The following is a 120,389-nucleotide window of genomic DNA, read 5'->3' on the forward strand; positions in this document are numbered from 1 at the left end:
TCGCCTTGTCAGCAAATTGCCTCAAAACCGCATTATTTTAGCTATCCAGCAGGGTGTGCCTCGAGACTACACCTATACCAAATAAATAAACCATGAGTGTCTCACTTGATGCATTGCTGGGGTTAGTTTGAATTGAAGGGGGCACACCTCAAGACATGAGAGGCTTTGTTGCATCACCAAATGACTCGAACAATAAAATGAGAATCTTGTTAAGGACAGGTAAGTTTTTTTTTATATATATACAAACAGTTATCACTTCCGAAAAATGACTTATTTTTTAAAATGTACTTTATTCGGATTTCAAACCATCTCGAGAAAATCATAGAACTGATGAAGGTCGCTCTGATGCCATCCCTAAAACGCACTGCGCAGTTGTTGCTTTGCACTGCGTCGTATTGTACATAAAGTTTGTCAAATCCCATCGGGACTTAATTTAAAAATATCGTAATTGTATTCTTGGCAGGGTATGGAGATGTGCATCACAAACAAAAGAAAAGACGGATATCAAAACAGTAGCTCGCCTCATGGTGTCACTAGAGGGAAAGTCAATATCAACATTGTAGCGTGCTGCCCTATTCTCGATTTAGGTTCTCTTTAATTCACCAAATCGTTTTTCTGCACATTAATCTTTGGATGAGCTCCGTGTTAAAGAGGTCTGCATACTGCAAACGTTATACATTTTTAAATGCTATCCGCACACATTGAAGAATTCGGATCAGTATGGAGATCTGCGCTACACAAGCACACAACGTTCCGATTACGGGGCATACATTTTGCCGTGGCACCAGCACTCTTTTCTTCTGTTGCGCTTTGCATCTGTCACACGAGTGTCTCACCCCCATTAGGCAAATGTGTGCACGCCAGAGGGGCCAGCACAATATGTGGACATGAACGGTGTATGTGGGAAATGTTTCTTGAATTTCGTGGATACGACGCCTGTGCCGGTATGCTCAATAGACCCAACTTGATGGGACTTAAGATGTGCGCGTCTCTCAACAGGCGCCTGAAGTCCTACCACCAGCTGAAGGAGGACATCAGAGGGGGCGTGGACCCTCAGGCAGGCTTGTGTCACAGAGGCTCCACAACATCAATGCTGTGGAAGTTGCTCAACAGACGAGGGGTGGTCGACCAACGCCCCCTGCTGCAACACAGACTCGTGTGAACAAGGCCCGATCTACATCTCAGCTTCTTCTCACTGCTCCCTTTTTATACTTCTTTTTTTTTTTAAAACATGTGTATCAGTTTCATATAAATCAAAATATGTGGTGGAATTACACCTGATTTTTGTACTTGATAACAGAAATATTGGTAATCAAATCAAAGCATTAAATCACCACTAGGTTTGCGCTTTTCCATGAAAGTTTGCTTGGAGCCTTTACGTCATCCTTCATTTTAACAACTTGAACAATTAGCTACAATAATGGTGTAGCCCGACCCCATTATTGTTCAAAGTGAACAATAATCAATTCATTCTAAATTCCAACATTTGATCATGATATGATTATAAAAAGATACATAACACAGCGTCACTTGTCACAGGATTTTATTTAGAGCCAAGATGAACATTTGTAAGAATCTTAAACAGCCAATCTGGCAACTGACCAACAGACATTTGTCTGGAATTCCTTCAAGTACACAGCAATTCAATTTCCTGTTTTCTTGTGCCTTTTAATATTCTTCTCCTTCCTCCTCTCCTTCACCCTCAACGGAGTCAACGCCAACCTCCTCGTAATCCTTCTCCAGAGCCGCCATGTCTTCTCTGGCCTCTGAGAACTCTCCCTCCTCCATGCCCTCGCCCACGTACCAGTGCACGAAGGCGCGCTTGGCGTACATCAGGTCAAACTTGTGGTCGAGGCGGGCCCAGGCTTCTGCGATGGCAGTGGTGTTGCTCAGCATGCACACGGCCCTCTGGACCTTGGCCAGGTCTCCGCCTGGAACCACGGTGGGAGGCTGGTAGTTGATGCCCACCTTGAAACCAGTGGGGCACCAGTCCACAAACTGGATGGTGCGCTTGGTTTTGATGGTGGCGATGGCGGCGTTCACATCTTTGGGCACCACGTCGCCACGGAAGAGCAAGCAGCAGGCCATGTACTTGCCGTGGCGAGGGTCACATTTGACCATCTGGTTGGCAGGCTCAAAGCAGGCGTTGGTGATTTCTGACACAGAGAGCTGCTCATGGTACGCCTTCTCAGCGGAGATGACGGGGGCGTAGGTGGCCAGGGGGAAGTGGATACGGGGGTAGGGCACCAAGTTGGTCTGGAACTCTGTCAGATCAACATTGAGGGCACCATCGAACCGAAGGGAGGCAGTGATGGAGGATACGATCTGACTGATCAATCTGTTCAGGTTGGTGTAAGTAGGACGCTCGATGTCGAGGTTTCTGCGGCAGATGTCGTAGATGGCCTCGTTGTCCACCATGAAGGCGCAGTCTGAGTGCTCGAGGGTGGTGTGAGTGGTCAGGATGGAGTTGTAGGGCTCCACCACAGCGGTGGACACCTGGGGAGCCGGGTAGATGGAGAACTCCAGCTTGGACTTCTTGCCGTAGTCGACAGACAGGCGCTCCATCAGCAGGGAGGTGAAACCGGAGCCGGTACCACCTCCGAAGCTGTGGAACACCAAGAAGCCCTGGAGGCCAGTGCACTGGTCGGCCTAAGGACACAAAGACGAGGGACGCGTTATAGTAGCACAAAGGCGAGTGTGGTACTCTGGATTCCTCCCTCCATCCAAAACCATGTATGCTAGCTTCATAGAATTGGTCAATCATGTGAGTGTTCAGTCTGTGATTGACAGGTGATGGGTGTACCACCAAGTCAGCTGGGAAGGTGTTGAGGATAATTGGTACACGAAAGGAAGGAAACGTGTTAACCCTTTGTGACGTTACACACCAGTTTGCGGATCCTGTCCAGCACCAGGTCAATGATCTCCTTGCCGATGGTGTAGTGTCCGCGGGCGTAGTTGTTGGCGGCGTCCTCCTTGCCGGTGATCAGCTGCTCGGGGTGGAAGAGCTGGCGGTAGGTTCCAGAGCGCACCTCATCTGAGGAGATTCAGTAGAAATAAGTTTCACATCATATCACGGATAGAAGAAACTGATTTGTACATGAGAGACAGTTTTACCGATGACGGTGGGCTCTAGATCCACAAAGACAGCTCTGGGGACGTGTTTGCCAGCTCCAGTCTCGCTGAAGAAGGTGTTGAAGGAATCATCGCCGCCTCCGAGAGTCTTGTCGCTGGGCATCTGTCCGTCCGGCTGGATGCCGTGCTCCAGGCAGTACAGCTCCCAGCATGCATTGCCGATCTGGACGCCAGCCTGACCAACGTGGATGGAGATACACTCGCGCTGTGCGGGGTGAAAATATTTAAGTTAATTGAGATGTCATTTTACTTACAGTGTCACTGCTCTACCTATTAAAAAAAACGAAAAAACAAACAGCATTAATGTTGAATTATGCCACTGCGCCCCTATCGTTTGCTGCACACATTGCAGCGAGAGACACCACCCTGCTGCATGACAACCCGCAGGGGACACAAACGCTGAAGAACCCCATCCACACCCCCACCCCACCCACGCAGAAATAAAAGGCTCTTTTGTTACGTGCTGTCTTTTTTATACCCCTTCTCTTCGCTTGTCTTTCATGCAGCACTCTCCTCTTTTGGCAAGGAAATGCAAACTAGACGCGCATGCGCATGCACGTTCTCGTTCTGGAATATTCCACTTGCTCTCCTCCACTGAGGATGCACAATCACCGCGTTGTATTGGTAAAAAAGGGAGCGAAATCCAATGCCCAAAACCTCAGAAGACAGTGGAATCCAAATCCATTCATTAAAAAAAAAAAAACCAAAAAAAACATTACATTCACCCGTTTATTTGAAAGAATCACTGTATTCAACGCAAAATAAATTCAATAATGAATTCATAATGTCTTTATAAATGAATAATGAGCCGCATTCATCCATCCCCACCCAGCCGAGCCCCTCCCTGACATCCAACGTCGGTAGCAAGATGCCACATTTATATTTAAACATTTTTTGATTCATATTCCCAAATTTGGGACAGAAAACTAACAAAATACTACAGGAAATATCAATGTTATTTTGTTTGTTTTTTTCATTTGTATTTGGACACTTATTTTGGGCTTCTCCCACCTCAGTACCACTAGTCATTGTTCCCATCTACACACACACACACACACACACACACACACACACACACACACAGACTGACACTTTCCAAACTGCTATTGCTGTAAATCAAATCAAATTATTAAGCCCTCATGATACATATAGCAATTGTTTACAGTACAATCTGTCTAATATGCGAATTAGACGTAATTAGAGAACCAATTAGAGACCACAACATCGTGCTGTAAGTATCCCACTCAATTATCCCTGCAAAGAACCTAAAAAAAAGCCAACATTTTGCACAAAAATGACCGTTGTACTCACCATGTTTTCGTCGAGGGCTCAAAGCAGGAGAGAGGAGGAAGAAAAAGATTTGGGTTGCGTGTTGTACCCAACGGGGTCGATGCAACAACTGCTGAATAGGAGGGAGGTGCTTGCAGATTTATACACGTACGGCAATATTGGGACTGAGCGAGAGGAGCACTACTGCCCCTCGTTGGTGACTTGTCTTCCAAAAAATAAAAAATAAACAAATCCTCGGGATCCCCTCCAATACTGCTCAAAACCCGCAATTATTGTCTTACATATTGATTGTTTTCAGCTATTTTGCTGCTTGTATGCAATCATGCTTCATTATTCATACCCAGCGTTTTGGTGACCGGTTGTTATTGTGCAGAGAAATGAATAAGGCTTCCGTGCATGCAATTCTTTAGGCGTGGCATTTAGCAATCAATAGAAAGCAGCATGGTGCAGATGTATTTAATTTACCCTTTGTTAGGGTTAGTGTTGTCTTACTAGCCTTTCATCAATCAATTTAGTTTCGCATGATTTTTTCTTATTGTTTCTTCAATGCCTATCAGTCAATCTACAAACATCTATGTATCTATCTATCTATCTATCTATCTATCTATCTATCTATCTATCTCGGGTCTGTTTATTTTAGATTTTATTATATTCGATCACAATATGTATTATTATTATTATTAATTCACTTTATATTTTGCACATTTCAATAATAAAAATAATAATTTATTGCTTGGAGTTTGTATTCTGTTGAGGATATGCATGGAAAATGGTTACAATAGCATTGCTAAAACAGCTAACGTCGAATGCGAAACTGACACGTTTGCGCATACAGTACTGAATTTGAACAACCTAAATGTATGCGTGTGATGCACTATATGTAATAACCTTATTTGCAGCTACCAAGGCGACCAGTTCAGGGTGTACCCCGCCTCTCGCCCGACGATACCTCCAGCACACCCGCGACCCTTGTGAGGATAAAGCGGTACAGAAAATGGATGGATGGATGGTTGCACAGGCTCACCATGATGGCCGCCCGTCCTCCTCTCCTCCCTCTTTTGTGTCCTTATTCTCTGCAGTGATGTCATCCAGTAGGCCGATCACGTGACCTCCGCGTCACTCAATCGGTCTCTCTGTGGTTTTGGAGCGTTTCCTCACTTTATAACCTCTCTGCGAAACAAAAATTACTACTGTGGATTATTTTGATGTGCAGAGCAATGAAATGTGTCATTGTGTTTTGTTTTACAGCACTTGTCTTGCGTTGCAGGTGGAAGGCCTAGTTAGCACAGTTTGCTTGACAGAACACTCGAGAGTTTTCGCAAGGAAGCGTAGATAGATGAATGGATGGAAGGATAGATGGATTGATGGTTGAATGGTTAGACAGACAGACAGACAGACAGACAGGAAGTGAAGCCTCTCAAGAAATTTCTCTCCTCTTCTTCCTCCTCCTCTTCCATGTCAGCAGCTGTGGCGAAGGGAGGGTCGGAGCAGCTGCACTCCAAGAGTAGAATGCTGAAAAGATGGGAGTGGTCCTCTCCTGGCACCACAATGACTGCGGTGCGCCTGGCAAAGAGAACACGACACCCTTCCCCAATGACAGAGCATATTTCCATCGAGCATAGCACAACCATAGTCGAACAGCAGTACATCACAGTTTTTGTCTTGTAATGTTGCATACGTGTGTTAGGGGAGGGAAAAAACAGTATTGTGACATATTTACAATTGTACCTCTGAGCTGGAATATGGGCAAGTTTACCTTCGATTACTATTAGTATACAAAGTCAATTCTCTGTAATACAGTGGATCTTTGTGATATAACAAATGAGACCAAGACAAATCATTTCAAACTCTTTCCACCATTAATGTGACCTATAGCCTATTAAATTGAAGAAAAAAATAAATCTTCGAGAGGCGAATTCAAAATAAACAACTGATATAATGCGGTGACACAAGTGTGTACACTTACATTTGAGGATGTGACTGTGTTCAGAAATAACACACATTCAAACTCAATGTTCAATGGGAGTCATTTAATCCCTGTCACCATTTAAAGTGCGTATCTTTCATCCCAATGACATTTTAAATGTTCTACGAGGCTTATTCCTAACATTTTTTTGTTTTTCTTCAGAAGCCTGAAGGTTTTGTGCTAACAGTAACTTACAGTATATTTGGAACTGCTCATAATTCCATAAGGCCCCAGTTCTAGCTGAAGAAAAGCAGCCCCAAAGCATGATGCTGCCAGATCTGGAAAAATCTGCAAATACAAGAATTTATTTGTTGAGTCACTTTTGCATTAATAGAAGCATCCACCCCACAGAATCACAATAGCACCTTTTGTGTGTTCATCATCCTCCATGAACCAGGAAGTCTGCTTTATTTTCACCTTTGTTAACAGTTCAGCCTTTGCAGAGGTCAGCCTTATACTGCATAAGGTCATTAGCATTGCTAAATCAACATAAAATTTGGAAGACATCAGAGATAAGAACAATAATTTACCAAAGTGAGTCAGCTGATGTAGAGAAAGCTGAGAGGCTTATCAAACACCTGTTTGGAACACCCCACAGGTGAACAGACTAATTGGGAACAGGTGAGCAAACATGGGGCGAGGTTCACCTCTTTGTGAACAAGTGCGTGATAGTCGAAAATAGTCGAACAGTTTAAGGACAATGTTCCTCAATCTACAATTGCAAGGAATTTAGGGATTTCATCATCTACTGTCCATAATATCATCAAAAGGCTCAGAGAATCTGGAGAAATCACTGCATGTAAGCGGCAAGGGCGAAAACCAACATTGAATGCCCGTGACCTTCGACCCCTCAGGCGACACTGCATCAAAAACCGACATCAATGTGTAAAGGATATGATCACATGGGCTCAGGACCACTTCAGAAAACCAATGTCAGTAAATACAGTTTGGCGCTACATCCGTAAGTGCAAGTTGAAACTCTACTATGCAAAGCAAAAACCACATATCAACAACACCCAGAAACACCGCCGGCTTCTCTGGGCCCGAGCTCATCTAAGATGGACTGATGAAAAGTGGAAAAGCGTTCTGTGGTCAGACGAGTCCACATTCCAAATAGTTTTTGGAAATTGTGGACATCGTGTCCTCCGGGCCAGAGGAAAAGAACCATCCGGACTGTTATGGATGCAAAGTTCAAAAGCCAGCATCTGTGATGGTATGGGGCTGTGTTAGTGCCAATGGCATGGGCAACTTACACATCTGTGAAGGCACCATTAATGCTGAAAGGTACATACAGGTTTTGGAGAAACATATGCTGCCATCCAAGCACGCCCCTGCTAATTTCAGCAAGACAATGCCAAACCACATTCTGCACGTGTTACAACAGAGTGGCTTTGTAGTAAAAGAGTGCGGGTACTAGACTGACCTGCCTGCAATCCAGAACCGTCTCCCATTGAAGATATGTGGCGCATTATGGAGCATAAAATACGACAACGGAGACCCCGCACTGTTGAACAGCTGAAGCTGTACATCAAGCAAGACTGGGAAAGAATTCCACCGAAAAAGCTTCAACAATTAGTGTCCTCAGTTCCCAAACGTTTATTGAATGTTGTTAAAAGAAAAGATGATGTAACACAGTGGTAAACATGACCCTGTCCCATCTTTTTTGGGAAGTGTTGCAGCCATAAAATTCTAAGTTAATGATTATTTGCTAAAAACAATAAAGTTTATCAGTTTGAACATTAAATATCTTGTCTTTGTAGTGTATTCAATTAAATATAGGTTGAACATGATTTGGCGGCATGGTGGCCAACTGGTTAGAGCGTCTGCCTCACAGTTCTGAGGACCCGGGTTTAATCCCCGGCACCGCCTGTGTGGAGTTTGCATGTTCTCCCCGTGCCTGCGTGGGTTTTCTCCGGGCACTCGGTTTCCTCCCACATCCCAAAAACATGCATTAATTAGAGACCCTAAATTGCCCGTAGGTGTGAATGTGAGTGTGACTGGTTGTTTGTTTATATGTGCCCTGCAATTGGCTGGTGACCAGTTCAGGGTGTACCCCGTCTCTCGCCCGAAGATAGCTGGGATAGGCTCCAGCACGCCTGCGACCCTGGTGAGGATAAGCGAAACGGAAGATGAATAAATGAACATGATTTGCAAATCATTGTATTCTGTTTTATTTATGTTTAACACAACATCCCAACTGCATTGGAATTGGGGTTGTACATACCACAATATATTTACCATTGTTTTAAAAAGATGAATAAGTGCAACCATTTTCGCAAGGGAGCAAGAAGCAGCCTCAGACTCTCAGGACAGCTGCTGCAGGGTTGCTGCTATTTAAGCTGGGTCATGTGACGACCAGATAAAGGCGGTCTTATGCGGATACTGGGGCTGTATCCAGGCAACAGTGCTATTCATCCCCTAGCAACCGTTAAATCTTGGGAGAAGGATGGGGGTTGGGCCATCTGTGCCTGTACATGACTGGACAGGATGACCTCATTTGTCAGCTAAACCCATTGGAAACAAAGATTGGGCACAAAATCAGTCTGGGACTACAAAAATATGTTGTTTACTTGACAAACCGATATAGGGATCACTTACATATTGCAAATAGTGCTTTGTAGCCTTGTCTATCTCTTGTCACTGGAAAAGAATAACACTTAAACTGATGGGCTTTTTGCTGAGTGGGGCCAGTTCAAATAGTTGATAATGTAGGAGCCAAGGATAAGATGACTGATAGCCTAATGCCAATTGCATTAGCAGGTCAATCATATGTATTTTGCATGGGACTAAATATGTATCAGTAATGTTGTCTGCGTATGAATTCAATTCTGTGGATACATAATTAGTTATAAATGCAAATAAAAAGAACAGACAGTGATGTTCTAGCGATACTATCATATGAAATGTGTTCCGTTCCATCGCCCAGAGTAAGTTCGGATAGGCTCCAGCCGCCCGCCACTCTCGTGAGGATAAGCGGTACGGACAATGGATGGATGGATGGCTGTGCCAATACATTTCTGGTGTTTTCACTACATACTTCATTTAACTGGTTTGTATGGAAAGACATTTGAGCATCTATTCAAAATCCTTGATATCTTGCTTCAGGTGCATGTAGGCTACTCTTGTTCTTTGTCCTCACTGGTAACACAGTTCTGCACACTAGAAAAATGGCCCATGCACACTAGTAGAAGGACTATCTTACTACTTACTCTCTATCAAGGATAACTTTCCATAAAGTCATTTGATCATTAATTAGAGATACTTGATAAGGAGGCTACTATTACTAGTTATTAGTTGGACCTAATAATGTTGCTAGTGCCACACAGTAGTTTACTAGCAAGGTTTAATTGTGTATTAGTACGGCAAAAGTGGCACCAGTGGTGCAAAATTACTACCTGTAAGACAGTTGTTCCACTAGTGCGCTGAATTGCCTTACTAGTTCAGACAAAGAGTGTACTATCATATGGACCATAAGCTCAATATCCTTGATAAGGAGGCCGCTAGTATGTGACACATGCCTACTAGCTGGGCCTAGTAATGTTACTAGTACAGCACAGTAGTCGAATAGTACGGTTTGTGTACTACTTGGCCAAAAGTGGCACTAGTAGTGGAAGAAGTGTTACTAGTAAGACACAGTTGTTCTACTAGTGCACCCTAGTTGTTCTACTAGTGTGCTGAATTGTCTTACTAGTAAGGACAAAGGGCAAACTAATACATGGACCTTGTGCTGGATATCAAGGACTTTGAATAAATGACAAACGACATTACTGAAAGGCGTTTGCGCATTTACTCGATATCCTTGATATTAGTGCGTGACACATGCCTACTAGTTGGGCCTAGTAGTACTAGTGCAGTTGTTACTGTCCATACAACCGTTTAAGCATTTATGTCATATCCTTAGTAAGTAGCAAAGACACAGTCGTGCTGCTGCTGCCTTTCATGCAGACGTAGCGGGTTCAATTCTCGACCAATGCACCAAAAGCCTATCACTGCCAGTCCCGAGCACGGATGAAAAATGGGCGGGTTGCATCAGGAAGGGCATTTGCCCTAACAACTGTGCCTAATATTTCATGCGAGTGACTCGCTGTGGTGACAAGTCACAAATCACAACAAGTAAGACACTGTTGTTCTATTAGTGTGCACTGGTTGTTCAACTAGTGCACTGAAAAGTGCATAGTACATGGGACACAAGCTGAATGATATGATATGGATGGAATCAACTAACTGTCTGGGCCTGGCTGGAAGCATCACGCTGAAATTACGCAGCATTTTCCTCTCAGTTAAACTGCTTGCTGCACAATGCCGGGTGGGGTCAGGGAGGCGGTTTGTGTGACCGAGTTTTGGTTCAGCCAATAGAAAGCCGCGTATGTCTGACTGACAGGTGACTGCCCAATAACAGGAGAGCAGTCCAATTCACCGCACCTGCGATCAGCCAATGGCGGCACAGCAAGCTGCGGCGCGAGGGAGCGCTCGTATAAATACGGTGAGCTTCCCCGCGCACGCCATAACGTCTTACATCGACCACGTTATAGTCGAATTGCAAGACATCGCGCAACGGACTTTCTTCGAACCTCCTCCTTTGGCCGCTCAAGTGCAGCAAAATGGTAAGAATACCTTTAAAAGAAATTTCCAGGAGTTGCTGACTGGAGTTGGCGTTTTGAGTCCCATTGGTCTCGGATGAGAGCAGCCGGCCGCTAAGAGATGGGGTCGGAATACATTTTTATTTTTATTATTTTTTTTTTAATTACTTTTTTTTTAACAAACGTTTAAATTTTTTGAGACAATTCGTAATGAATGGTGTCCGTGATATGAGACATTTGGTCTTCAAATGACAACTGGGTGGACACGTAGCAAGCGCACTGACGCAGATGATTGCTCACGCGGCACTTTTGACTTCCGCCTGAGACAGACTGGCCATTTTCTGCACGTCCCGATGAATCCAAACAGAATTCGCTTCTACGTCGACCCCGTTTAAAGAGTTCGGATGGGTAACGTTGAGCTACATGACTCCCGCCCAGAGACACAAAATCCCGGGAGGGGAGGAGGAGGAGGAGGAGGGTGGTGGTGGTGTGGGTGGGGTTAGGTGAGGTGGGGGGGGGGGGGGGGGGGGGGGGTTGTGATGGGGCGGGTGCTGTGATGGGGCGGGTGCTGAGGCAAGCCATTGTCACCATGCAGCAGGGCCTTCAAAAATGCATGTCAGTAACATGACACTGATCACCCACCACCATAGTAACCATCTTGGAATTTTTGTAACGTCAGCCATTGTGTAAAAGTGGCAAGGGCATAAATTTACTACATGGTGTAGACTGCCCCTGAAAATTGGAAGTCTTGATTTATTTTAAGAATTAGAATGATCAGTTGTGGTTGAATAACAAGAAGTCTCCATTTTAAATTATCCCCCACTACACACGCACAGCGTGAGTGTATCTCTATCCACGTTGGTCAAGCTGGCGTCCAGATCGGCAATGCATGCTGGGAGCTGTACTGTCTGGAGCACGGCATCCAGCCGGACGGACAGATGCCCAGCGACAAGACAATCGGGGGCGGGGATGACTCCTTCAACACCTTCTTCAGCGAGACTGGAGCTGGCAAACACGTCCCCAGAGCTGTCTTTGTGGATCTGGAGCCCACCGTCATCGGTAAAACTGTCTCTTGTAAAAATCAGTTTCTTCTATCTGTGATGTGATGTGAAACTTATTTCAACTGAATCTCCTCAGATGAGGTGCGCTCTGGAACCTACCGCCAGCTCTTCCACCCCGAGCAGCTGATCACCGGCAAGGAGGACGCCGCCAACAACTACGCCCGCGGACACTACACCATCGGCAAGGAGATCATTGACCTGGTGCTGGACAGGATCCGCAAACTGGTGTGTAACGTCACAAAGGGTTAACACGATTTGTTCCTTTTGTGTACCAATTATCCTAAACACTGTCCCAGCTGACTTGGTGGTACACCATCACCTGTCAATCACAGACTGAACACTCACATGATTGACCAATTCTATGAAGCTAGCATACATGGTTTTGGATGGAGGGAGGAATCCAGAGTACCACACTCGCCTTTGTGCTACTATAACGCGTCCCTCGTCTTTGTGTCCTTAGGCCGACCAGTGCACTGGCCTCCAGGGCTTCTTGGTGTTCCACAGCTTCGGAGGTGGTACCGGCTCCGGTTTCACCTCTCTGCTGATGGAGCGCCTGTCTGTCGACTACGGCAAGAAGTCCAAGCTGGAGTTCTCCATCTACCCGGCTCCCCAGGTGTCCACCGCTGTGGTGGAGCCCTACAACTCCATCCTGACCACTCACACCACCCTCGAGCACTCAGACTGCGCCTTCATGGTGGACAACGAGGCCATCTACGACATCTGCCGCAGGAACCTCGACATCGAGCGTCCTTCTTACACCAACCTGAACAGGCTGATCGGTCAGATCGTATCCTCCATCACTGCTTCACTCCGGTTCGATGGTGCCCTCAATGTTGATCTGACAGAGTTCCAGACCAACTTGGTGCCCTACCCCCGTATCCACTTCCCCCTGGCCACCTACGCCCCCGTCATCTCCGCTGAGAAGGCGTACCATGAGCAGCTCTCTGTGTCAGAAATCACCAACGCCTGCTTTGAGCCTGCCAACCAGATGGTCAAATGTGACCCTCGCCACGGCAAGTACATGGCCTGTTGCCTCCTGTACCGTGGCGACGTGGTGCCCAAAGATGTCAACGCCGCCATTGCCGCCATCAAAACCAAGCGTAGCATCCAGTTTGTGGACTGGTGCCCCACTGGTTTCAAGGTGGGCATCAACTACCAGCCTCCCACCGTGGTTCCAGGCGGAGACCTGGCCAAGGTCCAGAGGGCCGTGTGCATGCTGAGCAACACCACTGCCATCGCAGAAGCCTGGGCCCGCCTCGACCACAAGTTTGACCTGATGTACGCCAAGCGCGCCTTCGTGCACTGGTACGTGGGCGAGGGCATGGAGGAGGGAGAGTTCTCAGAGGCCAGAGAAGACATGGCGGCTCTGGAGAAGGATTACGAGGAGGTTGGCGTTGACTCCGTTGAGGGTGAAGGAGAGGAGGAAGGAGAAGAATATTAAGGCACTTGATTGATAAAGAGGACATTTGTTCTCTAAAGCATTCCAATTTTGTGGGTCAGTTGGAAGTATGAATAAAATGGCATGTGAAGCTGTTTTGTTGAGTTTTATTTATACCCCACCCCTTCAATGCACTGCTACTATTTTACGAAATGGCACGTCAGTTTCATATGACGAAATCAGACTAGAGTCCCTATTCATGTTTTAGTCCACTGCTCCCCCTGCTGGTGGTCATGAGCTACAAGAACTGATGAATCGTGACCTAGTCCAAGTCAATGGGCCTTTTTAGATTCTCCTTTTGACTTCGGAGCTTTCCTTATCTGAGGGAGATGACCATGAAGTACTTGGAGCGTAGGTCATCCAAATTCATTAATCACAATCAGCTTTATTGGCCCAGTATGTTAACACGCAAGAAATGTATCTTCGGTCGATGGAACCACATAGTAAGATGGCAAACACCAACTATAACAAACTATACATGTAGCACATGAAAACGCAAGTATGGTGAGTCACTAAGCAATTAAATGGTACCAGTAATGTTGATACAATGTCAATTGTGCAAATGATGCAGAGTACTCGAGCAATATAAAGTGACTACTGGTGTGATAATTTGGTAGTGGGGCAATTGTGCAAATGGTGCCACCTTTTTTGCAAAGGTTATGTCTGACCTTTATGAAAGGAAATATTTCTTCCCCACAATCCTTAATGGCAGCAATATTTAAAGCAACAGGCCACCAAAATTTAAGATGCTTAAGAGTTTCATGTATAAGACTTTAAAATGTAATTGAATAAACTGAAATAGTACATAGTATATAACAAACCTGCATCAACAAGTCTTTAGTGAACTATAGCAGTGTGAACAAAAATTGGTCTTAAGAATTGTAAAACTAATTGTCCATGCAGAACACCCGCTGTAAACTCAATAAAATGCATAAATGTACGAGGGATACCCTTTCTGTCACCTTTCCTGAACCTTTGTCGGAATACGTCATCGGGTGAAGGACAGCTGTACGTACTGCAGTGCCCCCAACACAAAATGTCAAACTAATGAAAAACCCTTTTATCTTTCGAAAATGAAGTCAAAAATAAAATCTATTAGGATCATTCAAATCTTGGGTCTATATGGTCTTTATAATGATCCGATAGTCTGTATTTTTGCCACTGATTGTATGTCACAACGGCACGATGGACGACCGGTGAGCACATCTGCCTCACAGTCCTCAGGGCCCGCGTTCAAATCCGGCCTCGCCTGTGTGGCGTTTTCATGTTCTCCCCGTGCCTGTACGGGTTTTCTCCAGGTCCTCCGGTTTCTTCCCACATCCCACAAACATGCATGGTAGGTTAATTGAAGACTCCAAATTGCCTGGACGTGTGAAAGTGAGGGCGAATGGTTGTATGTTTATACAGTATGTGCCCTGTGATTTGTTGGCGACCAGGTCAGGGTGTACGCTGGCTCTCACCCAGAGTCAGCTGGGATAGGCTTCAGCACGCTCGCACCTCAGTGAGGATAAGCGGTATGGAAAATGGATGGATGGATTGAATGTCACCCCTTGGTGATCGTGTTAGTATGTTGATTTCTGAATAAATAATGAAAAACATATCTCTTGCTTGGTTTTCTTTTGCCTTTTTTCTCAGTTTTATGAGGTTTGGCTTTCTTAAAGTGCCCACTGATAATTTCCTTTTGTTTTTAATCCTCTTCAGGATCGTGTGTGAGCTGGAGCCTATCCCAGGCGACCTTTTGGGTAAGACAAGTAAAAACAACTGAGATCAAGTGGCTGCACAAGTATTCACACCCTCTTATACTGTAACTGGGAATGTGACTGTCTTCAAAATTAACCAATCACAGTCAAACGTTCGTTAATTGGGAATCAGCGCACACCTGCCACTCGTGCCTCTGATTAACCCACCAGCAGTATAGCGGTCCAAACACGTTAGCTAGTAATGGACACTAGAGGGCAGTATAGCTATTATTATTAGTAGTAGTAGTAGTAGTAGTAGTTGGTTGTAGTGAAGTAACAAACTGCATGCCTTCATTTCACAGTGATGCTATGAGTTGTATTGAAAAACAGCCATGTCATGTCTCATCGATTATGTTAAGTTCTCTTTTTTTTTTTAGTCCACTTTTTCATGCTGTCATGTGTGCTTTCAGGTCATCTTGCCACCCGCCACGTCCTGAACCAAGCCCATTCGGAAGAGTGACAGCTTTCTGTTTCCAAAAGTCCCTGCTATTGTTTCTAGTGCATCCTGAGTTTGTTTTTGCGTCCAGTTGTACTGATAACTTTTGTTTCAACTTGTGTTCATAGTTTTCCAGCCTTTTTGTGATGTTTTCGTTACTGTATGTTCGGCGTTGCAGCAATTATTTGTCTGTACTTTATAGATCCCTGTTAAGTATTCAATAAATCAACTATTTTTGAAAGCTGTGACTCGTGCTTTTGGGTCCTTTTATTTGCATCCTTGTCGTAGCAAGCAAGCCGGAATAGCTGTAAAATAACCACACAAGCACGGGTCCAGCATGCAAACACCACGCAAGAAGTACCTAGCCCAGATTCGAACCCCCAACCTCACAGCTGCGAGGCGGATGTGCTCGCTCACCGTGCCGCTGTGAAGCCGCATTGTGTTCATCAGTGAATTGAGTGCTTGTGAAAGAGGGTGACTGACATTTTCTCTTCATTTGTAAGCTGCTCTTTTGACTGTATTAATACCATTCAGCATTCAAGACTCCAAAGTGACGTGGAAGCACAATAAAAGTGGGCTCAGTGTCGACGTCAGATACCTCGAACAGCGCACATGCTGAATAATGAGCTTTTGTCTCTCGATCGTGCTTCTTGTTGTCACCCGGCAGGACAACGGCTTTTCTGTGTGAGTGACAAGAATGTGCCCCTTTATTGAGAGACTCCCACTCGCACATTCCTCTCTCGCGGGCGCCCCACGCTGGGCCGCACTGAGGCCACCGGCGCTGCGAGGTCGCTTCTCCACTGCGCCGGTTGGAGTCGCCTCACAGTACAGTAAAAGCACGGCGCAGTGGACATCAGTGGGAGCGAGACACTCTTAAGTGCCATAGTGGAGGGCAGCAAGGAAAGGGCTCGCTGCAGCAAATTGGACACTGTGGATTAGGGATGGGACAAAATATCAAAATTTCGATGTATTATTGATATCAATATCGTTGCTGTCTGTAATGTCAACACTGCATGTCATTATGAAATGAAAAACATGAAAATAAATGACAAACCTTCCAATTTTTTTTTTTTTTTTTGTGGCTTTTCATGTTCCTTTTTGTATATTCGCATCAGTCAGGATTGCTACATCTATCGCTGTCTTATGATGTTTATCCATCACCACAATTTCAGACTGGTTGGCCATCACCAGTTTGTCAGTCTGGATCTGCAAGTCAGACCGGATCTTGGCCTGGTCACTCTCAAACACTCGGTGTCTGCCATCTTGATTCCGGAAGCTCCAGACCATATTTGGGTACACTATTGCTTGATACCTGGTTATCAAAACACCAACTCAAATCAAATTCCAAAAACATGCAATGTTGGTTAATTGAAGACTCTAAATTGCCCGTAGGTGAGAAAGTGAGTGCGAATGGTTGGGATAGGCACCAGCAGGATCACAACCCAAGTGAGGATAAGTGGTATGGAAATTATATGCATGAATATATATATATATATATATATATATATATATAGTGATGTATTGTGGTAAATATACTTTATATATATGGTAAATTTGGGAATTGCATTGAATTGCATTGCGTGGTGACGTTATGTCAAACAGGGTGACAATATGGTGCCCATGCATGTGACTGTCCAGACTTTGTTTTCTATGGCTTTGTTCCTGCAACCTCTCACATGGTAAACACCAAGAAAATCAAGTGCAGTGTGAAAAGGCCTCAACACTTCAGAACAACAACGCTCTCAACCTTTTGGTGTCACCAAATCGTAGTGTACCCTCTGACTCTAAGAAAGCCCAAGGAGATACTCATACTGTTTGTTGCAGTGCATCTGGGCAAACAATCCTTTTCAAGGATGGTAGACATAAAAACAAAGAAAAGGAACAGACTTGGTTGCAAAAAAGATAAGAGAGCGGCACTAGCCAAGATGAACAACAAAAGTCATTTTGTTGTTGGTTTTGGTCTTTGAACTTTGATTTTTGTTTGTAACTGATGCATGGATCATTTTGTGCACTAATAAAATATACACGTGTTTTGAATTGGGAAAATATCATAAAGTACTTTGAACGCATGTATGAAACTTGCAGGATTCAGTAACTCGAACAAGGTTAAGAACCACTGCCTGAGATAAAAGAACAACCGTCAGCAACAACCTGCAGAGGGCACCAGTGACGTTCATGACCATGATGCCACGGGGTCACATGTTTGACACAGTAATCAACAGCAAATGATTTGGAACTAAATATCTTCATTCTCTGTACCGCATAGTCTCAGTAGGGTCGCAGGTGTGCTAGAGCTATTCCCAACTGACTTTTGGGCCAGTGACGGGGTTCACCCTGAACTGGTCGCCAGCCAATCACAGGGTGCATATAAACAAACAACCATTCACACTCATCTACAGAGAAATTTTAAGTCTTCAATTAACCTACCATTCCTCTTTTTAGAATGTAGGAGGAAACCGGAGTACCCGGAGAAAACCCACTCAAGCACAGGGAGAACATGCAAACCTCAGAGCCTGCATTTGAATTCACGACCTCTGAACTGTGAGGCAGATGTGCTAACGCAAGGGTGTCAAACTAATTTTTGTCGCGGGCCACATCGTAGTCATGATTTCTCTTGGATGGCCGTTATGGCTGTGTACCCATATGAATGTATGATCGCCTCATATTATTACATACACACAAATTGATGGATAACTACTTTTGAAATCAGAAGCCCATAAAAAACTGTTTGTTCGACTACAGTATTATTTAAATTATTTTAAAAAGAGGATCGGTAACAAACAAAATGCTTACAATATCTCAATAATTTTAAAGGTGAGGACAATTAGCAATTTTGGTATTTATGCAAGAAACATGAAGTGGGTGCACATGATTTGGTTTCGCGGGCCACATAAAAGGATGTGGCGGGCCGAATGCGGCCGCCGGGCCACCAGTTTGACACCCGTGTGCTAACCAGTCGGCCATCGCGGCGCTTTGGAACGAAGGCGGTTTACTAGCCTGGACTGGTTGTCAGCCCATCACAGGGCACAAAGGCAAACTAACATTCACACTCACATTCACACTGTCACTGAGTGGGAACTGAGTCAGTGACTTGGAAATCACTATATTACCAATAAATTATGTTTTGGGAAAAAAATAGATGTAACCAAAGGGACAGAATAGAGGCATATGTATTTCAACCACCATTAATTAAGTAGAGTACTGAGTTTCTCTTCAGCACTGACAGCAAACAATCACATCCACATGTGAGCTGGAACATGTTTGCGTTTATTCCCGCCTTAGATTTCTTGCGAGCAAAGACAAAGCGGGCGGGGAATGTTCTCCGAAATCCACAGGAAAAAGCATCAGGAAGCGTTGCGAACCCTTGAAGGCAGAGCTGAACACGTCCAGGAAACTCCAGTGTGTCCTCGTAGGCCTCCAATGGACTGTTTTTGTTTTGTGTCTCCTCCAGGCCTGGCTGGGAGAGTCGCCATCGTTGACTCAGATATGTTGGCTCTCCTCTGTACACCCCCTTCTTTTTCGTCTTCACATTTTTCCTCATTGCTTTTTTTTGGTCTTGTTTTCCACATACACTCGATATTGCCTCAAAGTTTCCTGGACTGCTATGAGCTGGGAGACTTGTATATGTCCAAAAGGGTGAAGCAATGTGAAGCTTTGCCTCTTCCATGCTGGGAGAAACTTGTGGTATTCTGGAAAAGAAAATGCCCAGTATTACAACCACAGCTACCACTCAGCTGGAAAGGGATAATGGCTACACTCTAGCGTATTTAGTGTATTCATTCTTCTGTCTCGTCATCAGTGAAGCTGTTCCTTTATGAAATTCTTTCAAATTCAAACCAATCGTGCAAACGCCAGGGGCGCCAACAGGGAGTGGCCAGGGGGTGACGCCCCCCCCCCCCCCCCACCCCAATCCCCATCGTCGAATGCCTTCGGCCACCCCACTCAAGCATTTCTGGAGGCGCTCCTGATCTTAGTCCATCTGTAACGTTGTTGGTTTAAGGACTTTTTTTCCCGCAGTATTCGTGTTGACATAGTAAAACAGTAAATGGTAGGACATACCGTAAACTGGATTACACGAAAAAAGTGGTGGTGCATAGGAAGAAACCATTCACTTTTCCTGAGGATCTGACGACTGTGCTGAAGTCCAAGGCCAACTTTGGATTTGAGCATTTTCAGTGAAACCTCTGAGGTCAACTTCGGGTTTTTTTCAGATGTCGAAACTATTTTCCAAAAGGAAATAAAATAAATATTAGAAATGATATGTTCCACGGCCAAACTTGCACCATCATCATACCCATTATGTAATGCTTGTTATGTAATGCAACAGTTTACCATTCTTAACTATTATACAAGTGTAAAAACAAGCAGTGTCCATTTTAAAAGGCAATAACATTATTATTTTTTTTTAGTCTTAATGGGGAAGTATAGTATTATGGAAAACTGACTTTTCAGTGGCTTGTATACAGATCCAGTGGAACCTCGACTTTTGTGTGCCCTCATGATATGAGCTAATTTTGTTTTGCCTTGACTTGTGAGCAATGACTTGAGTTACAAGTTACTTCAGGCCCTCCATAGCTCCATTTAAGTGAAAATATTCTTCCTGCTATCGCTTTTCAGTCTTGAGCGCTTTATGCACACCTCGAAGATGCCAGATCGATCTAGTCTATTTCCTAAGCAGTTTGTATCCTGTCTTGCTCCAGTTTCACTTCGTACTTCTCTCTGTAGGATTGATTTAGTTTTTTTGTCCCTGTGAGTTTTGGCATCTTCCTGGTGAGCCTTCTTGCTCCCTCTTTCCATCACCGTAAGCCTCATGTCTAGTCTTCACTTTTTGTTGTGGTACTTCGTTAGTTTTCGGTTAGTTTTTTCCTAGCCATTTGGTAGTGTTATTTGTTCCCCGGTTTTTGCTCTTTTGGTATTTAACATTTTTATTTGTTACCTTAGGGTTTGTTTAAATAAAGTCAATTAAATTACCTCCACGTTCTGTTCCTGCTTTGTCACAAACTGTATAATTTTTATAATTATATTTTACAATATAGTGTGATTTTTCTTTGTCCAAAAAATTTAACAATACAATTGTGTTTTTTGGGGGGAGGGGGGGGGGGCGGGGGTGAACAGATTAACGGAATTTGCATTCATTTGAATGGCGGAGTTGATTTGAGATACGAGTGATTTGAGTTTATGAGCGTGCTCACGGAACAAATGAAACTCTTACGTCAAGGCACCAAATTAGCCCACCCGTCAACAGTGAAAAGAAGCAATCCACTCGTTTGTTATCTACTATTTCCGAAAACGTCTGCGAGCGAGCCGTTCTGCACTCTATTTACATAAATCCCACTTGCCTTCTTGCATGAGAAATGCCCAACCTGCAAAAGCAAGCTGATTTCAGCAAGAGAAGAAATAGGGTAATTACTGATCCTTTGGGTAGTTTGACAAAATGTCACATCACACATATGATATTAAGACACCTGGGAACTGTTTTAAATTGTGAAGAAAAATGACATGTGTTTCCTTTAAAGAAGTGAAAAGCGGAGGTGATTCCAGATGCGTCACACGCGTCTCGTTTTTTAAGTGTGAAAAGAAGTTAACCACTGTTATGTAACTTCCTGGGTATACTCTGAAATTCATAATACAGATTCCACGAACACAGGAAAGTCCTTTTCAGAAGGCCAATTCCCGCCTAACTTCAACATAAAGAAATCATGAGATCAAGTATTCTAATTCCTTGTGATGGTAACTTTGGGGTTGTTGTTAGCTATGAGCTATCCATCATCCATCCATCCCTTTTCTAGACAGTTTATCCTCATTCGGGTCACGGGTGAGCTGGAGCCTACCTCAGCAGACTCTGGGCGAGAGGCCGGATACAGCCAACTGCAGAGCACATATGAACATACAACTACATTCACAGTTATGGACAAGTTAGAGTTTTTAATTAACCCAAGGGACATGTTTTTGGGATGTGGGAAGAAGCCAGAGTAATAAAAAAAAAAAACAACAACAAAAAACACTAAAGCATAAGGAGAACACGCAAACTCCACACAAAGATGGCCGCAGATGATATTTGAAGCCAGAACCTCAAAACTGTGAGCCAGATGTGCTCGGCACGAGTTCACCATACGACCAGTTGAAAGCTATAATCATAACGATTCTAAAAAACAAAATGATAAAATATTTCATATTGAATTATCTAATATGAATGTTCATTTTTGAATGGAACAACTGAAAAGAATGAAGTATTCCATGATGTACCAATAAGACACGTTTATCCAGATCCTCGCCAAAAAGTGGCTTCTGCCTTGATCCATGCTGCCCCGTCTACAAAGAGAAGTATTTTTGTGCTTGCGAACCATATGCCGACTGTGAAAACAACAACACTCGTGGCGGACTAATCTTTTTGCCCACTACTGTATTTTATGAAACTCCACATCAGTGTAAAGTTTCCTCTACACTCTTTCAGTGTTTCTTGGAAAAAGACTGATATATCCCAGCTGGCTCCATCCTCTCGGCATTTCCGAGAGACCGTGACTCAATATCCTCTCCGTTCCTGGACAAACACCGCAGCTCACAGCATTTCTGAAGGCCTCAGCCCTCCACTGCCGCAACGCTGCAGCTACCATGTTGAAGTCATTTTGCACTGACATGAATTGTGTACAATTGGACAATGCGCTCCAATGTGCTCCACTTTCACACAATGTGGACGTTTGCTTTGTTCTGTCATTTGTCTGGCGTTAAAGACAGGAAGAGGACAATAACGTGAAGAACGAAGGGTGTCACGCTGTCACAAACATGATCGGAAACATCTGTCATACTTTTTTACCAAGTGACATCTCAGCAAATTTTGTCCTTCTGTGCAAAAACATTTCAAAGTGAGCCTGTTGTATTTTGAGATCGACCCCATGAAACTTCCTGCTATTGTCTTTGAAGACTTTTTTTTTTTTTTTTGCATTCACGCATGCGCCCGCAAGCACACACGTTACACACAACACAGCCTTCCAGATGTACCTCTGGAAATCCTCCGGTTGACATTGCTGATAACACAGTATAATGAGTGTCAATACGGGTGCTGTGCCCAAAATATTATTATTAATACAAGTTTTGAGGGCTCAATGTAGCAACATGTTTAGTATTTATGTTGTAAAACTAAATTGAATCAACGTGAGATCTTGGACCTTCTCGTATAGTTAAGAGAGGTAACCAAATCAATAGGAACAGCAGTTGTACAGCCATTCATTCATTCATTTTCTGTCCCGCTTGTCCTCACTAGGGTCGCGGGCATGCTGGGGCCTATCCCGGCTATCTTCGGGCGAGACCCTGATTTTCTGAACTGGTCGCCAGTCAAACACAGGGCACACAGACAAACAACCATTTGCACTCACATTCACACCTACGGGCAATTTAGAGTTGTCAATTAACCTACCATGCATGTTTTTGGGATGTGGGAAAAATGGGATGTGGAAAAAATGGCTTTCAAATAAGAAGAACTAAAGGATGTATTTTAAGGTTTCCAGAAATCATTCAATCAAGCAAAAAGTGTACACAGCGATAAAAACATTACACGCGTTGTGTGTTTGTGTGTGTAGGTGCGTTTGTGTGTGTGTGTTCAAACATTCTAAAACCATTCTGAAAGAGGAACCTGCTTGATAACATGCAATCTGAACCAACTGTACACATTGTGGAGGCGGTCTCACATAACAAGTCAGAATCAGAATCAGAATCAGAATAAGAATTATCTTTATTTGCCAAGTATGTCCAAAACACACAAGCAATTTGTCTCCGGTAGTTGAAGCCGTTCTAGTACATTGCCCGCATTCATCTTTCCTTCGATTGCAAGCAGTTTTCCTGTCCTTGCAGCTGAAAAACACCTCCACAGCATGATGCTTCCACCACCATGCTTCACTGTTGGGACAGTATTGGACAGGTGATCAGAATCAGAATCATCTTTATTTGCCAAGTATGTCCAAAACACACAAGGAATTTGTCTCCGGTAGTTGGAGCCGCTCTAGTACAACAGACAGTCAGTCAATTTACAGAACACTTTGAAGACATAAAGACATTGACAAAAAAACAATTGTGCAAAAAGATGCAGAGTCTTCGAGCACTTAGAGCAGTTCGAATGACTAATATTGCAATAGTCCGGTGCAATGACCATTGTGCAAAGGGCGCTGAGACTTCAAGGAGTGTATGCGGTTTAAAGTGACGAGTAGTGCGATCATCTGGGACAATGTTGGTTGTGCAAATGTTACAGATACTCCTCAATCAGTGTGCAAATGGGGCAGATGCTACTCTGGCATGAGTGGCCAGTATATGCAAATAGTGCAGCATGGCGAGACAACTACAGTGAGGGCACAAGTAATACATAATTGGCCCCACAGAAATGTGACAACGAACTCAAGTCAAAAAATTGCCAGCTTGTTGTAATGGAATTATAGGTTAGGTGTTTAAGAAGTTGATCGCAAGAGGGAAGAAGCTGTTGGAATGTCTACTAGTTCTAGTTTGCGTTGATCGGTAGCGCCTACCTGAGGGAAGGAGCCGGAAGAGCTGGTGACCGGGGTGCAGACGGTCCGAGAGGATTTTGCACGCCCTTGTCTTAGTTCTGGCAGCGTGCAAGTCCTCAATGGTGGGTAGGGGGGTACCGACAATCCTTTCAGCAGTTTTGATTGTCCGTTGCAGTCGGAGTTTGTCCTTTTTTTGTAGCAGCACCAAACCAGACTGTGATGGAAGAACACAGGACTGATTCGATGACCGCTGTGGAGAACTGCCTCAGCAGCTCCTGTGGCAGGCTGTGGGTCCTCAGAAGCCGCAGGAAGTACATCCTCTGGTGGGCCTTTTTGAGGACGGAGTTGATGTTGTTCACCCACTTCAGGTCCTCAGAGATTTTAATTCCCAGGAACTCGACGGTTGACACAAGGCAGCTGGACAACGTGAGGGGCAGCTGTGGCGAAGGATGCCTCCTGAAGTCCACGATCATCTCTACAGTCTCTACAGCTCCAGGTTGTGTCGGCCGCACCACAGCTCCAGCCGCTCCGCTTCCTGTCGATATGCAGACTCATCGACGTCCTTGATGAGGCCGATGACAGTGGTGCCATCTGCAAACTTCAGGAGTTTGACAGTCGGGTTCGCTGAGGGTGCAGTCGTTCGTGTAGAGAGAGAAGAGCAGCGGAGAGAGGACACAACCTTGGGGCGCCCCAGTGCTGATGCTGCGTGTGGATGAGGTGGCCTCCCCCAGCCTGACCTGCTGTGTCCTGCCCGTCAGAAAGCTGTAAATGCACTGGCAGATGGCAGGTGAGACCCTGAGCTGGAGAAGCTTGGATGAAAGAAGTTCAGGGATGATGGTGTTGAACGCTGAGCTGAAGTCCACGAACAGGATCCTCGCGTAGGTCCCTGCACTGTCGAGGTGTTCTAGGATGAAGTGCAGTCCCATGTTGATTGCATCATCCGCAGACCTGTTCGCTTGGTAGGCAAACTGCAGGGGGTCCAGCAGGGGACCTGTGACACCCTTGAGGTGGTCCAGCACGAGACGTTCAAAGGACTTCATGACCACAGATGTCAAAGCGACAGGCCTGTAGTCATTCAGACCCGAGATTGCAGGTTTCTTGGGGACTGGAATGATGGTGGAGCGTTTGAAACAGGATGGAACTTCGCACATTTCCAGAGATCTATTGAAGATCTGAATGAAGACTGGAGCGAGCTGGTCCGCGCAGACTTTGAGACAGGATGGGGACACATGGTCCGGGCCTGCCGCTTTGTTTATCTTTTGTTGTTTGAAGATGCGTCGTTTGTTGTTTGAAGATGCGTCTCACATCCACATGAAAAAAACGGCCCCCAGACATCATCATCACTGCATTATTTTCATAAATGTAGAATGGCTTCCAGGTAGGAAAGGTTGTATCAACCAGCTACTACTAGACAAGTTGGCGCTGCAAATGTGTATAGTAGTATTATTGGATCAAACACAGATGTTTTACGTCACACGAGGACGGCGAACAACATCGATTGTAGAGAGCGCTGAGCGTTTGTCGGAAAAGCTGAGGCACCACTTTGGTTTCCTCTTGTCAGTCCAGAACTTCCATTTGAAATGCTCTTTTGCTGTTAGGTCTTCAACATTTGAATCAAAGAATCCTGTATATATGTCTCATTTCCTGTCAGAGCAAGAGCCCTCTTGATTTTCAGCCATATCAAAGTGGTTACAAAGTCTGCCTCACAGTCAAGCGCTCCTCGGTTCAAATCTGGACTCGGGTCTTCTTGTATGGATTTTACATGTTCTCACTGTGCTTGTGTGGGTTTTCTCCAGGTAGTCCAGCTTCGTCCCACATTCCAAAAACATGCATATAGGTCAATTGAAGACTCTAAATTGTCCATAGGCATAAATGTGAACAGTTTGTCAAATACAATTCTAAAAGTGTGGTAGGAGTACCACCAGTGTTACGTTGGCTCCCTCTGGTTGTACATGAAAGCATCACTGAATGAAATGTTCAAACCGCCTTGAGCTTTGTTTTTTCTTTTAATCCACTACATTACATTACAAGTACAGTTCAATTGTATTTACCTTTAATGTACAACACATTTAGTTTGAATCTTTTTTTTTTTTTCGGTTTCTTTTTAAAACGTTGAACACACGGTATGTGCTCTGCGACTGGCTGGCGACCAGTCAACGGTGTACCCTGCCTCCCACTCAAAATCAGATGAGTTCAGCTCACCATGACTCAAATGAGAACAAGCAGTCTAGAAAATGGATGGATGGTTAATTTTCTAGAACAAGTACCCTGTATGCTCCCACCGAGACAGGGGGCCTTTATTTGCTCTACTGCAAAAAGGACATGGTACTTAATAGAGGCAAGGCCTTTATTAGAGAGGAGGCCATTTTGTGTACAAATGTATATATAAAAAAAAAAAATTCATCCATCCATTTTCTATAGGGCTTATCCTTATTAGGGTTGCAGGTGAGCCAGAGCCAATCTCAGCCACTCACAGGGCATATACAATATAAAAACACCCATTTAGATACACATTCACACCTATGGACAATTTAGAGTCATCAATGAACCTAACACACATTTTCAGGATTGTTGGAGGAAGGATGAGGACCTGGAAAAACCCCAAAGAGAGAACATAATCTCCTCACAAGAAGGCCTGAGCCGAGATTTTAACCCAGAACAAGCAACTGTGAGGCTAATCCCTAGTGTACTGTGCTAAAACCATGTTTTAATAATGTACTTTCCCCCCCTCTTAAATCTATCAAATATATTTACTGCACAGATATTTTATTAAGACAACAGATCAAGTCTAGTCAACTGTGATAGGCTCCAGCTCACCTGTGACCCTAATGAGGATAAGCACAATAGCAAATGGACAGAAAGATAGCAATCATGTTTTTTTCTTTATTTATTTAAGAAGTACTCTATTGTTTTTGAGTCAGCTGAAGTTGTATCTTCGCATTTGGGGAATGTTTGATTTCCAAGCCCTTTAGATTTTCAATGATACTCAACACAAGATGGCTGACTCTATTCAGAATGTCACCCTTTCACCTCTCGACTGGTCACAAATTTCAGCTGATCTTTATGTCCAGGGATTATTGTGCACTGAAAACCCAATTGATTTTACAGTACACCTGACCACCTTTCAAGGATGATTGCTTCATGACAAAGCAAAATTCTCATTGATGTTGTACCATTTTGACAAAAAAACGGCCAATGTCACTAAGGTAGCTAACAGTTGTTCCTTACTTCGAATATCGCACGTGTGTGCCACCTGCTTTTTATTGCTCTAACAGTCAACTGTTTCAAGGCTTGTTCCTTGTTTGTTCGTTTTATTGCACCTCCTGTCGCCATGACAACATGTATGCATATATTTTTTTTTTACTTTTATCTCATCTTTATGGCGGATATCCGGACACACTGTTCGCACACATCCTGCATGTCACGTAGTGCCGAATCTCAGAAACTAACACACAATACTGCAGCACAACTTCGCATTTGAAAATGAAACAGATATGTTAAGAATTGCAACACAGATGTGAAGCAGTTACCAGAACTGATGGTTATTTGCTCTAAATGTGAGTTTATGAAGAGAAATTTAGACACAGCTAATTTGTTAACAGACCATTTTTACTATTTCTTCACTTTCTGTTGAAGAAATGATACTTTTCCATTTTTTAAATTTGGAATAGGAACGGATGATGAATGAATGAATGAATGAATAGCATGTGAAGTGTTCCTAGTGGATTGACATGGGAGGAAATAAAAGCTATTATAAGGATAACATTTTGAGCTTTACTCACTTTTTTAAACACACCTGGCTTATTCTGAAACACAAACGCACCGTGAGGAATTTGTGTATATGAATAAAACAGAGCACAAACTGTCAACCAAGTCCTTGTTTCAGAGTTGTTCTTCACGCTTCAGAACTTCACCGCAACGTAACAACCTAAAACACATTTTTAGGCAGAAGTTTTAGCTCCGGTGTCCTCACAGCTGCTTGTCCAGGTCACAAAATTCCTGAAGTGGGCTATTGAGCCAATGTGGGAACCTTAAAGAAGTCATTTTGCGGTTGCATAAAGAAGACACCCCAGTCGTTTATCTGGCCTTCATTTGTCTTTGGTCAACAGCTGAGCTTTCACTGCAGGGTGCCATTCAAACATTCACAAAAGTATTCTGGACTAGTCCCCCCACCCTGACTCTAGCAGCTCCTAAAAGGCCCATTCAAATGTAATGAAAACAATTACTCGGCCAATCAGTCCCTCGTTAGTCTTCAGCAGTAACACCTCACTGCATTGTCTATTTTAATGTGCAAAGAAAAGTGTTGAGGATGACATTAGTGTGGATGGAAGGAGAGGCGTGCGTGTGTGTGTGGGGGGGGGGGGGGGGTGAACACATGGCTGCATACCGTCCCTTCGCCATGGATTGGTCAGACGAAAGGGCTCAACAGTGCTCAACGAAGCGAGAGAGCAACCGGCGTGACCTTGTGGGTCAGCTGAGAATGAAAAGCCCACCTCCAACACACACGCACGCAGAGGCAGGCCATGGGAATATGGTGGAGGTGGAATGGGGAGCTGGAAGAAAGAAAGTGGTTGTGGTTGGAACTCGGGGTCATGCCTTTCTCTCCACATTCCTCCTCATCCTCCTGACAATAAAGTGTGTCAGCGTTGATACAACAGCCTCCATTCTGCTCACCTCACACGCATTAAACCCCCCTTGAGCCAAAACTCACTCAACTCTTTTGATGGCGTCCACGTGCAGGAATATATTTAACCGCCTCACATGCGACGCTCCATCCACCACTCTGCGGAGGAAAAACCTTTTGTTGCAAATTGTGCACAAATGTAGAAATGCAAATGCGAAGTTGTAGACACACACAATAAATCCCACTGGTCATCCTCCTATCGTTTAGGCGCTCCTCTAATACTGTAGCGACCGTTAGTCAATTGCAGGAGCAGGCATTTGAAGTAAGGTGACTATTGGAGAAGTGGTCTTTATCTGTACAAATGCGACGGTGCAGTGGGTGATTGGTTGAATTGTGACATGCATGTTACACTGGGAATGGAATGTGTAACTGAAGCGGAACTTTTACTTTGTAGTCGGCATGGTCACATATCATGATAGAAGCAGCACAGTCACGAACAGCCCGGCAGAAGCAGAGAAAGATATACTGGCTTGCACATGCTGCACAGCTGCAAGGCCATGCTGATGTGTACATGCGTACAATATTTTATTTGTCGTGTTTTTCATGATGTCAGTCATTCCCTCTCTTGAGTTCTGTCTTTGTTTTTTTTAAGAAGACCGTGTCATGTTGGTGGAGAACAACAATGGGTCCAATGCATTTTACTGGTGCAATAAAACAAATCTCAAATGTTGAATCTGAAATGTTTATAATTTTTTGAAACAATATTTTTGGCAGACAAAAATAGAATGTGACAAATATCAGATTTACAAAAGAAATTATTCACAATGATTCACAAGAAAAGTTGCTACATGCAGGAAAAACAGAAATAAAAAATCTTCATTGTGGTTGGAGCGAGACGCATTCAAAATAAATAAATAACTTAAAGGTTGAAAAAGAAAAAAGTTCTATACAGCTGTGGAACACTGGCAGCTGGCTAACAGTCTTTGGTCGTTTGATGCTTTTTGAGGATTTTTGCTCTAGAAAGTCTTGAGAGGAAGTGATGTCACAGTTTGCTCTCCTCCTCCTCCAGTGGCCTGTTCAAGCCCGGGATGAACTTGAGGAAGTGCCTCCGGAAGCTTCTGTGTTTCCTCTGCAGCGTGCTGAAGCCTTGTGGCTTGTCAACGGCGGCGGGCGCCGACGAGGGCCCACGTGTGTAGCTGCGAGTGCTGGCGCTGCGCGTCAACTGCGTTTTGGCCGACGCAAAAAGCTCGCTGGCGGGCCGCAGGCGCTGCTTCCTCGCCGGCTGTTTGTGCCTTTTGGCCTCGCTGGCATCACCCTTGGCGTCCACGTGATACAGGCAGGTCTGGTAGAGGGGGTCGTCTTCGGTGGCCGTGCTGAGGACGCTGGCGCTGCTACTGGCGCTACCGGTGCAGTGGAGGGAGCGGCGAGCGGCGGGACTGGGGGCTCCGAGGCTGCCGTACACGCCCGCCGACTCCAGGGACTCGTACACGGAGGCGTCGCTCATCACTATACCTGCGATACATGAGCGATGCTGTTAGCTGCACCATCTTGGATCTCCTCTGGATCACAATCAAGTTGTTTCAACAAGGTGACGAGTGTCCAAAAAACAGATGCCAGTGTAAAAGAAGTATTTTCATGGACCGATGTTGTGATTGTCTTCCTTGATAATAAAATAAAAACCCTTGTCAGGCTCACTGAAGATTTCATTGTCTTTGATGATTATGAAAACATGTAAATTGGGTTTATTAAAGACTAAATTGCCTTGGATGTTTCCAAAACATGTTCGGTTGGTTGGATATTCAACTGTCTATTCAGTTTAAGAAAACACACATTTTAGTTTGTTGAAGACTATATTGTTTTAGTGTTTACCACAACAGATATCTTAGGTTCATTTAAAGATTAAATTGTCTAAGATATTTACAAAAACATAGGTTTGTAGAAGACAAAACTGTCTTCAATGTTTACAGATTAGGTCAGTTGAATGGTCTAAATTGTCTTCCTTGTTCACAAAAACACATCAGGTTCATTGAAGACTACATTGTCTTCGATGTTTATGAAAATGCAGGTTAAGTTGAAGACTTATTCGTCTTTGATGTTCATGAAAAGCGTACATTAAAGACTAACTTGTCCTTTGCAGATTAAGTTGTCTTTGTTTACAAAATCATGGTCGTTGAATTGGCGTCGATGTTTCGAACAGTGTTTACATTAGGTTTATCGGAAGGCTAAACTCTCTTTTATGTTTTTAAAACAGGCATGTCAGGTTAGTTCGAACAAAAACGGGTAAGTTTGGTTCACAGGCAATTGAGGCATGAAGAAAAGATGTGACCTACCGTGAAGGAGCCTCTGCTCCTGCACCATCAACGAGCGATACTCATCCCACTTCTCGTTGAGAGTTTGCTGCGGAGGAACAACAAGACAATCACAATCACTCCAAATGAAAACCAGAACAGACAGATACATTTGATAAATGTACCAATATGAAGTGGAAACTCAAGTGACGTCAGCAGTGACCCTTCCAAACTGTTATTACATTTTCTTCAGTTAAGGTTTCTGTCTCTGCGATGTTGGCCACTTATGGGTTCCTGTTTCACTTCCTCTCTGTCTACAGTCCCTCTCCTCTTTCACTAACTTCATCAAACAGTTTGACCTAAATGGCAGCCCAACATCGAGAGTCAGGTCTTTACGAGGTTTCTTCGAGGGAGTTTTTCTTCTCTCCTCTAATGCTTGGTCATGTGGGGTTCCGCTGGTCTCTCAATGTGTGAGGAGTGTGGTTCCAGACCTGCTCCATATATAAAGTGCCTTGAGATGACCTCCATGTGAATTGGCAACAGATAAATAACGTTGAATTGAAATACTGAAGTAGAATGCTCAGTGCCTTCTTTTGTAACATCTACAGTTGGAAATGAACATTGTTTAAGTGGATCTTATGCAGTAGGTTGGTGGTTAATCTGTAAAACAAATGGATTAGTACATTGAGATGGCTGGCGGTTAGTGGGATTAGCGGCACAGCTGCTGGGATCTTCTAGGGGGGAAAGTGGCGCTGCTCGGCCACTTGACAGGAAGCTGCTGCAACAACTCAGATGCAAGAATGTGAGCGAGCGTGCTGGCGAAAACGCTGACGCAACAGGTGTGAGTGACAGGTGCGGACGGGGGGGTCTAAAGCTGGCATGTTTGTGTGCGCATGCTGACCGATGACTAAAGGACGTAACAACTCACCTTCAAATACTGCAGTCGCGCCTCCAGCTCGGCTTTCCGGATGGAGTCGCTGTAAATCGTCTCCAGCCTTGAAGGGAAAGAGGTGACAGGTTTTAACAGGCGAAACAGGAAGTGGTTATTTCAGGAAAAAAAAAAGGGTCTACCAGTGTGGGAAAGAGATATTCAATCATATCAATGGGGCTTTTCCATAAACTAGAAACAGCGCAGGCACCCATGGCCATTACGATGCATACCATTTCAGTTTATCAGGACTGATCTATAACTCGTTGATGTCAGTCTATAAAGTGTTCAGCTGCGCTGGGGCTCTGATGTGGTTCTCGCCTCTTGACTGCAGAAATTGAAAGCTAATTGTCCATCTAATCTTTTACAAGCGACAGCGATGGGCTGGAAAATGTTGCGAGAGATGCTGGAATGTTTGAGGCCTTGAAATGTGACGTTGATGTACAACCCCAATTCCAAAGAAGTTGGGACGTTGTTAAAAATAGAATACAATGATTTCCAAATCATTTTCAACCTATATTTAATTGAATACACTACAAGACAAGAATTGAATACACTACAAGAAAATATATTTAATGTTCAAACTGATCAATTTGATTGTTTTTAGCAAATAATCATGAACTTAGAATTTTAAACAAAGAAAGATGAGAGGTAAATATGACGTAGATATAATACATTATAAACCTGATGTAAATATGGTACATTAGAGGTACACATACCATTAAATATGATGTAAGTGTGGGACATACGAAAGATCATTAAGTAGTCAAAACAATGTGGAGGGTACGTTCTCTTAAATATACGGTTATATCAGATATGAATCACTTCAATGTGAATGGAAATTGAAAAAAAAAGAAAAGAGATTTATGGCCTGTATCCCACTTGGGCATTGCAGTGCAAATGTGGCTTTTGCACCTCCATGTTCACCGACTAAACGATAGAAGAAAAAGGGGGAACAAATACAATACTGTTTTCTCAGTTTTGTACCTCTATATTTGCCTCCGAAACACTGTCGTGAAAAAAGGGGGGAGAAGAATGTATGACCTGAAAATCTTCATGAATACCACACGTCACACTCATTCACATACCAAAGGGGCATTACTGTGCAGATAATGGCTACATTTACAAATGACGCACTGCCCTGAAGGTTGAAATGACCTAGATGAATGAGAATATTCACGGCCATGTTTACAAATGAAAGACACCTAATTGTCAATGATTGGGCTGTTAGTTTTAAACCGAGCAGCCATTTGGGTTAGATCGGAAAATGGGATCTGAATAACCTGGTTGTGTGTGTGGTGTGCAACACAACATTAACAGTAGATTGCGAGGGGCTATAATCAGTATAGCAGGACATTTAAAAATACATATTTTTGTGCTTGTTTGTACCTGAGTGTGTTTCCACACGCCTTGATGAGCTGGACGATCTCTTTGTGTCGAAATCCCTCTACGGGGGCCTCGTTCACACTTGCGATGGTCTCCCCTGCACAGTGCACACATTCACCCGTCAGTTACATTTGGAACCAATATAGACTGTTTTGATTTCACATATGGGCAAGACGTGTGTATCTTTGACTGGAAGTATGAGTTTTTTTTAGTTGTTTTTTTTTAGCATATTTTCCTCCCCGGGCTTCGTTTAGTGCGTTGGCATGACGGGGACACAATCGAGCGGGCTCCGGAGGAATTTAGGAAGTGAAACTGAAGTGATAGAAAGAAGGAAGTAGGCAGCTGAGTGACGAGCTTGGGAACATTCTCGTTTCTTTCTTTTAGCTCATCCGACATAAGTGAAAAACAGCGACAGCTATCACTGATTGGTAGTGAGGCACACTAATGATAATAACAATTCCCTAAGAACTACAGTACCGTGAACAAGTATTGGCCCACTTCTCAAATGTTTTGATTTTTCCATTGTTCCCTCACTTTAATGTTGAAGATCATCAAACAAATGTAAATATCAGACAAATATAACCCAAGTGAACTTAAAATGCTGTTTTGAAATGGTCATTTTGTGTATTAGGGAAAAACAAAAATATTCAAAGTTAGCTGGTGCTGTGTGGAAAAAGTAATGACACCTAAACCTAATAACTGGTTGGGCCATCCTCAGCAGCAACAACGGAAATCAAGTGTTTTCTATAACTGGCAATGACTCTTTCACATCAGTGGAGATATTTTGGCCCACTCACAATTGTTTGAATTCAGCAAAAATTTTGGGTTTTCGAGGATGAACAGCCTTTTTAAGGTCATGCCATTGCATTTCATTCAATCATTCATCTTCCGTTCCGCTTATCCTCACTAGGGTCGCGGGCGTGTTGGAGCCCATCCCAGCTATCTTTGGGCGAGAGGCGGGGTACATCCTGAACTGGTCGCCAGCCAATCGCAGGGCACATATAAACAAACACATTCACACTTAGGGGCAATTTAGAGTCTTCAATTAAACTACCTTGCATTTTTTGGGGATGTGGGAGGAAACCGGAGTGCCCGGAGAAAACCCACGCAGGCACGGGCAGAACATGCAAACTCCACACAGACGGGGCCGGGATTTGAACCGCTGTCCTCAGAACAGTGAGGCAGATGTGCTAACCAGTCGGACAATGTGCAGCCCCATTGCATTTCAATCAGATTCAAATCTGGACTTTGACTAGGCAACTCCAAAACCTTCATTTTTTTTAAAAAGCCATTCAGGAGTTGCCTTGCTGATGTGTTTTGGATCGTTATCCTGCTGCAGAACCTTTGTGCACTTCAACTTGAGGTCACAAATTGTTGGTTGAACATTCTCCTACAGGATTTTCTGTTAAAGAGCAGAAGTCATGGTTCCATCAATCACAGCAAGTTGTCCAGGTCCTGAAGGAGCGAAGCAGCCCAAGACCTTCACACTGCCACTACCATGTTTGACTGTTGGTATGTTCTTTTTCTGAAATGCTGTGCTACATTTACACCATATGTAACGAGACACACACCTACCAAAAAGCTCAACTTTCAGCTCATCAGTCCATATAGTATTCTCCCAAAAGTCTTGGGAATCATTCAGATGTTTTTTTTTTTTATTTTTTTTTTTTAACAAAAGTAAGATGAGCTTTATGTTCTTTTTGGTCAGGAGTGGCTTTTGCCTTGGAACTGTGCCATGGATGCCACTATTGCCCAGTCTCTTCCTTATTGTTGTGTCATGAAAATTGACCTTAACTGGGGCAAGGAAGGCCTTCAGTTCTTTAGAAGTTGTCCCGAGTTCCTTTTTGGCCTCCTGGATGAGTCATTGATGTTCTCTTGGGGTAATCTTTGTAGGCCGGCCACTCCTGGGAAGGTTCACCACTGTTCCATGTTTTTTCTATATGAGGATAATGGTTCTCCCTATGGTTCACTGGAATCCTGAAGCTTTATAAATGGGTTTTGTAACCCTTTCCTGACTGACAAGATGTCAATTATTTTATTTCTTGACTGTTCTGGAATTTCTTTGGATCGTGTCATTTCTTCCATCTTTTTTAGATCTTTTGTCTGACTATTTTGTCGTGACAGATTCTGTTTAAGTGATTTCTTGATTGCACTGGTCTGGAGGTAATCAGGCTTGGGTGTGATCAGTAAAAATTAACCAAAAAGTATGAATAGCCACAATTCATTCATGCTTTAACAAGGGGGGTAGTTATTTTTTCACCAAGGGCCAGGAAACTTTGAAAATATATTTTTTTCCTTAATAAATGAAATCACAATTTAAAAACAACATTTTAAGTTCACTTTGGTTATATTTGTCTGATATTTACATTTGTTTGATGATGATGGTCTTAAACATTCAGGTGGAGAAACTGCAAAAATATATTTGAGAAGGGGGGCAATACTTTTTCACAACACTGTATTTCATGTGAATGCTGACAGATGCTGTCGCTGAGGCAAAATAATCCCCAAAATAATTGAGGACTAAAGCACAGGCATTAAATTGTCCATTGGTGTGAATGTGAGTGGGGATGGTTGTTTGTCTATGTGTGCCCTGCCACTGGCTGGCGACCAGTCCAAGTTATAACCTGTGTCACACCCAAAGCCAGCTGGGATAGGCTGCCACTCACCAGAGTCCCTGAAGTGGATAAGTGGTACAAAATGGAGATTTGGAATTTAAACTTACCAACATGAAGTCCTGCAAGCTGGGCCGGGCTGTCGTCATGCACCTTACACACAAATGTGCACATCTCCACCGTGTTTTGGTCCTGATGATGCAGGCCGTAAGTCTGAAAAACACAGAAGGGTTTTCATCAGGCTGAAAAAAACCCTTCCTCTTTCCTGACGTCGAGCTTACGCCACATGATTGGTGTCACTGCACTAGAAATGTTGGCGCCGTGTGACACTGTGCTGATAAACCGACTACATGATGACGAGCTGAGGAAGCCACTGTCGATCGAAGACCATGTGGCTCAAGATACAGACTAGAGATGTGGCACTAACATGCAACAACAATAACAACATTCGCTTCTCTCATCTGATTGGTCCAAAAACCAGATCTGAAATATTCAACAATCAGTCATCGAAACTTTCATTATGACAGTTACTTAGTGGAGCGCAGACCTCCGCCAAGGCTAAATGATCATAATCATCTCTGACTTCTTTAACTGACATATGGTTGATACTGTTTCCTTCCAGCCTTACAAAGTGGTGCCAGTTGCTGGATTTGGAGGAATACTGTCACACTTGGCACCAATGCAAGCAGACTATCATGGCAAAAAGTAAAAATGCTTAGATCTGCAGCAAAATGTTTGCAAGGATATGTACTTTTTGTGTGATCCTGCTAAACAACTAAGTAAATGCTTGCATGACAACAACCTAGTTGAGTACAATTTTTCTTGCCATTTTTGAAAAGTTCTTTCTTGTACACAGAAAAAATAATGAATCCCTGATCAGTTAAGAGTGGGGACCCACAAAAAATCTTCTACAGATGTGACTGTGGTCCATCTGGTTGTGACGTTTGGCGGGGACGACATCGCATCCGTCCAATTGGTTTACTTTTAACAAGAAAAAAATGTCTGTTGGAGAAATAGCATCTGTGAGTCAGTAGATCTACTTAATTTCACGAAACAGGGCATTCCTGTCAGATGGGTTCATTTCATCAAGATGACAAATAGGGTGTGTTAATTTAACTATATGCCTGCATCTCTTGGGTAGTTTGATGAATGCATGTCACAGGACACCTGGGGACTGTCTTAAATTGTTTAAAAAAATGCATCTCCTTTTATGTTAAACCAAGTACCATGAGGAGTCGTGGAGATTGTTCATTTTAAAGCAGCTCAAATTCCATTTTAACTGAAAATTTGAGGAAAGATGTAATATGTTTAGCTGTTAAATTACACATCTCAAAGACTTGAGGGATCCAAAGTGTATACCGTTTGTTTCAATACTAATGCTATGACACCATTTCCCTCACAGGGTTAACTGACTATATCAATCTATCCATCTAATCCAATCAGTCTGGCATTTGATTGTGATTATTTTAAAATTTCAATGGATAACACAACATTTTGTTGTCATGACAACAGCTTCTGCTACTTCCTCGTGCGATCAAAAGCATCAGTCAGCAGAGTCAAGGCCGACTTCCTCTTGTCGTGAAACAGACAAAAACCACAAGCAGCCAGGCTGGACCACCTGATAAACACACGCGCACGATAACGCACCTCAATGGAAATTATGAGAGGAACATCAAGTCAAGCACCCAATACGGCTCATCAGTTCACTTCCTTCTGGTTACGGAAGGGGGGAGGGGGGGGGGGGGGGTGTAGGAAGGGCGGAGAGCATCCAAACCATAAATAGAACAAAATGATGCATGTTTGTGTCAATAGGGTGCGCCACTTTATGCCACATCTGTCTGAGAGGATGCCATTTTAAACAGGATAGACAAACAATTCGACAATTTTCTTACCTGAATCTCAAAACCAAACGTTTGCTCATCCACCTTTTCCAGCACCACCAGTTTCCTGAAGACCAGAGAGGGAAGGTCGATTGATCAGTATTTTTAACATAAGAAAACTAACTAAAGAAGCAGCAGCAGACCCATAAATAATTCTGATCGAAGGGCACCTTTAAATTTAACATTGATTGCCTTTAGACTTTGGCGGCACGGTGAACGACCGGTTAGAACGTCTGCCCCACAGTTCTGAGGACCCGGGTTAAAATCTGGGCTCGCCTGTGTGGAGTTTGCATGTTCTCCCCGTGCCTCCGTGGGTTTTCTCCGGGCACTCCGGCCCACATCCCAAAAACATGCATGGTAGGTTAATAGAAGACTCTAAATTGTCCATAGGTGCGAATGGTTGTTTGTTTATGTGTGCCCTGCGATTGGCTGGCAACCAGTTCAGGGTGTACCCCGCCTCCTGCCCGAAGATACCTGGGATAGGCTCCAGCACTCCCGGGACCCTTGTGAAGATAAGCGCCTCAGAAAATGGATGGATGGATGCCTTTAGACTTTACTATTAACATTAATTAACGTTTTACACTTGTATGACAGTTAAGAATGTTAAAATGTTACCTAAACATTGCCTGTGCAGTTTTATCATGGTGAGCGGTTTACTATGGAATTCATTATATCCATTATTTGCAATGGGGAAAATGGTTTTCGTCAACCAATGAACCAACCAATGAAAAGACTATGTCCAGTCTTAGAGTTTACTGGATGTGAAGCACCTCTGTGCTTGGCTCCCCACTATATTTTTCCTCCATGTACACGTTGTATAGTTTCTATAGTGTATGTTTTTACCTTTGTGGTTCTGGTGGTGATTGGGTTTGGGGCTTCCATTTCTGCGAGCCGCCAGCCTGCAAAAGAGAAACCAGCACGTCAGACACCTTACGCATGAGGATTTCCTCAGGCCTTTCCTGGGCACACCCACTGTTCACACATACACCGCATGAACCCGTCTGACAGGCCACATGTGGCCCGCGCGGGTGTATTTTTTTAGGCTGCAGTCATCGAAAGTCCCAAGAGAAATGACAAAATGCGTGGCGAGCTGCTGCTTGTTTGCATCAAGCAGTCACGACAAGGAGACATGGGCCCTAATTAGAGATCCAGGGAAGAAAGGTAGAGTCATTCACAGTACGTACATTGAGCCCAAGTCGAGGTGGGGTCAGGACCACGGCCCACCAAAATAAATAAGGACTGTATCCGTCCACAAGGCCTCACTTCTTAGCTGTGTTCCACCTCAATCCCTTTCTGATGAAAGACCGCGTTGTGCCAGCTCGTAAACTGTTGCTTTCTTTAAGTCTCCACACTTACAGAATTGTCACGCAGACGTCTCAATAAGAGCATTTATTATTCCCCCCAAAACCCACACAGGGCAACATGGGAGGGGGCAGCAGGACGGATGGCCCTCGCATGCTCACAATGCGCCCTTGTTGCCCTCCAGTCTAGATGCTCGAGTCTACTTTCTTAGCTACCGACATCCAACTGGCACACAAATTAATTTTGAGCTCCAGTGAGGGAGAAATGCCAGGAAAATGTGTTAAGAGTTAGCCAGCATTATGCAACTCTTAATAAAGGTTATGTCACTCTGGCCACTGGCAGGAACATCTTACAAAACATGGCTGAAAAAAAAACAACACACTGATGATGATAATGCTGTCGAGGACATTATAGGCCAGGCCCATCACTGAATATCATCGCATTTGCTACTAGGTACAGTGGTACCACAAAATTCTCTCCCCCCCCAATGGCGATACAATTTGGAATTTGACCAAGATTTAATTCCAAAATAAGTAGCAGCGTCGACAAGGGATGGTAGAAGAACACAGTATCATACACCGGAAGCCAAGTGAAGTAAGAGTATTATGGACTAACTTATTAAAGTTTTTTTTTTTTTTTTTTACACTTGTATGTTGAATTCTGCTTATAATATCACCTATATGGCTAAGTAAGGTTATGATGAACAGTTTGACCACTGCAACACATTATGCTGTTGACTGTACCATGCATGTAGTAAGTAAGTAGAGATCGGGATGGCATCAAAGCAATATTATTGAATGCTTTGGTGTGCTTCAATCCTTTGGCAAAGTAACTTTGATCACGCGTGACAACCAATTGAGATATTTTTCCCCCCCAATTACATGGTTTTAGATGCACAAAAGCATCATTGTAACATTTTAGTCACAAAGAAAACAAATTGACTTTTAAACTGTACATTCTACAGTTGAATCTGTACTTGTACTTTTACAAGTATCTAATTCGAGTCAAGTACACAGTGCGAATACTTTTGCCACCGCCATCTAAAAGTCACAAAACATGAAGCCGATCCTGACTGGTTTGTTTACTCCATGACGTAATGAATACAAATCCAAATACTGTGTGACGTACGGAGAACGTTTATAGCGCTAAAAGAAGAAATACGATCTAGATAATGGCATAGTATCAATGGGGTGAAACTAGGACCCGGTAGGACTCATCTTAGAGTGCAATACTGTGTCTTTAATTTAGTTGTTAATTTTGGTTCACGCCTACACGTCATTTGGGATTTCTCATGAAACATTTCTCTCCAGTCGACACATGGCAGCCATTGAAATCTTTCAACAGGTGATGATTTTACCTTTCTCACGTTTCTGGGCAGAGTGCCCCCGGAGTAAGCCAGCGTCTTGTAGTTGTAAACCTCCGAGGAGTCGTGCTTGAGCGGGGCCGTCCGCCGTCCGCAGCTGTCCGACTGGGACGACGGGAAATAGACGTCGCTGTCCGGGGGCGCCGCCGACGCCGCGCTGTCTGCCCCGCTAGAGTCGACCGTCTTCAGCCTCCGGAACGTCATGCCGCTGGCAAAAAAAATAAAAAAATAAAAAAAAAAAGTTTGCTGCCAAGTCTGCCGCGACAAACGTGGAGGTACTTGCTTGTCTCGTCGTGTCGTGCTGTGTTTGGTGTTCTTCCCAACGTGTAGTCAGTCTCCTCTCCGCCGGGAGGGAGACGGCGCCAAGGGGCGGGCCTTGATTAGAAAGGACACAAACGGGCCATGTTGACGAGCATCCGACACGTACGAATGAAATGAATGAAAATGGAATTAAAGGCCCCATTTTTACTCCAGGGACGTATTCGCCCTTCAAGTTCCTCCAAAGTCGTTGGTTTGGTAGAATAGACTTGCTCCTTTAATCATGGAACATACACAAAAAAATTGAGAAAAATATTACAACATATGAATAAATCCTAAGTATTTTAAAATAGGGAGTTACTTTTCAATCACTCTGTATATATATATATATATATATATATATATATATATATATACACACACACACATTGTGTGTGTTATATATATGTTATATAAAGTAATTACTGTATATCAGCCAAAGTCGTGCTTCTTGTGAGTTGAATCACCTGAAACCATACAAAGCTTGTATCTTGTTTGCACCTGCAAGTTAGAGCAAAAGATCGGCCTCTTGACTACTCATATCTCGAAAAACTCGCAATCGGTCATTTTTTGACGACGACTTACTTTTACTCCATTCATTTGAAAACAGAACTGTATTTTCAACCCCTGACTTTTTCAAAGTCAAAAACGATTATTTTTTTTCTTTAAGCTTAAAAACCTTCAGCTTTTGGTGCTCAAAAACTGTCAAATCTGAAAAACATGTTTCAAGTGGGTAATTTTCGTTTTTGGTGGGTCAGAACATATTTTCTTAACAAAAGCCTGATGCCATAGCTATCAAAATTGGCAATGCATTACCAATAATTGACAGTAAAAATTAATTTCGACTTTTTTTTATTATTGTTACATTTATGAGGACCAACATGCATATGCAGCAAGCAGTTCACAGTAAGCAGGCAACGGAAGACGCTATAGTAACAATAGCAGTATTTATTTATATTGTATTATTCCTTATTAAGTAAAAGCAAATGAGGGCAGGGACAAACTTTGGGCAGCATTAATAATGTAAAAGATTTATGGTTTTAGTTTCATTTTTAAGTTAAAAAAACAACAACATTTACACAAAAGTATATGGCGCCCTCTTGTGGCAGTAAGGTAAACACCAGACAATTTCCTTTTCTTTTATTAAATGTCATTGCACATTCTGTCGCTTCAGGCATACTGCAGTCACAACACCCTCTTGGTATACTGAAATGATTGGACTCCATAGAGCTTTTACATAGTGACATAAACATTTTCATATAGGAGTACATTAGTGACACACAAACATCCTCATTTAAACCTGAACAATTTCATTTATAGCTGATATTTGAGGGCTAAGTCTAATAAATTAGCTTATGTCCCTCTAGCATGAGACATCACACACACACACACACACACACACACACAGACTTGCAGACATTTCCTCTTAAATGTATGAAAGCCTTAACATTATTTCGGCCACATTCAATCCTTAGCCCATGGTCCTCTGGAAATGTATTATTATCACTATTGTTATTATTGTAAGATAGCTTTACAGCCCCAAATACAACAACCACATGTTTGCACAGTTCCCAGTGTGTTTAACCAATTTAGGCAGAAGCAGTCGAAAAGGCACTCGCTGTCCTTCTCGAAGCACATTGACGTTAAGTTCCTCCACAGCAGAGTTTACCTGAAGCATTGGAGGCGTTGAGTGGATTGAATAAGAGCTTCTTTTTTTAAAATTCTCACAATGCAATGAATCTACACAGCATGACGTTATAGACTAAGACATGTCAGTTGATTATATACAATAATCAAGTACGTGGAGTGGAGCGGTCCAGGCGCCATAGTGTAATTCGTATTGTAAAGAAAGTTGAAATCGGGAAAATTGAAATTCCAGTTTTCCTGTATTTGTTGACATTCTTGGAAATTTTTAATAAAATATAGAAGATGAAAAAAAATACTAAAAAATAAATAGTTAATTTATCATCAGAATATTTCGTCACTGATTAACTGATAGATGTCCAATTTTGACAAAGGTGACCAATTTCCTGTGATAGTCCATTATTTTTTTCTGATAGGGCATTCCAACCTTTTAACAAAAAAGAAAATGTAGCTTTGGAATTTCCATTTTCCAGATGTGTATATATTATATATATATTTAACTTTAGTATACTGCCAGGAGACAGCGCGTCTGGTTTTATTTGTAGTTGAAGAACCCGGATGCTTTGGCCTGAGGAGCCATCAGCATACTAGCTTGGTTCTTGTGTGTGATGTGAATCTGAAACACAACACAAACATTTCATTAAAATAAAATGTAAAAAAAAAAGATTAAGAATAGCAATTATAATCCCCACCGAGCTATCTTAAAAATCCAAGCGTGATTTGTACGTACCGTGCAGGGCGGCTGCATCCACGGCTCTCCATCGATCTGCATCGGCAACGCTTTCTTGGTCCTGAGTGGAAACAAACAAATGTCATTCTCTCTGCCATGCATCAGCGCCAGAAAGAGTGGTTTTGTCTTGGCCATTTGTTAGAGAGTTAGCAGAATTACAAAAAAACTACACAACCAATTTCCATGAAACCTTGTGGCATACAACATGTACAGTGAGAATTCAACATCCAAAGCATTCCGCTCTACTCCGGGCTAATCTTGTTTGAACAGTAGAACGCGGCGAATGTCACATCCTGAGGATTGTCTCAATGCATTTCCCGTATTTTCCTCACCTGATGATGAGCTGCGCTGTCTTCGCCAGCCTCACGGCGCTCTTCAGGCCCGTGTAAATTTGGCCCATCTCCATGGCACCCTCCAAGCCGACCACCTCCAGTCTACGGTCGCTCAAATCTGGAGACAGACACAAGAAAAAAATTGCACGTGTCAAGGTAGGCAAGGTAGCAAGCTCTTTTCTTCACTCAGGTAAGTCTTTGTGGTAGCACGGTGACCTTGTGGTTGGCACATGTGTTTTACACCTCTGAGCTTTGGGTTTCGAATCTCAGCTCCGGCCTTCGTGTGTGGCTTTTGCATGTTCTCTCTGCGCTTGTAGGTATTTGTTTTAAATAATAATAGTTTTCAGAACAGCTACTTCCAGTCGAAATGCTAGCATCATCCATCTATGGAGAAGGCGCCAAAATTTAAATGTGTGGACACTGCTTGGAAGATGAACTATTGTCATGTTTTTTGTTACTATTGTACATATACTGTATGAAATAATTTGCTTTCGAAGCAGTCCACAAGTAACATTGCAGAACAGTGTAGCAGATGACTTTGTGAATGAGGGAGGCATGAAAATAACACTGGTCAACAACAAATCTATCGTATGCAATTTTTTAAAACTGATTTAGGACAGTTTTGATGCGCTGAGTCCAAACATCGCATTGGTTTTGCTCATTTAGGTCAACTTTTTGAACTAAAACCACGTTATTGTTTACATGTACAGGTATTTTCCCTTTAGAGGTTCAAATAAACTGAGGTTCATGCCCTGAATTTTGAACAATGATGAAGTAACATTCAATTTACAGGTACTTACTTTTATCAGTGTCTGCTATTCAATTTACAGTAACCAAAGTTTGTAACATTTAATTAATAAACTGTTAACAACTTGGCATAAAAACCTGACCCGAACAAGTGAGACCGATGTCATTTTCGTATCCAGCGATGTAAAATTGTCCTAAATCAGTTGAAAAAAACAGACAACTATAAAATATTTTTTGTAACCCAGTGTAATGTAGCACACAGGCCACAACATTAGGTACACATATACGATCTAGCTATAACAATAGAAGAGCGGTATCAAAAACTGCCCTTTACAAAGATATCCTGGCACTCAGACACTGTCAAGCATTCTTTCAACATCATTATTATTGTGGTTATACATTATGCATCATACTGAGAGCTGATTCTAATATTTTGGTTACCTTTTGCTGCCACACAAGAGGGTCAAAATACTCGAATGATTGTAACTATGGTTCTACAACTATGATAATAAACATCCTGTTAAATGAATACTGCCTGACCATCATGACTGTTGGTTGATTTGTTAGTTATCTACACATCCCTCCTTTCACCAGAATGTGAGTGCGAAGAGTCCCATCCTTTACTCTTTAGGTTAACTCCATGAACCAGAATGTAGCCTGCTCACCAACATGTGGAGAGACAAATGACAATAATATGGCACTCCATGATCTGGTCACCATCTTCCTTTTAATTCATTTAAACATGTCTTCACGTAACTTTGACATGGCACAATGCATGTCCATATAGTGACTGATTCATAGATTTGTGTGAGAAGTTGCTTACGAGTTGACCACACTAGGCCTTCAAGCCATTTTATGGTCCTTTGCTGCCATCTATTGGCTGTATTTCAGGTAGTGGTTGCAAAAATGCGACATTGCCACCTATTTTTGTAAAGGCGGAAAAAAAATGGATTTCATTACATTATGCACCGGTAGCATGGTGAAATAGCGGTTAGCATATCTGCTTCACAGTTATGAGATTTGGGGTTCAAAGCTTTGCTCCAGCCTCCTTATGTGGAGTTTGCATCTCCCTCTTGTGTTTGCACGGGGTTTCTCCAGGTACTTTGGCTTCCTTGCACGTTCTAAAAACATTCATGTTTCATTGAAGAACCTAAATTGTCCGCAGGTGTGAGTGTGAATGGTTGTTTGTGCCCAGCGACTGGCTGGCGATCAGTCCAGGGTCAAAGTCAGCCGGGATAGGCTCTAGATTGTGCGACTGTAGCTAATGTTGTGTCCTGTCGGTGTACATTACTATTCTGTTCTTCTGCTTTGACCTGCAAGAGTTCAAATACCTTGGCCGGTCACTTTCAGGATTTCTGGGTCCACGATCACGTCAAGCTCGTCCTGACCAGTCAGCCCCTTAACGTCCACCTTCTTGGTCTCACCCCAGAGGTTGGACCCGCCGTGCATGCTGGGAATGTTTAGGACAGCAATACCCTCCAGAGACAGGCTGCTGAGATCCAGAGGAGTGCCGCAGCACTGGGGATGGAACACAACATGAAGAAAAGCGTTGTTGTTGTTGTGTTATTGCGGTCTCACCTCTATCGTTAGACTTTCGTTCAGTTTCTTGCAGGAAGCTGAGATAGTCTCTGAGGTGGCAAATTCAAAATACCACAGCTTGTTCTTCATCCTGCACGCAAGAAAATCACACTTGAGGTTTGTAGATCGGGATATTCTCTAAAATGTCGTCCAATCCATACCTGCTGTTAAATTTTTGAGGATGTTTCTCCCTCATGGTGTGAAAGCGGTGTGCGATGGAAGCGTCCTGTCGGCGTAACGAACACCCGTCAGCGAGCCACAAAGAGACACGGACATCGCTGTGAAGACTCACCACTCCGATGGAGAAGTAATTGTTGATGATTTCATATGGCACAGGGTCGCCCTTCTCTTCACCCTCCTCCGTGATGACCTGCACACTCCAGCGGTCCATCAGAACCTGAGAGCTCCCCTCGATGTCCTTCAGGATCCTATTCAGGTCCTCACCGTCGTATCCTGAGGGGGTAAAAAACGGTGAAGTGTGCTCAGGTGAGACAAAACATTTGCTCAAGTTCCTCTCAATCCTGTTTTGACTTTGGACTGTTTGTGTCAGGGCTGCTGTTTCAGCACCCTGAGTCCAGCTCGTGTGTGTTTGCAGGATTGACGTGTTGGAGTCTAGGACCTGCACCTTGTCATCCTAATTACACCTGACTGCTCTTAAGACGCTGTGGGACTCCAACTCGTCGCCAGACTATCAACGCTCTACGTCAAGTTCATAGCCTAGCCACCTTGCCTATCTTTTTGCTTCCTGAAGACGTAGTGAGTTACCTCTACCTAATTCTTGTTCTTTGTCCCCGGTCTGCCATCTGCCCTTGCTCCCTGCAAACCAGTGCTAATCTCTTGCGACCCACCGACAACACGGACTCCTACCCTGCCAGACCGGTCCTCGTTGGAACCCTGCCAATCCCGGATTTAGTTCTCTGAGTTCCTTTGTTCGCTTCCAAGCTGCCATAAACCCTTATTCACAAACTCACCTCCCTGTCCTCTCTGCATCGGGTTCCAACTTGCAACCTGAATCCCGACAGCAATAGTCTGGCCTGTCATGGACCCAGCGGAGACGGATCCCCTTCGCCAAACAGTTACCGGACAGAGCATGCTTTTGAAGCAACACGACCAAGCCCTCATCCTGCTGATTCAAAAGGTACGTGATTTCTCACAAGCGCTCACATTCCTCCAAAATCAATTTGCCACACTCCAACCTTGCGCACAGCCGCCTGCTGCAGCATCCACCGCTCCCACTGCCCCCCTCACCCACGTAATGCGTGAACCATACGTACCCGCACCAGCCCCTTACGACGACAATCTAGGCTCTTGTCGCGGCTTTTTGGTCCAGTGTTCACTTGTGTTTGAACAGCAACCGCAGTCGTACTCCACCGACAACGCTAAAATTTCATACCTCATCGGCTGTCTCCGGGGTACAGTGTCTGTGCGTCATACTCTTCTTTTTCCATGGAGATGAAGAAGATTTTTGACCACCCGGTGCGCGGGAGGGAGGCCGCTAAACGGCTGATGTCACTCCGACAGGACTCTCGCAGTGTGGCTGAATTTACGATCACTTTTCGGACTTTCGCTGCTGAGAGTAACTTTAATGATGAGGCGCTACAGGAAGTTTTTCGGGGGGCCCTAAATGGGTCTGTTAAAGATGAGTTGGCCTCCAGGGATGAGCTAAACTCCCTCGATCAGCTGATTGATTTTTCTATCAGACTGGATTGTCGTCTCCGTGAGCAGCGGAGGGAACACAACTCAAGGTCATAGACTCCGCTTACCCCGCTTCCTTCTCCACAGCACTCCACTCTCAAATCTTCTTTTGAGCCGCAGACTTCGTCACCAGCTCCGCTTCCCGAGATCGGTGAACCCATGCAACTTGGCCGAGCAAAACTCTCAGATTTGGAGAAAACACGCGGGAGAACCTCTAATCTGTGCTTGTATTGTGGAGAGGCGGGCCACTACATCGCAAACTGTCCCACACATCCATCAAACTGGCAGACTCTCCAATAAAGGAGGAGTTGGTGAGTCAGAATGCAAGTTCATCCTCTTCTGTCCGTTTTCAGATCTCTGCTACCATCTGCTGGAATGATCTGTCTCTGCCCGTTTTAGCCCTAGTAGACTCTGGAACTGACGAGAATATCATTGACCACCGCCTAGTTAAACAGATGGGAATTCATCTACAGGCTCTGATCACCCATATCCAGCAAGAGACTGCTGCAGAGACTGCTATCAGGTAACCATCTTGAGACATAAGTTTCCATGTTTTGCCTGGTCTTCAAGTTCCAATCGTGCTTGGCTTGCCTCGGCTGAGGCTCCATAACCCCATCATTTTCTGTCATGAGAACCGCTTGGGATCTGCTGCGGTGCCCCCAAGTGGCCAAAGTCAGAGTAAATCCCCTGACCTATCAGGTGTCCCCTCAATTTACCATGACCTAGCTCCAGTGTTCAGCAAACACCATGCCACCTCTCTACCCCCACACAGGCCTTACGATTGCCCTATTGAACTACAGGCCGGTGCACCGCTACCTAGCAGCCGTCTTTTTAACATCTCTCGTCCAGAGTGGGAGGCCATGGAGACCTACATGAACAAGTCATTGGTCGCAGGTATTATCCGGCCCTCCTCTTCACCGGTGGGGGCAGGCTTCTTTTTTTGTGGACAAAAAAGACAACACACTCCGTCCATGTGTGGACTATCGTGGCCTTAATAACATCACCATTAAGAATAAGTACCCCTTGCCCCTGATTGACTCTGCCCTTTCCCCCCTTCACGGGGCAACAGTTTTCACCAAGTTGAATCTGTGCCAAGCCCACCACCTTGTCCGCATTCGAGAGGGAGACGATTGGAAGACAGCTTTTAACACCCATAGAGGGCACTCCAAGTACCTCGTAATGCCTTTCGGCCTGACCAATGCCTCTGCTGTCTTCCAGGCACTAATCAATGACGTCCTACGTGACATGATCAGAAATGTGTTTTTGTGTACGTGGATGACATCCAGGTTTTCTCCCGTTCCGTCGCAGATCATGAACGACATGTTCGACAAGTACTTCAGAGACTCCTTGAGAACAAGCTCTTTGTTAAAGTGGGAATGTGTGAGTTCCATGTTCCAAAGACCACCTTTTTGGGTTACGTCATTGCTGAGGGGCACCTTCAAATGAACCCAGCCAAGGTAGCTGCAGTCACTGAGTGGCCGACGCCATCCACAAGAAAGGAGCTGCAGCGATTCCTTGGCTCCGCCAACTTTCACCGGCGGTTCATTCTGAACTACAGTCAGGTGGCAGCACCCCTCACTGCGCTCACATCAACCCTAACGTCCTTCCAATGGTCTGAGAAGGCCGACATGGCCTTCTGTGAGCTAAAGAAACTTTTTTCCTCAGCTCCTATCCTCGTTCATCCGGATCCACAGAGGCAGTTCATAGTTGAGGTCGATGCATCAGAGGCGGGGGTTGGTGCGGTGCTGTCTCTGTGATCCCAGACTGATGCTAAGGTCCACCCTTGCGCCTTCTTTTCTTGCAAGTTGTCTCACGTGGAGAAAAATTATGGGATCGGAGACCAGGAGCTCTTGGGAGTGAAGATGGCATTGGAGGAATGGTGGCATTTCCCGGAAGGTGCCGAACACCCATTCATCGTGTGGACCGACCACAAGAATTTGGAATACATCCGCTCGACCTTAGTCGCACATCGCCCTGGACTTTGTTTCTGGGCGTCCCCCGTCAAATGGGAACACAGTCATTCTCACTGTGGTGGACAGGTTTTCCAAAGCAGCACACTTCCTGGTACTTTCCAAGCTTCCAGCTGCCAAGGAGGCTGCCGACCTGTTGGTCCAGCACGTTTTCCGCCTGCATGGCATGCCATCGGACATAGTCTCTGACAGGGGCCCCCAATTCACCCCTTCAGGTTTGGAGAGCGCTTTGCACAGCGCTTGGTATAGGTGTTAGTCTATAACGGCCAATGTGAGCGCACCAATCAACAGCTGGAGACGGCGCTCCGTTGCATATCCCAGTCTGGTCCCGCTTCATGGAGCACCCACCTTGCCTGGGTTGAGTATGCCCATAATTCGCTGCCCAGCACCTCCTTGGCCATGTCCCCTTTTCAATGCTCCTTAGGCTACCAACCTCCACTGTTCCCATCGCAGGAGCCTGAGCTTGTAGTCCCTTCAGTGCAGGCCCACATACGCCGTTGCTCCAAGGTCTGGAAGCTGGCCCGCGCTGCCCTTCTCCGGTCCTCTGCTTTGTCTCAGGTACAAGCCAACCGTCGCCGCATCCCTGAGCCCGCTTACACGGTTGGTCAAGAAAGTGTGGCTCAGTACGAAGCATCTATCACTTAAGGCTGAATCCAAAAAACATTCCCCCTGTTTCATTGGCCCCTATGAGATTGTGGCTGTGGTAACTCCATGTGCTTCCAGAAGACCTAGTGAGTTACCTCTACACGGCCCACCGACAACACGGACTCCTACCCTGCCAGACCGGTCCTTGTTGGAATCCTGCCAATTCCGGATTTAGTTCTCGGAGTTCCTTTGTTCACTTCCAAGCTGCAATAAACTCACCTCCCTGTCCTCTCTTTATCTGGGTCCAACTTGCAACCTGAATCCTGACAGTTTTCTTTTTGAATTTGGAAATATAGTGATGTTGGACAACATAGTGAGCTAGTGGTTAGGATGTCTGCGTCACAGTTCTGACGTTTGGGGCTAGAATATCAGCTCTGGCCTTCCTGTGTGGAGTTGGCATGTTCTTCCTGTACTTCCTCTCCCACATTCCAAAAACTCTCCCACATTCCAAAAACACACATTTTAGGATTCATTGAAGACTAAATTGTCTATAGGTGTAAATGTGAGTGTCAATGCTTGTTTCTCTAAATGTGCCCTGTGACTGTACCCCGCCTCCTGCCCAAAGTCAGCTGGGTAGGCGCCAGTTCACCCGTGACCCTAATGAGGACAAGTGCTATTGAATATGGATGAATGTTTATTTTTTTCCAACAAGAATGTACTCTGAATTCACACAAGCACGGAGAGAACATGCAAACTCCAGACATGCTAACCACCATTCCACTGTGCTGCCCACTTTAATTCCATCCGTCCATCCATTGTTTGTACCCCTTCTATAACTAGGCTCACGGGTGAGTAGCCAAGAGGCAAGAGGTTCTACTGAGTATTACTCTAGTTTGCTCCTGTTTCTTCAAGTGTGTTGTTGCTGATGGGAATCTGGCTGTTGCTGAAACTTATCATTTTCCATTCTATAGTTGGTTCTCACCTCCTCCCCACCGCAGGCAACGCGCGAGGTCATTTCCTGTGCCTAGAGGAAGTACGGCAACTGGCGGCCGCACCAGCAGACCGGCTTTGTCTGATTGGGTAAGAGAAGTAGGAGGAGACATAAGAGAAGAAGTTTTGCAGAAAACCGAGCACGTGTGACCTTTGACAATGTGGTGCAAATCCAAATGAGAATTTTTGGCCTTGGCAGAGGTTTGTGCTCTACTGGGTATCCATTTGCAAGTGATTTTGGACATCCAGCTTACCAATGGCGTCCAGAATCCAGCCGACTGTGCCGTCTCCGCCACATACCAGGATCCTGTATTCCTGAAGGTTTCTGAAGAAACTCAGGCTGATCAAAAGACAACAACAACTTAATGTGGATGTAAACACAACAGCACACACAGAAGGTTACACCTACTGCATTTTAGGTTCATCTTGAAATTTTACCCAAAAGCCCAATATGTCCAACTTTTAGTGAGTAGTGTAAGTCACAAACAGTGGTTGTTTGTGTGTGTTCACATCATGTTCTCTGGTAGCAGCCACTCACCCTGCGGTTGGGCCACCATTGGAGAGGTTGTACACCTGCCGAGGGTTGAGCAAATACTGAAACTTACGCAGGACCCTGAAATGCACGAAAACAAACTTAAAAGGTGCATGACTATATAAATTAATTGTTAGCTGCTGAGGTTTTTTGGTTTGTTTTTTACTTGCGCTTAGTTAAGGTAAATTATTTGTATCATCCCCATTTAAACTCATTCTTAGTCAAGCTTTTTAGATACTTTAGATTTATAATGCTTACTCCCTTCCAAAGGTATTGGAACAGTGAGGCCAGTCCCTTCATTGGTCCTGTAGACTGAAAACAGTTGGGTTTAACGTCAAAAAATTTATATGAGCGAAGAGGTCAACAGTTCAGCTGGATTTGATACAGAACACTTTTTTTTAAATCCACCAATTATTATGTGAGCTAAATTATTGGAACACAAGACTGTCTGGTCTCTGGTCTCTTTTGTTGCCCTGGTGTGTCCTATTACATTGATCTTTCAAACAATAAATAGCACTGAATGTCCACACTCAGTTTCTGATAAACTAACAGCGAAACTGAGAAACGGTGGAAAATATATCAAAGCCATCATCACACAAACATTGGGCATAACCAATACAACTATTCCAATGGTATGTCCTGACACGGTTTTTCCCCAATTTAGTTTCTATTGATTTGCAATGATTCATACTTTGAGCATTTAAATAACTTATGATTCATTTTACTTGCTGTAAGACAAATGCTTGATTCACTTATTTTTAACTTTTAATTGTAATGTATGATTGATTCACAGTTCTTTCAAGGCAAGTTTTGAGCTAATTTATCTACAATCTCTCAGTTGTTTTAATCATGTGGAACAATTTGTTTTACACGTCTATATGAAAGGTGCTTAAAATGCATCAAAATGTCTCGATCAATGAATGACTGTGTTTGGTATCGAAGCTCACCTTTCCCCCTGCTTGCCCCCACTTTTGGGATTGACAAAAACAAGAAGAGGGTGGGTATTTGGCACGGGGCTGATCTGTCACAAAAATGAATAACAAAGTGGACATTTGTGTCATTCTAATAATTTCGATTGATTTCAAGTACTTACCTCAAGAATTTGTCCATCAGGAGTTGTGTTGAGCTCAGCGTCGTCAGCAGCACAACCGTTTGATCGTTCCTTCATTCAGAAAAGAACACAGCATATCGATCTATCAATCTATCGATCGATCGATCTATGTATCCATTCAATACACCCATCCAATCCATCCGTCCACCCACCTTGATGACAGGATAGACGGCCCATGGAGGAAGGATGTGGTCTCGGAGTGGGCCGCACGTACAGTCGCTCAGCTCTTCGTCTGCGCACGCATCGTGGCGCTGGAAAGCGGAGCACAATCTCAAACGGGAAAACAAAAGCGGGAAACATTCCTGGACTTGGATCATTAAAATCAAACCAAAGTTACATGGGAATCTAATCTTAAAGGGGACACATTATGGAAAATGTACTTTTTAATGTCTTGTAAACAAATACTGTATTTGTTTCTCTGTAGAGCCTGCTCAACCACCAAGCGTGGAACTAACAAAATCAAGTAAATCTTTCGTTTTTTACTTATTTCTGAAAATGTGTCTGTGAGCAAGCACTCCTTCCGTATTTACATAAGCGACTCCCGCACCGAGTTTTTCCACCTACGACATGATCAGCTAGGTTGGGCGAAGAGCAGCCATTTTCAAGCCACGACCAGACTACACTATCACTGAAACACTACGTCAAAGCCAAAAGGTAAGCAGAGCTGCATTGCGTTTTGTTGGATGTACAAAATAGCATTAGTTTACAGCATTAGTACTGTTGATCAGTAGATTTGTTGACGCAAGGGCGGTGGGGCTGTATGCGCCACATACACGATTCTGCACACTTTTATACAAGTGTAATTCAGCGGTTTAGTGATGCAGTGCTGACTCCACGAGGGAAAATAGAAGCCATGCTCTCAGGGCTCGCATGTGCTTCACAGTTCACATTCACTTTTTAAAATTCTGGACTTATTGTGCAGCAACCCCGAGCTCTGCCCCTGGTTGTCATGGTAACACATTTTATGTGCTTCACAGTTCACATTCACTTTTTTAAATTATGGGCTCATTGTGCAGCAACCCCGAGCTCTGCCCCTCGTTGTCAAGGTAACACATTTTACTCACCATTGACCCACCATATGAGCCTTGTCTCACTAGCATGTGACAGGGCTGCCCCTCAAAGAAATAGGCTGTTAGAAGTGTGCTATAATTGTTAAAGCATGCCAAAAGCATGTTTTGTTTAAGACACCTAGCAATTGTTTTTAATTCTATAAAATATCTGCAATTGGCTGCCAACCAGTTCAGGGTGTACCCCGCCTCCTGCCCGATGATAGCTGGGATAGGCTCCAGCTCGCCCGCGACCCTAGTGAGGAGAAGCGGCTCAGAAAATGGATAGATGGATGGATAAAATATAATAGTTCTGCTTTAAATAGTTTTGCCATAATTTCCTTTCTGTTTACCACTATTGTTAGGAGGAGAGGAAAATCAAATAACAGCAATATGTTGAATGGTTAATACTCTTTAGCAAACTACGTTTTGAGTTATAGTCATAATACAATATATACCGTAAACAAAAGTGTTAGTACATGGGCCACCTCCAGGAAGGTTAACGTGATGTAAAGGAGTTGTTCGCCCTTTGCAGCTATAAAAGCTGTCGTCGTGTTTCTGGGTGGATTTCTGGAAGGTCGCCAATCTCTGTTCTAGATCACCCCAAAGGTGCTTGATGGCCTTATTCTTCCACAACAAACTCATCCAAGCATACCTTTATGGTGCTTGCTTCGGGCACTGGGAACAGAAAAGGGCCTCTGACAGTCCATAAACTATTTATCCCAAACTAAATGAGTCATGCACAGGCCTTCCTCACCATGGAGTGGCACCACACGCAGTGTTTGCCCGTAAGGCCTTGGAAGCTCTTGATCTTCTTCTGGCACTTGTCACACTTCCTCGATTCGCAGTTCCCACTCACCCAGTCATGCGCTGAAACCTGAAAAATGAGAGTCTCATTTGTAATCACGAGAGCAATGGAAAAAAAAAAATCCCACACACCCCCATAAGGCTGGCACAAAGAAAGCAGCGCACCCCTGTTTCTTTCTTGGACTTCACATAGGTTCTGGCACAGGGGGCTGGGTTCCTGTTAGCGCAGCGGCCGTGGACTGTGTACTTGCAGCCTGTAGATCAGAGGTGGCAAAAGTACTCACATTATACTTGGGTAGACTACAAACGTGTAAAAAAAAAAGACTGGTAAAAGCAGAAACATTGATTCAACTCCTGTACTTTAGTAAAAGTAAAAACATACAGGCTATGAAATGTAATAAAAGGTCCAAATTACATGACATTTCGCAACGTATGCAAGATAATCTGGGTTGGAAATACCCAGGATGCCCTTTTTCAAGCAATCTGAGTTGGTATTTTATGCCTGGCAACTGAAATGGCCGGATTTCTCATTAATATTCAATAAAAAAAAAAGCTACTCGTGGATTTGATGGCTGTTATTGTTAATTTAAATATGGAAAACTGCTTTGCTCTGATTGGTTCTTGGCGATATCACGGCGTCTCATCGCTTGTGGAAGTCAAGCGTTCATAGTGACGTCACGTTTGGATCCTTCTATGTGGAGTGTGAAGTAGAATTCCCCAAGCGTTGGCTTGTTGACCCACTAACGGGGAACGTGATCTGAAAGGGGATGTGGGTGAAAATTAAAACAATGGGGGATATTTTGAGGTTTAGGCTTGTCCTCCACTCCCATTTACTTGAACATAGCCAGCGCATGATGTTCATTGTCTGACCACAAGCTTCGCTATGTCATCCACATGAGCATGAGCCATCGGTATAGGCTCCAGCTCACCTATACCTGTGACCCGAATGAGGCCAAAATATGCAAACGGGACAAGACAAAAGGAAAAGGAGAAGAAGACTCAAGTGTAGTTCCCACCACTGCTGTCGATAAGTCACCATATTCCGTGTTCACACACGCTCCAGTTGTGTGGATGGAGGCAGTCGCCCCTTACTCACAGGTGCAGCACAAGCCTTGCTTCCTGAGACCCAGCAGCATGCAGTGACACACGTTGCAGTAAACAGGCTTGTTGAAATGTTTCATTCTCCACAGGTGCTGTCCGTCTGTCTGGGTCATCTGGTAAATGGCAAACACAGAAAAAGTTTTGTCGTCAAGGTTTAGTTAGACTGACAATTAACAGTGGTTAACTATCTTTTTTAGTCTTGTATTACAAGAATGTAAAAATATTTGATGGGTGAAGATATCTAACATTTCTTTCTTTAATTTGCATTTTTATAGCTGTAACAACCAGTCATTGATGGTTTCGTGGTACATTCGCTTCCCTTGGGTCCAGACAGCGTGGGTTCCGTTACCACTCAGTAATGTCATGAATGTGAGAGTGAATGACTTTTGCCCAAAGTCAGCTGGTATAGGCTCCAGCTCACCTGTGACCCTAATGAGGTCAAGCACTATAGAAAATGGATAGATGGATGGATGCTTATTACTACTCTGAATATAATTATGTGACCTCAACAGGGTAAGTGGCAGAAATAAATTCCATCCATCCATTTTCTACCGCTTATCTGAGGTCGGGTCGCGGGGGCAGTAGCTTTAGCAGGGACGCCCAGACTTCCCTCTCCCCAGCCACTTCATCCAGCTCTTCCGGGGGGATCCCGAGGCGTTCCCAGGCCAGCCGAAGGATGTAGTCTCTCCAGCGTGTCCTGGGTCGTCCCCGGGGTCTCCTCCCGGTGGGATGTGCCCGTAACACCTAACCAGGGAGGCGTCCGGGAGGCATCCGAATCAGATGCCCCAGCCACCTCATCTGGCTCCTCTCGATCTGGAGGAGCAGCAGCGCCTCTACTCTGAGATCCTCCCGGATGACCGAGCTTCTCACCCTATCTCTAAGGGAGACACCCAGCGGAGGAAACTCATTTCGGCCGCTTGTATCCTGGATCTTGTTCTTTCGGTCACGACCCACAGCTCATGACCATAGGTGAGGGTAGGAACGTAGATCGACCGGTAAATCGAGCGCTTCGCCTTTCGGCTTAGCTCCTTCTTTACCACAACGGACCGATACAAACTCTCACTGCAGACGCTGCACCGATCCGCCTGTCGATTTCCCGTTCCATTCTTCCCTCACTCGTGAACAAGACCCCAAGACACTTGAACTCCTCCACTTGGGGCAGGATCTCATCCCCGACCTGGAGAGGGCACGCCACCCTTTTTCGACTGAGGACCGTGGTCTCGGATTTGGAGGTGATGATTCTCATCCCAGCCGCTTCACACTCCAGTGAGAGTTGGAGATCACGGCTTGATGAAGCCAACGGAACCACATCATCTGCAAAAATAAGAGATGCAATACTGAGGCCACCAAACCGGACCCCTTCTACGCCTCGACTGTGCCTAGAAATTCTGTCCATAAAAGTTATGAACAGAATCGGTGACAAAGGGCAGCCTTGGCGAAATCCAACCCTCACCGGAAACGAGCCCGACTTACTGCCGCCAATGCGGACCAAACTCTGACACATGTTGTACGGGGACCGAACGGCCCATATCAGGAGGTTCTGTACCCCATACTCCCGAAGCAGCCCCTACAGGAATCGCCGAGGGATGTGGTCGAACGCCTTCTCAAAGTCCACAAAACACATGTAGACTGGTTGGCGAACTCCCATGCACCCTTGAGGACCCTGCCAAGGGTGTAGAGCTAGTCCACTGTTCCACGGCCAGGACGAAAACCACACTGCTCCTCCTGAATCTGAGATTCAACTTCCCGACGGACCCTCCTCTCCAACACCCCTGAATAGACCTTACCAGGGAGCCTGAGGACTGTGATCCCCCTGTAGTTGGAACACACCCTCCGGTCCCCCTTCTTAAAAAGGGGGACCACCACACAAGTCGGCCAATCCAGAGGCAATGTCCCCGATGTCCACGCGATGTTGCACAGGGGTGTCAACCAGGACAGCCCCACAACATCCAGACCCTTTAGGAACTCCGGGCGAATCTCATCCACCCCCGGGGGCTTGCCACCGAGGAGCTTTTTAACCGCCTCGGTGACCTCAACCCCAGGGATCGGAGAGCCTGCCTCAGAAAACCCAGACTCTGCTTCCTCATGGGAAGGCGTGTCGGTGGCATTGAGGAGGTCTTCGACGTATTCTCCCCACCGACTCACAACGTCCCGAGTCAAAGTCAGCAGCGCCCCATCCCCACTATATACAGTGTTGATGGTGCACTGCTTCCACCTCCTGAGACGCCGGATGGTGGACCAGAATTTCCTCGAAGCCGCCCGGAAGACTTTTTCCATGGCCTCACCGAACTCATCCCCTGCCCGAGTTTTTGCTTCAGCGACCACCAACGCTGGTTGGCTGGTTCTGGTTGGCCAGTCGGTACCCATCAGCTGCCTCAGGAGTCCCACAGGCCAAAAAAGCTAGATAGGACTCCTTCTTCAGAAATAAATTCATAAATATTTAAAAAATTTTATCACCAAGTGGAGGATGAACTCCACGAATGTTTTGCTTTTTCTTTCACTTTTGTATTCATATAGAATATAAAATTACTTAAACGCAAATCTCAAGGTATGTTTTTATGCTGCCTGACACAAACTTATCAATTCCAGCAATACATATTGAATGCCACAAGGTGAGAAAATAGCCTGTTCACCCGCCATTATGTTTGTCATGTCTTCAAAGGGATTTTACTTTATTTTGGCTATTGTTAGCCTCATAAGTATATTTTCCTAAGTCATTTTTAACTTATTGTCACAATATGAATAAAAAATACCATTGTGCTTGCTAAGAAATTTCTCCGCATAGATCATGGTAATCCACAAAGGTTGAATTGCGTCAACCTCTTCTTTTCCTTTCGGCTTGTCCCGTTAGGGGTCGCCACGCTGTGTCATCCTTTTCCATGTAAGCCTATCTCCTGCATCTAACACCAACACCAACTGCATACATGTCTACCCTCACTACATCTATCAATCTTTTCTTTCGTCTTCCTCTAGCTCTCTTGCCTGGCAGCTCCATCCTCAATATCCATCCATCCATCCATCCATTGTCTTCCGCTTATCCGAGGTCGAGTCACAGAGGCAGTAGCTTTAGTAGGGAAGCCCAGACTTCCCTCTCCCCAGCCACTTCAACCAGCTCTTCCAGGGGCCAGCCGGGAGACATAGTCTCTCCAGCGTGTCCTGGGTCGTCCCTGGGGTCTCCTCCCAGTAGGATGTTCCCGGAACACCTCACCAGGGAGGCGTCCAGAGGCATCCTAATCAGCTGACCCAGCCACCTCATTTGGCTCCTCTCAATGCGGAGGAGTAGCAGCTCTACTCTGAGCCCCTCCCGGATGACTGAGCTTCTCACCCTATTCTTCAACATCCTTCTACTAATATACTCGCTATCTCTCCTCTGGATGTGTCCAAACCATCGCAGTCTGTCTGTCTGTCTGTCTGTCTCTCTCTCTCTCTCTCTCTCTCTCTCCCTCTCTCTCTCTCTCACTTTGTCTGCCAAACAAACTTTGTCCCTATGATGAGCTCATTTCTAATTTTATTCAACCTGGTCACTCCTAGAGCGAATCTCAACATCTTAATTTGCGCCACCTCCAGCTCTGCTTCCTGTTGTCTCTTCAGTGCAACTGTCTCTAATCCGTACATCATGGCTGGCCTCACCACTGTTTTATAAACTTTGCCCTTCATCTTAGCAGAGACTCTTCTGTCACATAACACACCTGACACCTTCCTCCACCCGTTCCAACCTGCTTGGACCCGTTTCTTCACTTCCTGACCACACTCACCATTGCTTTGGACTGTTGACCCCAAAGGTCATTCACCCTTGCTATCTATTCTCCCTCTAGCCTCACGCTTCCTCCTCCACCCCTCCCCTTCATGCACATATATTCTGATTTACTTCGGCTAATCTTCATTCTTCTCCTTTCCAGTGCATGCCTCCATCTTTCTAATTGTTCCTCCACCTGCTCCCTGTTTTCACTGGAGATCAATATGTCATCTGCGAACATCATGGTCCATTGGGATTACGGTCTAAACTCATCTGTCAGCCACTACATCACCACTGCAAACAGGAAGGGGCTCAGGGCTGATCCCTGATGCAGTCCCACCTCCACCTTAAATTCGTCTGTCACACCTACAGCACACCTCACCGATGTTCTGCTGCCCTCGTACATGTCTTGTATTATTCTAACATACTTCTCTGGCACTCCAGAACTCCGCATGCAGTACCACAGTTCCTATCTGGGTACTCTGTCATAGGCTTTCTCGAGCTCTACAAAGACACAATTTAGCTCCTTCTGACCTTCTCTGTACTTTTCCATCAACACCCTCAAGGCAAATAATGCATCTGTGGTACTCTTTCTTGGCATGAAACCATACTGTTGCTCACAAATACATCTATCCTGAGTCTAGCCTCCACTACTCTTTCCCATAACTTCATTGTGTGGCACATCAATTTTATTCCTCTATAGTTCCCACAGCTCTGCACATCACCCTTGTTCTTGAAAATGGGCACCAGCACACTTTTCCTCCATTTCTCAGGCATCTTCTCACCCGCTAGAATTCTGTTGAACAAGCTGGTCAAAAACTCCACAGCCACCTCTCCTAGAAGAGGTGGCTGTTAGAAGAGGTGGCTGCTAGAAGAGGTGGCTGTCCTCTCTCTTCCATACCGCCATTCCTGTGGCGGTATGGAAGAACCAACTCCTTTTGCATTTTTCATCCTCTTTAATGCCTTTCGAACTCCCCCCTTGTTAATCATTGCCACTTTTTGGTCCACCACACTTGCTTCTTCTACTGTTCCTTCTTTCTCATTTTCCTCATTCATCAACTCCTCAAAGTATTCTTTCCATCTATCCAGCACACTACTGGCACCAGTCAACACATTTCCATCTCTATCCTTCATCACCCTAACCTGCTGCAAATCTTTCCCATCTCAATCCCTCTGTCTGGCCAACCTGTATAGATCTTTTTCTCCTTCTTTAGTGTCCAATCTGGCATACATGTCATCATATTTCTCTTGTTTGGCCTTTGCCACCTCTAACTTCATCCTATGTCACTTCTTCATGTATTACCTTCTCTCATCAGTCCTTTCAGTGTCCCACTTCTTCTTAGCTAACTAACCTCTTTGCTTGTATGATTTCCTTTACTTTGAGGTTCCACCACCAAGTCTTCTCCCCTTTCAACCAGAAGATACACCATGTACTCTCCTGCCTGTTTCTCTGATCACCTTGGCTGTAGTGGTCCAGTCTTCTGTCTCACCTCTTCCCGAAAAGCCGCACAACAGTCTTCCTGTCTCAGCTTCCACCACATGATTATCTGCTCTGCCTTTGTCTTCTTAATCTTCCTCCCCACCACCAGTAATTTTACATACCACCATCCTGTGCTGTCTAGCCACACTCTTACCTACCACTACCTTACAGTCAGTAACTTCCTTCAGATGATATCGTCTGCAAAAGATGTAATCCACCTTAAATGCTTACTACAGCCATTTCCATGCTTTTTCCAAAGTCTAATATCACCTGTCCCTCCAAGTTCCTTTCCTTGATGCCAAACTTACCCATCACTTCTTCATTAGTCCTGTTTCCTTCACCAACGTGTCCATTACAATCTGCACCAATCACGACTCTCTCTCTGTCTGGGATGCTCAGAACTACTTCATCTAGCTCCTTCCAGAATTTCTCTTTCACCTATAGGTTGCATCCTACCTGTGGGGCATAGCCACTAATCACATTATACATAACACACTCAATTTCAAGTTTCAGCTTCATCACTCAATCTGATACTCTTTTCACCTCCAAGACATTCTTAGCTAACTCTTCCTTTAAAACAACCCCTACTCCATTTCTCTTCCCATCTATACCATGGTAAAATAATTAAAAGCCTGCCCCTTAACTTCTAGCCTTTCTGCCATTCCACCTGGTCTCCTGGACACGCAATATATCAACCTTTTTCCTAAATGTCAAACAACTCCTGAGATTTTCCTATCATAGTCCCAACATTCAAAGTCCCAACATTCAATTATAGGCTCTGTGCTTTCCTCTTCTCTTTCTGCCTAAGAACCCGCTTTCCACCTTAGACCCACAGTGGCTGAATTTCCACCGGCGCCCTGTGGGTTAACGGACGTTGTTAACCCGGGCCACGACCGATCCGGTATGGATTTTGGATGAAGGCTCATATTTGTTTGGTAAAGTTTTAAGCCGGATGCCCTTCCTGACGCAACCCTTTGCATTTATCCGGGCTTGGGACCAGCCTACAGTTTGCACTGGCTTGTACGCCCCATAGGGCTTCTGGCCTTACTGCCTTTCCACCTGGTCTCCTGGACACACAGTATATCAACCTTTCTCCTAATTATCATGTCAACCAACTCCCGACCTTTGCCTGCCAACATTCCAAATGCCAACATTCAGGTCTAGGCTCTGTGCTTTCCTCTTCTCTTTCTGCCTAAGAACCCGCTTTAAACCTCTCCGTCATCTTCGACCCACAGTAGCTGAATTTCAACCGGCGCCTTGTAGGTTGATGGCGCTGGCGGCGGACGTTGTCAACCCAGGCCGCGACCGATCTGGTGTGGAATTCTTTGGATGAGCACTCATATTTGTTTGGCAAAGTTTAAAGCTGGATGCCCTTCCTGACGCATTTATCCGAAGTTGGGACCGGCCTACAGTTTGCACTGGCTTGTCCCTACCTCCCCCCCATAGGGCTGCATTTTGAGGGAACTGGAACTCTTCTTATTTGTTGAACTTGTGTTTTACTTTTTTTTGTTTTACAGTGGTTTACGACACCACACATAGATTTTCTTCTGATTTGTGCATGTTTTTTTTTTTAAATATTGTATTCTAATCCTGTATTTTATTAAAAGTTTGACCATTTAGTTGGTCAAAGCATTAAAATAGTATGCTTTGTACAGCCACTGAAGTAACACCACTTTTACATTCATCTCAGAAAACTTATTCCATAAAGTTCAGTTCAGTTCAGTTCAGTTCAGTTGAGCTTATGTTCCCAATGCTTTGCAGTTTGGTAACAACACAACTCCTTTCATAACAGAAGTGGTCCACATTTCACACCAACTCATGGCGAGCCTCGCACTAATGACATTGCTGATTATTGCAGAATGTGTCATGGTGTCCTGCACAGCACAGCACATTCACATCAGCACCCTAATCTTCTCAAATTGTCCACACAAGATTATGAGGTTGCTTTCAATTTGTTAAGAGGGACACAAGTGCTTTTATCCAAATTACATGCGAAAATGCTTTTTTTGTTTTTGTTTCCTGCAGCAGGTGAATCAATCTCCTTTCCTGGCTTTAAATGTCTATCAATAGCCTAAGAAAGGCCGGAGAGCTGTTGGTAGCAGCAATAAAAGCGTTCACGTAATTTACCTTCAGGCCGAGTAGGACTAGCAGGGGGACGTTGTTCATGCCTCCTTCCACCCACTCCTCCAGAGACACAGTACCGCTGCTGTCAGCATCTATCGCTGTCATCATGTCCTTGAGAACCTGCGGGAATCTCTCTGTTATCTTCTGACCTCCAAACAGGTTTCTCAACTTTGGGAAAGGTGTCGGGTTTTTGTGGTTGTTGTGTGCGAAGCTAATCAGTTTACAAACCACTTGGCCATCACGATCCGGATGTGGTGCTTTCGAGCGCAGCGGGGGCATTGTGGGACTTACCGGCCTGAGCTCTGACACGTCCCATCCCAAGTACTCAGCAGCGTGCATCATTTGAGCTATAATTCTATCCACTTCCTGCAATTCAATAAAAAAAAAAAAATACAAAAGAAAACTATCAGAAACACTAACCTAGATTTACAAACAAATTTGTCCAACGAAATTGTATTCATTTATTCCTAACAGTTTATTCTCTTTATTTCCTAGCATTTCTCTTGGCTAAATTGCTCCCAGCAGCGGATGAAGATAACAAATTTATGTCCGATCAGATTTCATCATCTTTGTGTTTCCATTGTCAGTCCAATATGCCCAGTGCCTTCAGATGTTTATTTAAATCTATTTCAGCAATGAGACTGTTTGTTTAACCAATCAGATTCAAATCTGTCCTCCGAAGGCCGGTGAGCTGGCCCCCGATTCTGTCTTCTAATTGGTTGGGGTGAGCAAGCCAAGTACACATCTGTCCAAATTAAAATATTTAATAATCAACATCTCCGGTGAGTACTATTTTATTTAAATGTTTTTAGCATGTTACTAGATAAATATTGATTCTGAAATGCTACAGATGATGTATGTGGCACAGTTTCATGCTGTTATATTGCGTTTTTGTATAATATTAATGGAATTGCAAAGTGATAGTCGCAGTATGAAGAAGTGACACTTAGTGTATTCCATAGTTCTGGATTTAAAAATTAATGTCTGCAGAAAAAAAAAAATCCCCCCACAATAGTCTGATTGTAATTTTAGGCTTGTTTTCTGACATAGTGGATTTTCAGACAAATTTTGGTCTGCCTACATTTAGGTTGAAACCTGCCTGATTGACACAACATCAGCCTGCTGACGTCAGCGACAGAAGACGAGCACATTTGCTCATACTAGTATGTGTACTTGGTTGGTTCAAAAATCAATGCTATCTGTCTCTCCCTACTTTGTTATTTTTATGCAATATTAACTAACTTAATGTGATGAGAGTAGCTTAAGAACAAATCTATAAACGCGCTTCGACACTCAAAATGTCTGAGAAGTGTGGTCAAACTCCGCCTATTTCTTAGTTGTGTGGAAGCCGCATGGCATAATTGTTGTCTATATTGAAAGTTGGAATTTTTTTTAGACAATAACAAGTGAAAATAGTAAGGTTAGATACATTTGAGTAGGCTTGTTTTGTGAAAATCGGTCGCTTTAATGCTTGATAAGAGAAGGAAACCACGACGCATATGCAGGTAAGTGCGTCCAGATTCATTTCCGCCTCATACACGGGTTTTGCCAGCTCATTATTGTATTGATTGCGTCGCTCATGGCTCTAAGACCTTTGAAAAAAGACTTTGGGAAGATGACATAACACAGGCATTTGCTTTTGTGAAGTATTAAAAGCTTTTTGCACGTTGGGGATGTCGGCGTGACCGTGGAGGTTGATGTGCACAGCTGTTTGGAGTTTGGAAACTCGAGCAAAATGATGTATTTTTTTTTTTTTTTTTTTTTTTTAAATTGTATTGTCATTTTGGAGTTGGGCGAATTCTGCCTGACAGTGATGCTAAATACATAGAATATGACTAAATACTGCCACTTTATAGTATTGTACATTGTTTTTTCCACACTGGCTATGAGGCAAAAAGGTCTCCAGTTGTGGCAATTAACTGACACCAAGACATGGCGGTGTATCGATTTTGCAATATAAAAAAGGCTGTTCCCAGGGCAATTGGTTATTTACTGATTACTCCAAAACCGAGTGATATTGTTGGAAAAGACTGACAGTTTCTTCTTTTCTTTTCTTTCTTTTTTTAGCAAAAAATACATACAGAGAACTTGTTAGTGAAATATGGGCCATCTGGATGCTGTAGGTCTTTAAGTCTGCTAAGTCCCCGCTGAAGGCCCAGGTTCCAAATTCACCGCCCGCCACTGAATTAAACACATTCTCATCAGGACCATGTTTTCAGACATTCCTGACTGACATCTTACCGAGCTGTCCAGGACACCGTTGCCGTCTCTGTCGTAGAGCTTGAAAGCAACTGAGGTTAAAGGAACAGAATTACACAACAAATGAAAAACAATGGCTATTTTTTCGTGATAAGAAAAGACAAAAAAGGACTTACACTCCAGCTTGTCCCGAGGCTGACCATCCTCCAAGAGTGAGAAATAACACGAAACATCCTTTAGAAAGACCTCCTCTGTAAAGTACAGCAATAGAACAATATGTATTGTCCATCCATCCATTTACTATAGCTCTTGTCCTCTTAAGGTTTGTGAGTGAGCTGGAGCCTAACCCAGCTGACTGAGGGCAAAAGACGAATACACCCTGGACTAGACTCCGGTCAATTGCAGCCATATGTTTGCATTGTTTCTTTGTTGCACATATAACACATCCTGTGTAGCCTGCATGGAAGTCAGGCGAGTGAACCTCTACACCATCAGTGACTATAACCCCTAGAAAACAAATAGTGTTTTTCATTATTATTAGTTTTTCTTTCCTTTTTTACATATATACTTTCAAATATTGTCAGCATGCACAAAATGATGTTATTGTTATTATTGTAAATGTGATATTGTTCTTTGGGTTCATCTGCACTTCTTTTTTCAGTATCCTGAAATAACACAACCAATGTGGAAAAATCTCCAGGCTACTTTTACCATGGTACAAGACAGTGAGTGGCGGCCATTTGCCTCAAGAGTACCCATCCACATGTGTGCGTGCGTGTGTTTGTGTATTCTTACTGCCGCTGTCTTCCCGAGCAGGTTCGGAGTTCTGGAAAGAGCGGAAGAGTCGCTGGCACAGATCTGCTGGGAAGTCGTCCACTTCCAAATAAGTTTTCAGGAAGAGACGGAAGCCTTCTTCATTGATGCACTGGAACATGAACAAATTTGAATGAGGCGTGTGTGGGCGCTTAGTGAGCTTCAGTAACATGGAAAACTACATTGCATGCTGCACGTTGGCTTTTTCAAATACAATGAGATGCAGATCGTTACCCTTTTTAAAGCAGGCACTCCACAGACTCAACTATTTCTAAGTGGGTCTGTGGAGTGCCTGCCCACCCCCACCCCCCCATCTAGGTAAAATCAAACAACCAAGGACTGCAACTCTTTTGTCACACGCCTATTTCTGGAAATGTGTCCGCGAGAGAGCCGTTCTGCGCTTCTGCCGTACTGTTACGTAACAGTAAGGATAATTTACAAACAACCAGGCTACACCAAATTTGACCCATGACATGATCAGCTAGTCTGGATGAAGATCTACTTTCGGGACTACACTGCAACTCTATCTTGCAGAAACAGCCACATCCCCCACAAGCGTGATACGCCTGCTATCACATCAAGCCAAAAGTTTGATGTGATAATTCTGTTCCTTTAACCTCAAGCGTTAGCTAACAGAAGATAACTGCCACATATTGCTTTGTGGACGTGGTGGCAGGGGTGTTTGTGTTTGGTTATGTGTTCATGTGCCACGCACTCACAGTGTAGAGTATGAAGTGCTGCCTCACTGAGTGAAAATGCTTTACGGGCACTCGCTTTCTTTTCTTCCACACTCTGGCTTTTGCTCCAGCAAGCAGAAGACACTGGCTTGCCTGACCAATCCTTCACACCTGGACGTCACAGTGACAAAATCTAAACTCGCCATTGGCCGAGCAGCACATGGGATGTGGTTTCCAGTCACTGACATGCATGAGACGGCGCTGCCTTCTCAAATGAGCCAATTTCAGCAAAAAAGGAAAGATACAGTACTATAATTCTTGATCTTTAGGGTGTTTTGATGTATGCATGTCACAGACATGTAATTATAGTCGGACACGTGGGAAGTGTTTTAAATTGTAAAAAAATAAAAAATAAAAATAAGTCAAACGAGGTGTCAACAACAACCAGGAGTAGGCAATAAAGTTATCGTCGCTACCTCAACTTATAGTTTAGACACTAAAGGCGCCCCTGCAAGAAAGCCGAAGTCAGTGGAGCAGGCTGTCTCTCTCTCCAGCCTGGGATGAGCAACTTTAATGATTGCATACCGGAGGGCTTAAACCGAACTCCCTCGATAATGCTGAACCACAAACCCATTTCTTGTTGACGCCGATGCCCTGCAGAGCTGCCCCACTAATAAATAATTCACTCATTGCAACCCCACTAAGACGTTTAAGTGGAATCCTCGTGTTAGTGTAACATACTGTTATGGATGGTGCTAAGCTACCTTTTGTCCGTACGCACATTTTCTATAATGCTTGTTCTCAGTAGGGTCACTGGTGACTGTAACCTATGCTGGCTGACATACGGTGAAAGATGGTATGCTGCACCCTGAACTGGTCACTAGTCAATTGCAGGGCAATTTAGAGTAGGGGTGTCAAACATACAGCCTGCGGCCCAAAACCGGCCCGCTAGGGAGTACAATCCGGTCCGCAGGATGACCTTGAAAGTGAAAAAAAAATATTGTGGTGGTGTGGACTAAGGATAATTTTGAGAATTATTATGGTCCTGTAAAATATGGAATGGTCATAATTCCTAGATCTTTATAAGTGCATCCAATTTTAATGTGCAATACTATATTTTTCAGTTCCAAATACCTGTAACTTAAAGTTTCGTGCCTTAAAATACAATTACTGTGATCAGTTATTAAGCACACATTGTAGATGACAAACTGAAGCCAAATATTCTCAAGAAAACTGAGGCTGGTTTGTAAAATGATTTTTAAAAATGTGTAAAAGATTTTTCTTAATTTATTTGATTTGTTCTGCATTCAAACAAAGGGATGGCAAGATTTTGGAGTTCCTGCCCCTTTGACATCAAATACAATACAATACTACAATGAGGTTGACACCTTCAGTGAACCTAAATGCATATGTGAGGCCATCGTGCTGTTTAAGATGAATTCTATTTGTTTTCTTTTGTATGGGGAAAATGAATTTGAATCCCCTCAAAATTTGACATTAGAAGCCATCAGAAAGGACTACATTAGCTTGCTGCATTAGTGAATAGAAACTTCTGAAAGCAGCCGGCGAGGCTTTGCTGCGTGGGCCTGTGCAAGGACGTCATTTACATCTGCGGTCTCTGTATAACAACGACCACCTCTCACAAGAGCGCTCAGTCGACAGCATCGTCGGCTTTGCATCTCATCTTTGCAGCGGTGTCACGCTGTAAATACGTGCCCACGTAAGAATGAATCAGACGCTCCTTTCTGCACTCTCAGTGCCGTCACGTGTCAGAACTTGTGCAGGTTTGAAATGAAAAGCACACTCCGTCCCGTCCCGTCCTGTCCTGTCCCCTCACCTCTCCGTGTCTGTGCCGGGACAGGCGGCCATCTGCATCAAATTCCCGCAGCACGTCTTTCACTTTCAGGCTGCAATCTGGAAGAGGTTCGCACAAGGAGGGAAAAAGTCAAGGTAGATACTTTAGGACTATCACATAAAGACAACATCTGACAAGTTCTGTGTGCAATAGCGGATAGCGATTTGACAATATTCTTCACGGACCAACTAACACTAGACTAAATAAATCGATTGAATTAATTCATTTCATGCTTTTACATAGGAACATACAATTCATTAGAAGACTTGAAATGAAATCACCAAAAGCAAATTGAGCAAAATAAATGTGAGCCATTCAAAAGGTTGTAAATAAAACATTCAATTACTATGTGCTTTTATTGCCTGTTACCTTTTATTGTTTTCTTTACTTGTTTTCAATTCAAATGTTTTATAAAGTGTCTTTGAGTACAGTGGTTTAAATCAAATGTATTATTATTATTATTTCACATGAAATGATTTGTTTAAAGAGATACAACAGGCAATCATACAATGTGGGGTTCAGTGCAAATTCTGAAAAAAAAACATTTTGAAAAGACACCTTTAAAGTTGCACAAATACTCTGAGTTCGATTGGCTGTTGTGCAGAAGGTCACGTGAATTCTTGTGAGCGGAGGGCCATAATAGGCTGGCCTGCTGATCAAGACCTATTATTTAGTGTAATGCGTACAATATAACGGCGCAATCTGTTCCGCATGCACAGTTGTTGCTTTTTTTGGTCATCGTGGTACTAAATGTATCCATGCGGAAAGTGCACGGACCAGTTGTGTCCTTTGTAACTCCTCCAACGTAGCACGACTCAGTCAAATTGTTTCTTCGGAGCAGCTTTCCAAGTGGCCATTTAGTTTTTTTGAATTATTATTATACCATGGATTACTTCTGCTAATAAAGATTTTATAGATTTTATATTAAGATTGCATCGCAAATAAAAATTGGGAGGCTCACCACCAATGGAATGGATACTTTCAGTTAGGGTGTCGTGCTGCTTTGGCTGAATAACTCTTTACCTGATTGCAACGCAACCACTTCTCTAGCCAGCAAACTAGTTGACATGAACACTAGACAACAGCCAATTTACAAAATACATTTTTGAAAATAACATTTTCATGCCCATCTCTGGTGTAGAGTTCTGTGTTCAGACTGAAAGCTTGTCTAGATCTGAGACACCAAGTGTGCAAGCGAGTGTGTGAGTGGGTGGAAATACAAGGTGAGGTGTATGTACTGTACTGTATGTGTGTGAGGGGTGTGTGTGGGTGTGTGTGAGGAGTGGGGTGCAATGTTGGCAAATGTACTGTTGCACTCACATTCAATGTACTGCTGCAGCTGAATGAAGTCGACGGGGTTGAGCTCCTTGACTTCTTTGCTGGCGGGGGTGGACATGCTGCGTGAGCTCGGGCGCGAGACGCGGCGAGGCGAAACTGTGGAGACGAGTGACAAGGTAGGCGGCCTGCTTATGAAAGCAAAGTAAAACTTTTTGCACCTTGCACCGTGGACATGTAACATTTGAGTGATTGATTTTCCATCCAACCGGTTTCTACAGCTCCTGTCCTCATTAAAGGTCCCGTATTTTGGCTAGTTAAGAGCGCTACTGAGTGACTCTCTAACACTGACTTAGTATAAAAGTGTCAATTTCATTTCAAAAAACATCGTTGTTTTGTCATCTGATTGTCCAGAAAAGGCCCCCGTGACAGCTACTTCTGTTTGACCTGATTACAGGCCTCTCAGGAGAAAAACGTCTAGAACTCAGGAATGCATGGACCATTTTAATTCATATTTCTCATGTTTACTGAGGCACCACAGAGACAATATTACCTCCCACAGACTAGAAATAGTTGGTTTGGCAAAATATGTCCCCTTTAAGTTCCTGGGTAAGCTGGAGTTTATCCCAGCTCCCTTTGAGTGAGAGACTAGGTACACTCTGGACTGGTTGCCGGTCAATTGCAAGGCACGTATACTCAAACAACATTCAGAGTCTTCAATGAGTCTAACATGCATGTTTTTGTAATGCAGGAGGAAGCCAGAGTACCCAGAGAACACCCATGCAAGCACTGGGAGAACATGCAAACTCCACATAGAAAAGGCCAGAGCCGACATTCGAACCCCCGAAATGTAATGAAGACGTGCTAACCACTATTCCGCCGTGCTGCTATGGGAACATTTGTGTCCAAATTTTTACAAAAATTGAAGGTTGAGCAGCATCTTGGAAATAATTGTGCTCCACTGTGCAGCCTGTATTTACATAGTCATCATTATTAATAAATGGTGATCCACTCCAAGCTGTCTTCTCCAAAGTATGTCAAGCTAAAAGGGAAACATGGACTCTTGGGAGTTGATGAGCCTAAAATAATTTTGAATTTGCTAATTGGCCTAAAAAATGTAAGAAATATTGCGTGAGATGTATTTTAGGCTGGAGGGGCGCCCCGCCCCCTCTAACCGGAACCACCCAACACATTGGAAGAGCCTTTTGTGCAGAAAATGCACTGCACAAATACACTGACTGTCAAATGTCAAACGAGGTCCAACGTGGGCTAGGAATTTACATGTGACTCACGAAAGAGAGTTGAAAGCCGCAGTGAGAACACAATGGAAGGAGATTCCTTCACGGTGGGAAAACACACAAGGCAAATGTTATTAATCACTCAGGGCCTGGAAAAAGTGGAGAGGAGGAAACCCCCATCCTGCACTGATGACGACTAAAGTTGAAAACATTTCAGTTTTCTGTCTGACAGAAAGTAGAGCACAAATGTTGTCAAATGTGAAAGGACTGTTTGCTCTTGATGGACTCACTGGAAAGGTTCGCAGTGTCCCAGGCTTAATTCCCTCCAAAGGTCAGCAGCGTTGCCTAGCAGGTTGGTGGCAGACCGAGCAGGCTCGGAACGCATGAATGGCCATACGCTACATGAAGGAATCATGACAGGATCGATGCCTTGGAAGTGATTCATCTAAAAAAAGAAGAATGAAAATAGGCGGCCGAAACAAACTCAAAACAGGCTGCTGACGTCTCAAGTTCACTTTACGCAGGAGTATAAGCAATATTTTCCCTTATTCTCTTCTACTGCCATCAGCCTCTCTGCAATCAGTTCCTGATAAAGATTTGCAAATGACCCCGTGGGAGAAAACTGAGCTGGAAAACGAATCCCAGAATGAATGAGTGAATAACAACAGTGCCGTCTGATCAGGGTTACTGAAGCAGGTATAAATATTTCATTCAGGGGATTGCAGGAATGCTGTTGAGCCTTAATGCACACCATGTGAGCACGCTGGCCTGTTGCTTAGACAAGGGGCTTTAAACACATGCAACAGGGGTCAGGTCTTTGACTTTTCCTCGAACAAGGTTGCAGAATAAAGAAGAAAAGCATTGATGACAACGTTGCCTAAAGCTGGGCATACGTTGCTCAAACGGGAAAGTGCTGTTCTATAATTCAAATTTACACTGTTCGAGTAAAGCCGCGGAAAGCTACAGAAACAAAGTCAAAGCTGGTGATTGAGGTACTGTAAGTGCAGGGGACAACACGGAGGCTGGGGGACTCGAATCCAGAACCTCCCAACGATCACGACATGCTAACCACTAGTTTAATGTGCTGCCTAATGTGTGAACAAACAAATCAAAAAATAAATCTAGTTTCAGCTGTCTGTGGACTTGGAATGTTGGGACTTTGGCCTTGTCCCATCAGGGGTCACCACAGTGAGTCTTATTTGTTTTGTCACAGTTTTTACGCCGGATGCCCTTCTTGACGCAACTTGTTTTTATCATCTGAGCCTTGATCCAAGCCGAAAATTCAACAGAGAAACACAGGTGCTTGTGGACACACATGCTCCCTGGTCACCCACTTAGAGCAGCTGCAACACAGAAAAAAGGCTCAAACGTGACAGAAATCCATCCAACCAGCATGCGATCAGTAAGGAGCTGATAATCGGCTCCCTTGCCCCCCGTAAACACTCAGACTAATCAAGCTCGACAAGACTTAAAATGGGTCAAACTCAAAACAAGGCTTCCATTTGCACAGTGGATGCCCATTTAAAATTATCTGCATGCACACAAAAGTACCAAAAAAAATGCGTGCCAGGCCAGAAGTTAGCAATATCGCTTTGTAAAGAAACACTAAAACTGTTTGCGCTCACGTGTCTTATGGGAAAACATAGTGTCGTAAATACATACTTTGTTAGCGTGTACGCAAAGTGTACACAACAGTGCACTGGTCTACCATTATTGTTGGGCTTGTGACATAGGCAGACGGCTAAAATTTAACTTCTTGGCCCACAATTGTGAGCTGTTATCTCCTTACAGGGTGAATGAAATTAGTTTGATCAATTGATGAGGAGGAGGGGAAGAAGAAATGAATAAAAAGTATATTTTTTTTGTCCCCGCGGCACATTGGTCGAGCGGTTAGCACATCTGCCTCACAGTTCTGAGGACCGGGCTTCAAATCCGGCCTCGCCTGTGTGGAGTTTGCATGCTCTCCCCGTGCCTGCGTGGGTTTTCTCCGGGTGCTCCGGTTTCCTCCCACTTCCCAAAAACATCCATGAATTGGAACTCTAAATTGCCCGTAGGTGTGAATGTGAGTGTGAATGGTTGTTTGTTTATAGGTGCCCTGCGATTGGCTGGCAACCAGGTCAGGGTGTACCCCGCCTCTGGCTCAGAGTCAGCTGGGATAGGCTCCAGCTCGCCCGCGACCCTAGTGAGCATAACGGAAAATGGATGGATGGATGGATTGTTTTGTCCCCTGAATTTGAGGCTCATGTTTCTGATGCTAATGTAGTGTTTGTCGCTGTCCAACGTACAGCGTTGTCTCAATGGCTCCTCATGTCGCCACAGCCAGACGAAATGCAACATTCATTCCCCCATAAACCTCCCCTACATTCACCAAGCACCAACCACTACTTTACAATAAAAAGCCTGGAGAGCATTAGCCTACCCTTGTCTATTATATGCAAATTTGCAACTGAAATAACTTGAAACTCTAATACCAGACGAATTATGGAGGGAAAAAAAAACCATACAATATTAGCAATGGGGGGGAACACTCCCGAAAAAAAGTAATGTAGTTTTCAGTAATCATGGAAACTGACGTTACAATGATGTCGGCAGCAGTGGCATATTCTACAATTAAAGGGCTTCTGTCTGGGTGCATGCATCCAGTTTTGCAAAATCAGTTTGGAGTTTTATGCACACTAATATTAAAGCAACAGAGTGTAGCGTGTATTGGTTTGGATAAAAATGTAATTAATTTGGGAAACGATACGAAGGAAGGTAGACGCCTGCGTTCACTTCCAGGTTAGTCCAATTCACGCTTTAACGTTAAAATCAAACTAATTTGTCTCGTAAAGGGGCACCACGTCACTTTTTATATGTATAAAATTTAGGAGAGGACAACGACAAACTTTTTATCAGTCTCATAATCTAAAGGTTGCTACACTTTATGAAATACTTTAAGTTATAGATGACAGAGGCTTACTTAAAACCACACAAAACACAACCAAGAGCGGAATTTTATAGAATATTTAATGAAATCTACCAGGGATCTATAGGGAAACACCAAGGGGCTAACTACAACAAGGAAATACGAATAATGGTGAAAGAAAGAAAATATGCGTACGAAAAACGTAATCGAACATCGGGTGTTGGACTGAAGTTGAAAACGTGAGCGTTTAATGCCTCCAGTCCGGACGAGAGCGAGAGAGTGTGAGAGAGGACAAAGTTCGGATTTTGTGTGAAGTTAATCATTTCCCCGAAATTATTAGCCACACTGTTGTGTTACTCACGAATGTAGATCAGCTGGTCTTTGGGAGTAGTCTTTCTGCGAATGTCTCAGGAGGCGAGGAGGTAGGTGGGTGGACGAAAAAGATGCACAAAAATAAAACAAAAACAGGCGGAAGAAGGGAAAGAAGTTGTTCTTCACGCGTTCCGTGGGAGGTTGCGACTGTTTCTCTTCCCGCCTCTTCAGGGACTAGGTAGCAATTTCAGAGCGATCACGCTTGGCTGGAAGCGTACCTGGTACCTTTACTAGCAGCTGCTCTGATCGCCAAGCGGTGGCCCGCGTGGAGACTGGGAAGCCGAGTCCGTTCTCATCCCGGTATTCCCGGTCCAGTAGGCGTCTTCTTGTAGTAGTCTCGCAGCAGGACCGCTTGGAAGAAAGCAGTTTATCAAGTCGTGGGGGAGTCACTGTGATACCTCAGGTTGCGGGGAGCATGTCCGCTACAGAGACAATTGGGTCTTCGTTGGAGGTAATACATTTTTGTATCAGCTTAATGATCAATGACTCGAACTACAGACAACGACTAAAATAGAAACTGTTGTCCTACTTGCTCGGAGCCCAGTGGATTTGAAGATTGGAACTCTTTGTATACGCTGTAATGTGTGCATTGACATGAATGCTGTGCAAACAACATTAAGACCTGAATAAGGAAACATTGGAGTACATAACTCGATAGACTTTCATACCCTCCTTCAGCCTTTGACAAAGACATTGCATACGAATGTCCAAATTGATGCAAGGATTACACTTTTTGCCCCATGCTAAAATAGTACATTTACTGTATATGCAAACCAAATGTGAACATGTTATCAATAAACTGCGGATTAATAAGTAAATGACAATAGGAACAAGACTGCCAAGGTGGAGGTAATAACTGACATTTAATCCCCCATGGAGGCTGCATTAGGGGCAGAATGGGCAGTTTCCCACCACTGCCCCTGCCGAGGGGTTTCTTTCTTTCCAATATACAGATTGTATAGTTAATGAGGAATGGTGAATCAGTTTTGAAATTTATGCATATGGCTATATTTATAATCAAACTCATAACCTCCTAGTCCTTATAATAGTGGGGGGGGGGGGTTAACATGCTTTTTAACTCATTCAGTGCCATGTGTTTTCAAAACAGAGTTCCCCATATTGCCAGCCATCCTAGTGCATTTTAACTGATCTTTCAAGACCCACACAAGATTGACTTTCCGTCGTTCGGAAATGATTTTTGGTTTGGGTTGCGAACCATAAAAATTATTTGAAAAGATGAATATTACTGAAGCTTACTGAGGAGCTGTGACCATCTCAGTGTAGATCCATATGTCTCAATTATACTGCCCCAGGTGGCCAAGGTGGGCACCATCTCCATTTAAATGTGGCAAAAACTGTTTAATTCTTGACATTCTAATTTGGATTTAAAGGTTCCATATTTTGGCTATTTTGACCTCCATAGAGTGACTGTCTAAAATGGACTTGTCAATTTCATTTTAAAAAAACTCCTTGGTTTTGTCATACGAGTGTCCAGAAAAGGCCCCTCTGACAGCTACTTCTGTTTGACCCAGTTTTGCATCCACTTTGTCCATATTCGGCTAAGAGCGCCCCCTTTCCTCCGTTTGGTTTCCTCCGTGCAGAAGACCCACTTGTGAAAGCACATGTGTTTGTTATGTTGACAGCGCTGGCTCGGGAGCAGAGAGGTAGGCGGAGAGCTTTGCTAGTGACGTAGATAAGCTTGAGAAATTCCAATGACCTGATTTCAGGCCTCTCGGCAGAAAAGCGTTTGGAACCCAGGAATGCGTGGATGATTTTAATTCATATTTCACATGTTTACCGAGTCACCATAGAGACAATATAACAAGTACTAGAAAAAGTTGGTTTGGTCAAATACTTTAATTATTTCATCACTGTTGGTTTTGATGAAGTGCTATTTTTCCTATTAGAAAGCACTTCAAAAAAACATTTTCAATGGGGATAAATTTTGATTGATTTTGTATACGAGTGTTTTCAGTTACGAGCGTGGTCACGGAACAAATTAAACTCGTATTCAAGGGACCACAGTATAAAGAAGGAGCAGCCACAACATGGGGTTTAACACTAGTTAATTTTTTTACAGTTGAAGAATGTTTAAAAAGAAAAATGACTCACCTTCGCATTACACTTCTGTCAAGTTATGATGTTTTAACATTAACTGTGATCAGAGGTGTGTAGTAACGCACTACATTTACTCTGTTACATTTACTCAAGTAACATTTTCGATAAACTGTACTTGTCACAGTACTTTGAATGCACTGTACTTTTTACTTTTACTCGGTATTTATGTGAAGGGTCAATACTTGTGTTTACAGACCAAAAAACAACAGCTTTGTCATGTAGCTCTTAAATTGTGACTGCCCAAATTTGGATATTTCAGCCCACTTCTAACCTGAAAAAACACCTTGCAGTAAATTGTCATTTTTTTGCTGTTGTTTTGGCAGTGGGTGTGGCAAAATTAGCACATGCACACACACACACACAGCCAGACACACACAGACACACACGCACACACACACAATCACGCAGTCTCGTCAGCAAACAGGTTCTTCATGAAGTCATTTAAGTGAATAAAGCAAATAACGTTTCTGTAGGGCCCAATGCTTGTGTTGTTGCTTTTGAAGCAGTTAAAATTTGAAATGGTGGCAGGTGTGTGTCGACTCCCATATATTCATTTTTTTTATTTTACGTTCATGCTCTGATTAAGAAAAAAGAAAAAAAATCTGAAGTTACTCACAAATCACTCTTTACTTGAGTATTTTTTTCATTGACTACTTCCGTACTCTTACTCAAGTAAATATTTGGAGGACTACTTTTTACCCTTACTTGAGTCATATTATTCTAATGTAACAGTACTCTTACTTGAGTACAATATTTGGCTACTCTACCCACCTCTGACTGTGATTGACCTGTTTTGTGTTTTGACACTTGAAAAAAATGGTAAGAATGTTAAAAGGTTACTTCAAAAATTGTCTGGGCAGTTAATAAAGGTGACAGTTTGATCCAGGGATGAATCCATTTTTCATTTGCGATGGCATTTTCCATCCATCCATATTCCATAGTGCTTGTCCTCACGAGGGTCACGGGTGAGCTGGAGCCTATCCCAGCTGACCTTGGGCATGAAGCGGGGTGCACCTTGGAGTGGTCGCCAGTCAATCACATTCACACCTATGGACAATTTAGAGTCTTCAATGAACCCGCCATGCATGTTTTTAAAATGTGGGAGGAAGCTTGAATACCTGGAGAAAACCCATACAAGCATGGGGAGATCATGCAAACTCCACAGTCCACACAGGAAGGCCGGAGCCAAGATTGGAACCCTGAACCACAGAACTGTGAGGCAGAAGTGCTAACCACTCGGGCCACCATGCTGCTCCCAATGGCAAATCAGAGGTTGACTAACCACAATCGATTATGTTTGACCTTAGATCACAGGTGTCAAACTCAAGGATTCGGCCCACCACATCATCTTACGTGGCCCACGAAGGCAAATCATGTGCGTCGACTTCATGTTTCTTGCCAAAATATCAAAATAGCCCATTTTATTCACTTTTTAATAACGTTGAGATATTGCAAGCATTTTGTTTTTGTTACAATCAATCGGCTATCAATCATTTCTTTTAAAATATATTTGAAAAATAGTTGAACAAACAACTATTTTACTAGCTTCTGATTTCAAAACCAGTTATCTATCAATTTATTGTGTATACTGCACGTGATAGGAGGCGATCATACATTTATATGGGTTCAGTCATAATGGTCCTCTGAGGGAAACCATAACTATGATGTGGCCCGTGATAAAAATTTGTTCGACACCCCTGCCTTAGCGGTCCCACTCAAAAGAATGCATTGCAGAAAATACGACAGCAACAAAAGGTCAAATTCTGGGCACTTGCACGGTATTACAATTTGTTATCCAACCACAAATTGGGGAGGGGATTTGGAGGTTGGCTAGCAGTCAGGAATGATTTGTATTTGACATACGAATACTACTGTACTGCAGTTTTCCTGAAGAAGTGGATGCCCCACCATTTGTTTTCCATGTAAAAACATCCGTGTTATCACCTAGCCATAATGCCTCAATGCAAACCTGCCAGCAGCAGCCATAAAAGAAACACTCCACAAGAAGGTGCACTGGGGGATGACCTTTTTATTCCCACACCGCTAATGCTTGTGCAGGCTGTTTTAACAGCCCACGCCTCGCGACGAGGAAATCTGCTGTTGTGCAACCCAAAAATGCAACTTTTTCTTTCAGACTAGGAAGACTTCTTTGAATAGAAGAAGGCTTTATAGTTTCCACCATCCGCCTCACTGGAGCGTGTGCAGATAGCGGCGGAGGCGGGGAGACGGAGGACACATTTGGTTGCTAAGGAACGTGTTTCCCTCCATTAGCAACTGAGAGTGCCTCTGACTAACATGTAGGAGGCGAAGGAGGTGGAGGGGGGACATCACGGAAAGCAGCCAGCTCAGAGAAAAAGGGGGGAGCCCGGTTGCAAGGAGTCTTGCCCGTCTAGCTCCACCTACTCCTACGCCCACGCCAACCTTATGTGGCCTTTCAACTGGAGGCTCCACTCTGCATTCAACATGCAGATGTGATTGTGTGACTCATTGCAGGAGCGGAGGGAACACTCCCTTGCTATTTTTTACACAAAAGCTCCAGTCCCATTCTTGCAATTCATGATACAAAACTAGACCAAAAATTCTGGTCTAAAATGTAGACCTAAGGTTGTGTGAATAAATACATTTTAAACCAACTCTGGTGCGGTTGCCCTGTTAGTGCGGTTCGTTTGGCCACGCTAAGAGGTGAACCCTTAAAAGAACAGCACATGTGTCTGAAGTGCCAAATTTGTGACATCTCAGCTGGTAAGAATAGAAAAATATAAACTAATGGACCCAGCAGACAGCATTTTTCACATCATACGTCACATACTGTATGCAGTCCAATCAGATCCGATCATAACAACACGTTTGCCTCACAATTTTCAGATTCAGGTTTCGAATGTCGGCTCGGGCCTCCCATGTGGAGCCCGGTGGATCGCAGGGTGGGCAGGCTACGCCACTGCGGGTGTGTTTGCAGATGTGGTCTCACCAGGCATGAGTTTAGAGGGACTTTCTGCCACTAAATTGTTACTGCGCCAGGTGCACCTCTAAGAACACCTCTTCTGCTGCACAGGTACGACCAGCTTGGCACAGACCGGTCTGCCGAATCACGCGCAGAGATCCGTGCAGGATCCGCCTGCATTTGCGCCCTACCGAAGATGCGCTGTCTATGAAATTAGAGCCCTAAGCGACCAAATTTGCACAGTATGTATCTTTTTTTTTTTTTTTTTTTTTACTTCAGTCGGGACGAGACTACCAAACTACAAATGTGAAGACAGCCAGGGTGACATTTCCCACTCAGTGCAGGCCTGTAACCACAACTTCCTCTGCTTGTTTGACGTTTATATCTTTAACACCAGCTCACGAGAAGCAGCCACTCATTTAACACACTTACACTTTGGGCACGTTTACACCACAACCACCAAGTAAAACCATAAATGTTTTTCCTCTGTGTTGTATTTTTTTTATTTTATTTTTTTGCGAACTATCATGTACAGCCGACAATAATGTCAAAACACGCCTGCAAAAACAATGTTATATCCATGCCAGACCAGTAGTTGGCGATGTTACTTTGTAAGAAAACAACACACTGCTTGTCCTCCTCTGTCTTATCTGAAAGACATTTTTTGAATACCCTTCGTGGACATATGTGTGGGTTCAAGATTCGACCAATGAAATAATGCTATCGTGCGTGGTGTGGTAAGCGCACACTTTGATGGAGAAATGTTACAGACAGGGGTGAACATAACAATTTTGGTCTGGTTCTCAAATGAGCACCAGAGGTTTGGTGCTCATTTTTTCCCCAACCCAACAACCTAACTAGATGAACTTAAAGACTTACAGTATAGGATCGCAGTATAGTTCTCAAGGGAAGAGTTCCCCAATCTTTTTTGCACAATGGACCAATTTCAGGAAAAGACATATTTTGATGGCGTGTCGTAGCTGCTGCGCAGTGAGACAAAGAAGCCCAAACGACTCGTCGCTGCCCGGTGAATGGCGTGACATTTGCAGGGAAGTTTCTCATGAGGCACACGATCGAGGCTGAGCTCGACTGAAGTGAGAAAGGAACTAATTGGTTCCTGAAGTGATTCTATTCAGGACGTTCACTCAAAAGATTTGTCTGAACGAGGCGGTCACGAACGACAGCGCTACTCCCTCTGAAAAAATAAAGAAAATGCAAAATGCTTGGTACACAATTGTGCAGTGACACACTTGAATCTGATGCGCTTTTAATATTTTTAGTGCACATGTGCAGCTGCACAGCACTTTTGTGCAACCCTGGTTAGAAACACAAACGAAACGTCATTAGTTTGCACTCGTAACCATATCCATTCTTCTATTAGCATTTTAATAGGGATTGCCATTTGACTCAACCATAGGAAAAATGAACGCTCACCTAATCGATTCAGTGTACATCCATCTATTTTCTCTTCCGCTTATCCTGACTAGGGGAGCGGGTGTGCTGGTGTATATCCCAGCTGATTTTGGGCGAGAGGCAGGGTACACCCTGGACTGGTCACCAGCCACGCGCAGGGAACATTATGGACAAATAACCATTCACACTTAGGGACAATTTAGAGTCTTCAATTAACCTAAGAAACATGTTTTGGGAAAGTGGGAGAAAGCCGGGGCAAACATGCAAACTCCACACAGGAAGGCTGGAGCCCGGATTCAAGCCCGGTTGTCGTGCCAACGATTAATTATATGTTTTAAAAATAATAATAATAATATTTCAAAAATACCAAGGAAACTGTGTTTGCTTCATATTTTAGCAATTAAACAAAGACATCATGTTGTTCCAGACCACAAACTAGTTGGTCTGCTGGTTGCAGCCAAGTCATAATGTGCTACATTTTGCTTCAAGACGGGATTATTCAACGGATTTCGAAACATCTAAACAACTCCTCGAATATAATGCCCAAAAAATACATTTCATGATTGCATTGCACAGGTGTACAAAATTAATTTCGGTTTGCCTAATAATATTTTCTTCAAAGCAATGTAAATACAAATATTTGTTGTCATGTCAGACAAGCTTATTATGTAGTTTTAATGTTATGTATGTACTGTATGTATGCGTGCGTGTGTGTGGTGGGTGTAAAACGAAGTGGGTCGCACCATTATGTAAACACTACAGGGTACAAAGAGCCTTTAACTCCAGTATCAGCTCATTATGTGGATGCGGACCTTTCAAGGCGCAGTCAGCAGAGATGGAGGTAGCAACCTGTGCATGGCGACATTTCACGAGAGCGAAAGAAAGAAAAAAGAGTGCGGTGAACACGCCGTTTAAATAACACAAGAGCAGCAAAAGAGTTACAATGCTGTGAATCACAGATTTCTTGGAAAATGAAGAGGAGGGATGATTGGACGCCTATCACTCAGACTGCAGTGTGACTAATGTAAGAGCTTCTGGTGAGGGCAGCCTTCTGCGACATACTGCATTAAGAATAAGAAGGGGGGAGACAACCTGTTCAGACTTGTCATAACAGCCACTTTGCTTTTCTGGTGGGAGTGCGCGCGCGTATCAGGGAGTCTCGCTTTGCCCGCCCACGGATCGAAGTGCTGCAGGAAGTGAAATGTAACCTGAGCTCGTCATTGCAAGTTAAATATTGTACAGAGGTATTGGGACATGCCACCTTCACGAAGTCGGCACTGGAAAGCAATGTGGTGTTTGCTGCTTTTTCAGCCTCCACTCTTGTGGGATGTTGGAAGTTGTTGCAGTGTGTCTGTGGGAATTTTGGTCCATTTGCGAAGTCAGAGTTCAGTCAGTGATGTTAGACCTAAAGAGGGCCTATTGCCAGCTTGTTCTTCTGCACCAAACCCATCCAAGCATCTTTTTATGGACTTTGCACATGGAACAGAAAAAGGCCTTTCCCAATCTCCTTCATTCATCCATCCGTACCTCTTATCATCAATAGGGTCGCGGGCGTGCTGGAGCCTATCCTAGCCTATATAAAAACAAGTTCAGTACTATTTGATGTTTAAGGACATGTTCACCCAAACTCAGAATTCTAGCCACTTCCACAGGAATGATGTTACTTTTCCCTTACTGTGGCATTGGAAAAATTGGTTTGTCTGTGGGGGAAAAAAACATTTTAGAACGTCATAGTGGGCTGAAGGATTCTGTTTGATAGCATTTGCAGGCTTGTTAGTGCCTAAAAAAACAATTTCCAAGGAAACCAAACAGATAAATGTTATTGAAATGAGCATTAGCAGATGATTGTACTCATAATTCTTCACCCATTGATAAATATTGTAATGGATGTTGTCATATAAAATTATTCATGAATTTAAAAGACTAATAAGTTAAAATGAGCACTGACATCTACAAATGAGCATAGACCATATGAGACAATAAATTAATCAATCAAAAGTTCAGACCAGTTTGGCTGCATGGTTCCAATTTTGTGGGAACACTTTGGGAAAGCAGGTGGCACAGTGGATAACTGGTTAGGACATCTGCCTCACAGTTCTGAGGACCCGGATTTAAATCCAGCTTCGCCTGTGTGGAGTTTTCATGTTCTCCCCGTGGCTGTGTGAGTTTTCTCCAGGTACTCCGGTTGTTTGAAGACTCTAAATTGTCCGGTGTGAATATGAGTGCAAATGGTTGTTTGTTTATATGTGCCCTGTGATAGGCTGGCAACCAGTTCAGGGTGTACCCCGCCTCTTGTCCAGGGTCAGCTAGGATAGGCTCCAGCACGCCTGTGAGGATAAATTGTATGGCAAATGGATGGATGGATGGATGTTTTTGGAATGTGGGAGAAAACCTACACAGGCACAAGGAGAACATGCAAACTTCACAGCCCTGTCTTGTTTGTTTCAAATTGATAAATGCTATTGTTCTTTGAAAATATTCTTTTTATATTTTGAATTTGTTATCCTTAACACGTTCCAAAAAATCTGAGACATGGGCAACAAAAGACTGGGAAAGTTGAGGAGTGCTCAAAAAACATTTGTTTGGAACATTGTACTGGTGAACAGGTTAATTGGAAACAGGCGATTGTCATGATTGGGTATAAAACGAGAATCCCCGAAAGTGTCAGTTGTTGACAAGCAAGGATGGGGTGAGGTTTGCCACATTTGTGAACAACTGCGCGAGCGAAAAAATCAAGCAGTTTAAGAACGTTTCTCAACGTACAGTTGAAGGGAATTTTGACATTTCATCATCCACTTTCCACAATATTATCAAAAGATTCAGAGAATCTGGAGAAATCTCTGCACGTACATGGCAAAGCTAAACACCAACAATGAATGCCCATGACCTTCGATCCCTCAGACGGCACTGCATGAAAAACTGGCGTCATTGTGCAAAGAATGTTGCCACGTGGGCTCAGGACCACTTCAGAAAACCATTGTCAGTTAACACAGTTCATTTCTACATGTATAAATGCAATTTAAAACTCTACTATTCAAAGCAATGGCCATATATCAACAACACCCAGAAACGTCGCCGGCTTCTCTGGGCCCAAGCTCATCTGAGATGGACTGACACAAAGTGGAAAAGTGCTGTCCATATTTCCAATTGTTTTGGGCAATCACGGACGTTGTGTCATCCGGGACAAAGAGGAAAAGGACTCTCCAGACTGTTATCAGCGCAAAGTTAAAAAAAACACCATCTGTGATGGTATGGGGGTGTGTTAGTGCCCTTGACATGGGTAACTTGCACATCTGTGAAGGCACCATTAATGCTGACAGGTACATACAGGTTTTGGCGCAACATATGCTGCCATCCAAGCAACATGTTTTTCAGGGACATCCCCGCTTATTTCAGCAAAACAATGCTAAGCCACACTCTCCACATGTTACAACATCATGGCTTGGTAGTAAAAGAGAGCCAGTACTAGACTGGCCTGCCAGCAGTCCATTGAAAATTTGTGGCACATTATGAAGTGCAGAAGATGACAACGGACACCCCAGACTGTTGAGCAACTAAAGTTGTACATCAAGCAAGAATGGGAAAGAAGTCAATTATCAAAGCTGCAACAATAGGTGTCCTCAATTCCCAAATGCTTATTGAATGTTGTTAAAAGAAAAGGTGATGTAACACAGTGGTAAACATGTCCCTGTCCTAGCTTTTTTGGAACATGTTGCAGGCATCAAATTCAGAATGAGTCATTCATTCATTCATCCATTTTCTTTACCGCTTGTCCTCACTAGGGTTGCGGGCTGCTGGAGCCTATCCCAGCTGTCTTCGGGCGGGAGGCGGGGTACATCCTGAACCGGTCGCCAGTCAATCGCAGGGCACAAAGAAACAAACAACCATTCGCACTCACATTCACGCCTACGGGAAATTTTATAGTCCTCAATCAACCTAAAAAGCATGTTTTTGGGATGTGGGAGGAAACCGGAGTGTCCAGAGAAAACCCACGCAGCCACGGGGAGAACATGCCAACTCCACACCGGCGGGGCTGGGATTCGTTCTCAGACCTGTGAGGCAGATGTGCTAACCAGTCATCCACCGTGCCGCACAAAATGGGTCAATATTTGAAAAAATAAAATAAAATAAAAAAAAGTTTGAACATTAAATACAGTATATTGTATATATATTGTAGTGTTTTCAATTGAATATAGTATGAAAATGATTTGCAAATCATTGCATTCTGTTTCTATTTACATTTTATGTAATTTTTTCCCCACATTCTATTTATCTTCCCAACTTCACTGGAATTGGGGTTTGTACATCAGACTATAAATCTATCCATCCATTTCCTTTATCGCTTATCCTCACTAGAGTCGCGGACATAGCCTATCCCAGCCATCTTCGGGCGGGAAGCGGGGTACACCCTGAACCGGTCGCCAGCCAATCGCAGGGCACATTGAAAAAAACATTCACACTCACATTCACTCCTATGGGCAATTTAGAGTCTTCAATTAACCGACCATGCCTGTTTTTGGGATGTGGGAGGAAACCGGAATGCCCGGAGAAAACCCAAACAGGCACGGGGAGAACACGCAAACTCCACACAGGCGGGGCCGGGATTTGAACCTGGGTCCGCAGAACTAACCAGTCGCCCACCGTGCCAGCCAGACTATCCATCCATCCATTTTCTGAGCCGCTTGTCCTCACCAGGGTCGCGGGCGTGCTGGAGCCTATCCCAGCTGTCATCGGGCAGGAGACGGGGTACACCCTGAACTGGTTGCCAGCCAATCGCAGGGCACATACAAACAGACAACCATTCGCACTCACAGTCACACCTACGGGCAGTTTAGAGTCTCCAATTCATGCATGTTTTTGGGATGTGGGAGGAAACCGGAGTGCCCGGAGAAAACCCACGCAGGCACGGGGAGAACATGCAAACTCCACACAGTCGGGGCCGGGGTTTGAACCCGGGTCCTCAGAACTGTGAGGCTGACGCTCTAACCAGTCGGCCACCGTGCCGCCCCAGCCAGACTATAAATGTATCTATATTATATTGTCGATCTGCCCATCCATTTTCTACAGTGCTTTCTGGGGAAACCCCTGGACTGGTCACCACAGTCACATTCACCCCAATGGACAATTAGGTCTTAAGTGAAAGTAACATGCATGTTTTCTGGAATGTAGGAGGAAGCCGGTGTACCCAGTGAAAACTGACACAAGCACGGGGGAGAACATGGAAACTCCACAATGGATGGCCAGAGGTGAGATTCTAACCGCAAACTTAAGGACTGTGAGGGAGATGTGCTTACCACTCATGCACCATCCTCCCGTACTGTACTCTATAATCATGATTTATGCAATCATTTTATACAAAGAAAACAGATCTAGCGCGCCCGGTACTCACTGCAGTTGAGTAAATAAGGCTCAATGAGGAAGATACAGTAAGCGTTTGATATCTTTCAATGAAACACAACTAGACAGTCTAATAATAACAAGCCCGGAAGTCCCCAGGGATAGTGTCTAAAACTGCAGACGCATGACTCGGAGTCCTCTCTCAATAGTCCGGACCGGCACGTGTAACTTTACAAGAGTGATAAGAACATGAGTGGCCAAGACAACTCAAACGTGCACGCTTTTGAAGCTGGCACTACGACTGCATTACTGTGTTGTAACGCACTACTAAAAAGACGGAAACACACTGTGATAATGGGCTTGTTGAAAGTGCATTGACGTAGGCAATTCGCCACCGACTGACATGCTGCAAGGAGCGGCGCGCTCGCTCGGGGGCTGCAACTTGCACCGAGCGGACGGTTGCACGGGAGTTCTTTACCTGTGCAATGGGCTGAGCCGGCTGGCCAAGTGTCCGCTGACTTTCCCGGGAGGAGGAGAAGGCGGAGGAGGAGGAGGAGGAAGAAGAGGAGGGAAACCGCCGCCAGTGAACCGGTGCCGAGCTGCTGAGAGTGACTCTTGTGGGCCAGTCAGCAGGCGCCGCCTCGGATCCTCCTGCCTGCGCCCTCCCTCCCTTCCAGCTGCATCAGACACACACACACACACACACACAGAGAGAGAGAGAGAGAGAGAGAGAGAGAGAGACGGTGCATGCATGCTGCGTGAGGTCAGGTTCCAACTTTATTTCAGGACTTTTCACACAAGTATGCTCGATTTCCCTGAAGAGGACACTGGCCTATTTGATACAGACGTGACGAAAATCCTCGAGAAAGAACTTATTTAGCAGTGCAAATGTCATGTTTTTTTCTTCATTCAGTTGTGTGACAAAAACATGCATGTTAGTTGAACTGAAGACTCTAAATCGGTGTGGTGAACCTTTATTGGGCCAAGGCACAAACGGTACATTAGGAAAAAAATTCACAGCGTAACACCCCAAAAAAATGGAGCAAAAAAGTATATCTTTCCCGACATTTTTTAAAAATTGGTAACAAATTACTCTGTTGCATGAATGGCAACAGGTGGATATACACAGCGTTGCACAGGTTAATTGTACCTTCTGCCATCTAGGGGAAGAGCATTGAATTGTTCTGCCTGTCACACGTCACATACTACACGCACTGCTAACCCTAATGAGGACAAGTGCTAAATGGATGGAAAGAATGGGTGAGTCCTAAAAGATCAAATCACAATACGCAACAATATCGACGAAACGCTGAGTAATGATAGTAAAATGCACCAAAAAAGAACGCATCACAAAATTGCATGAGGTTTTTTTTAATTTATTTATTTCATCATAAAGTATTTTCTTAGTCTTTAAAAAAAAAAGATGATAATAATAATAATAATAACACTTTTCTTAAACAATGAATAGGTGTGTCTTCATTTTGGGGGATAAAAAGAAATATAAAACTCGCAAAATTGGAGTATACACCTGATAGGAAGCTAAGTAAGTATTGCGTAAATGGAGCGTTCCTTCTTGTGCCATGTGACGACGTATTGTATGACACGGCATTGTCTACCACTTACCCAGCTAACACAGTTGTAAAGTCATAACTACAGTAAAACTTGTATGAAAAACACTTTCAGGCCATAAATGAGCCTCCCGTTTTCTTTTGCCGTGTTGTCGTTCTTACGCTGCAGCGCAAATGAGTTAATATCATGCCGTTCATAAACGAAAAAACCCATTAACTTGAACGATATGCTAGGCTAAAGAGCTAACTTGGTAGCTACCAAGATAGCTTTCAAGTTCTCATAAAATATGAACATTATACACACTATTGTGTAAAGGAATAGCCGTGTCATCTAAAAAAAACAACAACATTTCAGTTAGTCAACCACCTTGCCCTCATTATTATTTTGGCAGTCGTTAAAAAACAAAGTAGTCACCAGTCTTCCCAGTTTTGATGCACAACACCCCACCACACACCATCATGGTACAGGGAAAATGGTTGCCAGTCGGGGAGCTGGTAACCGTAGTAATATGGTGGGTGGTGTGGATTCACATTTCTCTTGGCTTGACTCCACGCCACGGGGAGATGGGGGTTCCCCCCCAACCGCCGTGGGTCCCCGCTTTTCTCAGGCGCTTGACATGGGCTCGCTTTTGTCGGGCTGTGCCCTTTTCAGGTGGCAGCTGGCTCCTGCGTTGGGCCTCGTTGGTGGTTGGGGCCCTCATGCTCTCAGGGGGCGGCAGGGGTGGTGGCAGCAGTAGGGCGCACTGGGTGGGGAGTGGAGAGGATTGGGCATGGGGGTGCGGTGGTCCGGTACCCTTGCCCCTCCCTTTGGGCTGGTCGGGGCTCTTCGGTTTGGCTGGGGGACCTCCCTGGGTCCTGGGGAGTGGGTGGTGTCCACCCTGGCTGGGTCCCCCACGGGATGGGGGTGGGGCCCCTACTCAATATGCCGGCACAGCAACTCCGTACACCAGTTGACTAACATGCATGTGATATGGTGTTCATTCACTAATAAGTTCCATCGACACCCTACAGGCTTTAATAACTTGTGCTAGGACCACTGATAATAACACAGGTTATATTAAGATAGCAACTCACAAGTTCTTACAGGTGTTCGGACACTATAAAAGCATCGCAGCGCACCACTGATCAGTAGCACTGCCTGGCTCATTTCCCATCCTGTCGTGCCCTTTTCTGTCTTCTCTCATCTTGTCCTATTGGTTAGTTGTTGCATGTCCTCACCGGGTGTCCCCACCCCCTGTCCACAAATAAGTACACGATTTGACTTTGTAACATTACTTGTAGTCAAATATCTAGACTGTCTAATTATCGCACCCATATTCCCCTTGTCCGTTCTTTTCCTCAGTCTATCTATCCCCTGAAACCCTTTTCTGTCCGGCTGCATTTTCAATAAACATCAGAATTCATCCATCCATTTTCTGTACCACTTATCCTCACTACGGTCCCGGGAGTGATGGAGCCTATCCTAGCTATCTTCGGGCGACAGGGGGAGTACACCCAGCCAATCACATGGGACATAGAAACAAACAACCATTCACACTCACATTCACACCTACGGGCAATTTAGAGTATTCAAATAACCTACTTCACGTTTTTGGGATGTGGGACGAAACCGGAGTACCCGGAGAAAACCCACACAGGTAGGGGGAGAACATACAAACTCCACACTGGTGAGGCCGGGATTTGAACCCCAGTCCTCAGAACTGTGGGGCAGATGTGCTCACCAGTTGGTCACGGTGCAGCTGAACAAGACAGGTTAAAAAAAAAAAAAAAAAAAAAAAAATGAAAAATGAAAGAAGATAAAGAAAAATCTCTCACAGCACACCACCAAACAAAAATGTCATAAATAGTGTATGTAGAGAAATAATGATGCTCCCGTCTCAGTTTACTACCAAATTGACTTAGCGTGAAATCTGGCCCTGTTTAGGTCAACATAAAGCTGATATAATAGCAGGAAGACATGACTTATTCTGTTGTATGAATGGCAGCAAGTTAGTTGTAGTTTTTGTCATCTAGTGGAAGACCAATTATTGTTCTGTCTGTCACTATATGTCGCCGGCGTAGATAGATGAAAAAAAGATAGCGGTGCCTTGAGATACAAGTTCAATTCATAAAGACAGAAACGTTGTTATCTTTTTTGTCAAAGAAAAAAAAAAAAGTAACACAGTAGCCATAATATTCACTTTCCCATTTCAGAAGATGCTAGACACACTTAACAGTGACTGTTTAAAACATACAAGATGCTGGGGTAAAACACAGTGTTTACACACTTAAAAATACAATATGGTAACATTTTGGTTTTCCATGAATAAGTCTTGCTGTTGTGCAACTATTGAGTAGTTCTGCACATTGACATTGCATTGAGGCCAGCATTTTTGGAATCATGCATTTTGAACATGTAGCCACAGTGACCAGATCCCGTAATGAGGTGTGTTGACAATAATAGAGCCACAGTGTTTGGGAAGCACAATGTCACATTCCAGTGGCCACAATGGAGATGGATTATAGGCGGCACAATGAGGATGAGGCTGGCTGCAGAGGATAATAGCAATGGAAAATATGTGGGTGTCAGACAAAAGCACAGTCAGTCGGGTCGGAAGACAAGACTTGGACCTCGTGACACGGTTTAGTAGTTCAAACTTTCCTTCGACTTGACCCGGATGAACCGTGTTTTGTGATCATCAATTCCCCGATTTGAGCTTTTCCATAATGTATGAAAGTGTCCTGGGCCTAGAGCGCTCTCTAATGGCTTCTGATGACATGGTGTGGTTAAAAAAGAAATTGCATTTGCTGTGCTGTACACAGGGGCATATCACCAGATCATGAGCCCCCATAATGAAGGGGCCCCTCTGCAAAAGTTTGTCAAAGCCAATGGTGGGGGGTGGGGTGATCAGATCATTTCCTTCCAGACATTATTTATCAATTTGGAGAGACAGCTTGGGGCCCCAGCACAGTTGTACCCTTTTCCCCCACTCTTCGACACCCCTGGCTGTATACTGAACTGTGCAACCTATATTAGGCCTACTGTATATACGTTCTGGGATGCTGCTTGACCTAAAAGCTTTTCATATTCTTAAACTATTTTCCCCCAAGGGAAATACAGTAATTACTAATACTTTGTTGCAGGGTGAATCTGGTGCCAGGGTAAAATGGTTAATTCCAATTAAAGATAACACTGTAACACAGTCCTGCAGGTATAAATCCCAAAAAAATAAATAAATAAAATAAAATAAAATAAATAAATAAATAAAAGCTAACCACTGTTCATAGTAAAAGGTAACAATGAAAGAGTTTGCTTAGTTTTGATAACCACTATCTACTGTACCTATGTATAACAGCAGGGGTGGGAATTTACAGTTATTTGTGGTGGTGAACATCATTTCACAGCCGCCGCTGATGCCCCCTAAAGACGATCGTCTACGGGATTTCAAGTTAAGAGAGCTATTCACACCAGACATCCCAGGAATCTTGCAGAGGTGCAACACTTTTGTGAAGAGGAATGGTCCAAAATTCATCCTGATCGTTGTGCACGTCTGATCTGCAACTACAGGCAACCTTTGGTTGAGTTTATTGCTGCCAAAGGAGAAGGACAATCAACCAGTTATTAAATCCAAGGGGTCACTGACTTTTTCCTCAGCCCCTCAGCCATATAACACCCAATTCAGCATTTCATCAGGCCCATCTTCAAATTGTAAAGGCAAATGGTCATGAATTTTAATACTAAAGATTTGTTTGATTGCTGCATCAATAGTTTACTCATAAATTTAGCATAGTTCTTGGAGGACAATAAACAGAACCTTGAAAAAGAGGGTTCACTACAAAATGGTGACAGCAGAGAACAGGTAGCCCCGAAGGACCACGAGTAGCCGCCAGCCTTTTCTAAAAACAGCTCGCCAGTGTCTATTTATTTGTGTTGCTGTACGGGGAAAAAAAGGACCGATTTTTAAGTGAGCTGCATATATTTCTTTTGTTACCATTCTTGTTTAAAATCACACTGATGTATATTTAAAAAAAAAAACTAGTTCAAAGGTCAGTATTGTAGCACATGATTAAACCGAGACAAGCTAAAGGGCACAATAAGATGATTTATCGCAAAATAATTTGAAAAGATTTAAATCAGAAGTGTGTATACAACTGGTAGCCCTTCGTATTAATCAGCACCCAAGAAGCAACTCGGTTTTATGTGTTGGTGACACGGTCTTAAACATCCATCCATTCATTTTCTGAGCTGCTTCTCCTCATGAGGGTCGCGGGCATCCTGGAGCCTATCCCAGCTATCATCGGGGTACACCCCGAACTGGTTGCCAGCCAATCGCAGGGCGCATACAAACAAACAATCATTTGCACTCACAGTCACACCTACGGGCAATTTAGTCTCCAATTAATGCATGTTTTTGGGATGTGGGAGGAAACCGGAGTGCCCGGAGAAAACCCACGCAGGCACGAGGAGAACATGCAAACGCCACACAGGCAGGGCCGGGGATTGAACCCGGGTCCTCAGAACTGTGAGGCTGACGCGCTAACCAGTCGGCCACCATCTTAAACATTAGGGCACTCAAATGCTTAGGTTCCAGTATTAGACAACTGACAAAATACTGATGACATTTTATTCCTTTGTCTGTACACCGTGATACAACGACACAGGACAAATTAAAAGCATTACCAAAGAGAATAACAAAAGGGTACAATACAAAGTTGCGTTTACTGCTCATGTGTCATATTTGTCTCAGTCCAACAGTTCGTGACTTCGCGATGAAGTTTTACAATCTCCACGCTGTGAACATGTAGTTAAAGAGATACTTGCTGAATGCAGTCTAAACCTGGACAACATAAAGAACATACTGTAGAAAGGCAACCATTGTGGTCATCACATAAATCCCATACACATCAAACTTGAAATTTAACATCACTTCACATCTGGACCCAGCATACCAAAAAAGGCAACAGAAAACACAACAAATGTTTTGTTCCTGCAACAAACTTCAAATGCACCGAAAAAGGCAAATTTCAACTTCAAGTTTTTTGTGTGCTCGCATGTAAAAGGCAACAGAATAAATAAAACAAAATGGCACAGAAAAATTATGGCCAATGCAAACAGGAAAAGAACATCTTGGTGGAATATTCACAGCGTAACAATTAACTTAAAGCCAGGAAAAAGCTCATCAATGACAAAAATGTCCCAAAAAAAAAAAAAAAAAAAAATCTGTGGAGGGAAAAAAAAACAACAACAAAAAACAATCGGGAAATATGGAATCAGAACAAGGAAGAAAATTACATCTATGAGTCAATATAGTATTTGTATTTACAAACATTTACACAAGTGAGGTACCAACGAATTGATACAATTGATTATTGTGGTGATAATTCATCCAGCGCAAATAGTAGTGAGCTGGGAGGTGGTACATGCACGCCATTAAAAAGACGCTAGCAGCCAGTTAGCCAGCCAAGTATGTAGTGTGTTGACTAACAATGGACTCAAACAGGTCCAACCGTTTGATAAAACACTCCCTTTACTGTGTCATGGTGGGTTCGCTTTGTGCCAGAATATCTTCAGAGTTCATGGCAAACGTATGCAGCAGGAAGTTCTTCCTAAAATGAACCAAATTTGCTGAAAAAGTTTTTCACGTTACAATGAGAGTATCGGAACAATCAGAATACATAATGCACTAAATATAAACCAAGTAACCATCAAAACCCAATACCATATCAGTCATATTATTGGCTCTACTTGCCAGGTTGATAACACATTTGTCCTTCCTTTAAGGCATAGGTATCAACAGTTCAATTCATTTTTTTAATTTTGTATTTTTTTTTAAAGAAGCCAGATTTCTTGGTCGCAGCGGTAACGCCATATCGTAGTGCAGTTATAGGATCTCCTCCACGCCGTGTGCAAAGATCATGACCAGGCCGGGCTCAAGGATCATGTCCTCTCCCATGTGCTGGTTCTCGCAGGCCATCACCACCACCGCCTGCTTGCCCGGGATGCGCTTGGCCACATAGTTCTCGTAGTAACGACGGTTCATCTGCCGCGTCTCCAGGGAGCCCAGGCCCTGCGGCCAATTGCGCTCGTGGGCGTTCTCGATCAAGTCATTGACAATGGAGAGCGGGCAGCCGCTGTCGATGAGCGAGCGCTTGATGACTGCCTGCAGCACGGCGTCCGGGGTGGAGATCATGCCGCCCCAGCGGGTCACCCTGGCAGGCTGCATGGAGTTCACCCACCTAAAAGACAATCAAGCAATTAAGGAATTTTCCCACTCAAACACTTCACACAGTGTTCCAAATTATTATGCAAATTATCTTTTTCTCAGATTTTTCTAAATTGTTGAGAAAAATGACAGTTGGCATAATTAATCATAAACCGTCAGAATATAATTTCAATGTCTTTGAACAAACCTCCCAATGATAGTATTTTTTGGAAAAATAAAAAACTAAACACACTGTTCCAAATTATTACGTACAACAGGGTTTCAAGACATTTGACAGGTTTTAAAGAACTGAAAATAGTCATTCAATTTGTAGTCTTCGGAGGTCATATTTAGAGAAATCGAAAACATCTTAACAGGTCAAGTTACATTTTGACATAGGACCCCTTATTTGATAGCACCTTCATAATTCTTACAGCCACTTGTGCGTTTTTGGAGAGTTTCTGCTCAAATTTCTTTGAGATGGAGGATTGTCATGCTTGAAGATGATTTTGCTAATGAAAACAGTTCTTTAAAGTTCTTCTTTTGGTAGCACGGAAGAATGTGGCCAGTCAAACTCCACATACTTGTCAGAGGGCATTTTTTCAGACCTTCAGGGACCCTAAAGGAGCCAAACAAGCTTTCTCCATGGCCTGAAAAATATTTATGTTTAATCAAGCTTTATAAATGTTAGTTTCAGACATGCAAACGCCAAAGGCATGAAAAAGGTGACAAAACAAACCTTTGTTATTTTAACATAAATTAATCAATCTGGAAGACTCTGAAGAGTACAATAAGGCACAATCAACAAATTTTCTTCATGCAGAAAAACATTTATTTACACCGCTCAAGTACATGTTGATGTGCAAATTTAAGACTAAAATTAAATTTGCCTCATTTCTTTGCTTTTTTGTTTTGGCCTCCAACTTGAGCCAGGCCCATCTCCACCTGCACCGGATGCCAGCTTCAAGCTGTGCCACATGAATATCCTCCTCCTCTCTAAGCGCCCTCATTCTGGAAAATAATTAACTGCAATCATTGTCTGTTTCACTTCATTTTTCACTATTATCAATTTCAAAGGCTAATCCCAAATGCATCTTCCAGGAAAATTGGCCATTTCTGAATTTGAAGTTAGTTCATTCTGTGTTGTGACATAATCCCCAACATCCCTCCGTCGCGCAATAGATTTAACAGTAACATCCGTAAACTAATTAGTTAATTGTAGGCGCGTTTCCTAATTAATACAAGATGTACTAGCGGATCAGCTCTTGTTGCCGATGTTACGTGTGCTTCGCGGTTCCATTGTGACATCAAACAGGGCTACGACTCGCAGCAGCTCAACACGAAAATACAAAAGACCAGTGCAACAAATAAGACGCTGGCTGATCTGATGAGCAAAAATGTTAACGTAAACGTACGTCTTAAACGTAAGAGTAGCAATATAGGATGTCTGCTCCAGACGTGAGTAGAGTAGCCAAACATTGTACTCAAGTAAGAGTAGTTACTTGAGAATAATTTGACTCAAGTAAAAAGCAGTCCTCCCAAAAAATACTTGACTAAAAGTAAAAAGTACACAGTTAAATAATTACTCAAGTACTGAGTAAATAGCACAAACAATTAAAACAAAAATATCATTTGCTGCACCGTGTTTTCTCAAGTTGTAAGTAAGTTGAAATATCCACGTTTGGGCAGACAGTGCCAGACAAATACTACAATACATGAAAGCAGTTGTTTTTGTTCCTCTAAATGTAAACATGAGACAAACATTTTTTACAGCTTGCTTAACTCGATCGTCATCGGAGAAGTGCTGACCCCTAACTCCTTCTTTTAAAGATCCAAAAAGGTAATAATCTGATGGTGCCAGATCCGGTGAGTATGGGGGATGGGTTATGGTTGTCCACTTGTCACGGAGGTCACTAAAGAAAGGCTCGGTCTTTGCCTTTGATCTGGACACACACTTCAGACCGTGCTGTAGGCTAGTCCAGGTTCCCCATCCACATTTTGTAACCTTTGGGAATTTGTTTAGATGTGGTTTCCCTTCCAAAGAAAGAAATTCAATCACAGCTCTCTGCTTCTGATGGGCATCCAACAATGACATTGTTTCCAAAATACAGTGCCGTGAAAAAGTATTGGCCCCATTGTCATATTCTTCTTATTTTTCCCCAATTTAAGATCAGACAAATGTAAACAGACAAATATAACCCAAGTGAACCTAAAATGCTATTTTTAAATGGTGATTTCATTTATTAAGGGGGGAAAAAAACTATTCGTTACATGGCCCTGGGTGAAAAAGTAATGGCCCCCTAAACCTAATAACTGGTTGGGCCATCCAACAACTGAAATCAAGCGTTTTCTATAACTGGCAATTAATCTTTCACATCTATGGAGAGTCTTCCATGCAGAATTGTTTGAATTCAGCAAAACTTGAAGGGTTTTCGAGCATGAACTTTTTCAGGTCATGCCACTGCATTTCAATCGGATTCAAGTCTGGACTTTGACTAGGCCACTCCAAAACCTTTGTTTTGTTTTTTTTAAGCCATTCAGAAGTTGCTGGTGTGCTGTGGATCATAATCTTGCTGCAGAACCCAAGTGCGCTTCATCTTGAGGTCACAAATTTATGGCTGAACATTCTCCTTCAGGATTTTCTGCTAAGGAGCAGAATTCATGGTTCCCTCAATCACAGCAAGTTGTCCAGGTCCTCAGGACCAAGACCACCACACTACCACCACGTTTGACTCTTGGTATGATGTTCTTTAGCTGAGATGCTGTGCTACAGTTACGCCAGATGTAACGAAACACACACCTTCTAAAATGCTCAACTTTCAGTTTGTCAGTCCATATTCTCCCAAAAGTCTTGGGAATCATACAGATGATTTTATTTTCTTTTCTTTCCAAAAGTAAAGGCCTCTTTATACTCCCATGCGGCTGACGGCGCCCGCACGCCATCACATGACTGACGCATTGGGCCGCGCGGCCCCTATGCGTCACTTGATGCACACACGGCAAAAATTGTTGCTGCACGTAGAATGCCGCGGCAATCATCTCTCGTGATTGGTCCGTTTTAGTCACATGCTGTGATGACATACCATCTGCGCCGCTGTCTTCTTGATTGATTTTGGAGCATAATTAAACGTATCATCTGGTCATTTAGGTCCATTTGTTCGAGCAGACACTGTTCCATGGTCACCAATGTTGTTACTTTGTTCCTGAAAGGAAGGTAAAAAGGGCTCCTGGAAATTGCCGAAAAATGCAGAGGAAACTCCACCCTGTGGCGTCTTAGCCAATAGCAGCCGTAGCGACACCCCCCGACTTGGAGGAGAACTGCAGTACATTTTCAAAACTGCACACGTGGGTCGCGCTCGAGAATAAAGGCAAACTGCGTGCGGGATAGCCACAGTGACGTCAGCGTGGTCGCCGCACGCGCGAGTATAAAGAAGACTTCAGACGAGCCTTGATGTTTTTGGTCAGCAGTAGTTTTCGCCTTGGAACATTGCAATGGATGCCATTTTTGGCCAGTTTCTTCCTGATTGTTGTGTCACGAACACTGACCTTAACGGAGGCAAGGGAGCCCTGCAGTTCCTTCGAAGTTGTCCCGAGTTGCTTTGTGGCCTCCTGTATGAGTCATTGCTGTTCTCTTGGGGTAATCTTTGTAGGCCGGCCACTCCTGGGAAGGTTCACCACTGTTCCATGTTTTCTCCATGTGAAGATAATGGCTCTCCCTATGGTTCACTGAAATCCTAAAGCTTTAGAAATGGCTTTTGTAACCCTTTCCAGACTGATAGATGTCAATTACCGTAATTTCTCGTGTATAATACACACCCGCAAAGTTGACCTCAACATTCTGGAAACCTCAACATTCTATGTATAATGCATTTTTACAATGCATGATTTTCCTTCTATGATCAAAAGATGAAGTATTATCTGTATTTTGTTATTTTTTTCAAAGAACTGTTCTGAGGTTAAGCACTTTATTTGAACACGTAATACTTTGAACAGGTCTGGAGGTAATCAGGCTTGGTTGTTATAAGTGAAAATTGACCAAAAATTGTGATTAGCCACAATGAATTCATGATTTAACAAGGGGGGGGTGTAAATACTTGTTCGCACAGGGCCAGGTAACTGAATAGTTTTTTTTTCTTTATAAATGAAATCACCATGTCTGATATTTACATTTGTTTGATGATCTTAAACATTTAGGTGGGTAAACTACAACTATACAAAAATATAAGAATTTGAGAAGGGGGCCCAATACATTTTCATGGCACTGTAGCTGACATGAAGAGGAGAGGCTTAAACAAATTATTATTTTTTTTTAAAATAAACCCTAAAACAAGTATTTAAACTACAAACCGTGAAAATTTCTGAAAAAAATGCAATTATTACAAGGCTAAATTAGCTTGGGCTCATTACTTTTTGACTGCCTGCTTTTGCTCATGTAAATTAATTAATAACGAGGTGAAACGTATAATGGGTACTACAGTGGAAAAGGAGCAAAGAAGATGAAGGGACTTACTCCAAGATCTCGTTGTACTCAATGGTCTCCTCTAGATTTTGTAGGTTGGGGTTAGCGCTGCGGATGGCTCGCATGTACGCTTTGAGCATCTGAATGTCTCGTTTCTGGAGTGCGAGAGTGCCACAGTGAGTATGCTACACAGTCCTTTAAAGATTTGGTCATTATGTGACCACCCACTATTAAACGTAAACCATATACTTTATTTAAAAACAAACGCACACAAACGAAAAACTGAAGACTTTTACACCTCCCACACACTTTCAACACATTTCAACTTATTAAAACATACATGAATTTATCAAAACACATTTTAAATATTCCTCAGCATCTGTTTTCATACTCTCCCCGTCAAGAAATGGGGAGACTATAGTATAACATAACTTTGGGGAAATGAAAGTAATAATAATAAATAAATCATGTGCACAGTTCTTCAAATAAGAGGCTAGTGTGCTTGCTTCAAGATGTTTGTCACTCCCATTTGAAGTTTACTGTAACTCGTAACACTCACTTTTTTAAATTGTTTGCATTAAATTGTTTGCATTAAGCAGCAAACGTCTTTAAATATGGCATTAGTGCACCATCTGTTGTTCACACACACACAATCGGCCTCCTTGTTGACTCCTGCTCCATCCCACTTCCTCCCAATCCAGAGTGATCGAAAAAAAAAAAAAATAATAATAATCCCACTCCCACAGATATTGATCCCATTCCCTCCTACTCCCGAGCCAAAATTTTACAGAATCCCACGAAAACCACGGACGGTTTCAACTCCCATTATAGTTTCCACTCTCGATGACTTTGTTGTCATAGTTCCCGCTCCTTCCCGATCCAGAGATTAGTAGTGAAATTCACTCCCGTCCCGCGGGAGGGACCTGGTAGGAATCCCGAAAAAAATGTCAGCTGTCTTACCGGACTCACTCGTTCTATCTGCTCTTAAGATAGTGTGTCCTGCTAGCTCGATGGCAGACTCTGGGATGAAGGAATCCAGCCACCTCTGCGTTATTACCATCACACAGTAATCCATCGAGTGAGTGGTAATCCGAAGTCGTAGCTCAACCATCCCCCCCAAAAATGCTTAAACTACTCCTAACTTTGCCCCAACTTGAAAAGCGATCGAGTTACTGCGATTGCTCGCAGCGCCATCTTGATATATTTCACTTGTATTTTCATTTCTGCATCCCACTCTGAAACAGTTGAGAATCCATCCATCCATTTTCTGACCCGCTTTTCCTCACTACGGTCGCGGGCATGCTGGAGCCTATCCCAGCTATCATCGGGCAAGAGGTTTCCTGCCAATCGCAGGGCACATACAAACAAACAACCATTCACACTCACATTCACACCTACGGGCAATTTAGAGTCGTCAATTAACATACCATGCATGTTTTTGGGATGTGGGAGGAAACCGGAGTGCCCGGAGAAAACCCACGTAGGCACGGGGAGAACATGCAAACTCCATACAGGCGGGGCCGGGGATTGAACCCGGGTCCTCAGAACTGTGAGGCAGACGCTCTAACCAGTCGCCCACTGTGCCGCCAGTTGAGAATCACTACTTTAAAAACTAGTAGCTGAAAGTTTTCATTTGGATCAACGATCTAAACGAGGTGTTTCAAACAAATTTTTGTCGCGGGCCACATTGTAGTCATGGTTACCCTCAGAGGGCCATTGACTGTGAAACCATATAAATGTTTAGTCACCTCATTATTACATACACATAACAAATTGATGGATACCTAGTTTTGAAATCAAAAGTCAAGGATAATAGTTTGTTCAACTGTTGTTCAAGTTACCATCAACAGAAAATGCTTGCAATGTTTCATCGCTATTTATTGTTATTTGATGAGCATTTGAGCAAATATCATGGAAGTTGACACAGATGATTTGCTTTCGTGGGCCACATGAAATGACTTGGCGGGCCAGATTTGGCCCCCGGACCTTGAGTTTGACACAATGATCTAAACGATCGTAACATTTTCTTCGATGAAACAAAGCTCCACTGTGATAAGAACATGAAAGGAAGTGATTGTGTAAGGAAATTAACACAAAAATGGAAATTGTTGTACAGGAAGTCCTCGAGTTACGACGTACTCGACCTACGACGTTTCGACTTTACGCCGCCCGTGGCTCGTCCGCCATTTTGTCCCCAGCACCAGTGTTTCTGCTTAGCTAGTGCATAGTGATTGTCTGTGTTTGTGCGCCGGGAGTATCTTTGCCTTTTTCGCCCTCCTTTTTTCAGACTCTCAGCAAAAATGGTAAGTACAGAATCTTATTTTAATGTATTTTAGTTTCTTTATACGAAGTGTTAACCTTTCCTGCTACGGTCACCTGACCGTGGTCGGGAGACGCAGGGTAGACGCCTTCTTCAGGGCCGAGGTTGTCCTCCTCGGGGTTAACTCCCTTCTCTCGTAGCACAGCTGAGCTGAGTGGCGGCAACAATAAAGGCACGAAGCACAGATTTGCTGCTTTAATGGCTTTATTAGCTCCTCTGCACATTCAACATCAACGGGTCCTCCGCTAATCGCTACTCCCCCCCGGTCGCCGTCCTTACACTTGCCACTGTACACACTCGCACCTGCACGCACTCCTTTCTCCTTCACAGTCCTGCCGGACGACGCTTGCGCAGTCCCGTCACACTCACACATCGACGCACACGCCCACACACACTGAGCTTGCTGTCACAATCACGTGGGATAATACCTGTAACAGAAGTATTTCGACGTAAATTTCGACTTTAACGGTGAAAGCCGATTTACGCAGAAATTCGGGTTACGTCACTAGCATAGGAACGGAACTCGTTCGTAAATCGAGGACGTCCTGTAATTTTATCTGACAGAGACAGACAATAAGTGGGCGAGTAGGGGTACCAAACATACATTTTTAGCAACTACTAAGAATGAAAATAATTGTTCAGTCAGGGTCCGACGTTAAGCCTTTTTGAGTGGTGGCCCTTTTGGGCCACCATCAGCCAAGTTGTGATGGAATTTGTAAAAGCCCCGTATATTCACGATATATTTTTTAAATTAATTTTAGGGATTATTTCGTATTTAGCGTCTTTATACTGTATTATTTAAATCCCTTTAAGAAATTATTAGAACAACTGCATTCATGGCGATGACTCTGTACTAACCTCACTAAAATCAAGTAATTGCACAAATAATAACGCGTCAAAGAATAAATAATTAAATAATTATTAAAATATTTACTTAGCACTGCCAACAAAGTTTTATCTTGTCTTGATGATGTGCATTCTATGTATAATTAGGGGTACTCCGATCAGGGTTTTATGCTCCCAATTCCTGTGCCGATAATCTGTAAAATCTGCCGATCACTGCCGATATGATCATATAGATTAGCTGTAAATTTTTCAATTTATTTATGGTGAGTGCTATTAACTACAGAGCCTTTCCAAAAAAATTAATGTCATGGAAAGGTTTATTTCCATAATTCCATTGAAAAAGATAAACTTTCATAGATTGGAGATTCAGGCACCACAATTTAAACAATTTCAAGTATTTGTTTATTTTTACATAATTTGGACTTCCAGCTCATAAAACCCACAAAATCAGGAATTCTAAACATTTTAATACTGTAAAGAAATCAGACCAAATTTTGCAGGCCATAAATGTTTTGAACTGAGTGTCACGCAGTAATTATCTACAAACTCAAAGCACCTGCACAGGTTTCCCCAGGTGTCATGAAATTGCTTCAGTTTAGCTCAATTGTCTCAGTTGGGTTCAATATGGGGAAGACTACAGACTTGACAACTGGCCATCATTGATACCCTCCATAGGATGGGTAAATCACAAAAGTTCATATCTTTTTTTTTTTTTTTTTTTTTTTTGTCCTGTTCGGCTGTTAGGTCAAGCAGAATGGAGGATCTGTATCCCTTTTATGCCGGAACAGTTTTACTGTGTAACAGTGGATTTTTTAAGATGCCGCTGTGGTTTAATTGATGTTTATTGAGAATCAGAGTCGATCAGAACAAAGTTTCTAGAGGGGAGAGAGAAACGAAGACAAAAGACAAAGCTCTAATTGTAAACAGGATGAGAAAAGTAAATCATTGTATATCTCCAACAATGAAACATTAGATAATGAGTGTTGTATGGGGCTATAGGGCTCCACCCTGTGAGGGAAGGACAGGACAAGATAGAACAGTACAAGGACAGGAGAAGAAGCATGCAGGACAAGGGTCGTGAACCGGCTGTACACCTTAAATGTGGTGGGATTGACTATGTAAATGATAAAAGTCTATAGGACGAGAGTGTGAGTGAGGGCATACCCAAGCAATTCGTATACTCATGACTCATTTGTCGCAATCAGTGGGTGGCCCCACACCCAGCGAAAGAGTCCCGGGGGTGTGTGCTTGCGGACACATGCAAGTGAATTGACACCGTTTCGCATGCACAAACACTGACAGAAGTGTCCTGTAATTGCTGTGCCTGCCCCGCGGAGTTGAGGACCCCACCTAATCAATCGGGGGGCGGGATTGGGCCACGGGTCCACCCAAGAGAAGCCTGGTGGACGGGACACATCCCGCACCGAGGGCGGTCCGCCGGCCACAGGTACCCAATGCCACTGAGACATTAGCTCAATTGTCTCAGTTGGGTTCAATATGGGGAAGACTACAGACTTGACAACTGGCCAGAAGACCGTCATTGATACCCTCCATAGGATGGGTAAGTCACAAACGTTCATAGCTCAAATAATAAATTCAAATAAATACTTGAAATAGTTTAAATTATGGGCCCTGAATCAATATCTATGAAAGTTTAACTTTTTGAATGGAATTATGGAAATAAATAAACTTTTCCATAATATTCAAATTTTTTTGGAAAGGGTCTGTATATAATCTGACATGCAGATTACAGGCAGTGTGTTGCGATGCATGCATGGAGCTAAAAAGAAAGTCACAATATAATGTTAAACTCCTTTTTCACAGATGAGGAAGAATATATGCCTGTTAGTATTGTTATATTACCTGTCTATATGTGTTGCTATGACGTTTGTGTGTGAATAGTTGTTATTTGAAGGTAAATCCCTCCCAGGACCAAATGCTAATTTTAGCTAGCCTGACACCAGGGTTTTTCATTGACTGTTAGCATTAAAAATGGAGATTTCTAAAACTATGTGTGTCTTGTATTTAAATAAACAATGAGTGTAATTATGTTTGTTGTGCACTTAGTTTTACAGTAAACTCCAACTAAACTCAGTAAACATCTTAAAGCAAGACCAGGGAGGGCAGACTAATATTCTACAGGCTTCAAAGTACGAGCTACTGTCTGAGGGTGGGGGCGTTAGCTTCGGCTATCGTCTTGAGGCTAACCCGAATGCATGCCCGTTTATCCAGTCAGGCGGTGCTGGTCGTGGTTTCTCCTTGCATCATCACAACATCCTATCTTTGGAGGGATGTTTTGGCGATAAAATAATTTCAGACCAACACTGAAAATGCCATTTTGGGCCATTTTCGTCATACGGTGACTTAGAATTTTATGTGCCATGCGATTGGCTGGCGACCAGTTCAAGGTGTACCCGGCCTCTCGCCCGAAGATAGCTGGATAGGCTCCAGCACGCCTGAGACCCTAGTGAGGAAAAGCGGAACAGAAAATGGATGGACAGATACAAATTTGTACTAGCCGGAGCGGGCCAGTGTCTATATGTAGGTGGTGGCCCGACATAGCGTAGTGGCCCCGGGCCACCGTTAATTTTGGACCCTGTTCATGCTTGTTATGGAAAAGAAATAAAAAAAGAAGAGTCACAAGACAATCAGCCACACACGCACACACACTTACTTGTTCGCCCAGCTGGTGTTTATGTTCAGCCACAGTTTTCTCCAGATCTGAAATTTTGCCCTGCTGCTGCTGGACGACACCTCGCAAGTGTTTGATGCAATTATGGTTGGGCAGCTCGTCTTTGGGCATCTCCAGGCTGCCGGTGGGAGAAGAAAGAAGACAACTTAGATTCTCAGAAATGATAAATCATTTTGGATTGTTAAGAACTTTCTTCGTCATGATGCATTTGCATATGATAGAGTCTGAGAGTCTCAAGTTTGTTGTTTTGGCAAGACATCTGGGAGTAATTCCGGCAAGCAGGTTCAACATGCTCCTAACCTAAACCTGAGATCTGAGTTGACATCCCTTAAACTCGAAAACTGATCATTAAGGTCCAGAACAGCTGATCTGAATTAGTTCAATCAAGTCTGAGCAGTGAGTACGCTTACCTTGAGCTAAGTTTGTGCACGGCCAAAACAAAAAGACATCTTCAATGGATGCCCCCAATATGTGGATTCAGCATGGAAACTGACAGAAACATGAAGTTACTTCCCCCTTGGAATTGGAGGCGCTAATGAGAGCAATTGTTTGAAGACCAGAATGTAACAGTCTATCCATCCATCCATCCATTTTCTGAGCCGCTTCTCCTCACTAGGGTCGCGGGCGTGCTGGAGTCTATCCCAGCTGTCATCGGGCAGGAGGCGGGGTACACCCTGAACGGGTTGCCAGCCAATTGCAGGGCACATAGAAACAAACGACCATTCGCACTCACAGTCATCCCTACGGGCAATTTAGAGTCTCCAATTAATGCATGTTTTTGGGATGTGGGAGGAAACCGGAGTGCCCGGAGAAAACCCACGCAGGTACGAGGAGAACATGCAAACTCCACACAGGCGGGGCCGGGGATTGAACCCGGGTCCTCAGAACTGTGAGGCTGACGCTCTAACCAGTCGGCCACTGTACCGCCATGTAACAGTCTATATGAATAGAAATATAATAAACATTAACATGGTATTTTTACTCAGCCATCCACATTAGATTTGGAAGCCAATATGTATCTACCTACCTGTCTCAATCTAATTATACTGGGGATGAGCAAAATTTTTGTGCTCAAGGGCTACATTGGATTTTTATTTATTTATTTTTTCCCTTTTTGCACAATTGTCAAAAATAAAATAAAAAATGTACCGGCATTACCAGATAACTAGCAACCCTTTACTGCTCAGTGACTGACAAAAAAAAAAAAAAAAAAACAATCTCTTTATGTCTCCAAAGTGTTCTGTAAATTGACGGTCTGTTGTACCAGAGCGGCTCCAACTACTGGAGACAAATTCCTTGTGTGTTTTGGACATACTTGGCAAATGAAGATGATTCTGATTCTAATTCTGAAATCGACAGATGAGGCAGGTTGCAGAAGAGTTAAAGAAAAAGTATGAAAACATTATTTTATAATTTATTGTTGAATAGTATTTGTATTTATAATAACCAATTATTTTAGACTAATAAAAACAATAAATATGAAAACAATTTAACCAAAAAACTATGAATTCACATTTTAAAAATGTATTATTTCTAATTACTGTAATTGTAATTAATGGATCAATTAATCATTTTAAAATGTTAAATATGTAATACTATTTTAGCAATAATTTATTGTAATGACTACAAATCAATTAAGCAATTATTTCATTAGCTAAATTAATAAACAGAAATAAAAAATGAAATTATATATATATATATATATATATATATATATATATAAATAAAAAAATAAAATAAAATAAATTCCCATTTTTAATTGATTAATTAATGAATTAAACATTTATATGCAATGGCGGCACGGTGACCGAGTGGTTCTGAGGACCTGGGTTCAAATCCGGCGTCGCCTGTGTGGAGTTTGCATGTTCTCCCCGTGCCTGCTTGGGTTTTCTCCGGGTACTCCGGTTTCCTCCCAAATCCCAAAAACATGTTTGGTAGGTTAATTGAAGACTCTAAATTGCCCATAGGTGTGAATGTGAGTGAAAATGGTTATGTGCCCTGTGATTGGCTGACGACCAGTTCAGGGTGTACCCCACCTCTTGCCCACAGATAGCTGGGATAGGTTCCAGCACGCCTGTGACCCTAGTGAGGAAAAGCGGAACAGAAAATGGATGGTACAAATTTGCTCCGGCTAGTACAAATTTGTACTAGCCGGAGCGGGCCAGTGTGTATATGTAGGTGGTGACCTACACACGGTAGGTACTGGAAATGAATGGATGGATTGATATGCAGTCACTCAACTCAAGTTAACTCATTCCCTGCTAATGCCGTCCAAAGACGTCATTCAGAATTGAGTTATTCTCTGCCAATGCCGTCTAAAAACGTCAATGGCGTTTACTAACGGAGATGGGTGGGGGAAGGGTCTTGTGCAGTTTGTGTGAGATTGTCAAGCTTCTGGATAACTGCAAAGAGGAATGGCAACCTGTAGAGGGCAACAATGCCTTGAGGTGAACGTCCCTCCCTCAGATTGAAGAAGAAGAAGAAGAAGGAGGGGGCGGGGTGCAAGAGACATGAGACAAGGCAAGTATAATGGCAGAAAAGAGAGAAGACAAAATGAAAAAACAAAACAAAAAAAAAAAGCTTTCGGTACTATAAATTGATTGCGCCATGGCAAGAAAAATATTCCTGCGACCGACAGGAATGACGCCTTAGATCATGTGGGGGAAAAAAGGATGATGCTCAGAGCCAATCCCTTTGTAGCAAAGCTATTGCCCAAAATGCCGGGCCATATGACGAGATCATCTCGGCCTCTTGCCAGCTGATCGTCTGCCGACCAGGATTTGAGTAAATGGGATACGGAATCGTGATGAGTGAACTCCCTCTGAATCGCCTGGAAGCAGCGGAGATTAATCCGGAGTTTCCTCCAGATGACAAATGGAGACGAAGTTAAATTGTTTCCAGCTCTACATTTACCGAGCAAACATGCTCTTTCAATCCTTGTTACATAAAAACATTATTTATTCCCACTAGTGCACATTACAATATAACATCTTTTGCCAGTACTGATTTGAATTTTTCATTTGCAGCTCGTCCATCTTGTAGTAATTCAACACCAGCGAGTTGAACGTCTTTTAGGATTGCGACGAAGAAAAGTAAGTTTTTTTTACCCTTGCAAAACACGTCATCAATAAAAATGATTTTCTCGTATGTATTTTTAAAACTTACAGGTTATGCATCCAGCAGACGTTCGACTCCCATTCCAGTACAAACAAATAAGGTAATTGAAAGCTTTTTTTTGTCCTCCATGTCCCACTACAGCAATTTCAACAATGTATTTTTTCATAGTAATAGTTATTTCTAAACTGCACAGGTTGTGCTTCAAGCAGCAGTAGGGACTGGTTTCAAGGCAACCACATAAGATCCCATTCACCGCCACCAAAGAATAAAACGCAGATGTGGGTATAACCTTGCTAGATTTTATGTACAAGGTAATAAAAAATGTGACTTGAAAAAAAACTGATCGAGGAGGAGGAAGAAGAAAGTGCAGGTGTGGGAGTCCCATTTGTCCATACATTTTTCTCTAATGTGAATTCTGCACATAGTTATACTTGTAATTAAATTATGTTTCTGTAAAAAGCACTCTCTCAGTGTTGTTTTATGTTCAGATGCTTGAGATTTTCACGAAAGAAAACAATATTGGCGTCAAAGTTATTGTTCTGCTTGATCTGTCTGCTTTCACAAAGGTTTTCTCAGTTTTTTTTCCCTTCAGAAACAGATTTGGCTGAAACTAGCCTATATTTGACTGCTAGTTACTAAAGAACGGTATAAGCTAGAGAGAGACATTTTTCAGATGAAAGAAGAAAGTCTGATCTTTCTTTTGGTCGCTTTTGTGTTTACATAGTCACCGTGCACAATATTCTGTGGGGCTTGAAAAATGAGTGAAATTGCTCGAAAATGCCTGGCACTCTGGGGGTTCCCTGCTCAGGAAACGGCTCGCAGTGAATGAGTTAATATGATCAAAGAGTGGACAAGAGAAACAGAACGACAGCCACTCACCCACATCCCTCTTCACAGTTGACGGGCCTTTTGGGGTTGTGCTCGCAGTCCTTGAGGTGCGACTGCAGCTGGTCCAGTCGAAGCGTAGCCGTGCAACCGAAGCTGGCGTTGTCACAGCTGATCTGCAGTTTGGAAAGCATGTTGCGCATGATGCGTGGCACGGGCCGCAGGTGAGCCAGCGTCACCACAGTGCGGTCCACAGGACAGATCTGCTGCTGGGCGAACCACTGCGTGATGCAGGCATTGCAGAAAGCGTGCTCACAGTGTGGGGCCTGAAACGACAGCAGAGAGAGCCCAGAATATTACACTTCTTCATATAGTTTAAACAGTTTTATATTCATCGTTGTTTGTGGTTAGAACTGGATTTATTGCAGCATGCAAACATCTAATAGATCCAGCTCCAACTAAGATGATGTGCACATCATCCAGAGTGACTCCTCACAAGTACAGACTGGGAAGTAGGGCTGGGCTATATGGATAAATTAAAAATATATCCATCCATCCATCCATTTTCTATACCGCTCACCCTCACTAGGGTCGCGGGCATGCTGGAGCCTATCCCAGCTATCTTCGGGCGAGAGGCGGGGTACACCCTGAACTGGTTGCCAGCCACTCACAGGGCACAGAGAAACAAACAACCATTTGCACGCACATTCATACCTACGGGCAATTTAGAGTCTTCAATCAACCTACCAAGCATGTTTTTGGGATCTGGGAGGAAACCTGAGTACCCGGAGAAAAGCCACGCAGGCACAGGGAGAACATGCAAACTCCACACAGACAGGGCCGGGATTTGAACACAGGTCCTCAGAACTGTGAGGCAGATGTGCTCACCAGTTGTCCACCATGCCGCTTTATAAATATATATGAAAACATCAAATATATATATGTTTCCCCTTTGCTTTGAGAAAAAGAAAATGACAATGACATTTATATCAAGAATGACATTTGTGCATGGGATTCCTAAGAACACCGATCTCTGTTATCAGCTGTGTGCGTATTTCCTTGCTCTAACATGACGGGATGTGCGTGACAACAGCCAATCAGAGACTTCCTTTTACTGCTCCACTTCCATTTGCAAGAAACGGGAGTAAACAGAAACCACGCTTCCTCGGGTGTCTTGCTGCCTTGCCCTGTCGCGAGATCGAGACGGCGACTTAGCCATCCTCGGAGCCCACTGAGTCGGCGGCGACCCATCCTCGCCCCGGTGACGGAGCAGACGTCGGTTGTGTGGCGGCGTCTACAAAGCGACGCCAGACGTTCCCAGTAGACCCTCACAATACGTTTGGGCCTGCCACGTCGGACCGGCATTTTCCTCCACCATCGGAGCCAACTCACCACGAGGTGGTGATCAGTAGACAGCTCCGCCCCTCTCCTCACCCGAGTGTCCAAGACATGCGGCCGCAAGTCTGATGACACGACCACAAATTCAATCATCGAAGTGCAACCTAGGGTGTCCTGGTGCCAAGTGCAAGCGTGGACACCCTTATGCTTGAACATGATGTTTGTTACGGACAAGCCGTGATGAGCACAGAAGTCTAATAACAGAACACCGCTCAGGTTCTGATCGGGGGGGCCATTCCTCCCAATCACATCCTTCCAGGTCTCACTGTCATTGCCCACATGAGCATTGAAGTCCTCCAGCAAAACGATGGAGTCCCCAGCGGGAGCGCGCTCCAGCACCCCTTCTAAGGACTTCAAAAAGGGTGGGTACTCTGAACTGCTGTTTGGTGCATAGGCACAAACAACAGTCAGAACCCGTCCCCCCCACCCGAAGGCGGAGGGAGGCTACCCTCTCGTCCACCGGAGTGTACCCCAACGTACAGGCGCCGAGTTGGGGGCAATAAGTACACCCACACCTGCTCGGCGCCTCTCACCGTGGGCAACTCCAGAGTGGAAGAGAGTCCAACCCCTCTCAAGAGGACTGGTACCAAAGCCCAAGCAGTGTGTGGAGGAGAGTCCGACTATATCTGGTCAGAACTTCTCGACCTCACACACCAGCTCAGGCTCCTTCCCTGCCAGAGAGGTGACATTCCACATCCCTAGAGCCAGCTTCTGTAGCCGGGGATCGGATCGCCAAGGTCCCTGCCTTTGGCCACCGCCTAGCTCGCACTGCACGTGACCCCTATGGCCCCTCATGTTATTTATTTTTGTAAATATCTATTGGCGGTCATATATTTACAGTACTACGTCAAAAGACGCGACAATGCTAAAGATAAACTAGCTTTTGGATTCAGATATACTGTACTCGATGGCGACACAGTAAATTTCTTTTGCGGAGCCAATCAATGATGTCATTGATCAGGTCGGCGAATGACATTAAAGCCGATCAGCCTAAAATGCTAATTATCGTCCGATACCGATCAAGACAATCAGAACGGCGTAAAGTCTAATTAGCACGCTCAGTCACTGCCGTACTTAGCATTTTTCATATGATTGTTTCTGTTTGTGGCCCAGAGGTTTTCACAAATGTTTACTGTAATTTTGGTATTTTGATGTTATGACTGGTGCACAAGGAACTAGTTTGTGCAGCGGCATAAGAATACATTTTCACGCGACGCGAAACGACACCCTCAGCTCCTCCTGTACTTAACTGTTTTGCATTTGAGTGTTTTATATTTATGGCCAAGAAGTGTTTTTCATAAAAATATTTTGCGTAATTGTGACTTCACTATTTCATCAGCATAGGTCAGTGATAGAGTCCTGTGTATTCAGACTTACAAAAGAGAAAATCTGTGAACCGAGGACCCCCTGTATATTTGTATGGTAGAATTATGAGAGAAAAGTTCATTTTTGTTGTCAGATATTTCATTTCTTACAATTTCTCAATGCATAATGTGCAGGAAGACAGTTTCTTTCTTAAGTTACATACTGTAACTATCGTGGTGTTTGGTAGATGGTTTTCTGCCAATATATCGATTGACATCTGATCTCTGTATCATGACATTATTGTTGACATTAAAATAGTGTGATATCGTATCCCGAGTTATTTTCATCATGGCAACAGTAAGAAGTCCAGTTAAATGTCTTAGTTTGGATTTACACTGCAGGTCCAAGTGTCCAAATCCGATTGAGTTCCTACTATTACATGTACGGGGCAAATGTATTAAACCACCATCCTGAAAGAGACCAACGAGCATTACAGAGTGCGTTAATGAGGACTCTTTCAATTACAATGAGCTTTTAAACCCAATATTTGTGGCAGCTCACTGAGCTTCTCTGAGAAGTCAGAAATGAATCAAGATCAATATACAACCACAAACTTTTTTTTTGCAGTTTTTCTTTAAATAAGAATCTGACATCTTAATTTAATTTACAATTGTTTCAGTAAATTAGAAAATTAGTGGATGACAACAATATTTTTTGTTACAAATATCACTCAGGCTAATGCCGAGCTTCCATATCCAACCTCGACTGTTTACATTTACTGAAAACCTGAGACAACACATCTGTCAACATCGTCAACACAATCAGTGACACACAGATGTATACAATTATGTATAAAACAACACAATACAAATCTATTAAATGCTACATATGATTCAGTTGGCATCTTGGGGAGAAAAACAAAAATCGAAATTTGTGTCACTTGTAGCGTAACTCCAGCCTTTGTTGAGCTACAGCAGTCACTACACAAAACTTCATGGAAATGTGTGCCGTGACTAACATACCTGCACTGGTTCTTCTAGAACACCGCTACATATTGGACACAGTAGGTCTTCATCCACCTCCCCTTGGAACCTCGTCACGTCGTAGCCCATGGTGCATCACTGACCCCGACCACCCCCTACAACAACACTTAAAGTGTGACTTGTGTACCCACCTTAAGGGAAGAAAAGTTAGAAAGACAGAAAATGAGAGGCTACCTCATTCACAAACAGTCTGGTGTACTTCCATTCAGCTGGTGGACAAGCTCTTTTGACCGACACAAAGACTCTGGGGAAAAAAAAAAAAAAAAAAACACACTCACAAACATCTCTAGGGCTATTTTGGGTTTGTTTTTGTCAAGCTACACACTTGTCCAAAAACACCAGCACCAAACTATTAAATGAAAGAAACATCAGCACTTAAATAAAATGACTTCGCATTGAGGCGGCACGGTGGAAGACTGGTTAGAGCGTCAGCCTCACAGTTCTGAGGACCCGGGTTCAATCCCCGGCCCCGCCTGTGTGGAGTTTGCATGTTCTCCCCGTGCCTGCGTGGGTTTTCTCCGGGCACTCCGGTTTCCTCCCACATCCCAAAAACATGCATGGTAGGTTAATTGAAGACTAAATTGCCCGTAGGTATGAATGTGAGTGCGAATGGTTGTTTGTTTATATGTGCCTTGCGAGTGGCTGGCAACCAGTTCAGGGTGTACCCCGCCTCCTGCCCGATGACAGCTGGGATAGGCTCCAGCGTGCCCGCGACCCTAGTGAGGATAAGCGGCTCAGAAAATGGATGGATGGACTTCGCATTGAAACCACCCCAAATCTTTTGTAACTCAGGCCATAAAAGCTCAACCATTATCATTAGAGGGTGTGCACAACCAGCTTATTGTAATTGTTTTGTTTTGGTTCTTTTTAATTATACACAGGGAGTCCTTGTTTTACGACGTCATGCGCTGTTTCGAGGTTTGTTTTTCAATGCGCAATGAACATTTTTTCCCCACATTTACTCCAATTACAATTACTCGAACAGCGCGAACTTAACTAGTTTGTGTAACGGCATAAGAATAAGTGGTCATGCATGTCAGACTAAACCGTAGTCCGACTTACGTAGTAACCGGTCGCCGATGTAGAAGTTGAGGACCCCCGTCTCATTTTTTCCCCTGTTACTTTAAATGGGGGTGCTTATGTTTATATATATATATTTTTTTTATACATACACTAACTCCCAGTCAAGAATTAGATCTCTATTAATTAGCGAATTATATTTTTTCGTGTTACCACGATCCAGCCACGGATCGTGCTATCCACATCACTTGCAAGCAGGTGATGCTGTGCCCTCCTCCGGTCTGGAGACACTCGCTCTCTTGAGCCCCATCACACTCATCACACACCCCAAAACGAGCCGTGCTACGAAGTCAGCAACGTGCCGCTTTTTCACCCCGTGTGCAGTCAAATGGACACTCAATGCGCGCATCCTTAGAATTAATTTGCGGATGAGTCTTGTCTCAGACACTCGCGAGCTAGCTAGCGAACCACTTAGCAACATCGACGTTGTCGCTGTTTTCCTCTGGACATTAGCCTCGCAGCTAGCCATTGACAACTTCAACATTAGCAAGCTACGCGCCGACAAATGGCGATCTACCCTGATGCGCACTCGACCAAAACACCGTAACAAAGCGACGGACTTACTTGACGGGTCAGTAAAACAGCAGTCGGCGAGGGTTTGTGTGTACTTTGCCTAGCTGGCTGTTAACTTGGGCTAGTGGCGTCCTGCCGCGCTACATCCGACTGACGTCGCGACGTCAATCATACGCCGACGGGCAATGACGTCATCGCGCACATTTTGCCAAAAGTTGGCCAGACGCACGCTGGAAATTGTTATTTATTCTTTCTGTCACTGTGGTTCATAATCAACAGTGACAATTTAACCAAAAAATAAAATAAACCAGAATTGGAAAAAGTACTCATACTCTGTGCCTAAGTAGAAGTACATATGCTTGTTTAAAAAAGACGTAATAGCAGCCTACTAATTAAACTCCTATACTAAAGACTCAACAATTTTCTTACCTTTGTCTTTTGTTTGAACCCACCCACTTTTCACGTGAGCAAAAGTATTGGAACATGTGACTGAAGGGTGTTTCTAGTTGCTCAGGTGTTGCCTTATAGATTGATTCCTTAAACATTAGATAGTGCTTGTTTTTGGCTTTGGGTTTCAGATGATGTTTCAAATGTCAAGTGAGGGTGATTGATTTTTAGGTTGGAGGAACAATGTCCTCTTTACTCTTAATTGAAACAAATAAAATCACTCCTTACTGACATATGAGCTTCTCCTTATACTGTAATGTTGAGTTTCAATTCAAATGAATACATGTTGATACAGCCACCGAGGGTTGGGACATTCTCCGGAGGACTTTCTCAAAGGAGCTGTGTGTCGTTCATCCAAAGGGGCTATAGGGGCTATTTCAGTATATATTTAAAAGTATATTCACAGTAAACGCAATCATCCATTGTAATATCAACTCTGTTACTTAAGCCTGGCAAGTGGATGAAAGGTTTGACAAAACTGATGGAAGCCAGCCTCAATTTGTGATGTGCGTGTTTACTTTCAGCATTACGGTAAAACCCGATTTGTATTTCAAAGTTAAAGTCAGATGTTTCGCCTTCGTTTTACTTTTCCACTGTATCAAGTTTAAAACCAAGAACAGACATCAAATGTAAATTCTAATTTCCCCCCCCCCAATACACGATAGCCGTAATTTATAATCCTAAAACGTGATAACCGAATTTGTTAGATTTTATTTTGAAAGGCACCTTGAACTTTACCGTAATGCTCCGTTTAGCCTAATAGTGATAAAAGGTATGGAGAGGGATGGGCTTGTTCTTAGTTGACTGATCAACTCGAGTGACTGACAAAACCTGTGTACGACACTCCAGAGATTCGAGGTAAACGAGTGTTTTAAGAAGTAACATTTTTGACTTCAAGGTGCTGTACTGCATGTGTGTAGCCATGTTGTTATCTTCGTGTATTCTCCAGGAACATGGCGACAGAGACCAAGCGCACCGTGTAACCAGGGCAGCAAGATCCAAAGTTTTCGCTTCTATCTTCAACACTCGGGCGAGCACGCAGCCGTCCTCCACATTCTCCAGCAGCACTTGCCAGTGGAGTTCCAAAGGTACAAAAACAGCTTTTTATCATGTATGAAATGAACAGGTAAAACATAGATTTTCTTCAATTGATTTGATTGACTCATTTTCCTCTCATGCAACACAGACTGTTGTGGACTAGTTGAAAGAAGAGTTTATCATAACTTGTCTGCTAAACATCCCAAGAAATTAAATAAATGAATGAATGGGGGTCATTTCTGGGACTCAAACGTACCCAAAATACACAATAAAATACCATAAGTGTAATGTCCATGAACCAATATTAAATTACCTGGGTTCACAGATTGGGTTAAATTTGTGAAGCAAGGTTCCGCTGTGCGTTTGATTGGTCAGTAGTCAGAATAATGTAATTCTTAGTGTAACTTGATACCGTGTATGTTCTTTTAATAATAATATTTTGTGTGTGTGTTGGTGCAGAATTGCAGCAGATAAAAGCAGTCTGGGGGTTCTCGGTGTGGGAAGTGGTGGAGGTACGTGATGCTTTTGCCTGACTGTCAATGTCCATCCATCCATCCATTTTCTGAGCCGCTTCTCCTCACTAGGGTCGCGGGCGTGCTGGAGCCAATCCCAGCTGTCATGGGGCAGGAGGCGGGGTACACCCTGAACTCCTATGTGCCCTGCCAATCGCAGGGCACATAGGAACAAACAACCATTCGCACTCACAGTCATGCCTACGGGCAATTTAGAGTCTCCAATGAATGCATGTTTTTGGGATGTGGGAGGAAACCAGAGTGCCCGGAGAAAACCCACGCAGGCACGGGGAGAACATGCAAACTCCACACAGGCGGGGCCGGGGATTGAACCCGGGTCCTCAGAACTGTGAGGCTGACGCTCTAACCAGTCTGTCACCGTGCCGCCTTGACTGTCAATGTGATGGTTATTATTATTTTTATTGTTATTATGCTCTGCAATTGGCTGATGACCAGTTTAGCATGTACCCTGCTTCTGAACCAACATTACCTAAGATTGGCTCCATTGAGGCCATACAACTCTAACACCATTTCCCGTAACTAGAGTTGTTGCACTATATTTTTTTAATACATTCAAAGTACTAAAACCCAAGGATTCAAAGTGAATCAGACTCGGCGCTCAGTAATTGTAACTGCAGTTTCTTTTTGTATACTCTGTGCGATCTCGCATTGAAGACCTTTTTTTTGAGACTTTGTGCAGGCGACCTAGATGTCGAGATGCTGTCGCTCCTGCAGTCCACTTTCCCCACTCTTCCCATCACTGCCGACATTGTTGAGGCAAGCACTGAATTTCTTGCCAACTTCAAAGGTATGGACAACACTCAGTCAGGTTTTAGATATTGTAAGTTGTAGATTATTTTTTTCTTTCCCCCCTGCATCTGCTCAAGCTTCTTCTACGTAGTTAATAAGCTTGTTCAAAACTTTGAAATGAAGTTGCGATGTATGATTTGAATTGGTGGCCGTGTTTACACTGCAACCTTTCACACTTCTATCTGATCACAAAAGACTCAGATTGTACAATTTTTCAATATGACCTTTTCCTCTGTCTAATTGCCTTATACACCCTGTTGAAATACACATTTTCTTTAATGACCTTTGGATTCTATATTTTCAGCATTGGTAGCAAAGACTGATAACCTTCAGAAGATACCATTTACTTGGCATGTCATGCTTAGTCAGGAGTACAGAATGCAAGTCAAAGATGTGAAGAAATATGACTTCATTCACATGATTCAGGTATAATCCAACAACTAAAAATAGATCTTCCTGTTTGCAATATTTGGCTAGGTTTTCTTCTAACAATCTTGGCATTTATTTAATTATTCAAATCAAAGATGACAAAATGTCCCACAGAATTACAATTTTAACTGATTGTTTGTGAAGTGAACTTTCCATCCAATTCTCTGCTTTACAGATGATTTACTTCGTTGACGACCTGACAGAAACCATCAAATTCTACCACAGCCTTCTGAATAAGAATGGCATGCTTATGATCATTGTGGGAAAAGGTGAGCAAACCAAAATGTCAATCATCACATCTTGTGGTTTTCATTTCAATTTACACTGTAGATTCAGTGTCATTACTTCCGATATCTCTTCCAAGACAAAGCGCTTCAACACAAGAACAAAAATGCACAGGCTTCATAAAAAAACACAAGAGAACATTTTACCTCGCCAGCAGGTGCATCAACATAGACGACGACACATTTCTTATTTGCTCGGCCGCTTGTTGCTGAGCATAATTTGTGGTGCACAGTCATTTGTTCCCAAAAGCCCAGAGATGAAATTGCCATATGTACAACGTTATGTACACTCGCACAATTTAATGAGATCCAGAAAAAGAGTTGTTTTAAAATTGTAATACTTAGAAACTCCTGTGATGCAGTTTAGCTATATACAACTGCAAACTTAAATGACAATAAGAAGTGCTGTGCGAAATCAGCACCATATTCTTACAATTTTTAATAAGAGTCTTGGTTACATCAGATGATGTTTCAAAGGTCAAGTGAGGGGGCTTGATTTTTAGGTTGGAGGAACAATGTCCTCTTTACTCTTAATTGAAACAAATAAAATCACTCCTTACTGACATATGAGCTTCTCCTTATACTGTAATGTTGCGTTTCAATTCAAATGAATACATGTTGATACAGCCACCGAGGGTTGGGACATTCTCCGGAGGACTTTCTCAAAGGAGCTGTGCTCTGAGGCCCTCCCCGTGTATCGTTCATCCAAAGAGGTCATCGCCTCCGTGAAGACTCTGGGTCTGAAATATGAGGAGCATTGCATCCCCAACACCTTTTGAGATCACCGAGTGCTTTGATCCAAACAGCGAGACCGGACAGCGTGTGCTTCGTTTCATGACATGCGCCGATTTCACGTCGTTCACGCCACAAATAAGAGCTGATATACTGAACCTTCTCGGGAGCAAGTGTAGCACTGAAAAGGAGGGCAAGATACATTTCAACAGTTGTTTGAGCTGTGTATTTGTCCATGCTTGAGCCCGTCTCCGGGAGAGATAAGCATCATTAATCAACTCACTTGGTGAGTAAACTGACCTGTTGTTCAGAACCCCAATTATAATCCATTTAAATTGTTCAATTCAATCTGTTGAGCTAAACGCAACCATATTTGACACAAAATTAGTACTACCAGAAAAGTTTAAATTTTTGTGTGTGTAATCGAATTGCTCTGTGTCACAAAGCCAGTTATTTTGGTGTAAAATCAGCCAATGTTCTCCAGGACAATTGTGGCTTAGGTGCTCATATAAAGTGGGAACTTTTGCAGTGTGACTCAACCTAAAATACTCATTATCAAAAGTAACTTGTACAATTATGCAGTGGCTATAAAGTTTACACACCCGTGTTCAAATGCCAGGTTTTTGTGATATAAAAAAATTAAACCAAGATAGATTTTTAAACTTTCCATGATTAATTTGATCTAAAAGCTATACAGCACAAGATAGATAGATCTTATATATATATATATATATATATATATATATATATATATATTATCAAGAGGGGAAGTATAAATAAACTGATGTGGTAGCACAAGTGTGCACACCCTCTAATAACTGGGATGGGGGGGGCGGGGACACTATTTGATTTTAAACAATTACACTATTTGAACGTGTCAAGTGATTTTTGAGTGGTTAAAATGTGTATTTCAATCCAGGCAAATATGTCCCTTGAGCTGTATCAATGCAGACCTTTTTTTTGCAAAGTGGTGCAAAATGTTCATTTCATTAAAGATATTCATGATGATTGATTATTTGGTGTATATGCATCATTCATCAGTGTAACTGGCAACAAAATGTAACAAAAAAAAATTACATTCTCCAATGTATTGGATATATCAGATCCTTCCAGTTGGATGGCATTTAGTGCCATTATACAAGCACTCCATCCATCCATTTTCCGAGCCGCTTCTCCTCACTAGGGTCGCGGGCGTGCTGGAGCATATCCCAGCTATCATCGGGCAGACATAAGTGAAATAAAAGCAAACCATTTTGAAGCTGAGAGGCGAGGGAAAATCGATCAGAGCTATTGCACAAACATTGGGCATAGCCAATACAACAATTTGGAATGTCCTGAAAAAAAAAGAAAAGACTGGTGTACTGAGCAACAGACATCAAACAGGTCAGCCAAGGGCATCAACAGCATTTGATGACAGAAACATTGTGAGAGCTGTGAAGAAACACCCAAAGAAAACAGTCAGTGACATCACTGCCAACCTCCACACGGCAGGGGTGAAGGTATCACAATCCACTGTTCGAAGAAGACTTCGAGAGAAGAAATCTACAGGCCATACCACAAGATGCAAACCACTCATCAGCAAAAAGAAATGGAAGGCCAGATTGGAATTTGCAAAGAAGTACAGAGCTGAGCCACAAAAGTTTTGGAACAAAGTTTTCTGGACTGATGAGACCAAGATTAACCTCTACCAAAGTGATGGAAAGGCCAAAGTATGAAGAAAGAAAGGCTCTGCTTATGATTCAAAACACACAAGCTCATCTGTGAAGCATGGTGGAGGTAATGTCATGACTTGGGTTTGCATGGCTGCTTCTGGAACGGGATCACTAGTCTTTATTGATGATGTAACTCATGATGGTAGCAGCAGAATTAATTCTGAAGTCTACAAAACAATTTTGTCTGGCAATTTACAGAAAAATGCATCCAAACTAATCGGGAGAAGTTTCATCATGCAACAAGACAATGACCCAAAACACACTGCCAACACAACAAAATTGAAGGTCTTAGTCAATCACTGGACCTTAACCCAATAGAGCATGCATTTTACCTCCTGAAGAGGAGACTGAATGGAGAAACCCCCAGAAACAAACAAGAACTGAAAGAGGCTGCAGTAAAGGACTGGAAAAGCATTTCAAATGAAGAATGCAACAGTCTGGTGAAGTCAGTGGTTCACAGGCTTGATGCATCTATTGCAAGTAAGGGTTATGCCACCAAATATTAACATTTTCTTCACTTTAAATTAATTTAATAATGTCTGTTCCAATACTTTTGCTCTCTTGAAAAGTTGGTGGCTTCAAACAAAAGGTGCTCTGTCCTGACTGGTTTCAGACATCTAGATGTAAATACCATGAAATAAAAGCCTGAATTCTGAACTTTTGTCTTGTATTAATCTTTTGATCTGACACCCAAATGTCTTCAGTATACAACAAAAACAAAGGAATTGACCTTGCCATTCCAATACTTTTGCAGGGGACTATATATATTCACATACTGTACATACACAAGGAGTGTGGGAGGGCTACATTTTATAAGCTTTGCTTTTACCTTTTCAGTTTTAACCTGACATTTTGTTTTATTTTGCCACTTGTAAGTCTTTTTTAATTGGTTAAATTAAAAAAATCTATTTC

General features: G+C 43.5%; 7 protein-coding genes and 1 long non-coding RNA gene across 11 annotated transcripts in view; 4 read left to right on the plus strand and 4 right to left on the minus strand.

Annotated features, from left to right (window-relative positions):
• pmelb (premelanosome protein b) overlaps nucleotides 1-3,597 on the plus strand; it is an 11,363-nt gene extending 7,766 nt beyond the window's left edge. For both annotated transcript variants that reach the window (XM_061685691.1, XM_061685699.1), the window contains exon 12: nucleotides 1,000-3,597. In XM_061685691.1, the coding sequence (XP_061541675.1) occupies nucleotides 1,000-1,162 (163 nt within the window). In that variant the 3' untranslated portion in view covers nucleotides 1,163-3,597. The remainder of the gene's footprint in view (nucleotides 1-999) is intronic.
• Nucleotides 1,529-5,431, minus strand: LOC133407637 (tubulin alpha chain). Of its 2 annotated transcripts, XM_061685736.1 has the most exons (5): nucleotides 5,311-5,431; nucleotides 4,444-4,531; nucleotides 3,115-3,337; nucleotides 2,886-3,034; nucleotides 1,529-2,649 (listed from the first exon to the last, which is right to left on the minus strand). In XM_061685736.1, the coding sequence occupies exons 2-5, from the start codon at nucleotides 4,444-4,446 to the stop codon at nucleotides 1,669-1,671; spliced, it is 1,356 nt and encodes a 451-aa protein (XP_061541720.1). In that variant the 5' UTR covers nucleotides 4,447-4,531; nucleotides 5,311-5,431; the 3' UTR covers nucleotides 1,529-1,668. The 2 variants fall into 2 exon arrangements, with proteins under 2 accessions (XP_061541720.1, XP_061541709.1); XM_061685725.1 differs by lacking the exon at nucleotides 5,311-5,431 and having other exon boundaries at nucleotides 4,444-5,291.
• Nucleotides 5,432-10,905: 5,474 nt separating this feature from the next.
• On the plus strand, nucleotides 10,906-13,562 carry LOC133407629 (tubulin alpha chain-like). Its single transcript, XM_061685714.1, has 4 exons — nucleotides 10,906-10,992; nucleotides 11,805-12,027; nucleotides 12,106-12,254; nucleotides 12,490-13,562. The coding sequence occupies exons 1-4, from the start codon at nucleotides 10,990-10,992 to the stop codon at nucleotides 13,468-13,470; spliced, it is 1,356 nt and encodes a 451-aa protein (XP_061541698.1). The 5' UTR covers nucleotides 10,906-10,989; the 3' UTR covers nucleotides 13,471-13,562.
• A 15,924-nt stretch (nucleotides 13,563-29,486) lies between these two features.
• Nucleotides 29,487-40,897, minus strand: tamalin (trafficking regulator and scaffold protein tamalin). The gene is made up of 9 exons (XM_061685770.1): nucleotides 40,801-40,897; nucleotides 40,512-40,725; nucleotides 38,696-38,751; nucleotides 37,865-37,919; nucleotides 36,083-36,185; nucleotides 33,364-33,457; nucleotides 31,975-32,041; nucleotides 31,089-31,155; nucleotides 29,487-30,270 (listed from the first exon to the last, which is right to left on the minus strand). Exons 2-9 carry the CDS (start codon nucleotides 40,719-40,721, stop codon nucleotides 29,801-29,803), a joined length of 1,122 nt encoding a protein of 373 aa, XP_061541754.1. The 5' UTR covers nucleotides 40,722-40,725; nucleotides 40,801-40,897; the 3' UTR covers nucleotides 29,487-29,800.
• A 758-nt stretch (nucleotides 40,898-41,655) lies between these two features.
• Nucleotides 41,656-86,798, minus strand: dgkaa (diacylglycerol kinase, alpha a). Of its 2 annotated transcripts, none has more exons than XM_061685747.1 (24): nucleotides 86,644-86,798; nucleotides 69,887-70,000; nucleotides 68,549-68,625; nucleotides 66,017-66,146; nucleotides 65,398-65,472; nucleotides 65,264-65,313; nucleotides 63,314-63,388; nucleotides 63,026-63,142; nucleotides 55,678-55,795; nucleotides 54,747-54,835; nucleotides 54,532-54,651; nucleotides 52,881-52,979; nucleotides 52,711-52,779; nucleotides 52,565-52,638; nucleotides 51,624-51,698; nucleotides 51,340-51,425; nucleotides 51,078-51,167; nucleotides 46,138-46,298; nucleotides 46,007-46,071; nucleotides 45,846-45,936; nucleotides 45,599-45,785; nucleotides 43,521-43,638; nucleotides 43,189-43,249; nucleotides 41,656-43,074 (listed from the first exon to the last, which is right to left on the minus strand). In XM_061685747.1, the coding sequence occupies exons 2-24, from the start codon at nucleotides 69,960-69,962 to the stop codon at nucleotides 42,994-42,996; spliced, it is 2,184 nt and encodes a 727-aa protein (XP_061541731.1). In that variant the 5' UTR covers nucleotides 69,963-70,000; nucleotides 86,644-86,798; the 3' UTR covers nucleotides 41,656-42,993. The 2 variants fall into 2 exon arrangements, with proteins under 2 accessions (XP_061541731.1, XP_061541740.1); XM_061685756.1 differs by lacking the exon at nucleotides 86,644-86,798 and adding an exon at nucleotides 74,346-74,848.
• LOC133407667 (uncharacterized) lies at nucleotides 68,549-70,852 on the plus strand. Its single transcript, XR_009769206.1, has 3 exons — nucleotides 68,549-68,661; nucleotides 69,906-70,020; nucleotides 70,593-70,852. It is a non-coding gene; the product is annotated as an uncharacterized LOC133407667 (long non-coding RNA).
• A 5,534-nt stretch (nucleotides 86,799-92,332) lies between the features above and the next one.
• On the minus strand, nucleotides 92,333-113,654 carry rnf41 (ring finger protein 41). The gene is made up of 7 exons (XM_061685791.1): nucleotides 113,565-113,654; nucleotides 112,095-112,164; nucleotides 111,900-112,015; nucleotides 108,229-108,500; nucleotides 104,215-104,350; nucleotides 98,426-98,529; nucleotides 92,333-93,949 (listed from the first exon to the last, which is right to left on the minus strand). The coding sequence occupies exons 3-7, from the start codon at nucleotides 111,987-111,989 to the stop codon at nucleotides 93,595-93,597; spliced, it is 957 nt and encodes a 318-aa protein (XP_061541775.1). The 5' UTR covers nucleotides 111,990-112,015; nucleotides 112,095-112,164; nucleotides 113,565-113,654; the 3' UTR covers nucleotides 92,333-93,594.
• On the plus strand, nucleotides 113,369-120,143 carry LOC133414042 (histamine N-methyltransferase-like). Its single transcript, XM_061699127.1, is given in 8 exon segments — nucleotides 113,369-113,543; nucleotides 114,910-115,048; nucleotides 115,458-115,510; nucleotides 116,211-116,318; nucleotides 116,625-116,746; nucleotides 116,925-117,018; nucleotides 117,661-117,806; nucleotides 117,808-120,143. Coding segments are annotated over 8 exon segments (1,038 nt in total). The 3' UTR covers nucleotides 118,009-120,143.
• Nucleotides 120,144-120,389: the final 246 nt, after the last annotated feature.

Source organism: Phycodurus eques, chromosome 1 (assembly GCF_024500275.1).
Source record: "Phycodurus eques isolate BA_2022a chromosome 1, UOR_Pequ_1.1, whole genome shotgun sequence".
Lineage (NCBI taxonomy): Eukaryota > Metazoa > Chordata > Actinopteri > Syngnathiformes > Syngnathidae > Phycodurus > Phycodurus eques.

Excerpts from the sequence above, each read along its gene's own strand:
- rnf41 (XM_061685791.1), bottom strand. The coding sequence starts at position 111,989 with ATGGGCTACGACGTGACGAGGTTCCAAGGGGAGGTGGATGAAGACCTA. Across the intron at positions 104,351-108,228 it reads AACTGTGAAGAGGGATGTGG|CCTGGAGATGCCCAAAGACG; the intron begins GTGAGTGGCTGT and ends TCCCACCGGCAG. Across the intron at positions 98,530-104,214 it reads AACACCAGCTGGGCGAACAA|AAACGAGACATTCAGATGCT; the intron begins GTAAGTGTGTGT and ends CTCGCACTCCAG.
- dgkaa (XM_061685747.1), bottom strand. The coding sequence starts at position 69,962 with ATGTCCACCCCCGCCAGCAAAGAAGTCAAGGAGCTCAACCCCGTCGAC. Across the intron at positions 63,143-63,313 it reads ACGTGTCAGAGCTCAGGCCG|GTTCTCAAGGACATGATGAC; the intron begins GTAAGTCCCACA and ends AGATTCCCGCAG. Across the intron at positions 43,250-43,520 it reads ACAGCGCAGCTCATCATCAG|GACCAAGAAAGCGTTGCCGA; the intron begins GTGAGGAAAATA and ends GTTTCCACTCAG.
- LOC133407637 (XM_061685736.1), bottom strand. Across the intron at positions 3,035-3,114 it reads TCTAGAGCCCACCGTCATCG|ATGAGGTGCGCTCTGGAACC; the intron begins GTAAAACTGTCT and ends GAATCTCCTCAG. Across the intron at positions 2,650-2,885 it reads TGGACAGGATCCGCAAACTG|GCCGACCAGTGCACTGGCCT; the intron begins GTGTGTAACGTC and ends TTGTGTCCTTAG.
- tamalin (XM_061685770.1), bottom strand. The coding sequence starts at position 40,721 with ATGACGTTCCGGAGGCTGAAGACGGTCGACTCTAGCGGGGCAGACAGC. Across the intron at positions 33,458-36,082 it reads GCTTGCAGGACTTCATGTTG|GGGAGACCATCGCAAGTGTG; the intron begins GTAAGTTTAAAT and ends TGCACTGTGCAG. Across the intron at positions 30,271-31,088 it reads GGAGCAGAGGCTCCTTCACG|GTATAGTGATGAGCGACGCC; the intron begins GTAGGTCACATC and ends CATGTATCGCAG.
- LOC133407629 (XM_061685714.1), top strand. Across the intron at positions 12,028-12,105 it reads TCTGGAGCCCACCGTCATCG|ATGAGGTGCGCTCTGGAACC; the intron begins GTAAAACTGTCT and ends GAATCTCCTCAG. Across the intron at positions 12,255-12,489 it reads TGGACAGGATCCGCAAACTG|GCCGACCAGTGCACTGGCCT; the intron begins GTGTGTAACGTC and ends TTGTGTCCTTAG.